General features: G+C 40.8%; 1 protein-coding gene across 1 annotated transcript; it reads left to right on the plus strand.

Moving 5' to 3' along the window:
• Positions 1–16,529: 16,529 nt before the first annotated feature.
• Positions 16,530–98,504, plus strand: LOC140226953 (LIM/homeobox protein Lhx5-like). Its single transcript, XM_072307387.1, has 5 exons — positions 16,530–16,702; positions 35,408–35,607; positions 64,071–64,528; positions 88,385–88,559; positions 98,083–98,504. Exons 1-5 carry the CDS (start codon positions 16,530–16,532, stop codon positions 98,502–98,504), a joined length of 1,428 nt encoding a protein of 475 aa, XP_072163488.1.
• The last annotated feature ends 30,308 nt before the right edge of the window (positions 98,505–128,812 follow it).

The raw sequence follows: 128,812 nt of genomic DNA on the forward strand, positions 1-128,812 counted from the left end.
GCCATTCTACCGGCAGCCGAAGAAGCCGGGGTGGTCTTACCACGAGGTCCCGTCAGTGACATCGAATAACCTCGTCTTTTAACTTCTGTTAAAGAGACCCGACTATTTGTGAAATGAGACGGAGGACGGGAGAGAAAGAGAGAGAAAGAAACAAAAAGAGAGATATGCGGGAGAGGTGAGGGAAAAAAAGAATAATAAAATGGTGAATAAAAGATCAGACCAATACTGACAAAGAGTGTAGACGCGTACCGACGGATCACAAAAAGATGGACCCTGGTTTATCAGTCGCTAATGTCTTCCTTCTCTTTACAAAGAGCCCACACAAAAAAAAAAAGAAAAAAGAAAAAGAAGGAGAGAGTGAAAGCAAGGGAGAGATATAAAAAAGAGGGAGAAAGGGGTGGAGTAGACAGAGCAAAAGACAAGACATACAGAGTCGGTCTCTGTAGCGAAAAATCGTCTCGGTCGTAAAATGGTTTCCCGCTCTGTTAAGCCCCCCTGTTGAAGGAGCTATCGATATAATGAGGCTTTTCACCGCCCCCCATTGGTAGCACAATGCATTGACAATGGTGTTTGCGACACGATTAAAGGCCCCAGTGGCGTGACAAAATGGCAAGGGGTGCAAAGAAACAAACATATTATTGGTGAAGACGCGCATGGGGGAAAGAAGGCTCGGGGAAAGGAAAGTGTTCGGTTTGATTGGTCTTTCTCCTGTCCAAGGGCACTGAATAAAAGTCAACAGGAATATTATGTACAGTGTCGCATTATCTGTTTGTGTTTCGCTTTTTGTATTTGTTTTGTCAAATAAACCACATTTTTTTCTGTCCAGTTAAATCCAACTAGCGTTTCTTATTGTTGAAAGAAGGGTAGAGTTCTCTGTATCATTGAATTGTCATTTAAAAATATCAATGATTACAATATTTCACTTTGAACGATAGATGTCAAATAGACTTATAAGGCACAATATTACGAAACACAGAATTACTGATATACAATATTGATTATTTTCCACAAAAGAAGAGAAATGAATAGCGAAAAGACAATAAGTGTCAAATCTTTCTTCAGGTTTTGCATTCACTCTTATACGCCAACGATGCCACTCTGTAAGAAGATAATACTTACGGAGAAGAAATAGGCCTACACACCATCATCATAGTAAACATAAAACTGTTTGTAAAAAGTAAAGTATGTGTCATCCACGTTTTGAATCGCAACCAATTTACATCAATAGGCAAATGAATTTGAAGACAAAGAAGCTACTTTCGACTTCTCTGTCATATCAGCACTGTTCTATATCAATTCTTTTCCTTCTTCTCCTTTTTTCCTCCTTCTCCCCTTCCTTCCTTCCCTCCTTCCTATGCCTGGTTAGCCTATAAAATAATTTTTTTGGCGAATATCAAGCGGAAGATGATGCGACAAAAAAATCTCACAAAAGTTGACAAGGGGAATATGATGCATGTAGAGACAAAGTTTTTCTTCTTATCTTCCCAGGGAATGATTAGATTTTTTGTCATCCTCAGTCTTTACTCAGAAAAGCCACACCAATAATCTGCAAGAGATGCATTTCTTCCACAGCATACGAACTCTAAATAGGTTGGAAAGGAGTACAATGATGACATTGTAAAATCGTCGATTCGTAGAAGAGTTCCAAACGTTAAGATTGTATACCTGAAAATATCGTCACTTCGTACATTCACCTCGATAAGTTGTGTGATACATGAAAGATCTTTAACCGAATTTGCTCTTTCGTCGTTCGCTCCAGCCTCGCGACAGGTTAAGAGCCCGTTTTGAATGGCGGAGTTTAGGGATTACTTGTGCTTTTGATTCGAGTTTGAACGAGGAGGAGTGACGCATCTTTGAACCGGGTCCATTGAGATACAGTCGAGCGAATCATTTCAAGAAATCGACAGCTAATTTTCAAATCTCTGGGTACAATGGTTCCCCACTTAACCTGAATGATAACCTATTCAGACGCACAAGTGCACGCTAAACCATCACATACACACTTTGGTGAAATGGGAGATTTCTGAGCAACACGTCATTAATCTCTAGTGGACATAATTTGACCAATTAACTTCAATTTCTATGACTCTTCTTAATCTTATTGGTTTATTTACCTTTGCTAACTGTCCTTTTTCATACAAGCGGAAGACAATTATGAGCGTGTCTACCTTTAAAAAAAAAAAAAACAAATATGGATATTATGTCTTTATGGCGGGGTGAAGTGCTGGCGAATTATTTTGATATTTCCGAAGTGGTAAATGGTCATAAAATTTTGAAGGTGACATAATTATGTAAAGATAATGCAGAGTTACTGTCAGTATATGAAACCACAAAAGTACGTCCCACTGCACAAAGAACACAAACACTCATATCTACGCGCGCGCGCGCACACACACACACACACACACACACACACATCACGCACACGCATGCACACGCACGCATGCAAACTATGAACCAAAGTAATGATTAATCAAAATTAATCTAGAAAAGCGGGATCGCAAGTCGCTATAGAAATTCACCCCCGATGAGAAATGGAAAATCAAAGACATGTAAACCTAAATATGGAAAAAGGGCGTGATGGAGAGAGCGTGGAAAGTGGTGATAAACATATAATGAAATAGGGAAATGGAACACAGATGTGTCATTCAATATACATATTCAAATCCCATCTCATTTCCTCGTCAAGTTGGGATAATGTACAAATAGTTACGCTGCATACTTACAAATAAGTATACCATCTTACTATGTCGGCATGCATTTGCGGATGTCGGGCACCTTATGTATTTGCCTTCCACTCAGAACAACAATCACACCCACTTATAACACGAACACACTCCAATACAGGAGCTAGTGTTGACATGAGGTCTATATAAGTACCTACGCATACTACTACAGGGTACTTAGCTCTAACAACATTGTGGTGATAAGCACGGGTGTTGAGAACTTCGGACAACACTCAAAACAGAAACAAGCCAATTCCAGACCATGCGATTTGACAGTTTAAGTATACCTTGCAACTTTGTGTCAAATGATAGTATGATGGCTGTTTGTCATAAAAACAAAATCAGATTTTCTCCTCCCTCTTTTCTTTTTATATTAATATGTTCGCTTACTTTCAATGAAAGCAGAAAATGATACTTAAATCAATATTTTAAAAAAAAAGGAAAGGGGATCACGCACTTGTTTTCGATAGTGGAAATGCTGGAGGGATATAACGTTTCCTCATATTATGAGAAAACGATATAGCCTTCCAACATTTTCACAAGATAAGTGCTTGATCCCCTTAACCCTATTGTGAAACATGCACTTCATAATTATGTAGTGCATGCAAAAATAACATGACAGCATTCGCCCAGTTTTTTTCCTATGTTATCTATTCACTCCCATTCAAAATAATACCAAAAACATCAATTTAACTTGTTTAATTTGCTATTGCTGTACAACGTAACAGAAACAGTTCCATTAGTGTGTAACATTTCCGCACTTGGAAATAGAATTTTACAAAAGTAATGATTCCAAGCACAAGTCTCATTTTTCATTGCACGTACGCACACATGCCCACGCACACACACACACACCTACACACACACACACACACACACACACACACACACACACACACACACCAACAGGCATTGTGAGCCATTATAGGGATGGAGAATGTTATAATGACATGAAAATACTGTACGTCTAACTTAAAAGACACAAAACTCTAGATTAACCCATCGACCAACGCCGCCGCATGCGTGGTTTTGTGATTCAAAAGATAACAAGAGCTGGGTATCTAGGATGTGTTGGATGCTTTCGAGACGGCGCCTTTCTCCTAAGCGAGTGGGGATCATTTCATCCGGGTCAGCTGGACGCCACGTTACCGTCACTCCGCATCACGGGCTGACATCTCCCGTTGGTAGCCAGCTACAAGATAGCAACAAGAGCGGGATCAAGTAGCCATTCCTATACACTCACGCACTCTTTAACATTACTCAAGTCAACTGATGGAGAATTATTACACGAATATAGGAACATTTTGGTCTGGTGTCTTAATTACCATGCATGTATTTTGGTTGTGCAACTGTGCAGATGCCACGTCTGTATGTTCCCCTCTGGAAACGATGCAGACATTATGACGTGACTGAAGTTTAGAGCATGCGAGAAATTCATATTTAAAATCACTTCAGCGAAAATTTATAAAAGCATTTTTTAAGTTTCTCAAATCACGGTACGAAAGATTAGAAGGTGGAATTCACAGATCAGGTATATACTGATGTGTCAATTGTTATAATCAGGTTGTTGCGCTACACAAATGGAAAAGGTGTTTCTTATAAATTACACAATGATGACTGGATGATGTGACTGGCGGATTGCTGCCAAAGCGATTGTTTCTTTTGCAGCAAGTTGGCACTGAAATCGAAATAAAACACGATTTAGCCTTGCACCGTCCTCTCCATCAGCTCAAACAGACTGTGAATTGCCGGAGTTAAGGCCAAAGCGTCTTGCTTCGGTTGAAGATGCAACATTAACCACTTTAGACGGTAAATAAGGGTCATTAATCTCATTACAATAAAACTCTCCCTCCCCCCTTTCATTCTTTCTTTCCTTTTCTTGACCAAAATCTCCAGAACCCTCCCACCAATAAGGAGGATGATTTCCCAAGCTGGTTCTGACGAAGCGGTATCATCTTCAAAGGAGATTTTGTCCAGGTCTTTTCTTCCTCTTCGTCGGCTGTTTTGTTACTCCATGGGCTTGCATTGACACATTTTTCCCCTCACTCCAGCAGCTACCTTTAAAAAAGGGGGAAGACTGCGCATTTTGGTGTTGGAAGTCCAGCCCTATTGACCGGCAGAGTCTTGGCCGGAGTGGTAAGCCCCACGCCCGGACCGTGAAAGGAGTGGACAAAGCGCCAGTTCTGTAGGAATGATCCTGCGATTGTCGCTTTGAAGTCGCCCGATCGACAATAGCCGAACCGAAACAAAGTGTGTTTTAAGAAGCCTCTTATGGTATCACACTCTAAAGGAGATTAGGAGTTCGCAAGTAAAACCCTTCTCACTCCTTTGCACCCCTCAACCTTTTCTGGACGCTTCTGCCCTCCATTTAGGGATCGGTTAACCATCCGTCTGAAAAGGTGTAACGTGGTTATTGTAAATTGGTTAACAGAAGGGGGATAATTCGTGTCGAGAGGGGCTTTTTGTTTGTGCATTCTTCGATCCTTTTTAAAAGATCGGGGTGCGTCGGGGGGGGGGGGATTTCTGCAAGCTTAGTTGACTTTAAAAGAGATAGCTTGGGAACGGCAAGGACTCTTCATAGAAACCAGGATTACAGTGAACTTGTTAAAGTTGGACATTCAGGTGGTGGCCGTATTATTACGATCTATTCACGCTTATTAACACTGTAATCTTAGATAGTCGTGACGTGCTGAGACGGATGCATGGATATAGGCAGAGACTTGCTGCCATAGGTGAACACACGAAAGCGTGCGCATGGCGAAGTGCCATTATCTCGTGATATACAAAAATTATGTCCTGTGATCTTGGTACAAGAAATGAAAGCAGACGGCTGTTGGTATATAACTCCATTCTGAACAATGTCTTTGATAAGGTGATCATGGCTTTGTCTGACGGTATGAATGTCTGTATCTTATCCTAAATTCCTTCGACAATGTTTCGGGGGTAAAACAAAGATTCTCTCTCTCTCTGTAATATGAACATTTTCCACCAACACTTTGTATATTTCCATTACAATACCCTCTCTTATGCAAGATCTAGGTCGTTCCAAACCCCAGCTTGACATCGCTGGCTCAAAGGTATATGATATGATATAATGAGAGCGAGATACAAAATATTGGAGTAGGAGGGTAAATCTTATTCATCTAAAGAACAGAGAAAAAGCAAGCACACAGAAGTTCATAAAGGAACGCTTGATTCTTGATTTCTTTCAGTAATGTCTACAATGTAAAGCCATTCAGCGCACACGCCTACCTACTTCCTAAAATCATAATAAAATAGTTCGACTAGATCAGTGTGCCCCGTGCATTTTTGTTTTTTTTAGCTTGTGGAGCCGCTGTTGCTAAATATTATTGTTTGCCCGCAGGCGGTCTCGCTGATCGCACGAATGACGGCTGGCGCCAATATATTTGTAAATTTAGGAAATATTTTGAAACACAACTCGGGATATGTAGGTTTGTGTCAAAGTGTATGTAGTAAGAAGAACACATCGGAATGCTTCTTCTCGTAGTGTTTCGTAACAGAGAGATCATGATGCTATCGAGAAAAAAAATAATTCACCACTTGTGTAAGGTAGCCCTAGTTATCTAGAAGAGAAAGAGAAAATAAATGCGTTCTCCAGGGGATTTCAAGCACAAATTTTTTGGCAGTCGTTGTAGGAACCTGATTAAAAGGGTTAACTTTTTTTTTTTTTTTTGGAGGGGGGGGGGGGGTTGTTCCGGCTCCTAATTGTGTCCCCGCCCCCCATTATTCCACATAATCGAATCGCATTCTTCATCATTGTCACTTGGGGTTTCCTGCCATTGCTGATGTTTGATATGAAGAGAAGTAATGATCCGGTTGTAAGATGAAGAACGATCGGTAGAGTACTGTTTGTGAGTATTTACAGCCATAACGACCAGAGACGGTCGAAAACAACTTAAAGATTACAAGAGGATTCTGTTCTTTAGTCAATGTAATTTTACAGACAAGCAACTCCGCCCTCAGTTCCAATGAAAGAAGTGTGCATCATCGTAATCTTAATGATGACACGTGTGCCTTGAACAATCAGAAGTAAAGAGGGGGACTTAGTTCACCAAACAGAAGAGAAAATAATCTTCAAACTGGCGTAATTACGATAATCCAAAACCGTCCAAAAATGTGTTGCTGTGTGGCAGCGATTTTATTTGGCCCAGGTATATAGCGAGGGAACTTAGCGTGCCAGCTAGCCGCCGCAGTGCTCAGCACTAGGTGGGTTTCGCGTCCGCGCAGCGCAGCAGTGCGTTAAATGCGCGTTGTCTCTTCTAGCCGGATGAACGCCCGTGTAATGATCCGTCACGCAGATTCCTCCGTAGATAGTCAATACTTCGCTTTGAACATCTTTGCTTTAATCTAATTTTCCTCTCTGCCTCCTTTGCTGGATACCCGATCAATAACTGTGGTAGGTGAGCATGTAACAAAAAGAGGAGAGGGGCGGCGTGTACGCCCAATAGTTCTTTCTCAACACGCCAAGAGAGAAAAGAAAAGCAAGGCAGCTAGAACAATAGGGGTGGGACGTGAGAAGTCCCACAGGACCAAAGGGGTTCGCGGTTACCAGACCAAGCCCTCGGCACCGTGCAAGGACCAGATCCAGGAAACAATGGGACCAGCTAGGGCGAAAGAATAAGATACCTTGCGACTATCCTTCGTACACTTCTTCCTTCTCCGAACCAGACGAATCCATGCATTTAAGTCCTGTACCACCTAATTCACGTGTAGGTTGCCGTATCGCAATAGTCTGTTCGTGACGTCATTGTCAGTTGGATTGTGCAATCGTCATCATTTGCTGTAATGAATTCCCTCCCTAACTAATACACACACACACACACACACACCATGAAATACGTTTGGTTGGATAAACGTGTCACACATCTCACTGTTCAGTGTCGACGTATACCCACGTCCGTCATACACGCTGGGAGCTAAGAAAAAGAAGAAGCAAAAACAATCTAAGAACAAAAATGGGCTCACCTTCAGTGGGAAGTCTGTACAAAGTGACGCACTCTGTGACCATTCATTGTTATGGCGTTTGAAATGAACGAAAGATTACCAAAGTGTTAGGTCGATTAACGTTAGAAGAATTATCAGACAGGTACGAAACTAGCCATGAGACACCGACAGTGATGGATTGTCATGGTGACGAGCAGGAAGATGACAGGAATCAAAGGACGGTGATAAACTCCACATAAGTAAAATATCAGTGAGGACTCCATTCACTCGTTACCCATGATAGACCAGTTCGCAATAGTTGGCGATAGTTCAAATATCCCCGAATTTTAAACCATCAAAACCAAACTGTTATCAAGCTAGACCATCCACTTTCGTCATCCAACTTGATTTCATGTTAACAAGTTCCCTTGATTGAATGTTTGGAATAATGCTCTTTCACTGCAAAGTTAATGGACACTGTCAATGACATTGTTTATTACAACTGTGTGTCTAACATTGTCATTTTTTGTTGTTGTGGTTTTCTCAATAGACTTTTATTTGCCAAAGCGCAGAATGTAACTCCGAACTGGCTGAATAGTAACTAAAATGGTGGAATGACAAGTGACGATTAAGTTTTGGGATTTTGTTTTGCTTAATCATACATAATCATTCATCTCATCGTGAGAAGGAAAAAACGAAGGTGAAGACAATGAGTAGGAGGAGGCAAATAACGATGTAAAGAAGAAAAATGGGGTGATTCAGTGGATGATGATTATGATGATGATAATGATGATGACGATTATGATGATGGTGACGATGATGATGATGTTGATGAAAATGGTGATGATAACAGCGATAATGTCGATGATAATGGTCGTGATGATGACGTTTACGATGATGATGTTGATGAAAATGGTGATGATGATAATGACATGACGATTTGAGGATATTTATGATAATGGTGATGATGATGACAACGACGACGATGATGAAAATGGTTATGATGATGATTAAGTTTTGGGATTTTGTTTTGCTTAATCATACATAATTATTCATCTAACCGAGAGAAGGAGAAAACGAAGGTGAAGACAATGAGTAGGAGGAGGCGAATAACGATGTAAAGAAGACAAAAATGAGATGATCCAGTGGATGATGATAATGATGATAATGATAACGATGATGATGATGTTGAAGAAAATGGTGATGACGATGACAACGACGATGATGATGATAAAATGGTGATGACGGTGACGATGATAATAATGATGTTTATGATAATGGTGATGATGATGACAACGACGATGACGATGATAAAATGGTGATGACGGTGACGATGATAATAATGATGCTTATGATAATGGTGATGATGATAACAATGACGATGATGATGATGTCAGAGGCCACATGAAGAAGGAAATGAGGCAGAGGAGGAAGAGACGGGATGAGGGCAACTTAAAAAAAAAAAAAGAAGAAGAGGAGGAAGGGGTTGAGAGAAGAGATGACACAAAGTAGAATGTAAATGAGACGACGTAGATAACATTTTGACGGATAGACCAGGAGTGTAGCCTAGATAATACAGGGAAACATCCTCCCTGAAAAGAAATAAAACCGATATCAGCCTAACGAATCTTGATTGGATTTAAACGCGTCTGCTAATCAGTTAATTTGCGCGTAATCACGACAGGCCTGTCGATAAAGAGTGCGCCACGCGCGGGCATGCCGAGATAAATTGAGGATACGAACCAATTCGGGGTCACTGTGTGTTGTGTGCCAAAATGCCATGCCGTGACATTCTTCAGAGTCTATTGGGTGGTGTTGAAGAAACACAAAGTCGCTTCAGCCGGAACTAATATTCTTTGAATTGTGGTAAAATCCACGAAAGTGGTAACGCTGTCAAGTGTATGTTACATGCAAACAGAAATTTTGTTACACATCGCCCACTAATGAAGAAATAACGGGGAAATTAGTAAGAATGCCTTCGCCATCAAATGTGAGTGATGATTTTGAAGAATTTATTTTTGTTTTTGCTTTGTTTTGTTGTTGTTTTTTTCAGGCACGTTTCGCTTTGACCAACGCTTTGAACACAGGGGCAGCATTTGTTTCTGAAACGATAGCTATCTTCCTAAATACATATTGATACACAGCAAAGAATACCACCAAGACCAATAAGTTCATTTTATTTCATTTCCAACACAAATGTAAAGTATAAAACATGCATGTGCATGTAGGGTACAATAAAACTTTCGCAAAATCACGCGTTTTATGCAAATTGTTCGTATCATGCATATTGTAATCACGATGTGGTGTGTTACAAACATATATATTTTTTTTCAATTTCAGTTTTGATTTATGTCTGCAAAGTTTTCAAACATTCAATGTACAATCATAAAAATGGAATAATAATGATATAGAGATTTTAGCATAATTACATTTTCCAAGAAAAAAAATTCGCAACCATTCCATTGATAATTAAACTAAAAGATACAGGAGAGTGTCTAAATTTCTCTTTCATAACGTAGCTGAAAACTGTTGCAGGGGCCATCACAACGAACATACACAATAATGTTTTTTAAGGTGATAGACTCTTAACATTTTCTTCAAAACAAAACAAAAGAAAACAAACATTTCTAGATGATATCTATTTTTAAAGGAAATTCTAACATTCAAATTCATGAATTTCTTCCGTCGAGATGTTTTCATTGCAACTGATTGACAAATTGCCCTACATCGACGTAAATAAGCACTGGATTGATCAGAGTTTTTTAGTAGTAGCCATGATAAAAAATCATGGGCGTACATATTCGAGCAGGATTCATAGGAGGTCATAGGTTCGAATCCTGCTCGAGTATGTACGCTTATGATTTTTTTATCATGGCTACTACTAAAAAACTCTGATCAATTCAGTGCTTATTTACGTCGATGTAGGGCAATTTGTCAATCAGTTGCAAATTCTAACATGTTGAAAAATGACTGAAATTACGGGCAGAAAGCATGTTTACATTTTAAGAATCAAATTTAAGTATTTCTGGCAAATTTTGTAAAAGATCTTGCATTACACATAGAGAATAACAATATATTGTAGCAAAATAACTTCAAACTATTCAGACAATTTGAATGAATATCCACACATGAAGGTCTCTTCTACTTTGTTGGCTGTGTTCAATGTTACTAGTATAGAAATCAAAGAAAGAGACGGGCTGTATATTGTGCTGAAATGTATTCTATTCTATTATATATTGTATCGAATTGTATTCTGTTTTATTTTATTCTATTTTGTTCTCTTCTCTTCTCTTCTCTTCTCTTCTCTTCCCTTCCCTTCCCTTCCACTCCATTCCATTCCATTCCATTCTATTCTATTCTATTCTATTCTATTCTATTCTATTCTATTCTATTCTATTCTATTCTATTCTATTCTATTCTATTCTATTCTATTCTATCATATCGTTTCATTCTGTTATGTCGTGGAACCTACATAACCTCCATTAACTCATCGGAGAATAGACACTATAATACCCAGTTATACAGTAAATTCATAAGGTTCCTCATCTCCCATGCAGTGTTCTAATCCTTTGGTGATGCATTGGTGCAGGAAACCCTTATAAACCAACAAACTGCTGGTAAACCATCTTGTCTTAGTACAGTATAAATATGGGTCTGAACTTTCAAACAAGAGGTTCTTGTTTCAAATTATTTCAGGTGATAAAAAAGGTTCTTGGCGATGCTTTAGTTTAGTTTAGTTTGTTTTCCTGCCTGTTCCGCCCCTGCTTTCGTTCTTTTCCTTGTTAGTCCTTTTTTCTGTTTTTTTTTTCCGCCTGACGTCATGATATCAACTTTTCATACATGGAGTCCTTGACGGATCTTGAGATGCCCTCATCTCCTAGAGTAATTCACAAATTTTACAAGCTATGCTTTTCTTGCGAATTCCTCTTTTCCATATAGAGTTACAAAATAAGATTGTGCTTACTTGTTTATTTATCTAAAAACCAAACTTGATATTATCATAATATTGTATCCATGTTTTGCTGAAACTTATGTGATTCAAAGTTCCTTGAAATATTATGTACTCGTGTAAGCGTTATGTATATTGATTTGTATTACTTGATGTGGAAATAAAATCATTTGAATTGAATTTAAAAAATGCTTGGGTAACATAAAAATATATACATACCCTTTAGGCAGAACAGCGATACAACTGAAGAGACTACCAGGGGTAGATAAAAATAAAATTTTTGTAATATATGCTTTGCTTGAAATCTTAGAAATACTACTATCACTTAAAGTTCCTCTCACTACTGCAATTTCTCATAAATTTCAATGCATACAGCAGCTTAAAGGTATATTAGTGGTGAAAATGGCAGTGATTCTGCCATGGCATGGATGTTAAAAATGGTACAATATAAAAATGATTAAAACAATGATCCCAAGCAAAGTGTTCTGTACGAGCGTGATCATGTTTACATACAGTGGAGTACGGAGGTATATAATGTCTCGAATCCCGCGCAAGGGAATTTTCTTGATGGAGTTTGCCATCGTTGACAACCATGAATCTCTCGGCCCCTCTTGCTACCATGGCAACGGAGCAGGACTTCGGTCTGTTTATTCATCTCTGTAATCCGACCTCTCAAGAGAGAGAGAGAGGGATATGTTCGTGAAGAGGGCATTTTATTCTGTCCTACACCCTTGATCGTCTCCCTTTACACTTCCCCGTTGATGTTGTGTGTGTATGACGCCGATGATATGCCATAGTTTTGATATAACACTCCATTATTTTGTCGAAGAACAGTTGAAATCTCTCCTTCCATCTCTCTCGGTCCATACGTCTGTCTGTCTATTTGTTTCTCTCTCTCTCTCTCTCTCTCTCTCTCTCTCTCTCTATATATATATATATATATATATATATATATATATATATATATATATATATATATACATATATATGAATATTTATACATGCATACGTATTACATACATATCTACATCTGTCTCCATTTTCCTCCTTCTTATACACAACGTCCGCCTATCAATCTCACCCGCTCTCTCTCTCTCTCTCTCTCTCTCTCTGCATATGTATCATATATAATTATGTTCATGTATATATCTTTGTATTTATATATATATATATATATAAGTTTGTCTGTTTGTCTGTCTTTCTTTCCGCTTGAATATCTCTCTATCCACTTAGACGCATATCCCATGAGACCGACACTCATACGGCCCGCAAGATTACTATTTGAAGTTTAATTCCGTGTCATGTACATGCAAACTTGAATAGGAATTTAGATCGGAACAGTGGAAGTCTCATCAAAAACATCAGACATTTAAAAACTCGGGAAGTTTCATAATATTTCCACCAAATGGTGACTTGTGCGAAACCACATACATAGGAACATGCGATTATTTCATCACCTCACAACCTTTGACTTGACTACACTTCTTGGTTTATGGTTGTTACATCGACCCCCCCCCCCCCCATAGAAGTCATCGGTGTTAGATTATTTTGAGATTATAGCCATTCTATCACAAGGAGGATACTTTTATGACGTCAAGAGAACATTTTTGTACAGGTCAGTCGAGAAATTGAGGGGTGAACACATTATCACCTCCTTAGATGTGGTTGACACACACAAATCATGGCCCTGTTTCTGAATACTAGTAGCCTGAATTTGACGAAACCGTTTCCATTTTCTATGCTTCACGTTTCTTTGTTGGTTCTGTTACAACCGACTTGAACGTTATGGTTCACATTTAGGATTTTTTTTTTTAAATCATAGATCGGCAAAGCCCATTTTCTTTATTCGGTATTATTAATGGATCTGGTCTTAACTTCTTATCCGATCTCTTTTTCTCATTCACAAATGCTGATTATTCGCGGCTTACAGCAATATAAGCTTGCTTCTATTTAGGCCGTGTCACACTTCTCTTTGTACAACCCGAACCGTAATTTCGATTTCGACCAATTATTTACTCTGTATGTTATGTAAGTACTATTTTTGTTTGTTTATTCTTGACAGGGCAGAAGAATTTGTGCTATTACTTTTAATATAATTTGATATGAGAAGTATGAAATAGATTGAAACTCGAAATTTGGCGCGGAATGAGTCGCGTTTTTTAGGGGACGTTCGTTTGCATTTTCTTATGCAAAAATAAATGGGAAAATGGGAGATCTACATTCGCATGTTTATAATGCATGGAAGCCATCTCTTAGTGTTATCGAAAGTGTTAAAATTTGCTCGAAGTTTATGTAAAGAACATGTGGAGAAATGTAGAAATCTCAAATTTAACTCGTCCTGTATTGACATTAGATGGTTCTAAGAGTATCATTCATCAGCTTAGTCGTCCATAATCTACATCATAATAATATTCAAGTGTGGGGAAAATAAGATACCGTATTCTCTGTAACTAATCATAAGATGGCCTCTCTCAAATAGGATCTGTCCTTGCGTTATAGCAAGCAACTGTATAGTACAATACTTCTTTCAACCCCCCCCCCCCCGTTTCTTCCTCGGCGTGTGAGTAAGTGTTCGTGTGTCGGCAAACAACCCCTACGCCATGCAGCGGCAATAGTTTTATTCGTATCGTGGACTGTTGGCGACAAAAGATATAAGAAAAATGGAAAAAAAAAATCCAAACACACCCCCTCACTTGCCAAGTCTCTTTGTCTCTTAAAAAAAACGCAAAAATAGAAACAATTGAAAACTCGTGATCTCCAACGCGATTGTGGCTTCTGTGTGTACAAGCGTGTCTTATCCTATTATTTACATCTCCCCTCCTTCTTTTGTTTACAAATTTGAGAGCGTTGACACCAGGCTAAGGGGTTCGGTGCATCCCGGATCAATAAGACGCCCTATGGATCACTGAAGACATGGCGTTTGGTTGAAAAGAAAAGGTGCTGTTCTGTAACATCACTCTGTTACTTGGGATCAGCACCATGTACGGAAAAGAGGGGGTTTACTCTCTACAAGAAGATATTTCATAGTCTTTCGAAGAAGGGAACTGCTAGGGAGAGCGAGAGGGAGAGGACAGATGAAGAGAAGGCGAGAGAGGGAGGGAGAGTGGGGGAGGTTTTGAAGACTCGCGTGCACTTGAAGAAACGAATATTATTAGGGCGAAAATAACGATATTTTTCGCTATCGCCATTTATATAAGTGCGTGTACGATTTCTTGCTTGTTTTTACAGCAAGCAAGGCGTAAGTGTGCAGTCCTCACTCTTGTGTGAAATTATCATAGGAGGCGGAGCTCCGAAGGTTCTCTGCGGGTCGTCATTGGCCAGTACTCGACACGCCTTGTCAGGCGCGCAGCATAGCACAAAGACCGCCGGCCAAAAAGTGCGGGGATCTCATTGGCTGCCATTGAAAATGATAGGCATCTATTGTGATCGCAGAGTAAGAGCGTTTAGATGAACTTTTTTTTCCCCTGTGTGTCTCTCCTCTGAATAATTTTGTTTTTTTCCCTCCTTGTTGTTGGTTTGTGTATGTGCATCAGCAAGTCACACAGGGACGCAGACGAGTAATATTGTATCTATAGCTGAATATTTTGGCTAGGACCGTGTCGAAGTGACACATAAGTGGTTGGGCTTGACGCGACGGCTTGTGCGACCACAGCGCTACCGTCTTGTGCATTCTACTCCGTCGCACCGGCGTGTTTTTTTGGCGTGTAGGGGGGATCGACGAGATATAATCTTACAAGCAATCCGGTCTCACAGACACATGGCGGTCAGCTGCTAGCTGAACTCACATGCAAGAAATGTTGTTCTGCAACTATTGAGTTCAGCCTGTCATCTCCTCTTCAAAAACAACGTTATTTGCTCCATGTAGCTGAGAACGATTTCAGTTTCGAGATCATTATTTCAGGAGGCGATCTCACGGGAACTCCATGAATTTCGACTTGTTCGCCGCGATGATTACTGTAAACAATAACATTGCCACTCTGTGATACAATAATGTCAACACATTTCCAATGGACGACTTTTAATGAGAGAGGTCCCTTCAAAGTGTCCAACTGCTGAAGGCCTACTGGGGACAATCTTTTACCTGCAGACGGAGCATATCAGTTTGGTGGTCCACAACTTGAGGGGAGAAAATTCACAGCTGTGGCGTGTATGCCAGATTTACTCATACTCAAAGATAAACTCAAAAGATTGGGTTCTACACAGCGAGCTGCCCTCTGCCGAGGTCGCCGGGCTCTTCGGCTTCACGCTCAGAGCAAACGCCCGCTAGGTACCGTCTAACCACGTCGCAGAAATCACGCTGAAACAAGCGTGCACCCGCTGTGCGATTGTCGCCTTCTCAAGTGCATGGCACATGTAAGTCATAAAAAAAAAAAAATCTGAAGGGTGAACTTCTAGGCGAGGAATCCAACAGCAAGGTTGGTGAGGCCAACCGAAAAAGGTTGAGGAGGTTGAACACGAGGCGACATACTTTTTGCCAAATTCGAGTGGACGTGAAATGAGTTTTACTGTGTAACGGCACGTTTCTTCTCTCGTCGACGCGCCGACACATCCCCGTACGCACAGCGGATTCCGTGTCGGTGAAGCGGGTGGATATAGGCATCGCACTATCCCGTGCGGACGAGCTGGTTGGAACAGTCCATACCAGTTGACTATCAGTGGCCTTCATGCCTTGTAGCGACGGGGCGTTCGGGCAGAAAGACTGCTTGCTACACACTTGCCTGAGGAAATAAACGGAGGCTGGAGAAAAACGGAAGTGAACACATCGATCAGCCTTGATAATCATCAAGATACGAGAAGAGGGAGAAAATAAAGAAATTCTTATCGTCCAAAGTGAGTGAACAAAGACCGGCACCATTCCTACTATCACTGGAATACAGCCGGCGCAGGACAAGGCCGACTGGTCGCCGAAAATGGTGCAGGTTTGCGCGGGCTGCGAGCGGCCCATTCTCGACCGTTTCCTGCTCAACGTGCTGGACCGGCCGTGGCACGTCAAGTGCGTGCAGTGCTGCGAGTGCAAGGCCAAGCTCACGGAAAAGTGCTTCTCGAGGGAGGGGAAACTCTTCTGCAAAAACGACTTCTTCAGGTAAGTCAACCTTCCTTTGCTTGTCCCTCTGATTTTTGTTATTTTCAACGAGTTCACGTCCATCGACGACGTTGCAAAGGCCATCTCTATTACAACATGTGTTCTGTTGTGATGTACTGACTTAATGAAAATAAAAGCAAACAAAATAATCTGTTAGGAGATCGAGAAAATAAACTTGCAGTGCTCCGATACGGGAATAATGATTAAAAATATTTCCCATAAGTAGAAAGTAGGCCACGTCTCCTGTTGAGATTCATCGTGGATCAGTGATAAGGGCTGACAATATAAGCTTCATATTATAATTGATGAAATCATAGTTACACGCCTTCTCACTCAAATACGTTACTGCATCAGATACAGTATAATATAATAACAAATGTCTCCACATGTTGCTTACTCTTGCAATTTTCCTGTGACTCTTATTTCGTTGAGTTGTAGTGCGATGCTGCCAACATTCTTTTACATATCCAATACATAACTGTCAAGATAATGTAGAGAAAAAAGTTAGCCCTCTCACGTCTTGAAGTGCCACTGCGTTTTAAAATCGGCGAATTTCAAACGGACGATGGTTGTTTGATTTATCAACACCTCAAAATCTCCGGTAATTGGAGAGAAAACAGCAAACCGTGTCGCGCAAAGCCCCTGTCCGCATTACAGTAAGCGCGCCGGTTTTCTGATAACAAGATATCTTATCAATATGCAATAAACAAGAAGAGAAGAAAATGGCCCCTACGCTCTCTTCCTGTTTGGAGTACCAAACAGGGCTTGGAATCCGCGTGAATGTGGTTTGATAACAACATGTGCTTCTCTAGGCCCAGGATGAAACGTCTTGACAGGCGGGAGTACCCATCCCGACACTTCACATCCAGCCCCATAACAGGCAAGTGGGGATGTTGCTAACATAATTTATTGTAAAACTATAGAGACCATCTTCACAAACTGGTTCCGGCGTTTTATAAAAACAACAATCGATAGAATTACAATATCCATCAATATGCATTATTTACAAAGATTTTTATGAGTTTACTGTCAATGACCAATGATATACGCAAACTTTGCTATTACAGAACTAGATAGTTCAGAGAACGTCCACGCTACCAAGCCAAACCGCTCCTATCTGAGCAGTCTCTTCGTATTATGATCATGGTAGAGTCCATTGTATGATGCACTGAGTCAACTTTTAACCCTCTGTCAATTGTGTTTTGGATGTACATTTTGCAAATGTTTGTGTATCTATATGCTATCATCCATGCTATCTATTGGCATTTCCTGTATGACAGATTGACTAATCTTAAGTCGCCACTGAACACTAGAACTCCGTGGTTGTATCTCCCAAACGCTACGCCTTTCGAGCCGTCTTTCAGTAATTCGTTCATCTGGGTTTAGTAGACACAGTGATGAAGAAACAATGCGAAGCACTCAACAACAGTAGCTTTGTTACGCAACATTGTTACTCGCGTATGAGGTTCAACGCAACGCTTGGATTAAATCTCTTCTAGTGATGAATAGAAACTCAACTCGCTCTCATATATAAAAATAGTGCAATTGTCGCCGATCAGAGCCGAAGACTTTGCGTGCCTTTTCAATATGCAAAGATCAGCTTTCCACACTTCTGAAAAAAAAAACTACACGTCTTCTCATACGTGCCACTTATTCAGCATGTTTCATACAATGTGAAAACTTGTACATCAAGAGTTAATTTATCAGCATCATTCATTATAGCGATGCTTCCATACCTTGTTTTAGACAAATGCAAATCTAAAATAACCTCAAGAGGCAAAGCCTTGGATTGGAACCTGTAGATAAGTCGAATACATTCTAATATTTACATGATTGACGATCATTAAGTTCTCGGTGAAATCGAGTATGCCCAACCTCGTTTGATTTCCACGCTAATGAAATTTTAATGAAACGCAAACATATCCTATCACGCAAACGAGTTCATATTATTATCGTCCAACCCTTATAGTTTTGTACCTGTTATAATCGCATTTACCCGTTCTGAAGCATCTAATAGTACATCTACTGTAGCTATGCGATACGCGAAATTACAAACGCTAGCACCGGAATGTACTAAATTAATTCTTAATAAGTTGTTTCAATTACGCTAATTCATCAGTATTCGAAATGCGCTTGTTACATTCGTGCGTTAGCCTTTTCAAAGTGTAGTGATTGACTGGCACATTATTTAATATATTCAATGTGTAATTTGTAGATTTATTTTGAGGGTTCTTTTTATTTCATAGATGGATAATATATACCTGTAGATAGTAGCAATGTTCATGAATGATAAATGTCTATGTGTCTGTTTGACAGTTGATAATGTTCTTCATATACCTCATGGTGACATGCAGGGTATAGAAAATTAATTCTAAATTGATTTGAAAGTATGTGATGAATGATTGGCTGGAAGACATGATACCATGTATGGATGTCATTTTAATGAGGATAATGAAATATGCCATTACCCATTCCTGTGACAGTCACGGCATAATGTAATTAGTTTACACAATGTTCTGCAATTGTTTTGTTGTGTACATGATATAATTAGATTTCCCAGTCAACATTTGTTAATAAACATGTCAAGTTATAATTATGAGTTAACGGGCAAAAAAAAAAAAAAAAACTGAAAAAGTACCTGGATTTTGTGTTTCTCCCAGAATGGCATGGCAATTGAACACTTTGCATCACCGAATTGGATAAAATAAATGACTTATTAAGTCAAACCAGCTGGGCTGTTTGTCAGAAATTGGGTTGTGTTGATAATATTTACTGACAGTAAACTTAAGTTGGTACATGTATGTGTATTTCGTTTTCCATGTTTCGGCTTTCTATATAACTGGGTTCAGATGATAGCACTCGTATTTGCGGAGGTATTGCTCTTGCCTGCGACAAACTTGGAAAAAATAGCAATCTGTCGATCTCCTTGATAACAATCTCTTTTCAAACATATGAATATAATCGTGAGATAATGAAGAAAGGCAATTATGAAGCAGCATAGGATATCACGTCCAAGATTTTGTGTTTCGTTGTTGTTACATTCTAACCATATTTCTAGCACATTCTCACTCATGTGACTCAAAATGAATAACTTCTATACGCACGTACCTATCGTCTATTTCAATATTTGTTGTTGCTTTTTATTTCTTGTGTATATGAGTGAAACAAATTCACATCAATGGGCGATTAAATAGTGGAATTTAAAAAAAAATGTGACCAATGACAACAAGTATGGAGAGTTGCGGGTCATTTCAATTTCTGGCGTGTTATTGACGTTGCATATTAGAGATGAAGGCGCGTGATAACTGCAACATTAGGAACCATATTCCATCGGTTTGTCGTAAGTTTCACACCGGTGTCTGTCTGCCTCAGCAGTAGAAGAGCGACGTAAGGGTGAAGAGAGGGAACCGCTTTTGGTGGTGAGGTGAGCGTTTTCTGCATTCCCAAACATGTGTGTACCGTCTATACCCACACCGTGCAACGTAATTGTTGTGGCGGGCACGCAGCGCGTTGATGGTCGCTAATCAGCCACTAATTGATAGGTTTGTCTGTAGGGCACTTGTCTTTCGGGGCCTGTACTTATCAAATAACCAACGCCACCCTCCTCACTCATTCGTACATATAGGAAGCAGCATGTCGTGATTGCACTCGCTGGTTGTAATTAATGAGCGTAAAACGTCCCGCCTTGCGAGCTCTGTGCTTACAATTTGTGCTGTCAGTACGAGAGAAGAAAAGGTGATGGACGAGCATACACCTAAAACAATCATAATGTTATGCTTGTGTAATCTCTACGTGTTATCTTGTAGTCATGGCATCTTTAGTTTACATTGTATTCAGGAACAATTTGCAATCAGTTGTGTTATATTCATGGTATCAATTTGAAGATGACAGAGTCACGAAATTCTGATGTGTACACAAAAATTCTATACATGTTTGCCACTGGCGATGTATGTTAATCTGGACTGTTCGATTCGTCCGTTTCGTTTGTATTGTCTCTCATCAAATTATTAATTTCACGCTAATACTTTTTGCAACATGTTAGAGAGAATACTTCTCATAATCAAATCTTACAACGGTCATCTCCTCCTGCGTGCATTCGACAAAATGGTCATTCCCCAAACAAAGTTTATTCATTGATGTATAATCAGCCCCTCTGCTGGTCGATTCTACTTCACACAAACGTTTTTGGGATTTGATACAAGTAAATCAACGAGAGGGATGACAAAACTTTTACGACAAATTATTGTGGTTTTGCGGTAATGGTGTCTTATCATTATAATGATAGAAATAAGTAGATATAATGATAAAAAGTAATGTATGCATTTTTTTTTTACATACTACAATTTTCATGTCCGCGTATAGACATACACAGCTAGATCGTAATCATGTGTAAATACCTCTATTGAAACACTTTACTTTTATTATTTTAATTAGAATATCGATTATGTTCATAATTTTTCGGAAAAAAAGGCAATAAATCTTAAAATTGTTTCAGTTTTAACAGGTTTACCACTCCATATGGTGTCATGGAGTTATTCTGCAAGGCTGATGTTAGCTGTTTAAACACACATTTATGAAAGCGACAGAATCGAGTGTTTTCTCTCCACTGATATCCTCTGTGTGTATATTAATGAATGGTAATAGAATCGGAGGTTTACCAACTCGAGTAACCCACGACTCCTTTACGTATTTATAGCCTTATTAATCATTCAATTTGCCGCTCGTTTGGTCACGTCTCCTGCAACTGCCTATAAGGTACAAATAAACATACATCATTAAATATTTAGCACCCGTCACCGCAGACGTGTCATTATCTAAGAGATCAATAGTGCTTGGAACGAATTTCTCACCCCTCCCCTTTCTTTCTTTTCACTCTCTCTTTCTTTGGGATCAAAAGAGCCGAAAAGTGAACGAGGTGAGTGTAGAAAGATGTTCGCTAATAATGACCTGCGTAACGAAGGAGATGGCAGTGCACGTATTGTGAGTGGACCGGGACCTCCCACCATCACGTTCATACAATGTAAGAGAATAGTCATCTCCACAGCGTGTAACCTATTGGCCGTTTGGGGGAGGGAATGTTCGTTCGTACTCTTTCTTCTTTTGCGGTCAACTCCCAGTTTGGTGTCGGTTAGCGCGAGTATTATGTTGGATGCATGACGGTTCAAGACGTGGTTGTACACACTCATGTTGTCGGTTATGAAGGGTCTTTTCTACACCCATGAATTACAGGAGTACGATTTTATTCGTCACGTCTTTTGTACATTTTCCATGCGTCCAAGACAACGCCTTATGATACACTTTTTAAAATCACAGATTACACCCTACATTGGTCGATGGTCGAGAAGATAATAGTCCTTTCTAGAGGTGTATTGAATGAGAGGAAATATTTTGTGCATATGCTTGAAAGCAGACCAAACCCCCACCTCCTCCTCTTCCACTTCCTCCTCCTCCTCCTCCTCCTCCTCCTCTTCTTCTTCTTCTTCTTCCACAGCCTCCTCCTCTTCCTCCTCTTTTTCCTCTTCCCTCATCCTCATAATTCATCACAGGATAGCATGCCTCCCATTTGGAGCTAGACGTCATCTGCCAGTCGACATGTATGACAATTGGGGATGGGTGACGAGCACGGGGTAACGCCTTTGGGGCAGATGTGATCTGTGTGCGTACAGCCGTTTCGTGGGAAATGACTGGCTATATGCATCTCTCCTTCATAGATCAATGGAGCCCCAAAAGGTCACGTGCGTTTTGTGTATCTTGTCTTTTTCTATCTACTTCTCTTTCTCCTCCTCCTCCTCTCTCCCCCCCCCCCTCCCCCATCCCTCTCTCTCTTGTACAAATTATACACACATGCACACACGCATAGACAAGGAATGGCTTTATTTGCTCAGGATGCAAAACGAATAATTCAGGAAGTATTCTGACATCTAATCTAGTTATGTCCACGAGAGCGTGAGATATGAACTATATTTCTATCAATAGCAAAAGCTGTATAAGTGGAAAAGACAGTTGAATGATATGATACTGAATGAGGTCATATAACCTGGCTGAAAGCAAATTTTACCTTTTCTACCTTTATTCTTATCTACCTTGTATAATCCATATGTGTAGTACATTTATCACGTACTGGAGAAGATAAGACATGTGTAAGTTTTGGTGTGTTTTTTTTTTTTTGGGGGGGGGGGGTTAATGAACTGACCGAAATGATTTTGCAATCATTAGAAAATAGCATTTAGCAAAATTAGTCATCTTGATATGTCATTACAGATCAGTAATAGAAATATTGATAGATAGATACACATATTGTACAAAGATAGATAGATTACTGATCATAGATGGATGTATAGGTACACAGATAAAGGGATGGGGGGGGGGGGCAAGGTATAGATGAGAATGGAGATCGGGGGTGTTTCCGTTGACAAATGTTAGAAAATGAACACGATGGACAAGTTATCACGGGGGAAGCACCAAAGGAGCACTTTCCCCGAGTCCACTGCATAGTCTTGCTTGTGCTTTACATTCGAGTGCTCTACCAGTAGCTGCCAATTCAACACCACGGCGTGCAAACCCACGACGCCATATTGCAGCATTGCCTTCCTGTATTAGTGTATTGCCCATTCAAATTTAAGTCAAATTTAGACGACGATGCATGCAGAAGAAGAAAAAAAAATAATGGAAGAAGGAGCTAATGCAACAACTTGGATACTGATAATAGTCACTTTGCTATTTACTTGAGACACACTCTATCGAGTCAGGCTCTTTTTGACGGGTGGGCAAACATTTCCACCAACTGGGGTGCACTTTTTACGAGGGTGAAGTGTGTTTCTGTGCCATATTTCCCTTTGTGTTGACTCACATAAGGAAGGCGCTGTTTGTTTGACGGGATTTACGACAATGCACATCTATTTGCACAAAAAGAGAAGTTTCATACCGCGTTTTTGTATCTAAAGGGAGGGGGAGGGTAAGTGAGTTCTTTTGTACAAGTCAGGCGCGATAGGAGTCTATGGCATACTATATAACTTGCTAACAAGTAGCAACACTGAATGCCATATGTTATATTTAACTCCTCATCCAGTAGTAATCTGTATCTCGGCTTCAACTGTTTAATACAAGAAGGCGAGTAAAGGTCAAATAAGTTCAGACATGTTGTTTGAGCAGGATGGAGCGGCATTGCTGAGACTTGGAAATATCAGAAAGGGGTTCGACACGCAAAGAGTTGAGTTACGCATTGTATAGCCACATTTTACAGACAACATATCAGGCTATAGACATTATACCAGCCCGGTCTTTTTGCCTCTGGTCGGCGTCATCCAAGTAATCGCTCTCCACCGTGGTGGTATATCAGTTGGTAAAACGCGACAGCGCCCTCCCTGACTTGCGACTTCCCCTCCACCTTCCCTTTCGTGCTCCTCTTCCCACATCCCCTTCTCCCTATCCTTCATCTTCATTCCACTCTTCCCAAGTATGATCGACGGCAATAATTACATATATCTGCCACCTCACAAACCGTCGTTCTTTCACAGGCGTTTTGTCACGAGATCATATTTTTATACATTTTTTTTTCCTTTGTACATTGACTGACATCTTCAATTCAATTTCAATTTAAATTCAATTCAATAGTTTATTTGTTTCCATCATCAAAGAAGAAAAAGACAACAAGATTCAAAGCGGCACAAGTTGTCGATTTGACTGTCATTCATCTCATAAGGACATTTTCTTCGAATGCAATATAAAGTATGTGCACGAATGATATGTAAAAAAAGAATCAATGCACACTTTGTCATGGTAACAACAAAAGAGTAACATCTTACATTACTTTTTAATAAAGGTTATTCGTGCTACCATCTGGCATAGACTTACCATTGATAAAGATTGATTTCACAACGTAATTCATCTGTACCGTCTATGACGTCAAATGCGTGGTATTCTTTCCTTATAAGGTTATAAAATTAATATTCGTTTTTAGTTTGGACGAGCAGATTGGCAATATTCTGTCTTTTGGAGGCGTATACACGAATAAAGTGTATACCACCTACAATGTCTACATATCTTGGGCGCATAGTCATGGACGCAGTATAATTGCAATTTAGAAGAAGTGAAATGAGCAACGTTTTGTGTGCAAGACACGCTGGCAGGGATAATTTACAATCACGTTACTATGAAAGGTAGTGTGAGATGTGAAAAGGACGGTGATTAGAATTGGCATACTAATATCTAGAAGAACATATCATTCTTTTCACAGTATTATCTGTATCCGTCATTCAGCTGTTGCCTTTGTTTCATCGCTTATTCCAAAGACTCATGAAAGAATCATTGGAAATGAGAAGCTTTCAGTGACAACGTATAATATCTGTATTTCGAAATGAACGAAATGAGAACACTAGCAGACGTATTTGTCAAAGCGACTGAACCATCTCTCACTGCACATCCAAATCACCCATTTGAGCATTTGCAAATATCGAACTCTCCTACTAGAAAGTAGCGTACAAGTTTTGTTTCTCTGATCCCAAAGGGTGGCATTCATACCTGGAAAGTTTGGTCAAAGGTTAAATAAGTTCAGGTGTTGTCGGCGACGCTGGTATATTTCTCAAACAGAGAGAAAGTATACGACTACACAAAAACAACAACAAATCGTCAGCACGCATACGCACAAACTCGCATGGATATTCGCACAAAGGGGTATATACAATGACTGTATGTGAAACTTCTTGAGTGCATTTTACTGTTTTACAGATGAAAAGATGGATACGTACATGCTGTATACAACTAGTGGCTAATATGCCATTGAGTTACCACCTGAATGTCTAGATGTGTGAAACCAGTGTAGTCTCTTCGTGTTGTCAAATGTTGAGAGCTGGAACTTGCGAGGCATACAAGATGTAATAAATGTGGATGCAAGAAAAGGCTGTGTTACAGTTATATACGATGTTTAAATGAAGTCGAATTTGCTATACTTAGCATGTTTTTTTTTTTTTTTATATTTCGTAAAGATTTATGCAGCAATGTCAGCACACCATCTGGTTTCTGATCAGCGAATGTTGATAGAGGAAAGTTTTATAAAAGTTTATCTTACACAAAAGCTTATACTCGCTTGCACAAAATGGTATATCAGATATCAGGGCGTAAATATTGTATTCTTCTTTTTTTTAGAAACAAAATTAACGTGGTACACAGTGTGTGCGTCGAGATAACACAGTGTGTCTTCTAATGCAAACATTCCTGATTCAAATGACTTGACTTAGCTCTATAGCATTCTGTGTTAGTCTGTCAGTCAGGTAAAACTGACGTGGAAAATTGACAAACACATTTTTACAAAGGAGCTTATAACAGGTGTTTTCTTTATGGAATTATTCAAGAAATGTAGGCATTTAAACAATCACCTTTCTCCATATTTGTTTGTTTGTTTGTTTGTTTGGTTTATTTTTGCATTTTCTTTCTCCGAATACAATTGCAAATGAAAACAGAATGATACAGATAACATACAAATCAATACAAAAAAAATATCATTTGCGTAACAACATTAGTCTGAAGTGACATATGAATCAAAATAACATATTAAGGCATACTGTATCTATTAACAAAGGAGAAATCAATACAGGGGACCGTCATCATAAGCAGAGCTTGACGTGGATGAGGCCCTATCTAAATATGTGATACCAATGTAATACAACACAAATTATATATGTACTCATAAAACTCTTAATCTTAATACACGAAACACATTTTGCTAGAGAAAAAAGAAAAAAAAAACAGAAAAGAAAAATAGTGACTTGACGCTTTAAAACAAGAAAAAAAAAAAAAAGAAACCAGCACGCTGCACCATTGACAACTGCATGGTATATTAGACAATAAAAGTGTAGGTGTGTGCGAGTGTCTCATTTTTTTTTCAATCTTTGTTGCTTTTTACTGAACAAAATCTACAATTGGTTCCTGTTTGTATATCAGTTTAATATAAACCGTATAAAATTGTTAACAATTACAATTAAATAATGACCAGCAGTTTCTGTGTTGTGAAGTAGGATCCCTACGTAATTCATAACATTATGGTATATATTGGCTCATCTTGAGGAGGGTTAAGTGGTTTGAAGTTTAAACACTGATTTTATTATTCCACTTATGACCGATGTCATATAGTAGACAATAAAAGTGTAGGTGTGTGCGAGTGTCTCATTTTTTTTTTTTCAATCTTTGTTGCTTTTTACTGAACAAAATCTACCATTGGTTCCTGTTTATATATCAGTTTAATATAAACCGTATAAAATTGTTAACAATTACAATAGTATGACCAGCAGTTTCTGTGTTGTGAAGTAGGATCCCTACGTAATTCATAACATTATGGTAAATATTGGCTCATCTTGAGGAGGGTTAAGTGGTTTGAAGTTTAAACACTGATTTTATTATTCCACTTATGACCGATGATGAGAATATCGTAGTGTGTAAAGTATAGTTGTTTTAGTAGAGTGAGTTTTTTAGACTGAGTAAACACTGCTCGTCGATGTGTCTTTTTTGACAATTTTAGGCTAAAATAACTCGAATTCGAGAGCTGTGCATTTTGAGGCAGTCGTGGCTATTTTTGTTTCCAAGAGTGAGACTTGAGCAAAAGGGAGAGTGGAGCAGGGTTTGTGCGAGCCAAAATGGGTTTGTGTCTCCGGGCTTGTTTTCTACTGGTAGTTGGAGCACATTCGTTGCTTGGCGTTCCCGCCATTCAACGCGTGCATTTTAGGCGGGATTGACGATTCCCCCTCAACGCAGACGACATATCAAATTTACCTTCCTGTTTGGCTTTCCAATTTCCCCGTTGCATCTCATGGCGATATTGCCCATCAAATCATTACACCTCTAATATCAAGAGATGCCTTGGAAAAAAAAAAGGAGGAAAAAATCCTCCTCCTCTTCCTCATGTCCTTCTCTTGTTAGGGCGTTTTAGAGAAGCAATTCTGTTAATGTGTTGCGAGAAAGAAAGAGTGAATATGAGAGGGAAAAGAAGGGAGGGAGAAAGTCGGAGAAAAATTGAGAAAGATGGAAATAGCAAACAGAGCCAGAGACAGAAAGGCGCGTTTAGCATTTAAAACTAGGAAAGATGTGGATTAAGAAAGAGACATGCGCTCCGGTGTCGGATTTCGTTCCACCTCACGATGGTGTAGTATCTATGACACTCCCTAGTCCCTCGAAAAAACCGTTATTCGCTGTTGGCCCTATTAGGCGTAGGTCGTGATTGTCAGGGAAGGCGTTCCTTCAAATTTGGTCTTTGAGGCAGCTCTTTCTCTTCCCCTGTTCTTTCCTCTAGTGCTTATATTTATTTATGCATGTATATCCCCGAGACAGTTAAGTGACAATGTCCCGTGTGTTTACCGCTTTCGTGCGATTACTGAAATGAAGGTACTCAGGTTACCGTCCGGTTTGTATATGATATACAAAATGCGTTGTGAACGATGAGCGTGATTTCGAATCACACCCACACTGGTGGCTTATAACCTGTAGATTTGTTCTATCATAGAGCTACATGGCTGTATGTATGTATGTATGTATGTATGTATGTATGTATGTGCATGTGTGCGTGTGGTTGTGTGCAGTTACCACATTGCAAATATCAGTCATCAAGCATGTCAAATATCTATGATTCTATCAATATATGTCATCTCCTTTAAATGTGTTTCCGTCTTCTGATTCGGTTGTTGGTGTTGATTAATCACGACGAAGTAAATTAAGAATATTGATATCCTTAGGTGATATGGGTACTTGGAAATTGCTGGACGAATTCTATTTGGACGTCATAGCATACAGCGACTCAACGATTTAATCATCTTTTGTACTTCAACTGGACTCCATGAAAGACCAGCTTTGCATAGCTGAATATGGGATATCCAGCCATCTTCTGAGATAGAAAACAAACAAACAAACAAACTTCAACACCTTATGACACAGTTTATGCTTGATATGGTCATTCTCTTCCTCTCTGTATGTCGATTTCAACCCCCTCATGATCATTATCCTTTCCCTCCCTAAAATCACCAACTGTATCATATCTGTCACACTTCTCAAATCGATGGAGTACTTTTACCCCTTTTATCCCTATTCGTTCACCCCTCCTCTTCTCTCCCAACCCGTCCCATTATGACCATCGAGCTATATATCGAAAGCCACCACAAAATGGCGCCAGATTTTTCTTATCCCCCTCACCCCCACCGGCAGATGATCTGTTCTGCTTTATGGTATCATTACATTCATGAACGCAAGTGAAAAACAGAACTTCTTTATACTTTCATCCATCAGCCATTCATCCTATCTAACCCTCTCCTTCCTCTTCATTTTCTTCATTCCCTCTCTCCCACCCCTCCTCCCCCTCTATCTTTTTTTTTCTTCTTCTCTTCCTTAAAGGCATAATTTACCATTTGCAGGTGAAACAAAAACCCAACATTAGTGCTTTAAAATAGATCTAAAATGTGAGTTAGGGATAGAAACAACCACTGTAAAACTTTGAATCCGTATAATCGATGTTAAGTATTGTTAATTACACAAAATGTGAACAATAGTTATAATAAGAATGCTTCCAGACTAAACCGTATACAGTTATGGTTTATTGAGAAGCATGCTGATATCTCCCCATATTTTAGGCTTTATTGCAAAAATTTTATATGGTAGGATGTTTTGTGATACAACAGACCTACACATATGCATCAAATGTGATATCTTGAACATTTTTGAAATCACTGCTCCCAAAGGTAAACTGGACCTTTAAGCAGACGATACGTCCCATTGCACTTCCTTTGCTTCGCGAGGTGACATCACTTACAGGCTTGGGTAACCACCGCTACTATAAAGCCAAACGCATTGTTCGAAGAACAGACTTTTTTTTTTTTGGGGGGGGGGGGGAATCAAAATATCTTTTACTGTATTTATCCTTCAGCGTGGTCACCGGAGTAGGTTTTAGAAACAAGGTTACAAAGAGTAGCCGAAGACATTCAAAAAGTAAAATAGAAAGAATTTATTGCAAGGAGAAAAGGGCATAGTATTTGATTCTCTAGTTATTTCCAGCTCTTTCTTGGCGATAAAACGCCCATAAGAAATGTACATAACATCCGACTTTCTGACCTGATTTAATGCATCACTGGGGCTTAGAATCCTATAGGAATCCCTTTTCGTTATCGCGTGATAACTGTCGCCAATTATAAGTCTCTCTAAAACCAAATTACTCCATCAAATAGTGATCCGGTTGAATGTGTTGGTGATTCACTAAAGATAACCTTTGTCACAATTGTGCATAACCTTCTTATTGAAATGAAACACCTTTGTTGGCTCCGCACAGGCAAGGGCCCAAATGGACAACGCTCTTGCATTATAACATATAGAAGACATTATTCCGGTATTTTCGTCTTTAAACGAGTCTAAACGATGCGTTGAAGGAACAGGTTACGTTACTAATCCCCGGTAGCTAACCGGTTTTGTTTGTCTGTTTGTTTTTTGTACTCCTGTTAAGTCCAGATATACAAAGTTGTAACAATGTTTGCTGCGGCGTTATGGAACTCGGATTTTCGATTTTTTGAGGTGAATCGGTATGACTTCATCCTTTCAAGAAAACAGTTAAAGTGTAGATGCATAAACTCAGATATTATAAATGTGTAGCACTCTCAGAAAGTGTATTCACACAGACGAATATCCATACTCAGTTGCATTTCGTCATCATGTGGCTCTTGTATAGAGGGGTTCTATACGATCACATATCATTGTGACGCATACTGGATTAAGGAATGCAGAGCGCCTTTGATCGATATTCTTCGGATATCAAGATGATGTGCTGAGATAGTTGGTGGTGAATTTTATCATCCATTCTTCTGAAGAACCATGGAGGAATGTAATGTGTTGGTGGGCGATATTGAAACAAGTGTGATGTGTAGTTTAGTGTGATTTTCAAGAGGACAATCAGCTCATAACTTACCCCCTCTGTCTGTTTATTTCTTTGCATGATTATGCCTGTCAAATACAATTTGCGTATCAATGCCGTGTAGCCTTGGGGTGTTAATACATATGCATGGTGTAATATCACATAAATATCACCCGGTTTACCGTGAAGCGACGACCCAGTAGGCCTATATGCAAATCAGATCTCTTTAGCTAGGGTCAATTGCTCGGCAAGAGAAAGCACTATACTTTTCAAGAAGTGTAATTTTGTTCCAAACTCTAGTCCTCCTTCGCCGTGTCCCTATGTCGAGAGGAGGACGACACACGACAGGGGCGAAACGTGCAGCAGCAACAACTGTCACGAAATTCATAATATGAGAGCCCGCTGTCGAAGCCTTCGTTTTCTCTCCCCTCGTGGTAAATGCAGAACAATGTTGGCGCGAATGCCGGATATGCCATTTCCTTCCCATTCCCATTCTGTAAGAAAAATCATTATGCATATCAGCACTGAGGGCAACACACCATGGGAAACGATAGTCCATTATGACAGTCTATCGGCTCGCTGCCGAAAAAAAAAAGAGGAGATAGAGAGACCATTTGGAGACAGAGATCGAGGAAGAGGAGTTAGTGTCTTTTCGCATCGTTGTGATCCCGCCACCAGCTACCCCCCATCCCGCCGTCGGCCCCGATAAGGTATTCGTTTAAATCTTGGATTAATAACGTTATTGCACACAATAAAAGTCAGGATCGTCAAAGTGGACGCATTGCGATACGCGAAGAGGTACAGGGCTTCCGATTCCCTTTTTCTGTCTTCCATTACACAAAATCGTTTTGTTTAAATCCGGATTGTAATTGTGCGCCCATGGGCACACTCTAAAATTCATGAGAATTTCGATACGTTTGCACACGATGCGTCGCTCACCATTATGTCTATGTATTTTCTTGCTGCAAGCGGTGACTCAGTGTCGTAATACATAGTGCTCATTCGACACCCCCTTCTTTTTTTAACACAAATGATATCTAAAGTGTCTTTTCAAAGATAATACTGATGATTTTAGGTGTGTGTCGCTTGCTTAATGAAGTCCTTCTGGGTATGGGTCCTTTAAGTGCCGTTTTGAAATCCTCGCTGTGGCACTATATCCATATCTAAACCCGTCCGCAAAGCAACACCACTTCGCTCACCAACCGCCGCGTGTGTGCACTTATATGGCGGATATTTTTCACGCGTGTTTACGCGCAGTGGGGTCCCTGCTATTGTGTGCTAAAACGACCCCGACTTCAGCCGTACAAACCCGAGCTCGTTTGAATGCGATTTGTCGCTTCGGAGGCAGCCACCCGTTTGAGCTGTTGTTAGTGTTTCTGCTCTCTCTGTTGACAAAGAATAAATCATATTTTCTTGTTTGAATGACGTGTCTGTTCTGCTGTGCGCGAGAAATATTTGTTAACACCGTGTATCCGAATGGGCTCTCTGCAAGCCATTGACGAGGTACCGCGTGTTGCGTGGAGCCGTGGTTCTCTATAGCTGGCAGAGTATGACCCCAAAAGGATCTAGTAGTAAAAGCGTTTACTGGTTAACACCAGTAAAGTCTCTCTTAACTTTGGCATGTATTTTTGTAGTTTTATGACACACTAGTAACAGATGGAACCTATTATTTGTACTATTTTGTGAGGCAATGTTGTGTTGAAAGTCATTACTCCTCTGTAATAAAAACACATCATGCGTGTGTTTGTTTGTTTACTTATGTGTACAAACATGTGAGCACTATTTTGACTCTAATCAAAGCAGTCAAATCAATGTTAGGCAATGATGTGTTGAAAGTCATTACTCCTCTGTAATCAAAACACATCATGCGTGTGTATGTTTGTTTATTTGTTTGTGTGCATCTGTGTGCAAGCATGTGAGCACTATTTTGACTCTAATTAAAGCAGTTAAAATATTACTTGTTATTCCATCGTCATGACCCCGGAAGAAGTTTCTGTAGTTATATAGGAGAGCTATAGGTCGGTGAGTGTCAAGATTCTGTGTCAAAAAATGGCGGATTTGATCTTTAACCCGCGAAGAAGTCGGGCAAAGAAGGCGCGAAGCTGCCCTGCCCTTGTATGGTGACGTTACGTAGCGGGATGACGACACCCTCTCGCGTCGTCTATTCCAGACAACCCCCTAAACAAACTGTACCAGAATTGTGTGGTTCTTTTGGCGACCTTTCACCTGCCCATCACTTCTCGCTGCATTCTGCACCAAGTAGCAGATAATTTTCCATGGATAAAGCACAACAGAGAGAGAGAGAGAGAGAGAAAAAAAAAACTCACGCCATAACGTCGGACAGTGTCGACGTCGGACGCGCACCCCTGCATCAGTTTTCTAAATTTCTGCTATCAACCTTTGATGCTTGATCAAGAAATCGAAAGAAGATATCGCGTCGCTTCATCGCAGCCAGGGTTGGTCGAGTGTCCAGTAACTCCTCGTTCTGTAAAGATGAACAAGAGATAAGGGATACATTTATACACTCACCATGCAATATCCAATCTAACTAATGAATAAACTGATATAATTTTGTCAGTACATTTAATCTGTTTGTGTGTATCATTTATTTTGCCAGTGCTGTAGTACATAGTTTGGCACCAAAAAGAGGTGGAAAGTCTCGGCCTAATAGCATAGACACTGTGGTAGAAAAGACCACTTCGTAGATAGAAGTAATCGCCTTCACAAAAGCACGAGTTGTATCCTTAACTTGGTTTGAAAACAGAAAGCATGTGAATGACACTGTCAAGTATATGGCTATCTTTTGCTGTATGTTTATGTTTTGTGTGTTTGTGTTTGTGGCAAAATAGCAGTGATTTCCGACACAAACGACAATCGGTCTTGGCATGAAAGTCGGTGGATTTGAGATTGTTGGGGGACGCGCACGTTCCTTTAAAATGATATTTCTCCACGTTTCCACCAGACGATAAATGATTTACATCTCGATGCAGGGCGCGCGCACTCGCATCGTGCTCTAATACCCTTGTGTCTCTCCGCTGCACACCCGGTGTAGGTTTTATTTTATTTGCTGGCTAAACACGATAAACGGATATGTTTGTAATTGATCACCTCGGGTAGCTCCGTCCAAGTTCGCTACACTTTGAACATGAATGGACAGTGCAAGGGGGGCGGATGTTGCACTCTGGCCTGTGACGAGCTTCGTCACTTTTTATCACCGTCTTCATACATTTGTCTGCATTAAGTCGAACACCGTCATTATTTTCACCAGAGCTGGGGCATTTTGTCGGCAAATCCTGCAAAATACGAGGGGGATCTCCCTGCAAAGACCCAGTTATTTTGGGGAAAGCCTCGTTGTGTATACAGTGCACGCTAAATCGCCTACATTCATTCATTCACAAAAACAAGGGGAAAAACTGACAGAAAGTGCAGAACCATTCTTCAGCAAAAACATGACATTGAACCCCCCAAAATTGTATTGTTTCTTACCTTGAGTAGATTTCCCGAAAAATCTTGATGACTCTAACCTTTACAAAAATGGAGATGACAAAGTCGCATATCAAGCTTTCTTATCATGCTGTTGTCGGTATAAGTATTGCGGGTGGAGTTACTACGGCTGATCGATTAAGTGCTTTATCTATGTGCATTTCTCCCATGTGACTGATTTTGGTGAGATCGTCTATAGAGAGAGATTTTGTGGTTTCTTATTTTAACAGAAAAACAAAACAAAGCAAAAAAAAAAAAACCCAGATACAAAACATCAACTGAGACAAAAGTGATCACAACTCGAAACGAGATGTTTTGATTAGAACAAAAAGAGGAGACCTCTCAAGTGATGTGAATGTCCGGTGGTGTACAATGGGAGGTGGGCTCGGCTGTAACGAAGTGTGTGTGAGACACTTAAACGCGTTCTTCAAGACACAAGACAGAAGTGTCAAGACATTACCTCCATTAGTCGGTCTACATCGTAACTCACAGGGTCTTCTATGCACACACACACACACACACACACACACACACACACACACGCACACACACACACACACACAAACAAATATCACCTTCATCCTTCGCTGTGTATACAACACTCGATAGCAAAGATGTCAGTCATTGAGAAAGGGGATGGCGTCTTTTGGCGTCATTCTGTACATGCAGTATTCCCCATGACATATCATGGCTAGTAAATATTAGAATGTGTATGTGTGTGTGTGTGTGTGTGTGTGTGGGGGGGGGCAAACTCTTCGAATTGTCCATGTGATTATCTCGTTAGGAGATTAAAAGATCTGATAGCTGTGACAGCGCACTGGTGCGTGAGACCGAGCATGAGGGAGTCGCAAAAATGGTGGAACCAGAGCTTGTACAATCCTCTCGTTCTCATGCCGTACTTCTCATTGGCTGATGAGCTATAGAAAGAATGACACATTTTACACAGATGGCAATGTACATTCTCTCTCTTCCACTCTTCCGCGGGACATACTTCAGCCAGTGACTGTTCTTCGGCTGGTCCGTGCCGATTGAAAACAAAAAACAAAACAAAACCCAAATCACGTAATCAAAAGCATAACAGTACTTTCCTTCTTGCAATACACCTTGTAGTAGCAGCCACTAACGAATATATCTATAGAAAGTGATGATGATTATAAATGTATTGCTGATAGTCATAGACAGTAATGATGATGATCGTAGAGTATGTTTGTGTTCCATAAGATGTAGACGCCATTTCTGTAACAGTAATCATCTTAATTACAGTTGCTGTGATCATTGTAATCATATCATCGCGACGATCAATGTATCATCATCATTGTCATTGTCATTTTCTTTTTCCATTCAAGGCGGTACGGCACGAAGTGTGCGGGCTGTCTACAGGGTATTCTCCCAAGCGACCTAGTGAGAAGAGCGCGAAGTAAAGTATTCCATCTCAACTGTTTCACCTGCATGGTGTGCCGGAAGCAGCTCTCCACGGGCGAAGAGCTCTACGTGGTCGACGAGAACCAGTTCATCTGCAAAGAAGACTACCTCACCAAGTGCCAACGTAAGTCTCTCGTTTCATATTCTCACTACCACGTCGACCATCTCCAATAAATAAGTTATTGTGGTTGAAAGAATCTTGGCCCCAGCCTCTGTTCCAGGGAGTCGTTGCACGCGCGCCCGCCCACGAACGCACATGTTTGGCGCACCCTACATCATTAATGCATTGTTCCATTTTTGGACACTTTTATCATTTTCATAATTTTCTTTTCTACTTTGCAGACTTATAGGTTTCGCAATGAAAGCTTCCTTTATTCTACTACGGAAGTTGTGTTTGCTTTTTAGAAAGATTGGCAGCTTAAAAGAGTCATGTGTTGTTTAAAATTACTCCTTACAGATACCTCCATAAAAAGGAGTGTTTTATTTAGAAATAGGAAGCCTTGCGTAAGCTCTGTAAGAAAGTGCATTAGCACAGCAACAAACGCGTGCATGACTGTCTAGAGCTGGCTATCTTCTAAAGTTTCCACCTTTCCCGTTGACCAGTCGCCGATTCCTTATCATAACGATAGTATCACCATTATGGAACAGTAGAAATAGATACCATGAGTACGTGGTTGACGATACATTGCGCTACTCCAAGATATCGACAAAGTAATACATTACGCTCTTGGAGAAAATATAATGGGTGTTATGAATAAACAAAACAAAACAAAAAACAAAAACGTAGCAGTCAATGAAACGGACAAGCTCTTCAGTGAATAAGATCTTTACCCTGAACTGCGTCTGTCTTTTTCTCTATAATTCTCTTTTTATATCTCTCTCCATCCATCCTTCTATCCCTTTATTCATTCATTCTTCTTCTGAGGCTCTCTTTCCGTCTTCCTCTGGTGGTATTATCTTTTTATTCCATTCTCTCTTTGACTGTCCTGTCTATACCGAGTTCACTCCCCCTTCCCCCTTCTTCACAAAAAAAGAGAAAAACTTTCTTTTCCATTCTAGTAAGACCATTGCACTTTAAATCGAACGCATCTCTCTCCCACACTGTCGGATAGCGGAACGAATACCCTTTGGGCCTGTCCGCCAGCTATGTACCCAGATAGCGTTTGACCACATTTTTTTTTTGTCTGTCTCTCTGTTGCTTTACAAAAAAAAAAAAAAAGAGCACCAAACAATTTCACATCGTCTGTACTTCACGCGCCTCTTATGCCCCCTCCGCGCGATGTGTATACAGTCGTGCGTAGATCGCTCTGCAGCCGCCCGCAATCCGTCTTCATATCACGAGAGTTATAGCCCTGAGTCGGAGGCGGTCGGTACGAGCGTGCCGCTTGCCATTGTGTGTCTATTGCACGCACGCTGGGCACGCACAAACGCCAGCAATCGAGGAAAGCAATGGGCGGTGTAGGGACATGATAGAAGAGAAATTTGTAACATTTATCAAAAAAATGCGATGCCTGAAAGAGGTGGCTTCCCCAATAAGTGATCGCCGGTTTGCGGGCAAATGTGGCCGAGCACGAGGCCGGGGATCCGCAATTCCTCTGTCTGTCTTTGTTTCGTCTCTTTATCTTGCTTCTTCTTCTTTTTTTTTTTCTGGAGTGCGCATGCGTGTGTGTCTGTATGTGATGTGTATATGCATGTCTTCCTGTGTCTGTTTGTCCGTTATTCTCGGTTTTCTTTGGTACCGGCAAAGCAGTTATGGTTATGTACTCTCATAGCTTTTATCTCAACTATTCACTTATATTGCTAACCCGCTGGGTACATGCTCATACACGTGTGTGAATGATAATTGTTATAATAATAGTCACTGTAAATGCGGACCTTCGAAGCAGACACATTAATTTTCATTATAGGAATCCAAAACATGTATTTTAGTCCAGAACCCCCTTGACCCCCCCCCCCCCTTCCCGTCAGTATATCGCCCTCAGATGTATGTTTGTTTGTTTGTTTGTTTGTAGGAACAAAGTACTGTAACCAGGGTGACAGTAGCATCAAACAATAATATCTTGTGAGTTTTATGGTATGTGTGTTTGTGCGTTTGTGTATTTATGTTTACCTCCAATCTGACTACATCCTCTTCCCTGAATTCCAAGTCATCAGAAATTCATATTTGTTTCAGTTATATATAGATTCGGTAGCTTTAAAAGTCAAAAATATGCACTCCACTAGCATGCAGCATTTGAATATGGAAAAAAAAAATTCCAGCCGGTTGTTTTCTCTTATTTCGTCACACATGAGCTCTCTGCTTGAAAAACAGATTCATGCCCAAACGGAAATGTCAACAAAGAGTTTTCTATGGCGGCTGATTTTCAGCCACATATTTGCATGAATATGGCTGACTTTCTGATGGAAAAAAAAATTATACCAACCTGTCATGATAGTAATAACAACAGTGTCTACGAGCCAGAAAGAAAGGTAGAGAGGGTGGGAGGGGGAGGGGAAGAGACTAGGGGGTGGGGAGAATAGATTGAAGGATGAATGGACAGATGTGTTGGTAAAAGGATGGATTGAAAGAGAGATAGAAAAAAAAATAGCTAGGAGAAGGGAGAAAGGGGATCGAGATCCACATGAAAAGAAAGAAACTTCTTCCTCCTTTTGCGCAGGTTCAGATATGTTCGGGCTGCCAGCACACTGTGACACCATCTGACCCAGGGAGCGCTCGGGGGTTGGGGTGTACTTTTGATCCGCTAGTTTCCAGTGTTCTTCGGGCAAATAGTAACATACACGATTAGTAAACACGGGGGAAAAACCTATTGTGAAACAAGGACATCTCGGCTTCACACACACACACACACACACACACACACGCATCTCAGAATAGAAGACTCAAAGAGAAATCATAAGACTAGGAGCAAGAAAAAATATAGAGAACGAACACAGAGGGACTGAAAATAACATTATATCATTAGAATCATTCACAAGCTTTATTTCCTTGTATTCGTCGCTGAGCAAACTTGCACTTGGCCAGAGGTTTTGTATGTTTGTGTAGCCGCGCTGTTTAAATTTGTGCCACAACAATCCGGACATAATGGTATCCGTGTGGAAAGTCGCGGTGCTGCCTCAAACAAACGGTGTGCCAGTGCTATATGTGTAACCCACTTACAACGAATGTCCCACATTCTCTTCTTCTTCTTCTTTTTTCACCTTTGCAGTGTTCCATCAAAAAATACACATTTTGGGAATTAAAAAAAATGTTCGCACCGACAAATTGATTTAAAAAAAAAAATCAAATCTTTTGAGATAAGAAGAATTGATGTAAAATCATCAATAACCTATTTTCACCATACCGTCTCCGACTGCTTGCTTATCTGTTGCGCCTTTGAAAGAGGTTTCGGAAAAGATTTTCGTTGAGATTTTCTGTATCTTTTGTATTTATATTCATAATCGTTGGGTAATACTAATTGCTTGCCACCTGCTGCAGATTTCATGACTGAATTGAAAACCACTGATTTGTGGGTGTTTTGTTTTGTTTCGTTTTTGTTTTTTTGTGTTTTTTTTTTTGGGGGGGGGGGTGGTCGCTAGGTAGTGAATGCATTTTTGGCAGATCTGCTGTGACGGATATATAATACACTCTTAATCTTTTATTTCAACGCTTTTCAAATATATTCAATATCAAATCTACCGTTCCCAATTCAGCAGTATCTGCAATACATGGTACATTGCAGATACTGCTTTTTTCCCTGGGGAATTTTCTACTTGGAATATCCATGGTTATCTTTACATTGCATGTTTGCATGAATTAGGCCATTTGGTGTAAGTAATTCCTATCGCAATTTCGCTCAAGAGAAAGCTTGATAATCACGGGAATTGGGTAGTTGGTACACTCAAAGGTGTGAAGAAAAGAGAGAAAGAAACAAAGAAACTCGTAATATATCATTATTTGGGGTAAAATCTTACTCGCTTCCTTGGCGCGTCTCAGCGTTGAATGGTACGCAGAGACATGGTTGGAAAAGACAATTAAGGAGCTTCGAAGCTTCTAGGAAAAGAGAATGCTGTCCAGGATACCGTTTCATGAAGGTTGTCAGGCCGACAAGTTGTCAGTCTTTGACAGTCACCGTAGTAACAGTCAGTATCTCAGCCAATCAAAGCCAAGGATTTTAATGAACTAAGATTGTCAGAGACTGACAAGTTGTCAGGGATGACAACTTTACTGGAAACGGCGCCCAGTCCACGCAACAGGTGCGAACAGGCTCGTCTTGGATTCTGACAGCAAATCGATTTGTGCATGGGAGAGACAATGGACCTCTTCTTGAAGTGTTGGATCCAAATCGGAGGTGCGTTCTCAGAATCGAAAACCAATGAAGGTAAACATCAACTTTACCGGTAGCAGCAAATGTGTCGCAGACTTTGTTTTGGGCTTCCTCGCAGTGTCGAAACTTCACGAACAACTTTCTAGCTGAAAAACATAATATCCTATACAGTTGTTATATTTGAACGAGTACTCCCTAGTAAGGCAATGGCAGGGGTTTCTCATTGTGTATCAATGACAAGAAAACACGAGGAGAAACGGAGAAATCGATCGGAGGAGGGTGTCATGTGTGATGGTAAGAAGGAGGAGATGAAGGGTGGGGGAGGGCGGGGTATGAAAAGAGGTTACGAGTTCGCCAAGTTCAGGACGGTTGGTGTCCCGTAGACGCCACTCGAGTGTTTGGTTGTGCACGTTGTCCAAACATCGGAACGCTACATCAAACGGCCGCCGGTGCGCCTCGCTGCGACGCACGGCGAGCGCCCGCTCGCGTGAGATAGGAGCGGCGTGGAGAAGCGGGGTCGAGCGAAAACAGAACCGGAGAAAGAAGACGGAGAATAAACGGGAGAAAAGCAGGACTGGGAAAAGAATACAAGCAGAAAAAGGAGAAAATCTGAGAGGTTGCTTGCACTTTTAGCGCAAATACGTTTGTGTTGGTCTTATTATTATTCATGTGGCCTCCATACCTTGCCAGTCCAAAGTGTACTCATACTACGCAGTGTGTAGTTGAGCTGAAGGGCTGGTGCACTCACTTTATTGGTACTGCAAATGGCTGTGCCAAACTTTTCTCATGTCTACACTCCTGTCTTAACTATAAATGTGCATAATACTCACGGAGGGGCTAATAGCGTGCTCTATGGACTCATCATCATCATCATCATCATCATGCTAATCCCAATCAAATCAAACCCAAGCTTCGTTATATACTTCAGTTCAAACTAAAGGTGATCCCAACACAGCAGGACCTGTATTAAAAAAGAAAAACAAAAGAAAAACAAGCTGAGTATGTGATCGAGATTAAGTTCGCCAATCCACCCCCTTCCCCTTGTGAAAAGTAGCACTTTAAAGCAAACATTTTATTTTAAAGAGTATACAGGATATGCCTTACCGTTTCATAGACACACAAGAAAATCCAACATACTGAATAGAGTAAATATGCAGTTATGGCTTCCTGGAATACTAGTAAGGGGACAAAACAGGAAAAAAAAAATAAATTGACACCTTCTCTGTGATCTCTTCTAATTCGGCCGTTTTCTGTATTGTTTACACGGATTTCTCTTACTCCGCCATTACTAACAAATTCACGGATTCGTCTGAAGACATGGAAGAGGGTTCTTCGTCTCGAGCCGAAAGGCGGCGGATGGGGAGGAGGAGAAGAAGAAAGCGAACAGGCGGAGATCGGTGGATGGACGTAACACAAGGACATCCAACACCACTTGGTGGCCCGCGTCGAAGTCGTCATCGGCCGGTGTCGAGAATTGATGACGACAGGTTGGGCGCAGAGTGGTGACGCGAGGGTTGTCGCGAGCCGGCTTCGCAGCGGGGGTTCGCCCGCGGGGTGTCCCGGTTAGTCTTGTTGAGGTGGAGGAAGAGGAGAAGGAAGAGGAGGAGAAGGGAGGGGAGGAGGAGAAGGAGGTGGGGATGATACGGGACGGCGGAGGAAATACACAGACGGGCAGCCATCAACACAAAAACTTGTGAGAAACATTTTAAAAAAATCTCCGCAAAACCTCAACCTCAAAGGCAACCAGGTAGAGCTCTGTAGACTCACCGCATCTCTGTCTTATCAAGGAGGTGCTACTTTCGCCTAGTACCTCCTTGATCTTGCGAGAAGATAACTTGAAGAGAATCCTTCTCGTCTAGTCTGAGTATAAGACAAAGATGACGATGAAAAGGAAGTAGAATATTGATGCAAGTATATGCTCGACGACATGTTGACGAGGTTATATTTTGTGTGAGATATCCTGTAATTTAATTATTAGTCAATGTCACGCACGTTCAAAGAAAGCACTCAGTGAGTAAGTGAGCGTACCCTCATATAAGGTAATGAGCATATTCGTCACCGGATAAGAAGACCGACAGATGACAAGAGAGGGGGGTTGGGGAGGGGGGGGGGTCATAGTATGGCACAGGTATCACAACTCTCAGCAATCAATGTCGTACACGTCGTTTGATTTTCGCCATTCAATCCAATGTGGAAAGACACTCTGATAAATCTTTACACACTTTTCGCTGGTCCCATATTCATTTCTAGAGAGTGGCAGTTGTGTGTGACGTGAAGGAGTCATCTTGAAAATATGTCACTCCATCGCTGTTGTTAGCATCCTGACGAGGTTCCTCAGCTTCTTTCAAGAAGTTTGGCGATGAGCTGACCGTAAAGAGGCAAGCATCCGTAAGGGATGCGGCTCCTCACTATGTTTGTTTGTTTGTATGTTTGTTTCTTTGTTTGTTTGTTTATTTGATGGGGTATCTATCACTTGCGATCCTTGAACCTTCTCCAAGATAGATAGTATTGGAAGTATAGGAAAGTATTTATACTTCAGACCAACGTGGAATCGAAGTGAGTACAATGTATTGACTTTTGATTCAGCAGCTCTGCCGATTAACGCGCGTGTCCGAGTCTGAATAGAGAGACTATAGATACCTGTCGCGCTGCGTGTGGTTCGCCGTGTTGCCGAGGATGGTCCGCAGACAAGAAACTCGACAGATCAGAGTGGGTAGATGAGTTAAAATCAAAACACTTTCTGGTATTGCCGATGGTTTCGATACCATCCAGCTATAGTATCACTATCAGAGATCAAATGATGGTCCTACATTCTTTTAACGATCTATTTGTAGCAAATTCTCTTTTACTTTTTTTTTTACTCCAATTATGACTTCAGATATAAAACAAGTGAGAAATAAATAAAGGCTGATGAAAAATTATGTATTACATATTGCACTAGGGCACGTTCAAACGGGTACATGGAGAGAAATTGCTTACGTGTAGGGGAAAAGCAAAGCCAGACAGAATCGTCTAAAAATGATATTCAGAAAAGCTTAGGAAACAGAGTTTTCTGAGAGTAGAAGAGTAGATGGTAGGAGAAAGAGAAGAATGACAAAAAAGACGCCGATAAAGACATCTAAAAAAAAAAACGGAAACGAAAGCAAAGAGAAGCCGATGAGATGGACCGAGAATTCCAGTGGCCTCATTATAGAGAGAAAGGAAGGGCGAGAAAACCGAGGAAAATGGAGTTGGTAGCAACTTAGGATAAATAAAGACCATCCTTTGACTACGCACTGCCTCGTACGATCGCGATTTCTGGCGAACAATGCACCGTTATGCCTAATGTAATAAGAGACTCATTATGACACTATCACTAGTACCCAGGCGACGGTTCGGACTATTTCACTCGCTTTCTCCGTCCTCCTTTTTTGATATCATTATTATTCTCTCGCGCAAAATAAATCTTCGCCAGGGTACATCATACATTTGAATTTGCCTGCCAGTCGTAGGGTGGAAAAAAAAAGAATTGGAGGAAAACAGCGGGAAAATGAGAAATGTGTGGTAAAAATTGTTTTCGAGAAATTAGTGACTTTGTAATGGCGGAATCTAGGTCCGTGTCACCCCGTTGCCATTGAAGCTGCCTGTTGAGCTAGAGAGTGACTGTGATTGCTCGTCGGAGTTCGCTTTGGTAGTTTGTGGAGAGGCGCAGCTATAATGCGCTAATGCAATGGACCTGGGCAAGGGTACGACAAATAATCATGTCTACTCTTTAATTTGCACCCTCTTCCTTTTTTTCCCTCCTTCACTTTCTTCTCTTAAGGGATGAAATAACCGAAAACCTTGCCGTAAGAAGGAAGAATAATAATTGTACATTAGTCAATGGGGAAAAAAAGAATCATCATATATTGAACCTATTTTTCACGTATAAAGAAACACATAAGTGACGTAATGAATGACGTTTGCCTTCATTCCTGGGACGCGGGAGAGACCCAGATTTCGGTAATTCACAATTCATTGTAATTTGAATGCTATGGTGGCGCTGTACAAAAGCGCTAGATTTTTTGGAGGTGAAAGTTTCGACACCGCGAAAAAAAAAAACACGTCCTCAATACAGTGTCATCGGAAAAGTGGCACACCGAACTAACATCGCCCTTTGAAGAAATGTGGAAAGAGAGTCTGAAAAGAGAAATTTTCTTTTTCGTTTGCATACATGATAATGATCGAATTCAAAGTTATACGATCATCGTAGGAGCCACAACTAACTTTTGAATTAGCAGACTGAAAAGAAAGTTGCAGTGTTTGAATGAGTTGGGGTCAATAATCCGACCCATTTACGTGTATATATATATATATATATATATATATATATATATATATATATATATATATTACTCGTTTTTACAATAATTGCGGCAACGAGACAAGTTGAGGCTTATGAGGGCTTTTTGAGTACTCCGTTGTAATCTGCCAGTAAAATCATGCCATAAAACGTATGCAAAAATCAGCGTTGGAGACAAACGCGTGGAATTTTTGCGTTATAATCTCAAGACGGGGATTTGTTTTTCACTGAGCCGACCTTTAGCGAAACCCCACAATATTATGCTTCAGAAGTAAATGCGAGTATCAAACTGCAGCTGAGCGAGATTTAGAATTAAGCCAATTGCGCCGGCAAAAAAAAAAAAAGGTGACTTTCTCCACTCTGTAAAGTTTCCTCCTCATCGCAAAGATGTGTGGACCGCGTCATGCTTCTTTTCATCGATCGAAATTAAACGGTTTCTCCTCCAGTTTTAGAACTGAGGAGCACTGAACAGCTAAAATGAATATCGATGTTCTCTGTCTTTCTTTTTAATACCTTGAATGGAGTATTAGCCCTAATTCCACTGTAAGTCAGGTGCTTCATTCCAGACCACCACTGCACTCAATATTCATCATCACATCCATACCGAGAAATCTCCTCATATTTCTGGTGCACTAATACTGAAGGGAAAGAAAAAGAGACAGGCGCGTCTCCGAATCAAAGCGAACAAAATGAATGCTCCTCATGCAAATCACCAACTGACGCAAGTTTATCTGTTGTACCGCGGGCTTTGTTATGGTGGGTATTTGCCGCTCATACTCTTGCTTTCTACCCGTTTGTAAAAAGCCGCGGTAAAGAGGATATAGGGCGCGGGAATTTATCTTATACACCTCTCTACCTCACTTTGAGGCATTGGTATACTGTAAGGAGTTTTAGAGAAATTGGGCTAAAAGGGCTGAGAACTGGAATGTTGAATCACAGTCTGTTCTTCATTGTTTCAACCAGTGCGTGGCATGGAGAGTCAATGAGGGGGCATGAAATGTGTAGTAATTACCTCTCTGTTTCTCCCGCTTTATCTCTTCGCCTCCCCCTTCTCTCTTTCTATATGTGTTTTTTTTTTTTCTTCCCGAGATGTTTGCATCTAGATGCACTAATCTGGACGTAAGATAGTTCCCTTATTATGGGCACTCTCATCGACAAAGTGTGTCAACGTATTCAAGTAGATCTCTCACACTAGAAAGAAAAACAACGGGAAAACGTTGGCATGCATTTGATGCTTTTCTCAATTCCACGCAATGTCTCTCACCTTTCTGTATATATTTATTTAGGCCTATGTATGTATGTATATAATTATGTATGTATGTATATGCATTTTGATGCGAAGACAAAGTGGCAGAAAGAGTAGTTTAAGTTTCCACATCCTTTAAAATGATTATGTCATGAATGACTTTTTTGGGGGGGGGGATTTCGTTCCACATGAAATTTTGTGATTTTGAAGCGCACTTAAGAAGGAGAAAAAAGACATTGACGTTTACGCTTTCTGTCTTGACTACACTGTGATAATACATTGTAAGTTTACAGGAGATCAGCCATATAACTATAGACTCAATTCTTAAATACTTCGAAGTTTGGTAATCAACGATTGATTCGCAGTAAAGAGAACAATGGTGTCGAGATTAGGCGTTGATTCTAAGCAACAAGCATGGTGCCTATATACTTGGTGTGCTAGTGTCCCCAGATACACTACAGGGACCACTTCCCATCCGGAATAAAGAGCGCGCGGACTATCGCTCACAGATCGTCTGCTTATAATAGGCGTTGGTCGTGACTCTGCTATGGGTACGGAGATTGGCGCGGACGCGACTCGGGGACAATGCGACGCATTGCAAAGCCCTACGACAAACACTGCGACGCGACTACACGGTGTGGTCTCCGTTTGCCGACAAAAACCTCAACAGAAATCAGAGCATTCGAGACACAAGGATAAAAAAGACGTAGTCTTCATGCACTTTTTTCTTTCTTAATGATATAATATGTATGTTTGTATGTGTTTGTGTGCATATGAATGATGTATGAATGTGTATGTGGCAGAGAAAAGGAGAGAATGGGAGAATGAGGGGGGGGGGGAGAGGGAGGAAAAAGAAGGTTTGATATTCAGGTGTTAGATACCTTTGTGCAACGTGCAGCGCCACAAACGACAGAGTTTTACTTGTTGCCCAACACCGCACAAGACAAAGTGTCGTAGGTCAAGAGCGTGAATAACCAGGCTCCCCGCTATAGCCACTCCGACCCCAACCTCACTTCAAATATACACATTCGCCTCGATTAAAGTGCAGCTCAACTTTGGCGACATATTTTTGTGGTTGTGTGCAAACGGCGTGTCGTCAAAATGCGCCCTATTTTTTTCTCAAGTAGGCGTCATGCATGGTTCGAGTCATAGAGGGGCGGAGGAAGGGAGGGAACACGAGCCACGGCTGCCAGCTGGAGTGAAGACCTTTGGTAAAACTTTCCCGCTATACCACGATCAAGGATTTTTCGTGCATGGCAAGAGAAGGAAGGATATAACTCGGCCAAATCACTGTGCAATGAGATAACGCAATCATCAATCTTATAAGATCACATTAAATATATCATCACGTGATTTTCTTGTTGATACTGTCGTCGTGATTTGTGGAGGTCATTATAAAACAAATAATGACCGTTTTCACCTGAGTCAATAAGCACAGCGCAATTTCAGTGATGCTTGTTTTTCAAATCCGCCGCAACTCCAAGTGCCAATTTTCGGCTCTCGCATAAAAGCTAATAATCATCAGGCGTGGGACTCTTGTCTTTCCGAGAAGTCGAAATAAAAACACCACGCTAAGTTATCCTCAAAAGCTTATAATATTATCTTCTTTAATGGAGACGTTTTACGTTTTTGTTTTTGTTCAGGGTCAAAGCTGTTATTTTTCCTCCTCCGCATCAGGTTGAAGTTCTAATGTTATGGGTTGCAGAGATGTCAGACACTTACATACACCCTCAGTAGACCCTCTTAAACCTCACGGGACCCCAAGGGACAGACCGCCACTTGTCAATGCTACTCATAACTATTCATGGTCAAACACGAAAGCCGCCGGAGCCGCCCAAATTTTGAAGGCTCAAACCCGTAAAACCATTTGACGTCTTTTAGTCTCAAGGTATATAAGGGGAAAAACAAACGTGCAATGGCGCCCGAACGAGAGAACACACACAGACGCACACAAACACACACACACATACACACACACACACACACACACACACAAAATCATAAAAATCTGAAACTATGTCTGATACAGATTGTATGACAAGTTTTTTGACAGGTCGTGTGAACACAGTTTGGGAAAAAATGGAAAGCGTCAAATCGCACATTTGTTTCATATGACCGCTGACAAATTCAGCGTTCTTTATCGTCTTCGATTTTTAATGACCCCTTTACAGCAGGACGCTTTAGAGATTGTTGTAGTTAGTCTCGACATTAGCAAACCTTTGCTGATGTTTCGGACACGCCCTTCTTCTTCTGCTGAATTCCAAAACAAAGCTACGTATAGTTTTAGCAGCGAAATTACATCCTAAGAGGGCTAATGTTTTACTCTTGAAGGCCTTTTTCGTAAATTTTGGCGTGCTCTTGAATATCTTGACTGGCAAAATGAATTTCCAAGAACTTATTTCAGGCTGCGTAAGCTAAAAGCAGCACAGAACAATAACATAACAAATTTTAGGAAGTTGCCAGTTTCAGTGTTTGGTCTTCTAGCGATCTCTTCATAACATTCATTCCATCCCAGTTTATCTTCATGGACAAGCTGCTATCGGAATTATATCTTCACGGTTCAAAGTTCAAAGGTTTCGAAAAAATGAAATTTCGCAATAATTATTTTTGTCGGATTGTTCCTCCAACGGATAACTCAGATCATGTCACCATTATGTTTCAATATGTAGAGGGCCACATGTGCACTTGAACTTGAAACACAGAAAACAAACACCGGAGATAGTGGGGCTGGCAGAACGCACGAGAATGAGTATAGACAAGATGGAAAGTCAAATATGTGAAGAGAAATAGATGGTTAGGTTAGGAAAGAGAGGGAGAGAGAGAGAGAGAAAGGGAAGAAAATATTGTGGTTTTGCTCGATCCCAAGGGGACTATTCTACAGTCATCACCCTCGCCGACTTACAAGTTCTTGGCTGTTAACCCGGTGATTCGGGGCGGCTATTGCTTCTAGTGACCCCACGGCTGCCCTCTCGCCTTTGAACTTCACCGCCGCCCCGCCCAATGAAATGACCCTTACGAGACCCGGTAGGGCAGGGAACATTCTAAAATGCAAATTGCCGTGGGCAGCCATAAATGGGTAAGGGAGGGGGGGGGGGTTATAGGGAAGGAGGGAGGGGTATGGCGAAAGAAAGGTGAAGAGATGATACGTAGTGAAAGATACACAACAAAATACATGGAGAGGTAGGAAAATGTATAGGTCTACTATTACCATTTTTACCAAGGGTGTGTGATGGAACGAAGTATTTAGATAACGTGTACACCTAATCATTTCATTTTTTTAATCTGGTTTATTTCATCATATGTGAAACGTGTTTTTTTTTTTTGGGGGGGGGTGGGGGTGTCAGAAGAAAAAGATCTTTGCCGATTTCCCTGTTTATTGTAATTTGTAGAACTGATTTATTGAGTGAGGAAGTGTATTCCATCTACCCAGTCTGTTGCGTCAGAGCAGACGATGTTATTTCAAAACGGACGATGTAACTTCAGTACGGAATTTTATGATAATATAAAAGTCGTTTACAGGATATTGCGTCATTGTTAGCAAACAGAAGTAGGAGCTCATGATGTCAGCATCACACGGAGGATGTGGTCTCCAAGGCTGTGAGCATGGTCCAGATTCTCTCGCCTTGGCATTCCTCCACCCTTGACTCATACCGCCACACGAGCAAACAGTCAACATCGTAAAGCATCGCGCCCCGTCGTATAAAGTGACGACTGCACATAATGTTTCCATTCTCCCCTTTTACCTCACCCGCACCACCCACTGCTACCACCACTACTACTACTACCACCACCACCACCACCATACACACCACAGGACCGGAGAGCTGGCGAAATTTACGCAGAAGTCACAAAACTTTCACCCATTATAAATGTTTCAAATTTGACCGATTATATGATATCTCTTTCTCTCACCGAACGCACACTGATGCAGGCTGAGTCGACTTCTCACAGTCCCAGTCGGGTGGCGCACGCACCCCAGCCCGCTCCTGTATGGAAGAATGAATCGTCCCATCTCTACCTTTCTGATATTTCTCTCCTCCTTGTCCTCTCGAACCCGCAGTTGGCCACCGTTTAACAGCCCATAACGTCTTGGAATGGAGACTCGGTCTCTCCCGTCGTCGCCGAATTTATAGGCACCGTCTTTGTTGGTATAAAGAAAGGCGACCAGTGTGATCTGGTTGGAGAGAGGAGAGTACGAGCAGCTATCAAAATCATATCAAAGTCGCAGTCGGCACCAAATGAAAGAAATGGACATAATAATTGAGAAGTCATCCGACGAGACACCTTAAAAGTGACACCGTAATAAAGGAGAGAAATTATGTCCTCTAGAACTCGCATCATTTTTTTTTTTTTTTTGGGGGGGGGGGAGGGGGAGGGGGTTCCATGCATGACTTCCACTTGCGTTCCTCATACAAATTTCGCCTTGTGTGTTGGCATTTTTTTTTTCCAATTGTCATCATTTGTTTCCGGACGAAATCTTATCTCGTCCGGATTATAAGTTTTAGCATTTCAGCACTCGTTCCTGTTTCTTCCATATTCTTTGAATTGGAAGTGTCATCTGTATCATGGTGTTTATACAAAAGACATACCTTCACGATACATGTGGCATCTCCGTATAATGTTTATTAAAACATTTACATTATGGTGATTTTTTTTTTTTTTTTTTTTGGGGGGGGGGGGGCTTCTCTTCTGTGAACATTTTCCTCGGTTTCCGTGTTTACAAGAGTCATTCATGTATTGCAAAATCTTGCTGTCATCTAATAACGATTATCGAGCATTCGTTAGCGTGTTGGTTCGCTACAAAGAAAAACAAACAGCTCATGAAATACGATTTGCATTCATAGTTATTATATCATTAAACGAGCATCCTTGGTGATTGTTAGTCAACGACACTGCTGTTGCTTTTTGTTCTGTTGACTGTCATTTTCGTTGCTTTTCTAGGATTGTACAAAGGTGCCGTATACCATGGAGATATCTCCAGGTTTATACGAGTTATGTTGAAAGGTCCTGTTTACCTTTGGGAACAGTGATTAAAATGTTCAAGATATCACATTTGATGCATATGTGTAGGTCTGTTGTATCACAAAACATCCTATCATGTAGCATTTTCGCAATGAAGCCTAAAAGATAAGGAGATATTAGTATTTTTCTCAATAAACCATAACTGTGGACGGTTTAGTCTAGAAACATTTTTATTATAACTATTGTTCACACTTTGTGTATTTAACAATACTTAACATCGATTATACAGATTCAAATTTTTACAGTGGTCGTTTCTATCCATAACTCACATTTCAGAACTGTTTTAAAGCACTAATGCTGGGTTTTTGTTTCATCTGCAAATGGTAAATTATGCCTTTTAACCTACAAAATATAACATCTGAAGCCATAGATCTTTGTGTCATCGCATTTACTCCCTCCGTCCCTTAAGCCCCCCCCCCCCGTCTATATATATATGTCCCTCCTTGTTACCTCATTCTCACTCTAGTTTTAAATAGCTTCCTATCCCCTTGTTGGGGAAGACCGTTAATCGAATATGACAGTGTTAGAAAGCGCGCAGTGTCTATATGTAACAAGCTAACATTCCCTGTAGCAGCGGAGATGGACGCCTTCGTACACACGAAAGGAGAGAGAGAGTGAGAGACGAAGAGGGAGTAAGTGAACGTGGTACCATTATTCCGTGATGGCGGCAAAATGTGACATATACAAAGCATTAGAAATGGGCGTGCATTGTATGAAATGTATGTCCCGTTTCTAACGCCTCTTTTTCGCTAATTCATTTAGGGGCGATTGTAGCTCGCCGGCACTCAATTAAGCCGCGCGCGTACGACATACGAACATTGATTTGATTTAGGGTTAATATACCGGAGGTCATTGAATAGACACGGAACACGATTTCTCACAAACCGTTTCTCGATTCAGTTTGTCCCGGCTTCATCCAGAACGGTTCCTTTTTTTTTCCATTTTCTCCTACTATTTCTCTCTCTATTTCCTGTCCTTTTTTTTTGCGTGATTTCCTCTATTTTTGGTTTTCGAAACAACAACAACGAATTCGCGGGCGCAATGTAAGTTTATCAAATTAGAGCCACAAGCAGTCGCATAAAATAAATCTCATAGCACTGCTTTGATCAATTATGATTATAAGCATTGCTTTAATGACTGACGATCAGATGCGCACCTGTATTGAACAGACGAAAAGGGGGTTTCTACAATCACTTTGACTCAAAGATACGGCAGTATTTTGACAGACAATCGCTAATATGCCATTTAGGACCTGCCCTGTTGGACGGCCAGACACATGATTATGAGAACACGAGAATTAAACATCATGATTTCTCGGGGTGAATATAATGAGAACAATTAGATTCATTTCTGGCTTCTTATCAAATGTTCAGCGTGTGGAAGATTTGCCTACGGACACGTGTTGGGCACATGTATACATCGTGTCTTATATCGGAGTCTTAGATACATAATAAGGAAATCGAAATTGCAGTATGAATTTATCACTCCTATACCAAAGACCGAAGACTTAAAAGTGGAATAAACGGTACTGATTGATCATCAATACTTTCTTTTTTCTTCGCTGAAACTATCTTTTATCACACAACTATTCAAGTATGATAAGAAATGTTATTCGTTTAAAGTGGGAGATATTTAATCAGTAATAATTTCATTTTATTATCACTTCCTATCAATTTTTCTGCACCATATTCGGTGGTATAAGTTACACGAAACTTGAGGTCCGCTTCTACATTGGACTGCAGCATGATATTTTGCCATAGATATCTCTTTTTTTTCAGTCTGCCTCAGTACCCCCTCCCCCCCCCCCCCTCTCTCTCTCTGCTGCTGCTGCTGCTGCGCTGTGACCCGGTAGGTTGACCGATTAACCGTGTCTACTATCGATTTCTTACGTAATGCCCATCGCGAAATATCGGGCGACGGAAATGGAGACGATCGATCGGCACACGATACTTTCCACTCCCAGCCGTTATGCATGCAACCTCATGATGAACTGTCAACTGCGAAATCATATCAGTAAATGGCCAAAAGCAAAGAGAATTTCGGAGTAAAAGGCTTAAGACGATGTATCTCTAAAAATCTGGGATTTACACCCATTTCAAAACTGCACGGATAGATTTTGAAGATTATTCTCAAAATGAGGGTTTTTATGCATGTTTTCTCCGTTGTATTGTTTATTGTTTCTTCATTATTCCATAGCACTACAAGAAATTCCTTTGATACTGTAAGGAAATGCCTCAGGGTATGCTATGCGGAAAGTTAGCGCAAAACCGGCGACATATCTGGAGATTTGTGTCAAACTTCCTACGCATAACCATGGAGCTCCTCCATGGTTTAACGTCTCCCATTTATGTGGCAACATGTTGTACTTGTCTTTTTTTACGGATATTATTTGATAACACGTAGATTAGAATGAACACTTAATGGCGCGAAAAAAAAAAATCCCAGGCAGCTTGGCTTACATTTTAGTCGACTGCGGATTACCGGTTGCTGAAAGGATGAACTACGTATAAGTCTATTGTCAGAAGACAATATCTTCTTTTTTTTCCCCCTTCACCGAGAGAAATCCCCGTAAAAGGAATACTTTGATGACAAGGTTTTTGATACAACAAGAAGTTTGCCTACGTCGGCAAGCGTCTAAATGTGGTACACGGTACACAATCAACTTGTCTTTTGTTGGCCAGATAGATATATAAGTATTTCCAGCTTAACTTAAAAAAGCGCACTCCATTCTTTAGGGGCTTTAACCGGCCACTTAGCTTCATTTCCAGTGTGACATTTTCTAATCGTCAGAGTGCCTCTATTCTGGTCTCTAACTGAAACTAATGGAAGCATGAATATCAAAGTTATTTATGTAGAACACTAAATCTGTCCAAGCCTAGGGACTCATTGAGATAAATCGGGGTATTATTGACACACACACACACACACACACACACACACACACACACATACATATGCATATATATATATATATTATATGCAACTTAGCAGGCGTTTGTTGTTTATTTTTATTGCTTTGGTTACACTGAGATTGCGCACGCTAATAGGATATTCATACCATACTGTTACTATTACTGTGAAGATTTTCAAGCACTTTCATCCCTGACCAAGGGGGAGGTCCCCAAAAATTTGGATTTTGAATAAAAACCAATTGGCATTTAAAAGGGGATGGCGAGTAACTGATCAGTGGGAATCAGTGGAAATGCTGGAGGATGATTGTTCCAATCCTTGTGGGATTCATTTAAGAGTACATTATATATTTATTGTTGTGTGAAAATTATTTACTTCAGAATGGTCTCATATTCAAGTAATGTGCAGTTTAATGTTTCCAGGTTAGCGTGCCTGGTCAGTGACGAGGCATTAATCTGCACATTACTTGAATATGAGACCGTTCTGAAGCAAATAATTTTCACACAGCAGTAGATATATAATGTACTCTTAAATGAATCCCACAAGGACTGGAACAATCATCCCTCAGCATTCCCACTGATCAGTTACTAGCCATCCCCTTTAATGTATTCCTCTATCGTGCCATTGCTATTACTATTAATATGTCTGTATAGATGCATTGAAAATGGAAAAGAGCAGTTAAATGTATTCACGAAAATGCGTACCAAAGAAAGTTCTGGGTAGCTTTCCAGGGCAGAGTTCTTAACATTGTTACCCGTATAGTCCATGTTCAGGATAGTTTGGTGGAGAATGGATGGGGGGGGGGGGTGAGGTGATACGGTTTGGGTAGAGACTCTCCTGCCACGACGCCGCTGCGCGCTGCCGAGTTCACGGTCCGGACGAAGCGTACGACACGGGCAGTATGTGCCATTTATGTGCCGCGAGGCATGTCGGTTCTTTTTGGCAGGCACGATACGCCAAGGTCACCAGGTGCCAACGGTGATCACACCGGGTGTGCTCTGGGGACGGACTGGCAGCGACGAAACGGGTCAGCGGGCTGTCCCATCTGTAGCGCATTCTCCGCTGGTTTTATATCAGTCACAAGCCCTTAGCTGTCGGTCCGTTGGTTCCACAGCAATCTTACAATCTTCATGTCCTCAGTCTGTCTCATGTTATAGGTGTTCTATTTACGATGCGATAAAACCAGTTCACTTTTATAAGGCTTTGATGTGTTACTCATCCGTTTGGGATTAGTGTAAGGTATTGCGTAGCCATTGTCTGTAGCAGTAAGCTGCGAACGTCTGTCATCTCGTCAATCAAAAGATTATCTTCAACAGTTTCATTTCGGAGAGATTTTTTTTCTTGAACCAGTACTATCATCAAGATTATGCCAAATCAGTATCGCAATCAGCGTTAAGACAGAATTCAGGTTTCATAATCATTCAGCTGTAGTCCATCTTTGGGAGTAGCTGTAGCAGAGACGCCTTAGTGAGCTCCATTGATTTCACCCCTAGTATCTTCATCGGCATCATCATTCTCATCTGCACAATGTCATCTCCATCATCATCACTGTAATCATCGTCATCATCACGACTGTTACCACTCATCGTCACGCTTACCATCACCTTCAGCATCAGTATCGTGATTTAACTTGTCTATCATCACCACTGTCATCACCATAGTGATTATCACTCATCCCTCTTCCACCTCTGTCAACACCATCATCAACATCATCACCTGGGCCGTGACTGTCATCATTGCGATTTGACGTGGGAATGTTGCCGTTGATCGCCAAGCTTGCAAGCCGAGCGAGCCGGAAGACGCAGCTGCTGCTTCCTCCCCAAGGCCTCCGGGGGATGACGCCGCGCCAGGATGACAAAAGGAAACACGCACTTCACGTTCATTCCGCGCGAGAGGTCCGATACCCAGGAGACACGTGCTTCTACCTCAACGCGGTCGATCCCAGTAGGGGGCGCCCTGCGGACGTCCGTCCTTGAATACCTGGCGACATACCTTGGTACAAGTCGTGGCGTCTCCGCCGATATCCCGCCAACATATACCATGGACATTATGTACCCTGTGATACTCAGGGCGATTTCTACATTACTGAAAACAACAATAACAACAACAGCAACAAAAACAAAACAACAACAACAAAGTAACAAGATTAGATTTTGATCTTTAAACAAAGGCTGTTATTGAAATATAGGTGCCTACTTATTTTCGTCACTCCCCCCCCCAAAAAAAAAATATATATATATATATATATATATATATATCTTCGTCAAATTATGTGTATTGTCGTATACCTTCTTGTTTTTTCCTAGAATCTTCGTCAAACTTTTCTATTCTCGTTTGCCTCTTTTGATTTTTTCCCTTTACCTTTAGGGGATGCTACATACTTCGTATCATATTTACATGAAACGTCTCCGCTGAACCGAAAAGGAAGTTTTATCCTTAGGGCAAGATAGTGTCCAAAACGCATTTATGCTTTCTCAAAATTCCCACAGCGTTGGGAGTTGAATATTTTACACGAATTTCCTTTTTGTTTTTACCTCTTTCATCATTCATTTATCAGTATCTCTCCTCCGCCCCCCCCCCCCCCCTTCCACATTTCCCTGTGCGATATAAACGTCTCTTTGGAAAGCCAAACTTTGCGGGTTTTTCTTCCCGTTGTCCGTCGGGCTGGCTTTCACAACTCATCGCCACCGCACAGTGATGTCTGTATTTATGTCATTCATAATTCATACGCCTTGTCGTCTGCTTGAAAATTCGAGGGTTTTCAACTTTCTCCCTCTCTCTCTCTCTTCCTTTTTCATCTTTTAATGTCGCACGGAATTTTCTTTCTATTCGGCTACGTACGAGGCATGTTGTGTTAAGGGTAAAATTCTTCGTAATCGTCTGTACCCTTTTTAACGTTAAAATTCTGTGTGTGAAGATTGAATTTTGTATCAGGTCGAGCAAAATTAGCAATTTCATTAGAAGTTCGATCAACGTTTGACCAATGAGGGGACAAAAAGCAAACAAGGAATTCTAATTTCTTTTCCTACATACTCTTGTGGATCGAGGACCACTTAGAGTTGCTTCAGTTGGGGAAAGACAGATTAGAAATTGGTGTTTAAACACTTCTCCTTGAATGCAAATTTTATGTTGCGATCAGTATGTTTAATGAGAATGTCTGCCGATTTAACCATGAGTCGGATTTTCCTCTGAATGATTGGGCAATGATTAGCACATATACACGGTTGTTACCTTTAAACTCGACATCGGGTACTTGATGTCGTTTGAGCGAAATGAATTCTGACGTCTCTTTTCGCCTCACTGCGTCTGAAGCTGTTCGTCTGTTTCCCTTTGCTGCATAATGTACGATCTCTCTTCTCGTACAATCATCCTCCAACCCCCCCCCCAAGATTTGATGATTTCACTTGTTCTCTTTCACTTCTTTCCTAATAATTTTTCGCCAAATTTTATGTGATCAACATCTATAGTCCCGATTGGCTGATTGTCCGTTTGCTGTATTTCCATCAGAAAGCACACACCAGCGGGTATCAGCGAAATACGCAATATGGTATAATATGATATTTTGTTTGTTTGTTTGCTTTTATTTCTGCATTCAATCAAATGCAATTTGAATGCAAACTTCAAAAAGTACAAAGACAAAGAATAACAAGTGCAGTGAAATAAATCGATAACAGTACATAAATAGATTCACATAGGTGATTGCATTGAGCAATGTTGATACACAGAAACGTGAAATAAAATATACAGTATTTTTCAGTAAACAACAGAGATAATTGAATGCAGGAGACCACCATCATAAGCGATTAAACTTGAAATGGATGGAGGCCTCAATGATATGATATGATATGATATGATATAGGCCCACGAGTATTTTTTTTTTTTTTGTTGGGCACAGCGTACTATATAAGAATACATCGGTGAGCGTGATTCCACCTCCTTAGAAATAAACAGACATAGATTTCATCTCATAAGTCTTGGCTGCAAGAGTAATGCCAATACTTGTAACCCCACGTCATTGTGCTATCGTCATTGCCTGATCGGTGACTAATTCTTTACATCATCAGCTCTCGCACTCTGGAATATACCCATACTTATTAGGAGATTCTTTTCCCTCGATTCTTTTAAGAATGCTCTGAAAGCCTGTATGTTAAGCCTTGAACGAGTGTAAATGATAATTGTTCGTCGTATAAATGTGAAATATTATCAACATTATCTTATTTTTTTTTCGGATTCCAAGTAGACCCAAAGCGTGTCTATTCACATTTGCTTTATTTTTGTATGTTTGTTTGTTTGGTTTTTGTTTTGTTTTGTTTTTTTTTTTTGTTCAGACCGTATACATATCGGTGTCCCTGTGTCATTTACTTACGAATCTATAGTTAGTGAATTTTAATGAATTAATTCAATTACCTTATTTTCATAGAACAAAAGGCGATAAATAGTACAAAGCATACAATCAACAAGGAAAGAGGTAAAACCTGTAAAGTTAAGTACAAAATGTATGTGCGAATGAATGTATAATATTATAAAACAAATAATGCATACTTTTGCAGATTAAGAACCATATGAAGCGATAGAGAAGAGTGATCCACTAAAAAGCAGAGCTTGTAGACGTTGATGACGTGGGTCACTGGATAAACATTATGCAAGTAACATATCTATCCAATGTGATGTATTCATAGCCCTTAAAAAAAAAGATTCTGATATATTGATTGTCTCTGTTCCTATGTACAGTCTTCCTTCGTTATTCCGCAATGATGTGGGATAATATCCATGATCCATGTTGTCATGCATCTGCCTTTGTTGCCATACACTTTATGTATACTGTCTTAGTTCCTTTATCTCCTATCTTCCTATCTGCCATCCCCCTTTGACCACCCCATACCCCCCCCCCCGCGTTTCTCTCCGCCTTTCAAAACATACCATCCTATTTTAACCGTGTAACACCATTCTCATATTTGCTCGTCCGTCGTATACATAATTGCGAACATTGCGTTCCTACTTCCCTCGCTCCCCGCCGTTGGGGTATATATATCAGGCCGTCAAGCCCGCGCGACTTCCCCAGCCGAGCAGCATTCCTAGCCAGAGGGTTGCGTGGCGTATCACCCAGTCGCTTCAAACACCTGAGTCCCCTGTCTGGTGCGTGTACATGAATAATTGAGTCTTTCTTTCCCCCTCTCTCGGTCTCTCCCTCTGTCTTTTTTTTTTTCTTCTTTCTGTAAATTATGCAAAGAGCGACAAGGATGCTCCCCCGAGACTCTCGCCTAGATATACGACAACCGTAGAGACTTTGGCTTAAAGAATCGAGAAAGTAATGGGGACATTAGCAAAGCGCTTCGAGTGCATATAACTGTATGGCTGCAATATTTTTTGTTTGTTCTTCATTGTGTTTTATTGTGCATCTGTTTTGGAGTTTTTGGCCGACAGTGGTGCGAAGGCGAGGTGACCTTGTCATTTAAGGCCTGTGTAGCCATTTTGTGTGTGTATGTTTGTTTATGCGAAAATAAATACACATGACAAAAAAGAATTATAATGACGAGTAGGCTAACACAGCAATGTCTTGACGTACCTTGCATACTTCGTATAGATCAATTGCCTGAATTATCACGTAACTGCTGTATACGTTTGAAACCAATGTCATTGTCCTTCCTATTGTTTTTATTGAGAGTAGAAAGATAGAACTCGTTCTGTAACAGGAAGGAATTACAGGAATTGTATGATATGGTTTAGGTTTCCCATTTGCGGCCGGCATTAATTTTTAATATCCCATCTACTTGACGTTTCCGCTCAAAGAGCACTGCTTTGAAACCACTATATCACTGAACAATTTAACTGATTGAATCTGTTGCACACATCACGAAACTAGCATAGACCTGCAATGGCCAAGGCTTTGCAGAATGCCTTCAAAAGTGAAGATGAATTTCATGAATATATTTTCCTTTTTTTATAATTTATTTCAAAGTCCGTATACAGCTTTAGACCTGTTTATGACTGCCGGCAAGACTTCCAGAATCAATTCAAAGAGACCTTTCGGCAAACTAGGACATCGCGATGGCGGCAGCGAGCTTCAAAGATTCAACATCAACAGTAAAATTTCGAAGGCAAACAAAATGGGAAAAAAAGCGTCTCAGACCGTTGATCACTATGGTAGTAATCCAGAATTATTTCTTTTTCTCTCCCCATCTTTCTCTTCTTCTCCATTTCTCTTTCTCTCTCTCTCCAGCGGCGCACACACACACACACACACACACACACACACACACACAAACATTCTATAGTTGTTTCTCATCTGTATATTTTCTGCCTTCGCTTTTCTTACATAATCACATTTTTTCCGCATATTGTACTATGTCCTCTGCCCTTTCTCTTCTCTCGTATTGCAGATGAGAAATATTTTGCGCTGTAAGCAGTTTTCATTTAAACCTTTGTATGCTTTGAGTGCATATTCGCACAGCAAAACCCGTAGGTCCTATAAGCATTTGTATCCACACTGTCAAGAGTCCTTTGCACATTAAGGCTTACGGCAATGCTAAAACGTATCGTTTTTGTATCTGCCGAATTACTGTTTTCTAGCTTTGATAGAAGATGAAATTCAGTTTCTGCTCTTGTTTCTTTGTGGTCGCTTCTTCTTGCGGATGGGTATTGAAGCTTGTGATACGTATTGTAACTACTTACACTTCGCCTCACATCTTGGTTTTTATTCCATCATACATCGGAGACTTCGGATGTTCGGCAGTTTGCTCGGGTTTAGGTTCAAGGATTGCCCGAAAGTTTTGTTCTCTGTTCTTGAAGCACTATGATTCCTCTACAACTACAGTAGAGTTATCCCACTTCTGTGTCGTTATTTCATGTCGCAATATGCTTCCTGTGATCGGCATAGATAAAATTTTCCCGTTTTCTCTTTTCTTTTTTCCCGTCGCTTTAGTCTTCTTGACTATTTTTCCGAGGTACGCGAGCTTTGCCGACTGCAGGGCAGAGAGTAGCGGGCAAATATCCCGGTGATATGGTTTGGTTTAGCGCGAAAGCACATGTTAGATTTGGCGGGTTTAGACGCTCGCTTTGTTTCCCTCTTACAAGCATTAGAAAAATGCGTTTCCTCTTTGCGCTTCTGGCGGTTTATCCACCTTAAATCCGTTCCCCATGATTCTGTTGTCACACATTTCGTAGATGTCATCTCTTGACAGTCCTTGGTCGGGTGTTGGCGTTGTCTAACTTTTTAGCTGATGCGTATTCCCCTGAGGTCATGTAGATCGCAAACTCCTGCAGATGACAATTTTCAAACATTTGCCTGAACGAACTACAGGAAAGCGGAGAATTAGAGGTACAGTAAGCGAAGAAAACCGGTATCACTATATTATTCAAGACGTTACAATCAAAAGCTCTCGGTTACATCAAATGCTGATGCGAGATAAGACGTCAGCAAATCCACGGAAAACCTTAGACGTTAAAGTATTAGCAGCGCATTTCGTCTTAAAACAGTACGACGTGTCGGCTGGAGAATAAAAAACGTTGGCAATCACTGCTGCATGGCTTGTATCTTTTTTTCCTTTTTCTTTTTTGTTGTTGTTGTTATAATTTTGTTGTCTTGTACTTATTTGTAACATCATTGTAAACTTACATTTGATGCAGACAGTTTTACCTTGCGTGTGAGTGAGTAATATTTTCTCTTTTGTCATATAAAAAGCCGCCTAGAACGAATACTTGTAAATGGGTATTTTTTTTAAGAGCATGTTCATAGATTATCCCAAAATCAATGCAGTGTCGTCACTTGAGAATACGCAAGTTCATTTTTCACTTTTTCACTTCCTCTTCTTAGTAAAACGTAGATTAAAAAGACGTTTCTGTTGGGTGCTAATACCGTCAAATATCTACCATTAGGTTTGTATATCTTATCTTGTATCAATGTTTGCATTTGTTCTGTGGCCAAACTCGAGGGAGAAAATGTTGTCATATAACCAACGTTGGAAAGAATGACATCTTGTCAAAAAACAAACGAGTGAATCGAGAGAGAGAGAAGAAAGCTGACACTAATTTCACAAGTTAACTGTCAGTACAGGTTTCTGTCAAAACCAAATGATAATCTTGTGACAGCAGAGGAATGATAAACAATGTAGTATCTACTATTATAGGTTTGTCAATGTGAAATAATAATAATAATAATAATAATAATAATAATAATAATAATAATAATAATAATGATAATCTTGTGACAGCAGAGGAATAATAAACAGTGTAAAGTATCTACTACTATAGGTTTGTCAATGTGAAATAATAATAATAATAATAATAATAATAATAATAATGATAATAATAATAATGATAATAATAATAATGATAATAATAATAATGATAATAATAATAATAATAATAATAATAATGATAATAATAATAATGATAATAATAATAATGATAATAATAATAATAATGATAATAATAATAATAATAATAATAATAATAATGATAATAATAATAATAATAATAGTAATAATAGTTATCATTATTATTACCATTATATGATTATCATACTATGAATGTAACATTTTTGTTGTTGTTGTTGTTGTTGCTGTTGTTGTTCTATTCTGTTGTCAGATATACGTGTTGTCATTTCCATGTATGATTTCCTTGAAAAAAAAAAGCAGAAATAAAATCAAACTGAACTGAACTGAACTGAACTGAACCAATCTGCCAAGTTCTTGATCAATGTAAATAAGAGCCAGCAGCCATCTACAGGAAACTGCAATTGTGCGAATAAGAATCAAGTGTTATTTTCCGTTTTCGGCACATTTTCTTTTTTTCAAAACAACCACAACAACAACAGTCCCTGCAAGCCGATGATGTATCTATTTCGGAAATTGGTACGAGTTTGGACACACCGAGGTTTAAGGCGGTTAATAGAGGGGAGCCTCGGGGGAGGGTAAATTCAACACCAACAGTTTTCATCGCGTTTACTCACCTGGTAGTACATTTCTTCTGCCTTATAGAGTGTGTTTCATACCAACTTGTGTGTAATCCTTGCTGATTTTCTCATATTATTAAGTTTGGTGAGTCCGTATAACTCTCCTGTAACATTTTGTCATGACCTTTAAAGCCATTTCACATGTTCGGATCTCCGAATTGCAATATATGTTCTTGCAAGTGTACAGTAGTTACTTCGTATTGACATAAATATATTAAATTCTTATATTTTTATATCAACCTTTCAACGTCAACTTCAAATGTCAATATTCTAATAGAATTCAAGGCTTCCCTTTTTTCCCACTGGCTGACTTCGGGGACATTTTATGGTGATTAAGCTCCTGAAAATTTCATATGATATTCATGTGTTCCCTTTTCTGCCCGCGTTTTCCCACTTGTTCGATCCCCAGACCTCCCCACCACCAGAAGGCATGGACATAGTGCACCGACCTCAGTAGCAAAATAGTCTCGTATGTCCAGGCTCCTGGCGCGTAAAAAGCTGTTGACCTTAATAAATACGGACTAGAGCTTGTATACAATTGATCGCATACGTTCACATCGCAACGTGTATACAAGAAAAAGGTTTCAACGGCGTAACATCTTTAAGCTGGGAAAGTTGCTGTCGTTTGATGCCATTGCCGTTTGTCATAGAATCTGTCTGCATTAACGCTACTTACTTGCAGCGCGTTCGGTGATAACAGGTGATTGTCTTATGATGATATATTGACAGGTGTCACTTTTTTTATCGCTTTGTTTCCATCTTCTCCTTTAGAGGTCCCCCCTCACTCCACTCTGCTTTCCTTTCTTTCCATGCGGCTATTGTTCTTTCCTTTCCTCATATTTCTCCCTTCCCTCTTTCCTTCATCCTACTCCATTCTTGTCCGTCACCTGTAATTGATTGATTGGTCAGCGCAGACGCTGACGGGAAAAAACACGTGACGTGGATTTTTATTAAACTTTTATTTCTGCGGTTTAACAACAATAATGATTGTTGATGTTAGTAATGGCTTACCAAGGACGGGTTTTCACGCAGTCGGGAGGAGCATTGTCTAATAACGCCCCACATTCTAATCAATTTATGCTCACCGATATCGTCTGCTGCAGCGAACGCCAGAATTTCATCGCGGCAAACCAGGCAACGACTGCGCGGCAATTTATCATCACCAAGAGCCAAATCTATTCATTAAATTAAAAGTTCATGGCGTCACATTTTGACCACTAGTATTGCTGCCCGAACTTTCATGCCGGTGCAAGGGAAAGATGATTAGCATTTTTCATTATGAATTTTATTTTTTTTTTTTTGGTTCTCAAAATGAGGACACGGGGGTGTTTCAGTATCAGAGGGAGAGAGAGATAGATGGGGGGGGGGGGGGAGGACGGGAGGAGACTGTGACACTCAGTTGTGAACGACGCACATAACAAGCCTTTAATTCATATTCTTCTCTCTGAGTTCAGAGAAGGTCGACCCACAAAATATTGAAAATGCATGCTTACTTTACACAAAAAAAAGAAACTGTAAAATCAAAACACACTTTCCTTATATATATATATATATATATATATATATATATATATATATATATGTGTGTGTGTGTGTGTGTGTGTGTGTGTGTACACGTGTGTGTGCGTGGGTGTACACGTGTGTGTGCGTGTGTATGTTCGTGCGTGTGTGTGTGTGTGTGTTTATGTGTATGTGTTTGAATGACATAAACGCATATGATACCTGTCTGTCAAGTTAGTGTTTAAAAGCAAACGAAGATATTCATCGAAATATTGTTACAAATAAATGTTCAAAAGTATATATATTTTTTGTCTCTCTGTATCTCCTGCAGTCAAACGACCCGAGCTACCGGACAATGATCATTTCAACCGACCGCCCGGCTCCTGCAACACCGCCCTCTCTAGCCACGACTCCAGCTCGCCGCCAGAGAGCCCCGGTACCGAGGACCTCAACCTCCTGGAGGCGGAGAGCGACGTGACGTCACCGTCTCTCGGCGCCATCCCGGCCACGACGCCCGACGACCTGGACCGTGCCAAGGAGGCCTCCAACCTCATCAACAATAATAACAACAACAACAATAGCACGCACGAGACGAACCTGGAGAACAGGGAGAACGAGAGTGGGACGGGGATTCCGGTCAGCGGGGCCAAGCGGCGGGGCCCGAGGACAACCATCAAGGCCAAGCAGTTGGAGACGCTCAAGGCTGCCTTCGCTGCCACGCCCAAACCCACGAGGCACATCCGGGAGCAGCTGGCCCAGGAGACCGGACTCAACATGAGGGTGATTCAGGTAAGGACCGACTAAGAGCACTGATCCTGAGATGAGTTCTAGGGCGAACGACCCATGCTTCCAATCATGCACCAGTGCGTTCAACCTGTTACAATGCTGCTTGTCCAAAAGCCTACTGCCGTAGACGCCACGGATTAGAGCCAATTGCTTTGACCGCCGTGACAAACGCTTCATAGGGCGCTCAAAAACTACGACAACAGTTATATGCTTTCTTATATGTTTCTTCAGTCTCTCAGAGCATTACCCAAGTCATTTTCTTTCTCAGCCATATGTCATGCAAAAAGGCAGGTGGTAGGGTCTATAGTCTTTTTTGATAACGAGTTCTACTCCCTATTGAGAAAGATGGATAAGCTTACGAAGGAAAAACCGGATTTTCCGTCATCACACGAAGGCGTTGCACGTGTATGTGCTTCTATAAAGAGTAGAATCTTCTCAAGCGAGCAGTAACGTGAAGCAGTAAGCATAATACGTTGATTACGTAAGCACGCGATCTTGGGTAGATGTTGAAGTAGCGCGAGTATGCGTTGGCCAGATTTAATGGACATAATGCAGTTTATTAAACGGCTACATCACAGCTACATCACACAGACAATCACACACACACACACACACACACACACATATATACACCCACACCCACCCACGCACACACACACCCACACAAACATACACACTTCATAAGTCTTACATAATTTGTTACAAGAACAACACAGCACACACATACACACATACACAATGCACTTGTGCAACCACATACTCATACACGAAAGAAAACTCTTGTCAATAAAATGCGCTTGTGCTTTTTTGTTAATACAAGGTGTACAACCACCGCCTACGCAAATTATTATGATAGCGGTCGCAGCATAGACACAGGAGCTTTCCGCACTGATAACAATAATCTGAATAATTATGTTATAAATTGATCACTGTGCTTAGTTAACACTAGTGTGTCAGTAACACTGGACTAATAGCTATTTTTCACATGGAGCACAACATTAGCATTTATATTAATCATATTATAGATTGAAGCCACAAAAGGCTTCGTTTTCGTAATGAATGCGGTCTTTCTGCCCAAGCTAGTCTCTCTTTGCCATGCTCACGCTGGGACAGTCATATTCTGTCAGTGGCGAGAATAACCAAAGTAACCAGAGTTATCGTGATAAATGTATCCGTTGGAGGTAGTTGAAATATAGCCACCACAAGTTTAGCTACGACCTACAGTAATACATCAACCGAAGTCTTTTCTTTTGAATATTTTTTTTTTCGCGATTTCCTTCAAACCTGTTTTCCGCAGAACAGCTCTACGAGTCGAGCACCGACAAAAAAAGACAGAAAATATATTTTGTTTTTGTCGTTGTTGTTATGAGAGCGGTATTTTGAAGAATGGTCGCTATCGAATCCCGGTGTTCTGTTCGTATCACTTGCAATGAGGAGGCGTGCAGAACGGATCGGTCTAATGGACGAAATTTGACAGCCCCACGTTTAGAAGCTGTCAGAACAAACAGCCAGCGAATAACGTTGAACGCGCCTCACAGAGCAAGAGGTAAAATTTCAAGCGCCTTCTGACCGAGTGAACGATTCCTTCTCCGTAAAGTGGACATTTCTTCTCATCTGCTGCGAGCGACATTCATACCTTGGAAGAGCTGAATCACCTCTCAAAGCTGTTATTCTGTTTCTTCTGTCGGGAACGACATTTTTCTCCCTCTCCTTTTCTTCTTTTCTTATATTTATTCTTCTCCAGAAGAAGACGACAAAAACCGAACTGCTTCTTTTACTTTTACTTTTACTATACGTTTGCCCCTTCTTATTTTTTTTTTAAAATTCAAATGAGATGCGACATTTTTGTGTTACAAAATATATACAATGATGTCAAGAGTTTACGAAAATGCCATGCGCCATCTTCACAATAGACTACCAGTCGTAGTTCTCTGGATGGGTGCACCCCCCCCCCCTCCCCCTCCTCTCCTCTCTCTCCCTCACAGACGAGTACTGACGGCTACTTGTATATACGTCTTCTCTTTTTTTTCGGCTCGTCTTCGTGCTCAATTTGATGACGTAATCCCCTGATCATTATCTGTTCAACACCTTCTGACTGAAAGTGCGATCAACTTCTTTCTTTATTCACTGAGACTGGTCGTTCCTGTAACTCTCATTTTTCTTCTACCCCCCCCCCCCCTCCTCTCTCCCTATCTTCATGCGTTGCTGCGATAAAAAACGAGGGGAAGGAGTGGGTAAGAAGGGGGTTAGAGAGAATAGAATTCTCCAGACTCTAATAAACGATGCGTGGCAGAGCTGAATCACTATACCTTTAGCTGGTCAAGCGAAGGAAACCGTTAAAGGTCTGCCCTAGGGATAGACAGAAAGGACGAAACGGCGAATGGGGTGGACAGATGGGCTCGCGAGAAAGACGGCAAAAAAAAAAAAAAAAAAAAAAAAAAATCAGCATCGATGTTGAAGACACAATACGCCGCAGTGACTCTCCCTGTCTTTAGATTGACTCCGAGTCCCCTGCAAAATTAGACTCACATCAGGCGCGAAGTGCTTTTTATTTTTAAGTGGATAAAATCGGGTTACAACAGAATCTGTCTGTGTAGGATTTATATCTATCTATGGCAGCATTTATTAGTGTTGGGTAAAGAAATAAAGAGGAGAGAGTCTTGCTGGTATGAGATGAGATTTTTTTTTTCGCAATACGCCATATAGAAGGCATAATTTTTAGCACTCTCGTGATCAACGTCTGACTGACTTGAATTGAGGCTAACTACTGAGAAGTGTGGAGGCCGAAGTAGCGCGCTGCTGCCAGTAAGCCGGGCTAATATGGCGTGACGTTGTAACGACTCGACGTCCTCACACCTCGCCGAGACCAGTGGCGATGACTTGGCGAGAGGATAGGGGTAGACTATTGCCTCATCACAGTATCTGACTGCATCGGCTTAGCCTACCGTCCATACTGTGCAGACCCCCCCCCCCCCCACCCCCGTTCCAGTAACATTATAATTATGCTGTCGAAAAGGATGCTGTCCCACTAGTTACATTCGTCTGTACGCATATATTTTCAAGATTCGTGATGTATTATAACATATCTTATTTTCCAACTGAAATTTGGACAGGACCGAAACGAAAGAGCAAAGAATTGCGAACATTAAACGTCATCAGTTTATAAGTGAGAATCCCATGTAGGATGGTTATGGATATGCGCTTGCTTTTAACTGAACGAAGTTGTTAGAAATTTGAACCAGAGCAATATACCTTTCAGTATCAAAGCAACGGACAATACATTCAGAAGTCAAAATAACTCCCACTGTTTTAGAATGGAGTGATGTGAATTGGACGGAGTAATAATAATACATTGTCACTTTACCTCGTGCATACATGCACACACACGCCCAAAACAGAACTTGGAGTAATCAGGGAGGTGGATGAGAGTCTTCCACCTACCTGGAGTAATCTAAGATTTTTGTACAGTTCACATAGACGAAAAAAAAAGTCTTACCCTTATTTTTCCTCACCCTCGACCCGCATCAATATTTCACGAGCAGCTCTTGCTGAATACTTATCGCGACCAGGTCATCGCATTCTATCTATCTATCTATCTATCTATCTATCTATCTATCTATCTATCTATCCGTTTATCCATCTGTCTATCTATATCTCTCTATCTATCTGTCTATCCGTCTATCTATCTGTCTATCTATATCTATCTATCTATCTATCTATCTATCCATCTTTTCATCTATCTTTCTGTCTATCTGTATATAATATATATATATCTGTCCGTCTGTCTGTGTATACACACGCCTTTTCTTGCCGCCTTATTTCCTCCCGTCTTCACACTGAATACTTCATGGCGGCCACTTGCAGACTTCGAGTGATGGTCGATGGCCCAAGGAAAACTCGTTTTTCAATCGAGTCTCGCCGATGCGTAACTGGCGTTCTGCTGACGGCAAATATGCGATCTCGCTGTTCTTGCATTCAAGAGGAGATAGATAAGAGAGGATATCTATAAAGGAAGGGGAATTTGAGGGAAAAAAAGAAAGAGCAAAGCCACATTTGGATTTTCGTCACACCTCATCCTCGTCCCTTTGCCGAAATGCCGACGCGCTAAACAGTGCGGTATAGATGAACACAAACACACTTCCAGCCACTTAGGCGGTACGCCGTAAATGATGTGTCATTAACTCCGCATCTACTTCAAAGCAGGAGCTAGAGATGTGCGGTGAATGTGGGACGTAGATCGACAGAGAGGGTGAATGAGAGAGAGGTATATATGGTTTTAGAGATGAACAGACACACTGAAAGACAGACAGGCTCACAGACAGACAGACAGAAATGTGGAAGGTAGAGATGTAGACAAAATGACATGTGTAAAAAGAACGAAAACGTAACATGACTCTATGCAGCATGATTCAGTAAGCAAGCAAGCAGTGTTTTTGTGGCACCCCTGACACTCGTGATAGCCTGGCTGTTGCCATATGGAAATCATTATGTGTCAATTTAGACACTGCTTACTCGCCCCCTCCTCCATTTCTCTTCAACTCCTGCTTCTTCTTTTTCTTCCATTTTTCATTCGTGTCTTTGTAGAATACCTCTTCACATGATTTTTCCTCCAATATTGACTATTCCTCTCGTTATTTGTTATGTTTGAATCTGTTCCCTCTCTAGCTGTATCAAATTTACATCTAAGTCTGCCATTCTGCGCTATCTGTGTGTGACATCTTAACAATCTCCCGCCCTCAACGCCCGCTCCGAGGACAAGTTTATATCGATTTTACCACTCGGCTAACTTTGTTATCATTTTAATGTTCTTGGAGCAGATATGATCTCGCCTTAACCAGAGCTAGTCGAAACACTCATCCCACCCCCTCTTCCCCGAAATGGTTTCTGGCAACATATTACGTCATTAAAGTCTATCATTGCATTATCTCTCCTCGTTCAGTTATCATAGCCTCTTCGAGATTTCGATGTATATTTCCATAAATTAATATTTTGTCTGACCCTGTAAGATCCCGAGAGGATAGCGCCTTATCGTATAACAGGGAAAACTCCTTATTGTAGGCCTATAACAGGGAAAATAGTTTGTCTGTAGAGTGTCGGTATTATTGATGTCAGGACTTTGTTTTCAGGGTATGATTGCAATTCGCATCTCAATAACTCCCTTTTCTACATCTCAGTAATAGAGGGATTTTTTTTTTCATGTTTTGGGTGGTTTGGTTTTTGAGAGTCAGACGTTAATTAAACATCGCGTGCTTGCCATAACCTTTGAATTTTCAGCATTTCGTTCAGTTTGATACTTTATATTCTTTATTGCTATCCAACAAAAGGTAATACTTTACCCCCAAATGGTCATGCGTTATAGCAGTGTAGGAAGTGATTTCTCTGTTGAGGATGCTGCCACCATACGACAGGTGTTGGAATTGTGACTTTATACCCTAAGAGGGTGGTAATTATTTACCATTTAGGCTGTGGTGTGTGCGTGGGGGTGGGGTATACGTGGAAGGCGTGCGCAGGTTGTGGCTACGTGGGTATATACAAGGTTCATTCGATGTGAAGTGGCCTTCAAAGTGCATTAAAAGCAATATTTTCATGATATGCCACATCTGTTAATTAAACTTTCCTCTCCCACCCCCTCTCTTTCTCTCATTTACTGTCTGCGTCATTCTTGTGAAACTGGAATATTTCAGTCCAATGTAAACTACCCGGCTAACCCCACATATGGTTACACAGTATCCCTACCCCCACCCTACCCCCCCCCCCAAAAAAAAAGTAGAAGAATACTATGCTGCCGTAAAATGTAATGCCATCTTTTTGCAATCGTGCAGGGATACTTATTCTCCTCTGTTCATGAGGACGTATACAAGGCGCAAAGAGACAGAGAAAAATTACATTTCTCCTTTGCATCCCTAAAGCCCATCACAATTTTCGACACAAGTGCGTTGACACCTCGGAAGAACCCATCTCCTAGCTTTTGGTCTAAGATTTCACCCTCTTCCCGCCGAAAGTCAGGAGAGGGAGAGAGGGGAGAGGGGGAGCATTAAGAATGGGGGGGGGAGTTTTAGAAGAGAGAATGGTTTGCTGTAATTGTGATCATTCTGTCCCTCAAAGGCAAAGGGGAGGAGGGATAGTGACCGACTCATACCAAGTCACTGACATGCCTGGGGTAAATCTGCGAATCTTCTTCCTTTTCTTTTATTTTGCTTTTACCTTTTTTTCTATATCCGTCATTGTTCCACGCCGCGCCGCTTTGAATGAATGACTTAAAACGGTATTCAGCTCGTACGGATATGCTCATAAAACGCGCGAACGTAAAACACACATACCCACATCACACTTACACCACTCACAGGTAGGCTAAATACATCCAAACATCCACGCCCTAAAGAAACAAGACGTTTCTGGTTTGCTTCTGGCGAGCAGTTGCAAGAGAGAGAGAGAGAGAGAGGGGGGGGGGGACAGGTAGATGGAGAAAGAGAGGGAGTGAGAGGGAGAGAATGGGAGAAACGCGGCTATCGCTGCTCCTGAAGGGTGTCATCTCTTGTAACATCCGGGGGATATAAAAAGCGTCCGTCTTATTCTCATTCCGAAGCTTTGTCCACTTTCGTCCTCATATCGTTTTCGGGGAATCATAATATCTGTGTCAGCTGTCCTCTTTTCAACTGGAAAATTTGCTTTAAAAATGCCTTCGTTTAGATGGAAACAGGAAAAATCAATGTATTGTCTGAAATCGTGAGGTAGATCAATAATCAGTAATACTATCTATGTTTACTTCATCTGGACCAATGCTCATAAACCTTAAAGAGCTTAAATTGCATTACACAAATCTGAACGGATAAAAAGGAAGAATATTGTATAGGAAAATTAGGAGGACACAGAAACAGCTCAAAATTTACCTCAGGACAACATCAGAAGACAAATTTGAAAGTTAGGTCAAAGGCTTTGATATTTCGAAATTGTTATTTGCATGGAGAGTATAAATCCCAGACCTAGAATTGCCATGATGGCCATGATAATTGTGACCATATTGTTTTTGATATTGTCAATACCCTTTTTTATCATCATCATCATGATTGATCACAGCGTCATTATAACTCTCAAATAGTCAAATCCTACACTGACCACGTACTGTCTAACGTTTGTCGAAGATTTGCTTCACCCATCATGTAGGCTTACTATACCGTGCGCTTTACGAATTCATGTTTTTTTTTTGGGGGGGGGGGGTGGGGGGGGGGGCAAATACCCCAGTGGTGTTCATCCCTTGAATAAACTCCGCTAACAGTGGCTGTCAGGGTCCAAGAAAACAATCCAGTACTTTACTAAAATGTCTTTCTTATCACCTTCATTTGTAGGGGAAGCACTTTCACAGACTACATAATCAATTGGTAATGTCATTGCCCGTAGTATTTAATATGTCATGGAATATACTAATATAATGACTCTTTGCTTTAGCATACAGGAAATATAATATGCCATTTTAGTAACCCTTTCGGTCCGCTGCTGTAAATACCACTGATGTGCCATGCAATATAGTTCTCAGTGGTAGTAATAGGGTTAATTGCCGCAAACACACATGCACACACACACACGCAACGCCATAGCATGTCATCTGTCGGTCTGCAGCAGTTGTTTTTCGTGGCGGACAGTATTTCCCGTGACACACGCCCGCCCCTCCGAGGGTCCTTGCTTGTATCTTGTCCCGTCCCCCTTAGCGGGCCGCGTTACACACCTATTTGCATGTAAACGAAGTATCGGCCCGCGCGCCGAGTCAAAACAAGGCAAAACAGCGCGTAACACAACACGAGTCCGTGCGGCGTTGGGTTTCCAGACGACCTGTCGACCACTTTACTGTCCTGATTTCTCGGGATTCAACTCACCTTGAGACACTGAGAGTTAAGCAAAAAGAGGGAGGAATTTATGCGTATGCATCTCTTCTTCTCAAATTACCTTAAGCTGTTGCTTATTTTCTCATCTCTTCGCGTGTCCACTTGACAATATTTTTATTTTCGCGGTCTCCATCTAAAATGCGTAAATGGCTGTTGAAAGATCTGAAATGCCAAATCTCCCTTTTGCATTGATTTTCCCCTATTTGTAGATTATTTGGCATCTTCCACGTATTTCTGTTGAAAGGGAAGAAAACTAACATGCACTGTCAGAAAGAGGTAAGATTGTGGTCAATGTCATCACAGGACCTGCTCTAACAGGAAAGATCACACAACATTACTGATATTGTCCGTTACACCTTTGAAACATGATCCCCAAGATATGTTTGAGAGCGCATGCCGTTGGTGGCAGTGTAACCTAGGCAGCCGATCAGGAATACATAGGCATTTAAACAGTTGACACCTTTTGCTCAATCTTGCCTTTCCATCTTCGCAAGTAATATGGAATACAATGAAAAGTGTTTCAAAATTAAACAAAATAACATTGTCCACATCGAATAAAACGACATTAAATAGCACATACATGGTAAATTCCACCACTTTAAAACGTTTTATCTGTATTTTATCTGCATCCTTCAAAAGCTAAGTCATTTAGCACACACCAATTCTTAAGACATATGATTTCGAAATCGATACTCGTCTTCCATGATAATAATGGTACAGTATCACCGTGAGAATAAATGCATACAGAAACAAACAAACAAAACAAACAAATTAATACAGACAAACAAACTAATACACACACACACAAACAAACAAACAAACTGAAGCATTATACAAGACACTCCACTGACCCTTACGTGAAAATGAGAAGCGGAACATTCCAGGCTGTAATACGGAATGGTGTGCCTTTGTACGATTTCCGACTCCCCGAATGTTGAATGCAAACCCCGACCGACTCGTGTTGTAATGTTTCATTTAATTACTCGTGAAATTGCCGCCGGTTTTTTGTCGATAGCCACAGCGGAATTAAAAAACATGCATTGTGTATACACGGGGCACTCACACGAATCCAAACAACCATACCCAGCGTCATTCTGAGGCTGACTTCGCCCTTATGTTTTTTATTTGTATTCCTCACGAATAGGTTTCTTTTTTTTGTAAGCAGACGATAGCCGAATTCTTTCGAGTGTAAAAGGAATAAACATGCGCGTTCCACTACGTGCACAACAGCCTTGGTGCCCCGCGTCCTTTTAAAGTCACATGACCATTTTATTTCGCCACAAAAAAAAAGAGAAATCCTCAACTTGTTTTTCGGCCTCATTTTAAAGGTAGCGAAAGCAGTCTCTATTATGACCCATTCTTGTGATGAAAATTTCAGCTGGATTTTTTTTTTTTCAGGGAAGAAGAAGGGGATAAAGGATAGAGGAAAAAAGGCCTGCTCGTTTTTCTCCTTTTTTTTTTGGGGGGGGGGGGCGTGCAGCGAACTATCTTGTCTTCTCCGTTCCTTTAAGGAGAACTCTGAAAAGAGGAATATGCCTACTATTTGGACAGCTATCCTCATGAGAGTCGTTCTTCTCTGGCTTATCACCCCCTCCGTGAAGGGTGGCATAATCGCCTTCAAGATATTTTGTCCATTTGGGGGAAAGGAAGACCTGTTTGTGTGTGCGTATGTGTGTGTGTATGTGTGTGCGTGCGTTTTAATACATATGAAAAAGAAATCCCACAGGGAGGTGCGTGGCGTATTTCTCAAACATAAAACGACAAACAAACAACATGTTTTCGGCTTTGAGGATGGAATCGCTGTCTTTTATGGATGGCAGAAAAAAAGAAAGTGCACCCTCGCCGGGGGATCGGCGGAACGAGTTGAAATCGTCGGGCATTCTTTGTAGCTTGGTAATAAATAGTAGGCCCTACTGGTTGACCCGATAATTATGACAAATTAGCGTCATACTGCGGAGAACTGTAAATAACTGAAAACTGATATTTGTGTATGATACAAAGACCTTAGTTTGGTAACAATCGATCTTCTCTTCTTTTTTTTTTTTGGGGGGGGGGGGGAAACCTCGCCAAAGTTGTCCATTCTGTATTCCTAGACAGGAAATCGTCGCAAGAATAGGTATCGTTCGCGTCGACGAATGTTCCCTGAAAATTTGTAAAGAGGAGGAAAAAAAAGAGAAGAGAAAAACGTTTAATTCGATTGAAACCCCCATCGCTCTTGTGCTAAGAGAAGGCTTACAGAATCAGAGTTGGTAACTTATCCCCATTTCCGTGTTATTCTAATGTAATATATAGAAGCATTTAGAGGTTAAATGCCGGAAGTTTCAAACACTCATCGCTTAATATACAAGTCACATTTTTGAACTTCGTGATAAGTTTCATAAAAATCATCCCCTTTTGTTACTCGTCATCAACCTTTTTTACGCTATCATTCATACTATCATTCTCACAAAATGATCGCTTTCGTCATTTTCCCGTCTCTGCATGACCTGAGGGTCCGTTGTCATATAATCTCCAATCAATGTCTCTTCTAGGAATGCGGGCCAAAACAAACAAACAAACAAACAAACAAACAAACAAACAAACAAACAAACTAACTAACAAACAAACATACATACGTACATACATACATACATATAAACAAACATACAAACAATGATATTAAAGTTGTGTGCACGTGTATAGTAGATCACTGCTTTCTTTAATTTGTCTGTCATTGGTGTCGCTTTCAGTTTACCCCTTCTCCTGCACGTGCAAACTTTGTTTCTTTTCCTAGATCCCTTCTTTGGGCTCAGGTTGAATGTCGTAGGGTTTTTGTCACTCTAGCTGGGTTGATTTGTCACATTTTGTTTTGTTTTTATCGTCCCCCCCCCCCCAAGTTTTCTCTTTCCTCTCACTCCATGCCACTCTCTCGGACCTCGCTTTTATTTCTTTGTCTGGTCTCGCAGTATAACATAGCATGCTGTGTATCCTCAGTCTCACATACGTTGCCACACACACACACAAACACACATACACACACACACACACACACACACACACACAAACACACAAACACACAAACACACACACACACATACACACAAACTCACATTCACACACAAATACACACAACATCATCGACAACAACATACCCACTGTCCTGCGTCCCGCCCTCCCACTCTCCCCTCTCTCCCTCTCTTACCATTTGTCTCCATCTCTCTTACTTCTCTCATACACACACACACACACACACGCACACATACACACACACACACACACACACCCTCTCTTCTCGTGTCTTCCTTTCTCTCTCCCTGGCCCTGCTTCTATTTCAAGAACGCCGTGGCGATGGTGCGATCATGTTACCGGTTCGGGCGCCGAACCCCGGTGGCGAATGCCAGGTGCGACGGGGGGTAACGCAGCGACACGCGACGTGGTCTCCGCGCGGCCCCTTCGGCGAGCTGGGCCGACGGGGTAGGCGCTTGAGCCCGTTCGATTCCTTGGCAAACCATCCTTGGCATGTGTTTAGCGAAGGCGATATGTCACCATGAACAATTTGGATAATATTTACAGCCTTTTGAATGAACAATGGTATCTTTCAAAAGAAAACAGAATGCCTCTCTCGTAATATTTCATCGTTTGATTTAACCGAGATTCCAGCATTATTTTGCTCAAATCAACATCTTTATTACTGTGTGTAATCAGGGGATAATTCATGAATATGTGAAATTCAGTACATGAAAAGAAAAAAATATATAGCTCAGGAGCCAGTAGGTTGTCAAGTGAACGTCCTGAAGGCAAAGAAAACAGAATGAATAGTGTCGTGTTAGGAGCACGTAAGGCTAGGTTAGAATATCTTTTGCTGTAGTGAAATCTGTGTAGAAGTCACAAGGCATGACGTTGGATATACCTACACAGTTAACTCTTTAATATGGTGAGTGGACATGACTTCAGGTCATTGTAAACGAGTGGTCGTTATACGGAGATAGTTGTCTTCTTGGTCTACTGGCAAAGGGATACATTGTGGAGGTTTAATACCATTACTCATCCGCTGCATCCTGAACTGAATAAGAGTGCGCAGGACAATGGGGTGGGGGGGGGGGGGGAAGGAGGGGGAGGAGGTGGAAATATTTACCAGTTAACTTGTTAGCTGCAACATTCTGAAACCGCATGCAAGATAGATCAGGGGGGGGGGGGGTTTATCAGTCAATGGGATGCAAGTTCATACAGTTCATGTTAAAGAGAAAACTTAAAAATATAAAAAGATTTCAAAACATTTTCATGTTTCTACCATAATGAAACAGCACTTGTCTTGCCTCTTTCAAAAGGTATGGGAGATAATAGCAGTAACAAGTGGAAGGAATGTGCACATTTTTTTTTTTTTTTTGCTTTTAAACGGATTGTCAAATTTTCTTTAGACTTAACTGACGCTTCTACCAAAATTTTTGCATTCACTCATCCACTCAATATTATATTCTCCCTTGATTACAGAGAATTAAAATACCACATTTTCCTAAGAATTTGTAGCTCTTCATTGGTATTGTGACTTCACACAAAATTATACGTCTCATTTCTGGAATTGTAACTTTAAATCAAGTGTTTTAAATGACCGCTAAGAGCAACCGCGGGATCGATGCGTTTAGCCTTAAGGACAGGGCACTCGGGATAAAGTGTCTTTCCTATAAGCAGGGGTGCAGCCATTACAGCCAAGGGTCTCGAACCAGTGACCTCGTGATCGCTTGCCCGAAGTCTTATCCACTTAGCCACAGGAGCTCCTACGATGTCAGTCTATAGCTGCATACGCTATAGAAAGTCAACAAACGGAACGCTATTAGATGCAGCATCGAACTTTGAGTATATGCCTGTTGAAGTTAATCGTAGGTACCTATATTAATCCGACTGAAACATGCAGGGAGACTGCAGTATTAGTGTCTTTTTATACGACTTTCTGTGCTAATAGATCCAACGACAATGATACAATCGTTACTTGATACCCTGCTTATGCTCAACATGCCATAACCTATCGTACATTGCTATATACGTCAACGAGAGAGGCCGGAATCGTCTCAAACACGAATTTATATCTCTTTCTACAAACATTGGCAAGAACAACGGTGAATCGAAATACGACTTGTCTCTCTTCCACTCGCTTCCAGTATTTTTTTTTTTCTTGTCTGTCTCTCGAAAGCTTGATGTTCCTTCTTTCATTCCCATATTTTTGCTTGTAACTTCAGATTTGCCTCCTCGCTTTCACTTGCAGTTCTTGTGGCGTGAGAGATTTATAACGGCTGGATGCGTCGCAGTGATATTCAGGAGGGTATGAAGGTCGGAGCGAAAAGCGGGCGGGTTACGGCCGGAACCCACCGGGGCCACAGCGGCGCGGCAGTGAACAGAGAATCGAGGCCATAGGGTCAGAGTGGGGGCGTCCTAGTGGGGACCACTGAGCACACTAGACGGGCTAAGTCGGGTATACCTCCCCCCCCCCCCTCCCCTTTTGCAATCTCCCCAGGGGACGTGACCCCGATACGAGCTAGAGACTCGATGATCAATAACCCGTGTTGTGAGATGTTGAGATTTCCCTCAACGTTTACAGACTTTTAAGAGCAGCTCACATGTTTGTCCTTACTGACATCCGCTCGCAAAATTGAACGCGCAAATCGATGGGGATACTGTATATACATTATTACTTCTTTTTTGACAGGATCTACTCTGTAATACCTTCTGACACAGGAATAATGCTCATGTTTGAATCTAATGTTCTCCAGATTCTCGTGAGTGGGATAATCTCGTTATATTCATGTGAAGGCAGCTTATGTCTTCCAAACTTTACCATACATAGTTTGTTGAATCTGTTTTGAGTGTGAGCTTTCTTCGCAAAATTCTCTGATCAACTAAATCGAAAAGTATAGCTTCACGACATCGATCACGACTATCGCAGTGTGGCCTCGTCGAATTTGCAAAGTATCATAGTTCACTAATCAAATGGCAGCAGGTTTGTGAAATTGCGAGGAAATGTTCTGTTATATGTAGTTGATATCACATTTTTCCTCGAGGTGACTTTCCGGGGTGACCCGAAATTCTTAAACTCGCTACCATTGTGCGCGCGCGCGCGCGCACACACACACACACACACACACTTTCTTCACCTCTTCTCTCCTTTTTTTTTCTTTTCATTTTCTTCCATAGTTTCCTAACAATCTTCTCTTCATGGCAGTGTTTTCCCATTCCCCTCCCTCTCCGCCCTACCGCCCACCCTCCCTCTGTCCTCACTTCTTTGAAGCTTGTAGTCTCAGCCTATCTGGCTTTCATCTTCCCCGTGTTCCTCTGCCTCATCTCCTCTCTTCTCTCAGTACATGTATATATCACTATATTCCTCTTTCTCTCTCTCTCTCTTCTCTGTCTCAATCTTTTCTTCTCTGATTTTCAAGTTTCGATGCTAATCAGGATTCCAGGAACTGCGCAGGATGTCTTCATCGGGGCTTTAACCATAGAGTCATCCGGTATTGACGGACTGTGTTATGCCAAGATTTAGACGGCAAAACTCCCCGGCATCTTGACATTTTCGTATAGCGAGCGCGCCCCTCGATTCTATAGCCATCGCCTGATCTCTCCTTCTTCATAGTAATTTTCCAGGCTAGGAACTTCGAAACCACCAGATCGGTAGATGGGAGAGAGAGAAACTGGTTGCTAGGCAACGTCTTCCGCAGTCTCCTCAATCAACTCTGTCTTGTCTATATTCTTTCCCCGCCCCATATTCCCAACTGAACAAATGGACTGGCATCTATACGTCGGGAAGATCTGACCAGGCAGAGTAGTGCAACTTGGGGGCGGGGTAGATACATATTTTTATGTCACATTTCATTGAAGTTTGTTTCTTCCCAACCTTTCTTTCTGGCACGTGTGCAATGTTATCTTTCACAACACTTAATTACCATACAATTTCCATTTCTCATTCCTATCAACTGCCTACACATAGCCAAGTATTACCTTTAAAAACCCTGACAACCCCAACATATCTTCACATGCTCTGGTTTTCATCTCCTGGTTGGATTTCACAGCAGGAAATATATGCAATTGCTTATCTTCGTAAATATCTCCTGTCTATTTCTTTCTATGTCTGTCCAACTGCCTTCATTGACTTAATTTTCTTCATCTCCCAGCTTATCAGGGAATTATTTCCAAATTACTTTATTTTGTGTGTGTCCGACTTCAAGCTTCAAGTCTTAAAGGAGAAATTGCTTCCAAGATCTATCTCCCGTGCCTTCACGTTTCCTAGCCACTCTTAAACAGCTCTTCAATCCCATCCTTTTTTCCTTCTCTCCCAGACTACAGTCTGTTCGACATCTTTCTTGACGAAATTCATCTTCTCCCCCTTACCCCACCCTTGCCATCTCACGCTGCCCCCACTTGGGAGCCATTTTCGGCAAAATCGTTTGGATAAGTCCCGAAATTCCCTGGATTTATTCACCAAATCCTCCCCTGTGATCGTCCCAAACTGGGCTACATGAGCCAGTCCGGCCCAAAGCAGTGACGGGTTACAGCGATGGGACGCGAATAAGAAGCCGGGTGTTAGCGGCCGTAGAGTGTATAGACACAGTATAGGGTAAACTGTCACTCATTCCCTCGTCATAGCCCGCCATTCTCGTATTCCTATTCCCGAATGTTTGTAGTCACCTTCGGCAGACGAGAGTGGGTTATCGCCATGTCTTTTTGCAGCAAAGAGGGCGTAACTTGAGATTTGAAATCGAAGATGATCAGCGACGAAAGCACGCATACACTTAACTTATACTAAAGAGTGTGTTTGTTACCAAAAGTATGTTGTAACCGAAAACCTAATTTTTATGTGTCATGATTGTGAATACAAAGACTTTGGTGGGGTTAACATGGAAAAATTTACCCTCAAGGAAAATTATGTTCAAACGACATACTTCTTAACTATCAAACATTATTCATGTCCACCTAATACACCTTGAAGACTACCTGCGAGGACCCGATAATACCAGGGGTTCGCATTTGATATACAAGGGATAGAACCAAAATCGTATGATAATGTATGTGTGCACATAATTATTAAGAATATATTTATTCGTAGATATAGAGATAGTGATACAAAGATAGATGTGTTGTGAAAAACTTGAATGCGTGTGTGATCGATGTAATAAAAGGTAATGAGGAATAATAAAGAAAGAACTTAAGGAATAACGTGGAGATGCTGTACCATCAAATTGCTTCTCCATTTTACTACAGAAAAAAAATGTCTACCGAGAAAAATATGTCACACACACACACACACACACACACACAACGCTGTACACAAGGCTAGCAACATACGACTATAATGAACACTCGTGAAGAAACTAACTTTGAGCATAAGGAGAAAGGGAACATTTTGCATAGAGGGGAGGAATGAGAGCGAGGGGGATTGGGAGCGAAGGGAAATAGAGGAGGGAGGGGGAGGTAGAAAAGTGGATGAGAAGGAAAGATAGACTCGTTCAGCCGGCGTCGGTTCGCGCATCGTCCCCGCGAAAGTTTGCCCTAATCTCTGCGATATTGGTATCAATCCCTAGGATCGAGCCGGGGCTCGAAGTTGATACCTTCTCGGTAATTGGTACATCAATGGAGGACTAGAAAAATGCCTCCAACTCTCTGTGATGATGAGCTCGGATTGGGATGATAGGCGGAGAGGGTGAGGACGAGGCGGTGGAGGAGGAGGAGGAGAGAATTCGTGGGCAGACAGAGAGAGGGAGGGGGTAAATTGAGGATTGGAGGATTCGTAGATGACGAAAGGAAAGTGAAGGCATTTTAGAAGAAAAAAATCCGTCTTATCTATAAAAAAAAGAAAAGGTAACGTTTCAGATAAAGACGGAGAAAACGCCTAGTTTAAGACCAAGGTTCACAAAAAGACGGAGAAAACGCCTAGTTTAAGACTAAAGTTTTACAAAATAGATTATGGTATGATAAGATGAGAAATCATTATTTGACAATGAAATAAAAAAAAGGGTAATGTGTCAGATAAAGACGGAGAAAACGCCTACGTAGTTCAAGACTAAGGTTCACAAAGATAGAGTATGATATCATAAGATGAGGAATCATTATTTGAAAATAAGGTTTTGAAGAAATTATGTAAAGTGCCCTTGGACTGATACTTCTTTGTCAAGTCAAGTTTCAACAGGGAAAGTCGCTCTAGATCCGCAAAATGTCACAACTCGTTTTAATGCAGTCGTTATGTTGTTTGAGTCGAAAATGATATAATTTCGTATGTCAGGAGGGTCTATGCCAGATGATAACATGTTATGATGGGATTCAAGATCTTCCATGGGGGTGTCGCTGTACCGGGGTAAGGAAGGGGTGGGGTAAGAGAGTGGCCAGCGGTGTATAAAGAGTGGAAGAGCAAGGCGGTAAGACGTGAAGAATGTGTATGCCAGGCGACCAACCTAAGCCGACTTTTATCCACAATTCGCATTTTGATTCGCAATTATTCGCTGCATATTTCTGGATCGGCGTCTTTGCCTATATACGATCGTGACTACCCCGTTGATATAGATCAGAGATGAAGAATTTCCCATACACTTTAAGAAGTCCATGTTACAGCTCGTATGGTTTGTTCTGAGCGGTTCATTCTTCCGTATAAGGCGATCCTCGATGCATTCTTTCATATTCATGTTGAAGAATCATGCAGCAAGGATATCGACAACGTAGGAGACAATAATTGTGACGGTGTGAATGTCAATAGAAGAGTTGAAACTGTGACGTCATTTGAGTGACGCATATTTGAGTAACGCCTACTTTTAAACTGATCTACAACAGTATATGTGGGGGAAATGGCTCTCACACAGTAATCATGCACTTAGCCAAAATATCGTGTAAATTATTGGAGCGTCTTTAGGCATTCTCATTATTCACTCTTTGTCATACTAAACGTTATACGTTGAGTGCACGCCATACTTTTCATTGTCTTCAGCGATGACGTGTTGGTATGTACATGACACCATTTTCTCAAACGTTAACATCTACGGTAGATTACGTCCATTGTTACGTAACAGTCGTATGGGGTTGTTGCCCCCATGGAATCATGCAGTGTGATCAATTGTCATCCGCTGGATTCATTGGATGTAGGCTGACTCATGACACCGTTCATGGGCGTTTCTTGTCGTCTTGGATCATCAGTGCATGTCAGAATTTGCAGTTATCATGCAGATTCCCCGATCCTAAAGGCTACCAAGTATGTAACTAACGTGTCAACAGATGCAAAATGACACAATAAGTATATTCTTTCGAAACATACCAAAATTTGGGGGCTCTTCAAAAGTTGGGATAAACTGCAAGCCTGACGTTGCTCGACAGCATCCCTCAGCTGCCCGTTATGACGTCGACGTCAAGTGATACGCCTCCTCCTCCTAGTCATCTTATCTGGTCGACTAGGAGCTCGACGTTAAGATGACGCTTTGATGTTGGCTGTACAAGGTTAAGAGAAGGAAATAAGAGTCGGTCTTTAGATAATGGTGATACGGTTGACTGTAGGATGCCAGTGACGTGTCTCCGTGAGGATACCGTATAATGGGTGTACATTTTTGATTGGGGTCATTTTCTGCACAACAGGTGTAATTTCTCACCCATCAGGAACTCCCGGGTTTCATCGTCGGGTGGTACTTCAGTAATGTGTAACGAAAAGTTGGTCAGAAGATGAGGGTGACGAAAGAACGATCGACATGCCCCTGATGTCGTTGGGTTGTGTGTGTGTGTGTGTGTGTGCGTGCGTGCGTGCTCTTTGGGGTTTGCGTGTATATACAGTATGTGTGTTACTCTGTGTGTGTGTGTGTGTGTGTGTGTGTGTGTGTGTGTGTGTTGAGTTTGTGCATTAGTTGAGTCCATGTCTGTGCGTTGAGGGGTTGTTCGGAGTTGGTCAGTGGGGTAGGAATAAAGTGCTTCAGTAACTTTTTAAGAGGACAGTTCTCTATTCGACATCTTTCAAATCTCGTGAAGGGTGTAAGGGACCTACCCCACCCCCATTTCTCTTCCTCCTCTCCCATTCTCTCTCTTTGGGTCTCTCCACCTTCTCTCTCCCTCTCTCTCCTCTTTCTCCATCACTGTCTGTCGACTTTGAAGCTTGCCGCGGTCTCACTCAGCGCTCCCACCACCCCGTAAGATACCTGGTCTAATCACACCCCTGGGACCGTTGGGTGGAATGCCTCGCCCGTGCCCCCTCACAACCCCACTCACCTCCCTAGGGTTGTGAGACAGGGAGTCAAAGGGCGACAAAGAAAAGGAAAAACTGAAAATGATCAAGAACTTAGCCAGACGATCAGTAGCAAGACTTTGTAGATGTTTTTCAGAGTCGGTTTCTATCGCCTTTAAGGGTTGCTAGGCTCGTCCATAATCCGTTAGTTTAGTTTGTTTCTTTTTTTGTCTTCCTGCGCGTGTTAATTTTGCTATCCGTGTAGCTGTGGTATCATCTGGAAGAGATTAGTGTTGAGTACCGCAATTCGTCGAATTATTACAAACATGAAAAGAATTAGCAAAAACAAAAATATTCTTTATGTAAAGGTAAATGCCCAAGTTTTTTCCCTCCCTCCTCTAAAAATTAGCAATAAAGAGGTGAAAATATAAAAGGAAAATACTTTATTCCAAAACGTCTGTTAGCTATAATATAATATAGAGATATAAGATATAATATCGTCTGGTTTTGCAAGACTAGCCGACTGCCGGGGTTGTGCAAGAGCACTGACTGTGGCCCGAATCCATGATGGCTGTGTGACGGGAGAGTACTGGAAAGACAAGGAGAGAGCGGGTGAGAGAAAAAGCGATGGTTACAAGCCATGGTAGCGGCAAAGTAGCAAAAAGAAAAGACAGGTTGAGAGAAAAGAGAGACTCGGTTGTTTGTGTACAGTTGGCATACCGACGCGTCTCTCTACACCGCGCAAACAAAGCGCAAGTGTGCCGAGAACTTCCCCCGAAACTCTGGGGACGCCAGTGATCTACAACTGTATCGGGAACTTGTCGACAAGATTTCGCTGCCCCGGCGCTAAACGACCAGATGGGAACCTCGTTCTGAATTTCTAGGGTTTCTTTCGTCATCTAATTCCTCTTCTCCACTCTACTGTTGTGTGTGTGTGTGTGTACGTGTGTTTGTGTGTTTCCTCTTCCTTTCCTCTTGTATGTGTCGTGAATGAACGAAATATTCATCGAGTTTAATATTTAACATTAGCACGTGTCCTTCATACGTGTTTAATTCAGTTCGTTTATATTTCTAATCGGAGCAGTAACACCCAATCCTTTGTCATCCCCTTATCCGTCCCGGTTATGTCGCAGAGTTGAACAACATCCACGTATCATCTCCAAAGTAGACCTTCCTTAAGCTCACGGTATTATAACCTTACCATTTAAGAAACCCTCCGACTGATGACAAAATCTACGTTCATGATCTAAAGCTTTCGACACGGCCACATTTGCAACTTGTTACTGAAATCAATGGCACCTGTAATAAATGTTTGGCTATCTTATCATATCTAAAACTAACCTACAATGAAGCATTTTCTTTTCATAGTAGCTGCGATATTAAAATGTTCTTTGTTTTTATTATCATTGCTATTCAAAATTGATGACAACTTCGTTGAAATAAAAGAAGTGCGTGAAACCCCTCAACGAATGAAAGTTACACACATACGCAGACAGACAGACAGACACACACACACACACACACACACACATAAATGTCATCACATACATGCGTAAAATCATGTTCATTCGTACACACCGTGTAGGATGTGTTAGCATACATGTCTGTGTATATGCAATCATGTATACACATTAATATACAGAGATGCATTTGTTTTCTGACTTTATACCGAAGGCGGAGAGAGTCTCGTTTCCGACCCCCTTTTTCGTATTTTCTCCCTCCTTGCTCTTCAAACCCCCAAAATTTCTTCAATTCCCGAAATCTCGGTATGAATTATGACATCGGCATCCGAACACAAGTCAGTCGCTAGTCACTACAAAACAACAATCACCTCCACACTATTCCCCACGGTGGGCGCGAGGCACATGCCGAACAAATTGGCAGCGATATAAATACTGGGTCGATGAGTCTACGCTCCGGCCGCCAGGGGGCGGTGTCTAAGGACGTTCACCCGGCGTCAGCGCAAATGTTGTGACTCCGATTAGAAATGATGTCCTATGCTTCAGTGTTACAATGACACGAAGTGCTAATGAATAGATTAACATACGTGATAGTTATGATGTCATTCAAATTTATAATAACTCTTACAGCAATGATGATGTGAATTATGAAGGCAGTGGGAGTAGGAGTAATAGTATAGTGCCAGCAGAAGTATAAGCGGAGTAGTAGTAACACAAATGATGATGATGATGATGATGATGATGATGATCCACAGCATAATACACGTATTAAGATTGCGTGATTGCAATGAAAAGTGCTAAAAGATGACTGTGTTTTAGTTTAAGAATAGTTACTATTATTGTCAGCATATTCTTATTATTGTTAAATTATTGTAATCATCATCATCATCATTATTAACAGTGTGTATGTTTGCAGGAATGTAGGCATTGATTGTCTCGCTCGTTATGTCTACTTTTGCCGTGCTCTTTGTAGTGCTGTCTTCCCTTATATTATTATCTTCATCCTAGCCTTATGTAGGCCTATATGTTATCTTAGGCAGCAAAGTTTGACCGGCAGATAGACAGATTGACAGACAAAATGAAGGATGGTTAAGACAGGAAGGCAGATCATCACATAGTTAAATGTGAAAGAGAACGGTATAAAAGGTTGGGAAGAAAAAAACAAAAAAGAGAACGAGCGGCGAGAGCAAAGGGATGAAGAATTAAGACAGGGAGAAAGGAAGAGACAACTTTACGTTTCCATGGGGCATTACTTCCTTCGACGCCATCAATAGCCCTAAATCGGTGGTTAGTGAGGCAGGGCATCGCCATAGGAGCGCGCGCGCATGCATACCCGTCAGCACCCGCCGCGCATATTTTGTCGGCATGTTGGGTACGAGGTTGTTTTCGTTCCCCCGTCACAAAACGCGTACCATACGATACGCGGGCCTGAAAGACGGCGGTGACGAGCAAAGGATACAGTTTCAAAATCGCGCGGAAGAGAGAGGAAAGAAGCGAGAGAGAAAAAAAAAATAGAAAAAAGAATCACCCCGAAATGGCCGAGATTTTGGCGACAGCAATTCGTGTTGAAACTCAAACTCAGGTGACTTTCGATTTACGAGGTATAGCTTTCCTTGTTGGGGTAGCTCTTTTTTTGTGTGTGTGTGTCGGTACTCAAACCTGACGTGACGAACTTGAGAGACAGCGAAAGAGGGGAAAAAGGGAAGTGAGAAGAAAACACGGACGGCATGTTATGTTATTTTGTTGTGGTAGAAATGGTATCCCCCGTCTTGAGAGAGAATTTGAATAATCACTCAGCGCATAAAATATTTCGAGTTGCCGGTTCGATTCGATCCTATCTGACATTGCCATCCGCACCGGAGGCGTCGGGTTTCCACTGCATTACGGATCCTTCTTCGGTGTCTTTACTGTCACAATTTCCCTTCTGTGTCTTCCGTCAAAATTAAACGTTTGAGATGAAAGCTCCCACGAAGAAAGGTGCAGCAAATTTGTCCAATCCAGTTTCGTCTATGCGCAATCAAATTCTGCGTTTGTTTACGCATGCGCAAGCTTTTTGTTTGTTGGTTGGTTGGTTTTAATTCTTTATTTATTTATTCATTCATTTGTTTCTTTTAATACTGCGATAAAAAAAAAAACATTATTGATATAGTAATCAGCTATATCAGGCAGATTACACTGATGGTGAGTGATAATACAAATACTAGTATTCGCAGGGATAATAGAATGATGAAAATAAAGATGACACCGATCATTCTATTAGCACAAATCAGTGAACGTGATACACACAGATACTGCCTTTGCATTCATGTTATGTAAGGCCTTTGAAAGCACACCGTTTTTGATAGTGGTACTAGTCATGTGATTATGACGAGGTCACAGCCACACACCATGGGAGTAATACTACTCTTGGCATAAAGGGCAAACCACTATACTAAAACCAAAACAGCAAGAAACGAAAACAAACGAAAAAAAAATCCATGTACGCATGGTCACTCTCTACGACATGCATTCAGTCACGGTGGCTAGCATCTTTGTTTCGATGACGGAATCACGAGATAGATGTATGTTCTTTTATCGCTCACATGCTTTCAATTCCCGCCACGAAGAAGAAGAAGTAAGATCCTGTCGTCTGCGCGGGAGATGGCAATAAGTTCGCCGCTCCCAACTGCTCGGCCGGGCAATCGATCGATACCACACGGAGCGAGGCGGAGTGAACAAGCTGAACTCATAGCTCAACCCACCTGCTCCTTCCGTCTGTAAACTCATCATCATCCGCGACTAAAAAGCAGCATCCCCCATCATCAGTCTTCTTTCTCTCTCCTTCCTCCTCCCTCTCTCACCCTCCTCTCTGTCTTTCTTTACTCCTCTTCCTTCCTTCCTTTCTTTCTTTCTTTCTTTCTATCCTCTCTCTGTCCCCCTTTCTCTATCTGTCACTTGCCTCCTCTCCACCGCAGCAAACTTCCATCAGATTTTATTGTTGATACGTTCTGTCGCTGATTTGTCTCTAAAGTTGAACACAAAGCATTTCGCTGAGGGGCAAGGGGGAAACGGAAGGATGACTTGAGCTTAATGAAAGAAATCAAGAAATATATTTCATTACCTGACGTTCTTTGACGACCAACGAGACAGTAGACACTCATTTTTTTCAATATTGTTTATTGATAATTGAGTTGCACAAAAAGTGTAATCTGAATATTCCTCAATGCTGTGAGGCCAAGCAACATGATCTTTCTTTTCTTCCCTGTCAAACATGCATCTTCTTAAAAGTTTTCATTAAGTGAGGAAATTCGTTACATGTTACATAACATGAGTAGTATCTAACAGTCAAATTATCATCATTTTTCCACATTTCGCTGCTCCCCAGGTCTGGTTTCAGAATCGCCGCTCAAAGGAACGCCGAATGAAGCAGCTCAGCGCACTAGGAGCGAGAAGACATCACTTCTTCAGGAACCCACGGCGCATGCGCCCTCTCCGAGGCCCCTTCGACGTGGAGAACAACCCAGACATGATGGGAAGCCCGCCGTTTGGCTATGACGCAGGTGAGGCTATACCTTTGTCGTCTGCCTATAGCACTCAACTCAACAACCATTCTATCTCTTGCATTGCTGGCGCTGTTGGCTTGTATACAAATTGTAAATCACTTTGCATTGTTGATGTGATTGTTTTGGGTAATTCTAAAGTTATCCGTAAAAAAAGTTATCAAAATGTTCTTATAAATTACATAGATTACGCTATAATCTTCACTTATATTATTGACGCAAATGCTCACATGCAGCAAAGATTTTGCCACATGCGAATTTTATGCACGTACACATGAAGTATGTTGTCTACCATCAAAATATTACCAAACCCGTATTAATCGTAGGCAACCTGTGCTTACCGACATTTTTCCTCCAAAATAGGTGAAGCCTCCAAGCGATACGTTCACGCTCACAATTTTCTGTCATTAAAATGTGACAAGGTGTAATAATTCGATCCAATTTAGATAAGAAGATCTCCTAAAGTTTATGGGCGTTGAAAATCCCCTCACCAATTTCGCACAATTACAATTTTCGCGTTTATTTTCTTTTTCCTCTGCAAAGAGCACAATGTCCGTCATTGGGTCATTACGACCCGAAGCCATGCAGTGTATATCGACCTATTATCGGCTCAACGCACGCGTAGCATTCACATAGGACCCACGCTAGAGGTCGCAGCTTGCCTGCGACGGTTAAAAAACAGATCTCAGGTAAAGGTGCCGTGATTTTCCTTTCACCCTTCTGTATACAGCACGATTCAAAAACTGTCGAGAGAATGTAATAAGTTCTAAGTACATTTACAGGATAAGAAGCAAAAGACGCGCTAATATCCATTAATGGCTGCCTCATAACTCTTCAACTGTGAAGCTTATACGATACAAACACAAACTTAAAAGTGATCGAACAAGTTAGTGGCTGTTAAAGTATCCATGTATGTTCCGCGGCCTTTTAGACATTTTGCCTATTGTAGGTGTTCAAAATTACTAAACTTTTCAAAGGTGCACGTCCATGAGCTTCTGATCTTACATGTTTTGTAACAGATGATTATTTAGGCTTTAAATTTTACACCACCCTCATCCCGCGTCAGTTCCAACGTAGTGTTTTCATTTTTTCCAGTTTTAGTCTTCGCGCACCAATATTTGAGGAAGATGATACTGGGTAACACTGTAAGGCTGAAAAGAGTGAAATTTCAGTAAAATTGAAATGAGAATTCCGTCAGATCGCAGCGTAATATTGTGTGTAACTTTCATTGGGCCATCTGATAAACATCTTTATAACATTACTATACCGATCTCGGTCCATCCCGACCGGGTACTGGAATTAAATGGCCTGAGCATTGCCCGTATTCAACGTATCGAGTCGGGCTGGCTAGAACATACATCACAAACCGGACGAGAACTGAATCGACCACTTGCAGGTTAACATCCGACAAAAGGGGAAAGTAATTTTTAGATAAGAATATAACGAAGTTGTTTATTCACTTAACAAATAAAAAAAAAAGCTTCTGTGAAAAAAGTCTTAGACTTCGACAACAATGAAACAGCTCTGTATTCATCTATCAAGTCGAGACACTGGCTTGAACGTGGACCAACGGGCTAGGACCACTGATCTGGTGTTAGGACATGAGTCGTGTGATACTCATTCACTGGGTCATCAGAGACCATTAGTTCCATGCAGAGACCAACCAACTTTTGACGCATTCGAATTGGTCACCCCGGCGTGTCTCATGATGTTGCGTTATCCTGTACAACACGCTTTGGTCCATGTGTGTCCTATGTCTGTAGCTATCCCTTTCTGGCGTCACCACTGGTCAAGTGGTAAAAGGCAGTGCGTGCGATCCCACGAAGCTTAGAGGTAACGGCACATGCGCGAGATAATAGTCTGTTGTGCGGGAGCTTTGTGTGCTGTATTGGCGTAATGTGAGGCTTGATGTAACGCAGTTCATCTTCATTAGATCAAGCTGCGATAATCGAACCGCCCCATTTAATCTCAAGCAAAAGTGACTTCCAGTTTGCTGTGTTCGCAAGTCAAGCCTTCAAATCCAATGAGGTTCTTAAAGTGTAACATAGATGAATGGGAGTGTTTGGGGAGGCATTTTCTTCATGTAGCCACGCAGATTAAGACAGCGTGCAAAAAAAAAAAAAAAAAAGTTGCTTCTGACTCCGCGTCCTTGCGAACAAGTGGTTAAGACCAGATTACAGCGTGCGCCATTTTCTAGACGGAATCCGATTAGCCAATTTTACACCTACGCGATTATGTAATTTGCCTTTAGTTGAGTTTTTAACATTTGCTCTCTTGCTGCTTTGTGTTATGCATACTATGTTTAAATGGATTTATTTCTTCCATGGTGGTTCTCTGATATGAGTATAGGTGGAGACGAACTCTCTCAAATTCTTTGTTGTCGAGGCCAAACATTAATTGATATCGCCAGATTTAAACCAGAATCCCTTGAGGGAATCAAAGAATTATGTGCATTTTCTAAAGAACTCTGAACATGTGAAAAGAAATGTTTTCGTCACTCAGTCTATAGAAGCATTGTATAGTTGAATCGATCAGTTTAGTTTCTCTCTGTGTGTATGTGTGTGTATGTGTGTTTTGCTAACAAACTATTTGATCAACCTTTGACACTGATTTAAATGTCGACATACAACATACAGTGCACCACTGGATAGCCAATAATCACCAGGAGTAATGTGCAGCTACGTTCAGAAGAGATACACGTTAAAACGTCTGTTGCAGACGACCATCCGAAATTATATTGCAATGGACACTTAGGGCGCCATCCTAGGACGGAGTGATGAACAACAACAACTCGATACCCTCTAAATGAGCTCTTAAATGTATACATCGTGTTTGTGTGAAAGACAAAGTTCGATTTTGACCACTTTGATGTGTTCTGTCATCGGGTCATTGGTCTTCCGATGCAAAAGAGCAAGCTGTATAAAACTATTTTCAAGCATTTGAAATGAGGTAAAACAGAGACTGTACCAATCATATTTTTAATGTTGTGCCGTATACCGCCTGCTGCACTGGTTTGGTCCCACAGTAGTGAAATTCCTGGCTATGGCTTCTCGTCTGTGTAAGCAATGATATCACATGTAAGGCATATAAATGGAAATCAAGAATTTCCATTTATCCTTAAACTCATGAATTATTATAGTCTAATATGGCGAAATATCTGCCGTAAAAGCTGCATAAAATTATCTCGTAGACGAAGTTTTATATCTGACTTTGGGCTGCATGATGACATTTACAGTAGGTTTAGTGCTTCCCGTGGCTCTGAAAGATTTATGATATAAGTCTACTAATTATAACGAATGTAATGTGGAATTTATCATCAGCTTATGTAGAATGTTGTCTAAAGTTACCAGGAATACCGAGACAAAATTTGAGAGTAGTTTCTGTGTAACTAACGGAGGAAAGGGAATACCTTGTAAGCAAATTACACACACACACACACACACACACACACATATATATATATATATATATATATATATATATATGTATATATATATATATACACTCAGCATCTTTCCTCTCTCTCCCTCTCTCTCTTGATATCATCATGTGTGTGTGCATTTTTTACATTCTTTTGCATAAGTCGACATAAGTCGACAACACAGATATAAAAGTTGGTTGGCGCCACGCCGTAGGCTCGTACCAATTTGTTCCCGTGAGTCCGCCATGAAACAACACACAATTTAGTCAGACGAAGGCTGGGCATTTCGCATCACAAGCACGCTGCTATCTTCTGCGCTGGTTGACCTTTCTCTCTATACACTTGACAACAAATTGAGCGCCTCGCGTGCGCTGAATATGAGGCGGACTGGTCGCCTGACCACCGAACACTCTCTCCCGCGAGCTCTGGTAGCTTCGGTAGTCAGGGATTGACACCTTCCCATCTTGAGTCCCATCCTCAATTACTGACTGTAATGAGTTGAGGGCGTCCCCTCTTCGACAGAAGGGCAATTTAAAGGAGAGAGAAGGGGATGGAGAAACGGGGGGGGGGGGGGTCGCAGCATTTTCGCACCTTCTGCTATCCGAAATTGACCGGAAATTTATCGAGATCTCGTGTTGCAGTCTACTTTACAAGGACCTGTGAGTCGCTGTTTGCTGCGCCAGCTCGCGTTACGCGTTGTGATACAGTAAACCGCGCTCGAGTCCCAGATAAGAGCGACGCTCACCAGCGAAAAGAAGGAGGGACAGGAGGGTCCTCAAAACTCAAGAGGGCGGACTGTTAATTACACCAAGTACATGGTGTCAAAGTAAAGATCTGTGCCATGCGCTAGCGTTTTTGTATTGTGTGTGTGGTTGTGTGTATCGCGGTATCGCTGCTTCAACATGTTGCTAGTGTACAATATTGAATCGTACAAACTCAAATGTTTGATCACCGAAAGCACTCCCTAGGGGGTGTGACGTCACATGCTTAGAGCAATAATAGGCAAACATTGGACTGCTCATACAATATCTGTATGATCAAGGTTTGCACTCTATCGTATCTTCTCACTGCATGTACAGTTTAAAGATTTATTAATCGTATGCAAGCCAGCTTCCTCAACATTATGAGGCCGTGACATAAGGAGGCGTAGACACAATGTAGTTCCGTAGAATTTGTCAATGAATAATGTTTAACCGATATTGATGCTTTTTCCTCACTCTAAGCTTCCGATAATGCAGTATTTGGCATTGATACAACAACAACAAAACGTTTTAGCATCATAGCTATGTCATCATCTTAGCTATGTCACTATCTTACGGTAAATAGATAAAAGAAGATGTGCTTATAAGAACTGAGCTGCACTTAATTGAATTGCATTTTTTTTTTATTATAGATACAGCAGCGATTTCGTTAAATTTGGTCCATCGTGTTTAAAGTGCAAGTTTAATATTTTAAAGATAGATGTAAATATGGACAATATTATATCGATATCTTGACAAACAGTCATCGATCGCATCTCTAGGTATGACAGAGGGTAAGACACGATGCGAGGGGAGGATGGGGGGGGGGGGTGAATGGAAAATGTCGCTGTACGGCTATAGCCCAATTTGTCAGTGGGAATTACACCGTTCGTTTTCAAGCTCGGCCCCGTACACTGTGTGTCTTCGCCAAGCGATCGCGGTTCCGTCGGGGGACAATTGGCGCGCTGTGTGGCGGTCAGTTTCAACCTGCTCTGTGTACTCATACGATTCGACGTCGCTCCGGGCTTCGCGCGTTCTCTAAATACCTCTGATCTCTTTTTCTGTTTCCTCCTCCCTTCTCCTTCACTAAGGGTATAGAATAAGTTTGGATTGTTTGGTTGCTGTATATGAGTATTGTCCCTAGTGACATTTAGCTTGGAGGGAGTATGGACGAGCTTCAGCGCGTTTGGCACACTTTTGCAGCGTACATAATTATAGTCATGGTACTGAGGGATGCACACAATATACCAAAATAAAGGAGTGTACACTTTCTTTTCTTTTTTTAAGGCGAAATTGAGTGTACATTTTTTACGCAGTTTTATCGTTACGGTTGATGACTTGTAGAATTCAAAGCATTTATAGTCGACATCATCGTAATCACGGTTCCACAATCATAATCATTAGTAGGTCCCATGCGTTCACTCTTTTAAATGTCCATAATGCGATACTAATGACATGTTTTAAAGCTAATGAACAGCAGTGTTAAACTACTGCCACCACAAGGCCATTATCGGTGCAGCCACATCGAAAATGGTCGGAATGCTCGTGCCAAACTCTTTTTCCCCTCTTGTAATTCGCCCGCTTACATCAGATGACATGGCATGATAAGCCGCTGAAGGTATGCACGGCGCACGGAGGGTAAACTCGACCCGAGACCTCTGGCCGCGTGTTTGTTCAGCGCCTCGTATACATATGCTCCGCGGCAGGGTCGGTTTCAAGTCTCCGCTTTTGTCCAGACGAGTTAGTTCCACTGCGTTGAGTTACTGTCTGCAAAACACTTTGTTGCCTGTCGCCTGTATTTCCTAGATGACCCCCTCCTGCCGCCTTCTCCCCTCTCCATCCCCGCCTTTCTCTCTTTCTTTCCATTATCTTACTCTTTCCCTATATTTTTTTTTCTTATTTTTGAATGCGTTAGAGTCGATATGAGCAGTTTCTCATTTTGATATAAGACTATTTTAAAACTTTTCAAAGACATATAAATAGTATACAGAATATGATATATAAGATTGCCACTCATTAGTCGTGACTGAAAGATATTTTATAGTTTTAATTTAATAGATCCTTTCTTGTTTTCCTCAACATACATATAAATTTCGTGGACCCAGGGCTGTTTGGTTCTCAACTGTTTTCTCCTCCCCACCCCACCCCTTGCACCCCTTTCTCTCTCTGTCTTATCAACTTTGACCTCTCAAAGGCTGCATGATATTCCTCCTCTATTTACATTTTGTTTATCTTCATATTCCTCAAATAACATGTATTCAATCTACGTCGGTAAAATGTCTTCCATGATTATTTCCTCTTTACACTTCATCATTTATCATATTAAGTGCAAAACGACGTTAATGTTTATATTAACCTCGCTAGATTAACCGTTCTTTATGCCAAATGATCGATGTACTAGTTTTTGTAAGTATGCGTGCTTTTGTGCGTTGCTGTCAGATATTGCAGTTCTACGAATCCGAGTTGATTATAACTGCGCAAAAAAAAACCAACAAAAACAAACAAACAAACAAACGAAAATAGTTATAGAATAATAAGTTTGCACCATGCATGTAAAATTTGAAGTGCCATCGTAAGTGACAAGGCGATGGAAAAGTAATATTTCATCTCGCCAACCATGCACCTAATTGGTAAAAGGAGCAAATTACTTGAAAATATCATTACTACTCCATTACCACGCCATTACACGTTGTCGTGAAAATATAGCGTTGGCAATGCCCCCCCCCCCTCCTTACGGTGTAACCGAAGCACGATATATCCTGCCCGCTGTGTGCTAAACTTGTGCGTGCTTTCGCTAGCAAAATGATACATCATGGGTAATTTCAATGTGATTTCAGTGCTTGCGATGATGATCGAGTTGTTTTATTTGCTATAATACACTCTACTGGCAAAGAAAAAAAATATCGAAATGTATGTATAATGACAGAAGGAATTGTTACAAAATGGATGAAGCGATCTAGTCGAAACATCAGACATTCGAGTGATAAACGAATTTGTCACATGCTGTGACATTTCTCCGAAGACTTTCGCTGTTCCCAGGTACTCCCGTCCATCTCACGCAGAGCGGTGGCATGCAGCGAAAATTATCTCTAACTGCACGGACCCTTCAGTGCCATCACTGACGGCGATTCTTGCATTTTACTTCGTTTCGTTACACCGCTTCTTCAATGACCAGGTAGCCGCATTTAGCTCAACGGGGATGCCACCGCTTCGAAACAGTATGGCATTATGACATCACGAGATCTCCACAATATTTTTTTTTTCTCCTTTCCTTCTTCTATGGTTAGATAGTCTCGGTTCCAGGACATGCAGGAATGTACGGCATTCGTACATCTCTGCTTGAGCTCACCTCTGAAGTGGAAAAGCACATGACAAACATGCATTATTGAATAAATATAAAAAGAAAAGAAGTGGAAAGTAGTGAGCTGTGTAAGATAGGTGAATATTACGATCCTCACAAACCGGAAAAGTTATTGTTCAAGTTTTCTGTTCGTGAGTCATCGATGACGATACGAATTCTTTACAGAGAAGTGTGACATATGATCATACAAACTTTCAAGCTGCATATTGGACAGAGTGATGATACCAATTTAAAGGTCCCGCAAGTTTTGAAAGCATATCTGGCCGGCCAATGATTTCCATTACGTCACGATGACGTGAAAAAGTATATTTATTAGAAGAAACAAAAACCGCCTTTTCAAAAACTGAGCCATGGCGTTTGATATGAGATCGGGACAAACCAACGCTCTTACTGGACGTCGACGTCTTTGCAAAAAACACGAAGGGCCCATGTCTTTCCTTGTCATAATACCAAACTATAACTTGAATTTTAAACTTTTGATACTTGAATTTTAAACAAGACCCATTTCACTTTGTCGCTCCTCAGCAGCGAAAAATAAAGCAAATCTGCAGAACTTGCATCAAACACCTGTCACATAACCCTCTCAGCTCCGTGGGAAGCACGATGTACGTAATATTCCTATATATTCCATTTTATGGCGATGCTGAGAGGGTTAAGAATGGGTTTCAAACAAGATTGTGCCGATATCGTGATCACGAGCGCGTTCCCGTCTATCGCTGCTCTGCACACACGCATTCATTATTGGAGAAGAAAGGGTCGTAGGTCAGCAAAGTGTTACGTAGGGAGGGATAATGTTACAATTACAATGCTTGCTTCTGTCTCGCAGAACTACACTCTGGCTCGACTAGGAACCAAACAAATCCTCATGTAAAATTCACAAAGGGGAAAACGATAGACGGAAGTACTCGTGTAAGCACGACAGAAACAGTGAAAATGATATGCGGCGTGTTGATGATTCGGTCGGTCGATGTTTTCAGTGGCACGAACGTTACACACATACGAGCCACATCCTAAACCTTCCCTTCTGTCTGTATTTTCCCTTTTTTTCTGTTCGATTTTATAGTCAGGGTGATTTTGCTCAGATGGCGGTAGGAAACTGGAGAGAAAGCGTGAGATTTGAAAGAAGGGAATACGGAATGAAGGATGGTAGCAAGTGAGCAGGAGGGGAAAAAGCGATGTGTAATGAAACACCAGATGGGGATTTAGCTACAGGAAGGTGTAAAGCCGTCTTGGTCCGAGATACGTGAGGGGCTACACTACAAGGAGGTGCTAAGTCTTGCCCAGATCTCCGCCTCGCTACACTCTCTCCGCTTCGTAGCTCTCTCTCTTTCGCCTTTTTTTTTCTCCCCACCTTCAGTTTAACCCACCTTCTACTGGCTACATTAAAGCTCTGTAAATATCGAGTTCATGCGCTTCGTCACATTAAGCGAAACGGGGATTGGGCGGTAGGACGCCACCATTGTGCAATCCTCTGCGGAGAGCACTACGGCTGGAGACTCAGTATAGCTGCAATGTGGAACTACTTCTTTTCAACATTCAAGAATGCCGCAGACCAGCATAGATAATATGAGGCGCCATTCTTCTTGCGCAGCATATATCGCACCATGATAAAGCTTCATTCAGTCGTGAAGGAGGTCACACAGCCATTGATGTGTATAGTTAGTTTGGAAGTGTCGAGAGAATGTTTGAGCAGGGAGGTGGAAAGCCAAATCCATCTCCTTGACTTAAGGAAGACATTTTGTGTAAAAGCTCTCAGCGCAGTAATCAGGCCTGTGTTGGGTTATACAACGGACCGTGCTGTTGAAATTAATTGCGCAAAATAAAGCGACTGTCGTGAAATCAGGATTCGCTAATATTTTGTTCGATTTTCTTCCAAGAAATAATAATAATAAAATAAAAAAACCAGTGGAGGCTTCGGATATTTCTTGTTATCATAGAATGAATACGTGAAGCTAAGAAGGTTAACATAGTGCATTTCTTTGCTTTCTTGTATTTCCACAGACGGAAACCCGGATTACTATGGGCCAGCGGGATACTTTGACTACTTTCACCCGGGCCATCCGAACGGCCCCCCGTCCTCCGAGGCGCCCGTACAGCCCACGGAGATGGCACCCTACCTGCATCCTCCTGCGTCCCAGGGCAACCACCCCATGGACCACCACATCCCAGTATCACAAACGGGGATGGGAGGTGGGCTACCGCCCGACGGCAGCGACTTCCTGCCCGGCAAGGAGATGAACACCAGCCCCGAACCCTTGCAGCATCTACCGCCCGTCACCGCCAACGGGGACATGTTCCACCACCACCATCATCACCCGCACATGGGCGACAGGTTCGGCCCGCCGAGAGGGGGCGCTCCGCCACACGGAAACGGGTTCCGCGGCGTACCGCCGCACCAAGAACTGAGCGAGGGGGTGTGGTGACATCATGATTCGAGCCCCTGGTGCGCGGAAACACGCACAATGAGGAGAAACTCTCACGAGCTGTATCTCTAGATATGCTTTCATTCTTTGATAAGTGAGAACAGTACATGATTCACACACAAAAGAATATAATTATATCGTACATAATCCGTTCGTGGATATTTATGTCGGCTCAAGTCAATGATGTACAAAGTTCCTATGAATTTTCATATTGATGTGACTTTCACTCTAATTTTGTTCGCGATCATTTTTTTATATCTTCACTTCGCAAAGTTGATGTAAGTTATTGAGTGGACATAGAGGCTGAATGAGCTTTCGCACTCTTGCTCAAGTGGACACTACGGCTGACAGACTTGAAATCAGCAGTATTATACTCAATTGTTGCCAGCATGAATCCCGCCAAACCTGTGACATCCGAAGACAACGTTACCAGAGCGATCAGCTTCAAGACAATACTCACCAGAGTGGACAACGTGGATTCGTATTTGCCAAACAAGGAGCACTCTTTTCACGACAGAGACACACTGTGAACTTAGCCTAATTTCGAGCCGACCTTGAGTAATCTGCATGACGTAGCTGTGTTAGACACGTGACCTCATTGTGACGTCATAAGCGAATCGCACAAAGATGTTGTGTGTTACCCACTGCCCGACAATTCTTAGAGTGTAAATTCCTACCCTGCCAAATTTCCAACGTATGATTCGTTTATATACGTCCTTATTTCTTAATACAAATCAAAGTCAGTCCAACGGACGAATCTAAGACAATTATTACAGCAACTCTGGTTTTGTCGTGTTTATTCTACTTCCTATAGGGTATGTTAGGAACTGTGTTTTCATAGGAGAACAAGAAACAAAATCACTACCTACAGTATTGTGAGCACTAGTTATCTGTACTTTGGTTTTAATAAAGATTAACTTAAATCTTGTCAGAGACACGCACACAACATGAAGGTAGCCTTCTATTCTGATTATTCACTTTCTTTGGAGTGACACAACCTGCAGGCCTTTTTCAAAAGATATCGGTTATACAGATTCAAAATTCATTGCTGACAATGTGACCGTCGAAAATAATATGAACTCTATGGGCAGAAAGACTATGTGCAATTTGTAGAATTAAGATTACTCTATTTGCGAAAGACTGATTTTAAAAAGTAAATACTGTTTTGTAAAGTGTTTTTAACTTGTATAAAATTCCTGCGTGAATGATTTGCTCCCGTCCGATGTAGCTTTGGGTGAAATCATTCTTTTTCTATTGTTGTTGGTTTGTTTTATGTTGTTCCCTCGATAGGATAGAACGTCTGAAGAGGTTCGCTATTTTCTTTTTTTTTTAATTCCTGAGGCTGTTTCTTTTCGCTGTGAATATGATTAGAGATACCCCGAGCTCTCGTTCATTTTAAATTCATGTCAGTCGTTTTCTTTAACGTCAAAATATTGTAATTTTTCGTCTCGTCGTTTTATATTTAGCTTGAGCGGAAATCTTCGGGCGATCATTCCTTTCACCGAGTCAGTGTCATACACTGATTGTATAAAATGACTAAACAGATTGGCTGATTATCATAAAGTCAAAATCGGTATCTTCAGAATTCGCAACAGTACTCGAACAAATGTCTCGCACAGTAACCTCTCTCCGCTCAGTACGAATTTCATGAATGGTCAAACGACCACATGATGCAATTGTTGTTGTTGTTGGTGTGATCCTTTCAAGGCAGTACTCTCGAGACCCCCCCCCCCCCCTGCCAACGATTCTCTCGAGGACAAAAATTGTGTGGGGACAAATATCCCTCATGACTCGGACAGTCTCGTGATTGTCCCGTGACAGACGTCCGGGGCAGATGACTTGGCGTTTTAATTGTCCTAACGATCATTCAGACGAATCATTCAGACAACGAACCGAGACTTCTTGGTATAACGGTTAATAGAAACAGTAAAACTCGCATCTTACTGCCCTCCCTCTTCTCGTCCCTCATCCCCCCCCCCCCCTCCGCCCCGTAAGAATCCTTGCAAACAGTTTGCAAAGAAAAAACAAAATATTAGGAGTACTGATTATAATGACATCCCATTATGTAAGTATTATATGCCCCGATAATGTGCCAAAACGTGTTCAAAGCTCTACACATTCATTATGATTTTATAACCGAAGAGAATTATCTTACTCCTTCGTAGCCATTGATGTTGCTGATGTTGTTGTTGTTGCTGTTGTCTGTGCTGAATTAGAGCAATGAGTCATTCATTTGATCGAACAAAGTCATTACGTGTAATGGGCGAAACGTTATGTTCTGTGAAGTTTACAATGACAGTAAAACCGAGGGGTTGTAGTTAATTTGTAATCTAATCTAGCTGCATGGTATTGAATGAAGTTCAAAACAAGATCAACCTCATGGGCTTTCGAACAAAATTTGTACATTCTACCCGGCGAAAAAGTATTCTCGAGATTTGCGTAACGTGACGATGTATTCTAGGGTGTTTTTTTAAAGATTGGCTGTATTGAGTTCAACTGGACTACATTGGATCCGACTTCTTGAAATAGTTTCCAATACTAGACAGTGGGGACTGACGCGACCATATACGAACAAATTGATCAAGTATGTATGTTACTGTGTGTTACACGTTTCGATATTCATTCGACAGCCGCAGAGTGTATGATGTTTAGGCAACAAGGCCCCTTTAGTTTTGAAAAGCTGCACTCTTTTTTTAAATTTGATCATCGAACGCTTTGCAGTTTGATGTAGATATCAGATCAATCTTACAATCAACTTTAGCCGTCTATGTGACAAGGCTGAGATGTTAACAGAAAAAACAGTAAGGGATGCTAGTGTGAATCGTTAGATGAATTCCAGTCAGTACAATTTTTGTTAAAATCAAATAGAACAAATGTTGCTCACGCACACAGACACCCACCCACACAGACACACACTCACTCACACACACACACACACACACACACACAGACACACATACTCACAAAAATATCACCTCAGGAGATCTCTTTGTATCAGTGTGTGCCAAGCATCTTGTTTACGAACCATAACACTACGCAAACTTGCACTCGAAACATTTTTGCTTTACTGTGTATTTGAAACCATGTTGTTTTGCATCACCTAGGTATTATTACCAAGACTTGCTATACATTTATTTGTCATGACTCCAGTGTAATAAATTCGTGACCCTACATGGGGGCGTTATCATAAGTCATTCTTATATCCACGGGGTAAGTTGTGCACAGCTTTGGGCCAAAAAAAGGCAAACGTTTTCGTTTAATGAAAGCGTTTCCCGGGGCCGTCTCCCGCGTTTCATTACAACTGTTATTCTTTCCGTATAAGAACAAACAAGCTCTTTCAGGTTACATAACTTTATTCTTAATTTCTTTCCTCGAGAATATAGACAATACAAGTCATATAGTGACACGTGATTCAGCTACAGATGGGGGGAATCCTCAATGTTGTTTGTTGTTGTTTTATTTGAACAAACTTTGTTATGCGTTCTGGATTCACTTGGACGAAATCTATTGTCTTATGTAAAAGATAGCTTCTCGATGACTCACCGGAATGTTTCTATAGTTCAATTTTCTTTTTGTTATATGTCACGTGAAATGTGAGAGAACTTTGTAAGTACTATCGGACCTATGTCTAACTATTTAATTTAAATCATTAAAGTTTTATTGACTTGTTTCATCGAAATTTTATTACAAACTGCATTATTTTGTGTTTCAACCAAATTATAGCATTTCATTGTTTTATACTCGAGCGTGTGTGTCTGTTTGGTTTTTGTGTGTGTGTGTGTGTGTGTTTGTGTATGTGTGTGTGTGCGTGTCGGTGAGTTTCTTTGTTTGTGTTTGTTTGTTTGTTTGTTTGTGGGTGTGTGTGTGTGTGTATTAGACTGTAACTTCCATAAGTGGAGGTGAGTTTGTCTTGGTGTCAATGTTGAGGGATACGAGCGTGAAAGCTCTGTATGACATGAAAATTGTTAAAGATAATGGGCATTATTTCTTCATGAGAAAAAGATTGCTAAAGAAACACAATGCGAATGGCCTTACCAAGGAGAGGCTGAAAAAAAGAAGAAGTGACGACACTAAAAGAAGAAGCAGGAAAGGAGGAAAGGAGAACGAGGGGGAGAGAGACTGTAGTTTTAATGATATTATTATTATTATTATTATTATTATTATTATTATCATTATTATTATCATTATTATTATCATTATTATTATTATTATTATTATTATTATTATTATCATTATTGTTATTATTATTATTATTATTGTTGTTGTTATTATTATTATTATCATTATTATTATTTTCATCATTATTATTATTAGTAGTAGTAGTAGTAATGATAATAATGATAATAATAATAGTAAGAAATACATTGTAGTATTAGTAGCAGCAGCAGCAGTCCATAGTAGTAGTATCATGAGATTATATTTTAGTAAGAAAATGGAGAGTGTATGGGTATTAGCAATGAAACCAATCATTCTACGTTTCATCGTGTATTAGGGCCTATTGAATTTCACTCTGGAGTAGTGTTACCTATGCCCTGCAAAAGAGAAACTAATAACTAATCGACGATATTCAATTTGTAGGAAAGCTTTGTGAATATTGTAATTATAATTCCCAAGAAGCTACCTCGCACATACGAATATAATATTATGATGTGGAATCGGCAAACTGTACTGAATATGCCCAGAGCCCCACAGTGGGTGAAAAACGTGACACAAGGAATAGTTCAAATTGACTGTCAATGCATAAAAATCAATTCACCACAAACCCATTATTTTCTAGACATTTACGACGCTATGACGACATCAATAACCAAATATCATCAGAGATTCCCCAGAACAGACGCTTCCGCTTGATTGATTTTGATCACTCTGTTTAATATGAAGTCAGTGTTTTAAGACCCACCAATATAATCATCCCTTGAAATCGACAAAAACGAAATAAGATTCGGAAACAGCCATATAATGTCCGTAATGAAAGTGTATTTTTGGTATTTCAAGGTCATGATATTCATTTCGAATCGTCATGGGTTATTTACGATGTATTATCATTGGGGAGATTTAAAACAAAGAAGAGAAAAATATATATATTATGTCCCACTTTTGTGGTCGCACTTCGAAATATCCCATCAGCTGACCACCATGAAATTGCAATTCGATTCCACTCTCCCCGTCACGCATCGAAGCCTCCGTCTCATCCTCCCCATCACGGGTAAAAAAAAAAGAGAATAAGATAAAGTCAAAAACAAATCATCGGCTTGGGCAGACAGACTCCTACGAGATGAGCAATTGGCCTGGCATTCGAAAAAAAAAAGATAGAACGAGCGCGAAGTGCATCTGTCTCATTACTCAAACGGCGTCTCTCTTCATTCCTCCTCAGTCTATCCATATTGTCTGTCCTTCTGTCTGTCTCTTTAGTCATATAGTATATATAGGATACATATGATATATACATTTACGACGCTATGACGACATCAATATAATGGTCCATTTTCTGAATGATATTATACCTTTTATAAAAATGCCCCCAAACTATCATTCATTCCGTATTTCCTCTTCTGTCTGGAAATAGCGTTATACATATATATATATATACATAAAGAGAGAGAGAGAGAGAGAGAGAGAGAAATATAAATGTACAAAACATATCATGCTAATAGAAAAATATTTACATTTTTCTAAATGTCGGAATATATAGTCACAATATATATAGGTTGTAGTGCAAAGACGTATCATATTTTCTTAATAATAAAAAAGGCTGCATGTTTTATGTATGAAGATAAAATCAATCTAGTATGTGAAGCCAATATCTCGCAAAATCAGAAGACATTGATTTGCTTTCTATATCATTATGGCGATAAATAAGTAACTAGATAAAGAAGAAATTAACACAAAATCACCATAGTTTAGGAAGTTTATCGCGTAGTCGTTCAATTCTCTTCTATATATTGTGTCTACTTACCATCCAGAGATTAACTTCCATCCATCCATCGCCGTTTCATCATCTTCTCGATAATACTCCATCCCGTGCTTCCTTCATCCATCAATCCAACAATCGCCATCTCATCACCATAGCAACCATACTCCTCCCTCGTTTTTTAAAAATTCTTCCACCATCTGCCAACGTTTCCTCTCGCATCACATGTCGGTTGAGGCGAGGCATACGTATCTACAAAATACGCAGCTTGGGTCAACACAACCCATTCTCTCTAACAATCCTTTTATACATTTGCCTTGAAATTTTCACCTACAGATGGCGTTCCTGTTAAAATGGTGAATGCCAATTTTACATCAGTTCAGCTCTTCGTTTGGCAATGAGAAACAGCAATGAGAATTCAGTTTCCGTCAATTTTCCATTTACAGTGTCTCCCACCTTGGTTTAAGAAGAAAAGAATTGTGGTTCGCTGTGAAATGCGACTCGACAGTGTTACAGAAGTTGAATCAGGGAGTGGCACCTCCCTGGTTGAATACAGAGTCAGATTTATCTAATGAGGCATGTATATAGATGTGTCTCACTGACCTGGATATTAAGTCACGAGAGATATTTATTGGTAGAGCTGTGTCGCCACTGGCAATGTTAAAAATAGATCACTATAAAATTAAGCGAAATCAGAATACTGATCTGGATGTTATGACATTTATTATGTCAAATGGTAACCAGTGAACCTTTACATTAGTCAAATCGCGTTTGTGTGAGTCTTTGTGGTATTCTTAATGACAACAGCAGTAACTCCTCTGTCCTTTAGAAAGTGTATTGAAAAAAAAAAATGTCCCTGCTATATCTTGAATGAAGCCACGGAGAAATGTTTGTCAACGAAATTACGAGCTCAAAACATCGGAGAAGTATTATGTAATCGCAATCATTTGCTCATTACAATTTCCAAACTGTACCTTTAGGATGCAATATCTAATTTAACGAAGGACCCATGCTCAACCGATAAACATTGTAGTAAAATGTGTCCAATTTTGTAATTTGCTTTGCTGTTTAATAAGAAATAGAGCTGGTTCTCTACAACTCATGATAACTCTACAGTTGGGTTATTTCAGTGCTCGATCGAATGTCTAATTTCATTTTTTTTTTTTGCGATTCAAAAGTGGCCTTACACCAACAATGCACAACAGGTCTTCTAATCTACAAGTGTTATAAGCACAATGGAACAAACACAAACATGGATATGGTGTATAATATTATTATAACTGCATTGTGTCGTTCAACAACATAATCCAAAATGATTGTCTCTGTTGTTGTTGGACTTTACTGTTGTTCTCCGTAGTTAAAAAAAAAAGAACAATCAAAATCAAACGTGGAATAAGTCAGCGAATGAGGATTCATCTCCACTCTGAAATTATTTTTCATAACATGTATAGTAATATGAAAAACAATACAAAGAAGTAGCCCATATAACAGTGTCCTGCAGAGATCAGCCAAATACCAGATGGTCGCATGCATCATTCTCCGTTGTACAAAAGCTTTCATTGAGGGAAAGAACGCAAACAAAAATGTCATGGATTTACCGTTGTTGCAAAGCTGTACGGCAAAGGTCACGTCTTAGACGCTTTCTCTATTGTTCATGAAGAGAAAGAAGCTGTGTTTGATCAGCTAACACCAAACATAAAGTCCACACGTCGTGGACAAGAGAGTGTCATATGTATAATAACGGCACGAATCAAGGTAGAAGCCTAGAATTTCATCGAGACGAGAGAGGAGAAGGCAAGAGAGCAAACATTAAAAGTCACATCAGCCCTGAGAGATAAAACGAGAACAAAAAATATAAAAAACGAAAAGGAGATAACGATTCAAATACGTTGAGAGGAGAGAATGTCATCCACAAATCTTACTGACCATGTAGATTAAAAAAAAAAAAAAAAGACGCACGCACGCGCACACACACACGCCTAATATGACACACGCCACTGGCGTACTCTTGACGAACTTATTGATTCTCAGCGTAATCAATCATTGGAATTTGTCCCGAATTGGCACTTATTTGAGGCAGGGGGTGCGGTACTGTGATGGGCGGAGAACCAGGGTGAAACTACGGGAGGAAGATGGCAAGAGGAAGATGCTGCGGCGCGCAGGACGTTTGCGATTGAAGGAGATAGGGCGGCAGGTGGTTTGGTGTTGGTTCGCTTCGGGTATCTCGGGCGAGTATCGACCCGCGCCTCGCCCGTGCCTCTAGCCGCCAATTTGTGCTGCGAAGCGCGGAACTAGCATGCAGCGAACCCCTTCTATTGGCAAGGAATTGACCGTGTTTCCATCAGGGTACTGCGTGGGTAAGGAGAGAAAGCGGGAGAGGGAAGAGGAATGAGGGAGGAACTAGGAATCTTTCAGGAGATTTCAGGGAGAGAGAGAGAGAAGAGAGGACAAGAGGAGAAGACAGATGATTGGAGATGAAGTATGTGTGCTCGTGTGTGTTCGCGCAAATGTGTTTGTACACGTTGAACAACAATCACGAGAGCCCCTCATCACGTTAAACCTTTTTAAAGACTTAAACTTCGTATAACATCAGGGGGAGAATATGTACATTATGGTTGTGGTACTGCGTATTTGCAGCACTATATATCTTGCCCCCCCCCCCTTCCCCTCTTCCCTTCCCTCCATCCCTCCCTCTCTCCCTCCCCCTCCCTCTTTAACTATCTCTCCCCTCTTCCTTCCACCTGCAATCTTAATGCTGACAGAAAATATTTGGAGGGGCCGGACGATCGAAACTTTCCCCCTCCAGGAAGACTTTCATCTCCGTGAAATACTTGTAAGATCTACACCTCCATGACTTCCCGGAGTCCCCCCCCCCCCCCTTCCCCAATCTTGCAGCCAAGCGGACCGTGGGTTAAGACTACAGAGAGGCGCCGCTATGAGGGAACGGCGGCGCCAGGTGGGAGCAGTATGATGAGGCAGGAGAGAGTCTTCAACGAACCGATGCAGTCTAATAACACTTCTCATCATTTTCTCATCGTGTTCTGAGTTCTTCATTCTGTTCACTTCGTCTTAATCTCTCTCTCTCTCTCTCTCTCTCTCTCTGTGCAATGCAGTAAGAGTTTGTTTTTTAATTCATAAAATGTTTCATTCATATTATTTTCTTTAGTGTACTCCTTGAAATATATATTATGTTTTGTATATCAATGTTGTATATTTGAATATCGGTACATTTTGTATATCTGAACATTCAAGTATAGAATGATTTAGGTATTTTCCTTGACAGGGGTATCATGTTTCAAATATTCATTTTGTGTATTTGAACAGTCAAGTGGAATGTATAAATAGAAAAGAATGAAATCGAAATAGAATTAAAAAAGAAACGGACAAAAAATATACTCTAAAGACTACCATATCTAATAGAGATTTGTTTGATACCTATTATACACCTGCACTTGGGTCAAAAGGGACAATGTGGGTAACACATCTGGGCAATTAAGGATGGACGTGCCAGGCAAGATTTGAACTGAGAACGTTCTGTTTAAAGATCCAAAGTCAATCCTCTACACTTGAACTACTATATGCTCTCATACGTAATGCTTTTGGTATGTTTGTCTTTATGATTTTTCGAGAAATAAAAGGTGTGAGAAATTTAGAGAATGTTGAAAAGAAAATGTGAACAACCGCACAATATAAACACGAATGTAGCTATTAGAATGATAAGACATTTTCGTTGTACTGATACAAATGCTCTTAGAGTCATGAAGGCGAAGATATGTAAACTGGTATATCATGCAAGAAGAGAATACTTGAGGAGGTGAGAATCGAATGAATTGAATCTGTCTCAAAATGCTGTACAGATTGCTGTGTCTGGCATTGATGGCCGGTAAGATTGATGGGTTCTCTGTTTCAGTAACATTAGATAGTATGATACAACGATGTTCTTCGTGTGGAAAACTTAATAACTGAAATGAAAAAATATATGATTATCAATAATGTATACACAAATATGCATAATATATATTCATTAATGAAGAGAGAGATAGAATATATGTGTATTTATACATGAAGATGAAAAAGAGGAGAATATATATATATATATATATCAATTATATATATACATGCATATTATTTTCCTCTCTTTTATGTTTATGTATATTTATATATATTATATCTAGATGACTCCCACCGCACCATTCCTCAGCTTCATTTCACCATACTTAAAGCCTGATATTGTTGTGTGTGATACGAGAAGATGATACCAAGGAGATATATTCCTCCTTGATGATACCCATTTGACAGGCAAATCACTGCTTGTTACGTAATCTGGACATAATGACAGCCAAGAGGGGAGGAGTAATGACCGCCCTCGGGCACCAGTGGCTCTCGAGTGGACAATTAGCTCTCGATGGAACGCTCATCATCGGAGTCGAGTGTCGGAAGATGCGTTGGTCATCAACTGGAAAATCCAGATATCCATAATCTTTTGCTTCTGCACGCTGGTATATCAAGATTATCAGCAGCCGAGAAGGCTGCATGCACTTAACACACAATGAGTGCAACTCAACACGATATGATTTTAATCACCTTGGTTGACAATCGCCATCAGATATAGTCTTTGCCACACAGACCGTGGTTGGGTGGTGTGTGTGTGTTGGTTTTTTTTTTTTTTCAGTGTCTGCATAGATAAGACAATTATAATAATCACTGAATCACAGATTCTGTTGTCCGATTCCATCGTGTATTTGCCAATTTATTCGGGATTAATGCACTTTAAGATTTTACTTAATTATGCTCATTTCCAAATGTACTTTTTGCGTTTTCTTAGCTTAGCGTTTCATCATATATCAAACTATTTTAAGGATTATAGGAATGGAAAACTTGGCTGACTTGACGAATACGGAGTTTCCAGGAATTGCTTGTAGCAAGGATGCTGTTGGTATGACCAATCGTTTTTAGCTGAAAGCAGGAGGGAAATTGTGAGAAAAATGGATGAATGATACCAAAGATCGCAGCCTTCGTGAAGTTTCTATCTGGAAGGCAATGCATCACACAAATGTTTCTTCTCCTTCGGTAGTGATGTCTACAACGAATGCGCCCCACCACATTATCTGTTATTCTGGTAGGATTGAAGATACATATGCATAGGCCTATGTATGATTATAAGAACTTTCGGATATCAAGTAGAACAATGACAAAATGTATCCCCAAAAAGTCCGAAATATCAAACGCATGACAAGCAAAGCAGAGACAGGAAATCCTGATAACGTGCAGGAGATAGGAATACAAATTACCAGTCATTGCCATTGATCATCGCAGTCAAAGAGGATTTCAATTCAATTCAATTCAATTCAATTCAATTCACTTTCTTTTTTATTGCAAATAAAAAGAGAGCATAACAGAAAGTCCGCAGACCAATAGTTCCGTGCATACAGAAGAAAAGAAGACTACAGAAAACTCACAGTTGGACAAAAATTGAAAATGTAATATAGTCCATTCCTTATACCAATAATGGAGAATTTTTCCTGTCAAATGTAATCAGCATCAACAGCGCTAATGTCAGTGATCTATTCACTAAAATAAAATCTGATATACAATAAATGTTATGATTTTATTTCGCAAAACCTGGGAGGGATATATCTCGTTGTATTATCTGCGTTTTAGCCCAATGTCCCGCGCGGCACTTATATATGCCTCATTATCGATATCTATACTACAGCTCTCATACAAACACCTAGAGCCACTCACCTATACAGTGTACACACGTTTTCATCTTTCCTCTTACCACAGGTCATGACAGAAACTGTACATTTACTCACATTATACACACACACACACCAATACACAGTGTACACACTCATTTTTTCTACATGATCAATTGAAAAATGCACCTATTTCTCTATCTAGGGGAGATACTATTATATCTCATAGCATACCTCATTATCAACATTCATGGGCATGCTACATAACACAACATGTCCATAAATTTGACCGATTCACTTATTTCTCCATGTAAAACGTGTAAGTCGGGGCTGTTTAGGGTGAGCTAAAGGTGAGATCTTATCAAAACGCACGCACACACACACACACACACACACACACACACGCATACAAATGTATGATTTTCGTATTCACCGTTATAATGTCCTTGATACACAACAACACATGATTGTTGAATCACACTTGCAATCGAGATGTAAGACATTGCAAGACAAGACAAAAAGGTGCGGGCAGTTGGAGTGTAACTACGTGATATCTTTGGATTTCCTGATGCGTAAGAGTGATTGCTATAGGTGTGTATCATTACACTTTAACATAGTCTTATAGTTAATGCTTGATCAGGTTGTGTTCTCTGCTTGTCTCCTTTGGTGCCCTACACGACAATTCTCACAAACTCTCTAGGGTTTTATGTGTTTTCTTTTTTATTCACATACATTAGTGTTTGTATGAAATTTGGTTGCTTGCACGCATTTCATTAAACCACGAATACATGAATATCTATACTTTATGTATACATAATCACATATGTACGTGCGTGTGTGTATGTGTGGTAAGATTTTATGGCACATTCGAAAACATAAAGTCACTCGTAGTTGGGCGGGATAAGAACACTATTGTTTCAATTGATTGACATAATATTTGGTCAAGCACAGGTGCGGTGACATGATCGACAACAGAGCGTGCTCTTTCCGTTCTACAAGCAATGTTCGAGTTGCACACACATTATTGTCACTGAACCTCCCACGCCACCACGCGTAGGCGATCACGTGACTGATCAAATCGACTTTCGGCAGTATGAGTAGAGTGCAGAAGACCTCTTCATGTGTGGAATTGTAATGTTGTACACACTTGCGGGATAGCGATGAGGATTAGAACAGCATCGGACAAAATGTTGTTAACCATAGATAGAACGTTTTGTTTTTAAGTGACTCCTCGTTGATTTTTTTATAGGTCTATTTTGTCAGTGTTTGTTGTTTTTTTTTTCGAAACCTACACTTTTTAGTTACTCTACCCAAGACCTACGTATCAAGGGCAGTATTTAATCAAAAATTCAACCAAGACTGAAAATACAAAATCCTGGAAGAAAATGTTTTAACACTTATGCCAAATGTCTTGATGTGCTCAACTTAGCAGGGATGTCATGGTCACGTTTAAAAGAAGTCTAGTTTAAAGGAGGCGAGGTGCCAAGTGTGATAAATTACTGACATCAAACTGATCATGCTTTTGAGGCATTGAAGTTATACCTCTGATATATTTATGTCCTTTGTTTCAAATGTCCTTATATGAAACGACTTTCACGATTTGGTAAACCCTCCTCTGATACCGATTTTAGCAGTGATGGTAAGCGTCGGAGCAATTCTCAAGGATGTTCTCCAAGAATGATTCCCTGATTTCTACCACCATTCGCTAGCCTTTGTATACAAGTTTCAATTGACTTTTTTTCTTTTGTAATGAAAATGAAGACGCACCTTAGGCCGAGTCCAATAGTTGACGGCATACACGGGTTAAAACACTGACTGACATTCATCACACTGACCCCCGGGGGCAACTCTCCGATGGTACACTCTATCAGTGACAGAAACATTCGTCAATTTCATTACAGCTCCATTCAAACATTGTCGGAAGGGTGCACTTCAAAACCATTATGCAAATACAGACAGGACGCGTACACTGGGAGGACGTTTGTCAACCATTCTCACAGAAAACATCTCTTCATACAGGGGACGATCCATCTCATTTATCAGGCCTCGAGTCTGACTTCAGGCACCATCTCGAGAAACGGTACGTCCGGCTCACCCCCGTGAGAGAAGACCTTACAAATCAACCAGCCCTATGCATGGCACTCGACACTCGCGCACGTGCTCTGCTGGACGCGCACGTGGCCGATCGTTCCGGTGCAGCGCCCACCCGTGACGCAACCACTCTGCTAGAGTTCTACGTCGTCATGTGATAGCTTCAAACAACGGCGTCGGCGGAGCTGAGAGGTAGCCTAGCCTATTATGTAGCCCGAAACGCCGACAAATTGTAAGTGGCAGTAACCTTATCTAGTTCCACTCCACGTATGCTCTTCAAAATAAATATTAGACAGGACGACTCTTCAGTGCATGTACCCCATTCATAACAGTGGGAATTTATCCCTCCGAAAAGTATTCGGCAGTCGAGCGTGATGGGACGATGCCATTTGTAGAACACTTAAAAAGCCATTTCAAAGACATTTCTGGCGTTCAAGTTTTTAATCTGTCATGGTGGGTTTGCGCCCTCGTGCGACAGTTTTGTGGCACAGCATCTTTCACAGAGAAAGACCACTCGTTTGATGCCTGTATGCAGAACCCCACCTCCCTGCTGTATGTGCCTAATGCTGCGTTGCCACTTTCACAATTGGTGTCACGATAGAAATCATGGACTTAATTGTGGAGTAACCATGGTAATCTTATCAGATCTTATCACGTCTTGTGGTCAGTCGGAGCAATAGACAAATTTGGGAGGCTTTAACAATTTTCGACGCACAACACGATTAATTATTAATCGTGATAATCTGTTCAGATCGCGTTGGATCGTAACAAAGCGCAAAAGATCGCATCTGATCGTGCTTCTGGCGATCAGGATCAATCTTGGAAATGATTAACACCATACTCTGTTGAGATGAGTTGCCATCTCCTGTGATTTGTCACCATCTGTATACCCTCTGTCAGGTATCATTACATACGACCAGGCACAAAGGAAGATACGACTTGATTGACTCGTGTATATAGATGATATAGTATGTATATAGTATGTATATAGTAGATACGAGTAGTCTCCCTCCTTTCCATAGACACGCAAGATCTGTTACGAGTTCTCGAGGCCAGAAGATACACCGACAAATAAATTGAATGCTCCTCATTAGGCACTCTGCACTTAAAGAGAGCACACGTATCTTTCCAACTTGCTTCGCCTGTATTGTATTTTGTGGAGTCTTTGATATGCTATCCAAAGACACGAGAGGGAACACTGCAAAAAGTCCGGTGTTAAATAGTGAACACCGAGCTGGTGTTAAATTTTCGGTGCTCATTTATGGTGTTAAATCAACACCCCCGGGTGTCATTTCCAAATTTTAAACTGTTTTTTGAAGAGTTTCTTAGTAACTGCACTTCTTGTTGATTTTTAATTTAAACAAGACGATCAAGAATTTTACATTAAAATACTAGATTTTTGAAAATATGTGAAAATAATTTTACACCAAAGTAACACCAGCTGGTGTGGTCCCTTATTGAAGCTGGACGGGTGTTAAACCATTGATATTAACACCAACAAGTATCAATTCAACACCCTGTGGTGTCATTTTTTAATTAACACCAGTACAGTGTCAAAATAACACCAGGTACAGTGTCAAATTAACACCACGAAGTGTCAGGTGAACACTTTTCAACACCATCACAGTGCATTTTTAACACCTGTGGGTGTGGTCCTTTATTGAAGTTTGATCGGTGTTAGATTTAACACCCGTGGTGTTAAATCTAACACCCATGTTTTTACAGTGAAGAAGGGCAAGGGTATTACAATAAGTGAAATGAAACATAAGAAGGGTACCCCATCTCCTATGAGGGTGAGCCCATCCAGCCACAGCCGGCACTGGTGGAGGCAGAGGAAGCAGAGGAGACAACATCCACAAAGAAAGCAAAGAGGAAGAAAATGTTAACTGCTTATACTGAAGAACAAAAAGAGGAAATCGTTGAATTCATCGTGCGAAATGAGATGCTCTCGCACATACCATGCGGAGTTCAAGAATGACATTAGCAGGATGATCTCTGAGCCGCACAGGCTGCCAAGATGAACACTATTTTGGGGTACCTTAACAGTACAGTACGCAGACATGAGCACCACAGTATATAGCCAGGCTGAAGAAATGAACCAAAAAGAGTGGGTCAGGAGGAGATGTCATTACTGACTTGGACAGCACGTATGAGAGAAGTGGATTTTTGTACGCTTCAAAATATTACCTCTGGCACACTTCTGGAGCCGTTTCTGAGATGCTAGACACGCCGACCATGTAGTCCACCCCTAGAGGTATAGGTATAGGAGACCGATAGTTGTCCCCTGTTGCAAGGTGCCTTAGTGTAACTGCCAGTTTCACTCCAGGTGAAAGGGGTTACCTGAAACAGGTGACTTTATTCCCTCTCAATCCCTGGGGCCACCCTGTGCAGCTGTGGTGTCAGCCTTGTGTAGTACTGTATTGGAAAGCTATTGGATCATCCAGTCCCAATAAAGTGTCTAAAAAGCTGGAGAACTGACCAAGCTGTTGTCTCCTCCCCCTCCGTGAGCCCCGGTCCACCCAGAGCTGCCTGAATGCAGCTCTCCTATGAAAGCCTTTCGTGGTTGGGTTTAGGACTGATCTGGCTGCTTCTCGTCTTCTTTCTTTCTGGTAATAATATAAGCACATAGTAATACTGCAAAATGTCACGTTGTCACCATACTCAACTTCTGCCATCATCAGTGGTTTTGTAGAAGTTCGAGAAACAATGAAGTCCGTGGTCAGTTGGGCTGTATAAATACTCGTCATGCAGGGTCCATTCGTAGCTTAAATGTGACCACGCTTGATCCTGATCGTGAAAGAAATCGTATCCTATCGCAACATATAGCGCATCGGTTCGTGATGGTCGTATCCAAACGTATCCAAACGTATCTGCATGTACCAGATCGTGACAGATCGTATCGCTTAAAATTGACCAGTCGTGTCCGTATCATATATATCCAAGCGCATCAACTAGAACCAACCCGTATCGACTCGCATCACCTCATATCCAAACGTGAAGTTTCAGATTAGTTGAATAAAAATTCCCCAATTACTGTAATTAGGCCCTACGAATGGCCAGTCGTGGCGTTCGTAGCTAATCGCACGCATTATCGCATTATGGATATCAGTGTGAGGAAGACCAGAAGTTCAATCTCCATCACGAAGTCAGCTGAATCGATGTATTATAAGGCCGAAGTATTGTTGAAGGACTTGCCATCTTTCTATTATTATGAATATACTTTGGCTGCTTTAACAAATTTAGATCACGAGTGTTTAACAATCGAATCATTTAGGCCTTCTATTCTCTTTCATCAATGGCATATTGCCAAATATTGATTTTTTTTTTCCTCTCACCAACTGATAAGGACAACGTGGGAAGATAAAAACCAAAGCATCTTCTGAAAAGTCTTTCCCTATCTTTGTGTTTCTGAATTTACGCTTTAGTGGCGTACTAAGGCTGACAAATTTACAGAATGGAAGCTTTGATAATTACAGAATCCAAAGAATGGAATCTCTGCCAGCTGTGAAATTTGGAATCGATGTCGTACATTATAAGAAGCGGCTGCGTGTTTTCATACAATTCCATTATGGTCCCGACGGCATAGTGGGTGGAAGGTCATCGTTAAACAATGCGCGGGACTGCGCGATACGCGGAGGCTGTGCGCGAATTTAGCGGCAGGCAGGTTGAATCCATGGCCACGTCCCTTCTCCTGTGGCCGGCAGCGCCCGACCAAAAGTTTTTGGCAGTTCCGCTGGAAACACCTGCAAGACGGGAGAGCGTCGCGAAGATGCTACGGGCAAAAAATTCTCTTTCTTCCTCTTCCCCACTCTCTCCCTGTCTGTATCTTAAGGAATAAGACATTCAGCACTGTTCAGGGCTTTTTCTCTCGCCCTTCCCACTTTTAAAATGAAGCATGGTAATTCTATTCGTCAGTGTGATTAAAAAGTCTGAATCTCATATCTTCCAGCTATTATTCTTTTCCGTCTTTCCGCTCAGCCGAAGAACGTTGAAAAAAAAGTGGAAGAAAGAAAAAAGGAGCTTTTATGAAGAAGGCTCGTGTCTTTTATAAACATGGCGCAAATAGTTTAACAAAAAGAGCTTTTAACGCTAGTCATGATGTGTAGCAGATTCGTTTATGGGCTGAAAGTGAACTCTCTTAACCGGTTCAGGATCGGCACCTCGAAATACCACTGTCTTTACAAACAAACGCGTTGCCCTTGGTAACTCATCATTGAGTAATGGAAGTAGTTGTCGACCGAGTTATGGTAAACTTTGCTTGATTATCTCTCAGTTTTAGCGCTATTACTGTAACAAATCGTAGAAGGCTTACTTATGTCAATTACCCATTTTGTTATTGTGTATCGAGATATTTTTTGTAACCATGTCTTTGGGTCATAACATTGTATGCGCTTGTGTATGCATGATTAAAATGTGTAGTGCATGTAAATATACAAGCAAAATTAATTTCCCTGGAATTGAATTAGAGAAGAGAGGATGTTTTCCTATCACCATTATCGTATTTGAAAACAAATACAAAATAGATATTTAAAAAAAATGAAAAGAAGCGAATAAAAATTTTGGTGTAATCGAAATCTTTTGCGCGATGCAAGATTTGAACCAGGTACAGCTTGCTACAGAGTCCATACCACAGTGCTTTCATGTTCTTGTAGATTCACAGACACAAGTTTCCTGCATTGTCAGGCATTATCAAGTACCAGAGAATATAGGCTTGGTTGACGAGTGATAATTATAGCAAGGCATCTTGCCCAATGGATGTGTGCGAGAGACAGTATTTCGAACCAAGGATGGCATGCTTTAAAGGGATGACATAGTTTTGGTGGAGATGAGGATTGTGCTTTTAAACTTTTTGCGAGATACCAAGAAACCACGTATGAAACGTTAAAGAGCATAATTATTCTATAAGGAATTCAAAGTTTATTCGATGAAAATTGTAAATGGCTGAGACGTCCAAATACAGAGTAAAACAAAGTGTTCCTAATAAAAGGTGGGTCCCACCTTTTATTCGGCTCTCTTTGTTTTGGATATCTCGGCCATTTCAAAACCAATTTTCATTAGATAAACGTTGAATTCCTCTTGGAATTATGTGCTCTTTGCATATCTGTCAAGCATAAAGGAATAGATCACATAGTGGATAAAAAGGATGTTACTATAAGTGGAAAAGATTATTACAGTGTGTCGGTCTCTCCTATAAGTTTCAAGTTCTATGCATATCATGCACATGACTAGGTCACAGTTTTCTGAGGTCGACTCGCAGCGTAGATAATCAGTTCCTGACTGCTCTCTCTTTTTATATAAGAGTACATTCTAAATATTTCAGTTGAAAAGCACATGGTCCATTAATAAATTTGAACATATTGTTTCGCAGTGCAATTTCTTCATTGTGGTAATTTTCCTACCGTAAAGTACTGTCGGGGTTACAGTGAGGTGACTAACCACGGATGGCACGATGATGAGAATAAATAACGATCCGTACTGTTCAGTTGTCATGGTAACGTTGATGCGATCAGGAAATGTGGAAACGGTTAAAATAGACATTACAATGACGCCTCCTCACAAATTTCCAGCTGGGGGTAACTAGAATACAAAGGAGATGCCAAACCGATGTATTGATGGTGTCAATTTCTTTCTAACCATGACATTACCGGTTTGGGAGGGTCATCTCTCAGTACCTTCACACCTCTTGTTGGGTTTTAATTGTTACCACCGTTCCATTGTCTCCTTTCTGCTCAAGAGTAGAACACTGACAAGCGTAGAACGTCTCTAACACTCATCCGCCCAGAACCCAACAAACTTGATTGTATTGCTATATTGCAATGATCTTTTTTATATAGCAAATATTGCCACTTTTTCCCTTTTCCCTCTCCTCAAGATCCCTCATTTTCTCTCTGTATCTCATGATTTTGCTCGGCGGAAAGTAGGGGCCGGCGCGCCGGAGATTTGGGCAGGTGAATTTGGCCGTGCTCGGGCGCTCCGCAGGATGTACGCCACGGGCCTGCTATAGGTTTTTAGCAGGTCGATTTGTACTACACGTCGTCATACATGCGCGCGAACAAAAGAGGAGTATTATTGCTGGGTCGGGCCTGCGACGGATCAATACGGACACGGAGGGGGACGGCGCGTGGGCCGGTTGCCGATGGAGAAGAGTCGCGGAGGTCTCGAAGACATGGCTACGAGTGAGGGAGAATTAAGGAAGAGAGAGGAGGACAATGTCCGATACGAGAAGGATTTGACTAGGCAAACTCCTCCTCGCTGATTTCATGGGCGTTCCTGGTGATAAAATAGCCACCATGTCATCGTCTGAGCCTCGATCATAAAAAATGAAGTTAATCGAACATAATGGACCCTGTAGACAAGTGGTCCGGAAAGTCAGTGTCTTTCGTTTGAATTGTGGTGGATGATCAACTCATAATAGGTTATATCACCTTAGTTGGCTGAATCTCCAAGATGTTACCATAGTGACTATACATCAATAGCACCTAGTCTCTCATAACTTAAAGTCGTTGAAGAGGGAGTGTCATATACCTCCACTCTCCCCCTTTCTCTTTGCTGCCTCAATAAGGATTAAAGGAGCATAGTTTTGATGATGATGTATTTATGTAATATTTATGTAATATAAATTGAAACAAGAAATTATATTCCATAGCCATTTTCCATAAGAAGTATAGGTGAACAGTTGTAACACTTAAGAATATTCTCATGCGGAGTATATATGTTTCCCTGTAGCACTGTATTCATACTACTTGACGTTCTGATACATCTACACAGTTTTAGGGCTAAAATCACAGAAAAAATGCTCAAAATAGACACACACAATCACACAATATACACAGACCCACACACACACTATGAGGTAAGATAGTATAATGATAATGACGATATAAATAATTGTAGCAATATTGATGATAATCACCATGATAATCAATATCAGAAGTCTTTTTACAATGTTTACCTTCTCAGGTGCTCAAAGCTTATAAATGACAACAAAACAAAAACAAAACAATAACAAAAATAATTTCGTTATCATACGCAAGATTGAATGCATGTGATTTTAGATTGGATATGAAAGTTTCTTAAGTCGAACCCCTCAAGATCTTGGCAGGTATCTTCTTCTGGGAAAGCTTGACAGGCTAGTACTGAACGGATGAAAGCTTCTGCGGTGGTCAAAGTTTTTCATATACAAACTGTACTTTTGTTGTCGGGTGTATTCAGAGGAAGAACTATGGACACAGTGCAATGAGTAACAACAACAACAACAACAACAACAACAACAACAACAACAAAAATGAATTTCATCCGTAGTGCGAGGGTAGCCAATGGAAAGAGTAACGGACAGATGAGAAGTGGTCCGTTTGTTTAGTCGGGTGCCAATCGCAAAAAAAAAAAGAAACAAAGAAACTCCTTTGCATCCTGTTTGCGTCATCCCATTACGTCATCTGAACGTCCAAGCCTGAGGTTTAATATCTTTCACATTTGCCCTTGACAATGAATAAAACTGTGATCAAATAAGCAATTCCAATATAGTCAATAATTAAGACAGGGGAGATCCAAAATAAAGAGTGACTCTGAGTATCTAAGGCTGGAACATTCTCCGTCGAAGCTCGTTCCATCCCGTTGACGACAGGACGAAGAATACCGAAGACCTGAAACGCATCCACGAGATGACTATTTAGAAACCAGAGGAAACAGAAAAAGAGAGAAGTGGAGATGGAGTAAAGAAAATAAAAAAGGAGAGAAAAAAAGAAAGAGACAACGCATGAAAGAGCTTAAGAAAGAAAGAAACAGAGAGAGGGGAAGGAGAGGGAGAAAGAATTAATTTCGAAATTTGTCAGGGTCAAAGCCTGGCCATTTCGACCCATGTTTCTCGCCCCTGAGCGTCCGTCGCGCCACTTTCTGATTCGGGATGAAATTATTTTAGAGTATCTGGCAAGGATCAGAGCGTTTTGCGGTTTGGAGCCGCTCGAGTCGAGCCGAGCTATCCGGCAAGGCAGAAATGAGACGCTCAGCCTGTTTGCATAACAGCTAGAGCTCGAGAAACAATAAGGCAACGGCCGCTTGTGGTGCGTGAACTACTTTTCCCTCGAGGTAAAACAAGAAACAAAAGTTCAGCAGGAACGAGGAAAAAACACCAGGAAAAATTTGTTTCACTTCTTGTGAAACCATGATCTACTAGAAAATTTATCGAAGCAAAACGCAGATCATTAGGAATATTTCAGTTCGTTCAGTTTAGAAAAAAATATATAATAAAAACCTGCCTTAACAGGTCATCGATGAGTATCTTCTTTTTAATTTTTAACAAATTGTTAATGCTAATATCAATCAAAACCTATCGAACTCTTCTTTGGTAGATGACAAAATTGTCTTCTCTTCTTGGGGAGACACACATTCTTGGTAGAAACCATTTCCATACGTCATTTCTCCTGACTCCGCTTCACTCAAGATGATTTTTCCTTTAATCCCCAACACGCACTGAAAACAAAACAATATTAAGTTAAAAAAAACAAAAACAAAACAAAACAAGAAGGACTATAACAAGTTTCATTTAGGCCCGTCTGGTTCCTATCTGACATCAAGATTAAAATGAAAGAAGGAAAGAAAAAAACCCACTGCCAGCCTTCTTTGGTGCACGAAAGTAGGAATATAATCTTCGCCACGAGGAGTAGACTAAAGGGTGCACGCCACGAGCTAGACACTCACGAGTCATACAGCCCACGTGCGAAACACTAGTTGAACAAGGTCAGTGATCTCAACACGAGCTACACTGTCCACGAGCTAGACACTAGGCAAATAGGGTCCACGAGCTCAACACTAAAGGCAACAAAAAAAAAAGAAAAGAAAGAAAAAGAAGGCCACAAACTTGACATTACCTAAAAAGTATAATTTAAGTGGCGTCGAGCTCGTGGATTTTTTTTTTTTTTGCATATAGTATCGTGAGGATTTTATTTGCCTAGTATCGAGTTCGTGGGCTTTACATTGCCTGGTGTCGAGCTCGTGTGCCTTACTTGCCTACTGTCTGACTCATGGGCATCTTTTACTTGAGGTCTAGCTCGTGTGCTGTATATGTCTCGTGGGCTGTATGACTCGTGGTTGTCCAGGTGGTTGGATGACCCTTCTGGCTGACGCCATGGATATGTTAAAAGGAAATAACTCAACTGCAGTTTTTCTTTGGTGAACTACATATAGAGTAGGAATCAATCTTGGCCACAAGGAGTGGAAATTTGCATCAAGGACAACCATAATCCATCTACTATACAGTATTCTGGAAGTTATAGAAAAATTATCAAATCTAGAATTCAACTAGAAGGTCGTGGATTCGATTGCCTGCATGTAAGAATATGGTCGTGATGTTGTGTATCATAATATTATACATAGCTGCGAGTTGGGTGTGGAGCTGAATGATTCGGCACGCCCATCGTCACGCATGTTGAAGAAGTGTGAGGTGTATAGTGCGCCACCACAGGGAAAAGCGGGCGATTTCTGATTTCAAAGGTTCGTAAAACTGGTAAGCAAGACTTTAGCTTTAACTTCGCTTAACACTTACTATGCCAGAGACTTTGGGTAGTGTGCACATACAGCGTTATGGAGCTTCCTATGCCCACTGACACTCAAAGAACACAAAGGGTTACACACACAACATCATCTTTGAAATTTTGCTCTCTTTTTAGCTCTTTTTTTGTAATGACAGTTGATCAACAGCTGCTGTGATTGAAAAAAAAAACAAACAACCCACCAATTATCTTGTGCATTTCATTGGCATGATCAGTAGCAATATGAGGAACGTAGAGGTGCTTTTACGTACTCAGATGTCATAAACACTACAGGGAGTTTCCTCTTCTCTTGAATGGTTGCATCATCATCTTACGTCTTTCTTATTATTTCTTCATACATTTCTGTTGTGATTTTCCCACTAAAAAACATCGCAGACACCCCTTCCAGCGATCCTATCTTTAGATCCTTTTTGTTTGATCATAAGCACTCTTTCATGGTGTTTTTAGTCTTAAATCCGGCGTAGAATAAGTCAGTAAATACATTATTAGTCACTGGGGTTTATTATCTTTAATCAGGGCGGCAAACGGGAAGAATCATCTTTGATATTTTCACTGAATTATATAGTCCGCCTTGATATACATTCATGTCAGCGACCGCACCATCAAAGTACGTTGGCCTAGAAGAGATTAGCGTATTAGACCCAAGAGGAAAACACTTCTAAATGCGTACTAAACGCCATATTTATTCATGACGATCTCGTTTAAATGTTGATGTATAAAGTATCAAGATAGGAGGGGGCGCAGGGGGAGGAGGGGGTTGGGGAACGGGAGGTGCGGCGTGGTCGGTTCCTGCACTTCTCCGCTGATTGATTTCCGACATGAGCGTTATTCTTAATTGATGCAATATTAACAAGCGGGATGCCCCCTCCAAGTCGACCCGACTCTCCATAGAATAGCGGTCGCCGGTGTTGTGTCTGTCAAAGAGATTTCACTTGAGACATCCACTTAGCATCCCTGTGAGTTTTCGCATTTTACTAGGAGATGAGATAGTCGGGGAATAGAACGCAGTCTTTTTTAATGGTTGCTCCTGTACCTTTCCCCCTTAATCATTTTAGTTTCATCCGATTTTTCTTTTCCTGCTCAAGTATTTGGATTGACCTTGGAGTTTCCCCCTCACCCTTAATAGATAGACAGACACTGGAAAAGATACAGATAGAAACCTGGGAATTGCCGACATTTAACCACGTATGGATAAAAGGGCGAAATGCTGGATGCTGGATTCTCGAAATGTTTGAAACGGCGATGTTCTGCGAAGTATTCTTGCAACGGGACCGCCTATAGACACTTATCGTTCAATGCGCGATGCATGGAATGTGATCGAACATTGTTATTTAGCGTCAACTTCAATAATATTTCGGAAAAGTAAAGTTTGTCACATTTCGAAGGCTGTGTGCTCAGGATTGTGAAGGTGCTGAAGGTTGCTTCCGTGTTACTTGTATTCATCTTATGCAGTCTTATGCAGCACGTTTAAGAGGAAACCTGATAAATCATCTCTCTCTCTGTCATTCGTGATAGTCAACCTGACGAACTATCCCTTTCAGGAAGTCATTAATGTAAAATAGTCACAAATTACAACGCAGTTTTCATATTTTCTACCACTAAATACTTACTGTGATATCCCTGAATAGGAAACAGACATCACTCCATGTATCATCATGTACCTTGTTCTTACTTATAACTTCTCTTCCTCCTCTACCACCAGACAAGAGAGCTCACCTGATTTATGGGGTCATCCCACGAGACTGACACCCGCGAGTAATACGGCCCACGAGTTCGACATTGAAAAAATGATCTATGAGTCATACAGCCCACGAGTCATACAGCCAATGAGTTCGACACTAGGCAAAAAAGGCCCATGAGTCCGACACTAGGCAAACAAGGTCCAGAGTTCGACACTAGGGAAAAACGGCCCATGAGTTCGACATTACATCACGGGGCTTAATGTGTTTGTCTCGTGGGCCTCGTTTGCTTAGTGTCGAACTCGTGGACCTTGTTTGCTAAATGTCGAGATCATGGACTGTACGACTCATGGGCTGTATTACTCGTGGGCAGTGCGACTCATGGGTTGTACGACTCGTGGGCTGTATTATTCGTGGGTGTAGAACTCGTGAAGTGCACCCACATTTAAAGTAGAGTTTCGAACACAAAATGAATATGCTGAGAGATTGCTACTGTATTCTTAATGGAAACTGCCAGGATTCCTTATTTATTTTCTTGAATGCAGGGGAAAATTCTTCTTCTTATGTAAGACAAACTGTACAATGTCATCAAAAAGAAATAATCCTGCAATCAACGCCACTCTGTTGGACGATTTCCATCCTCAAAAAGTAGTGCTGTCTACTGAAACATTCTAACAAGGGTAACAGCGCACACTACCAAAGCTCAAATTAATTACTGTATTCTTGTGTCGATTTTTTTATTGCAACTGACTGACAAATAACTTGCTCTTCATCGATGTTATTTAGGTCGATACAAGGACAATTTGTTAAGCAGTCGCAACACCATCAAAACTTGTGTTTCTTCTCGTGGTTAAGGTATATTGTTCAGCTCATTTAATCACATTTTCTCAAGTTCTCGATGGAAATCATTATGTCTACCCATATGGTATCTAGATTGTTTTAAAAGAAACCTTCCATGCTGCCTTGCACAGAAAGGACAGCTTAGGGGAAGCTTCAAGAGCCACCGACAAGACGATATAATTCCTCTCCTTCTTAACCTTTTTAGGTCCGAGATGATGAGAAGTCGAGAAGGAGAGTTATGAGATGGCGTCCTCTCTTGGCGAGATCCGAGATATTGACGTCTCGACTGAATTCTCTGGTCTGAGAAGGCGACAAGACAAGATATCGCTACATCTCGTCTTCTTGCTTTCTGTGACTCGAGAAAGCGGAAAGACGAGATCTCCTATCTTGCCTTCTCATGCATCTTCTCGGACCCGAAAAGGTTGAGGAGACTAAAAAATTGTCTCATCTTCTCGATAGCTCTAACAAGTAAGCTTCCGTAACTGCTACCTTAAACTGCGAGCATCTTTTTTTTCCCCGAATTGTACACTCTCAACAGAGTTAAATGATGCGTTATCACGTGATACGCACTTGTAAGGTTAACTTCCGAGAGGTTGCGCCGAGGGGAAACCGCCTAGATTGCATGGAAATGGAAAAGTTAATGGAAGAGGTTAGCAACGCTGAATCCCAGTTTTCGCTGACGTTCGAAGCCGCGAAGAGTACAAGGCACTTCTCTCTCCATCCCGATAGGTTTTGCGTATAGAAGTGATATTCGTGTCTTCTGTTTAGCGGTTGTTTTTGACCATGGCCTTAGAATGGTCTCTTTAATCTTGAGAGAAGGAGAAATGATTTCTTTAATCTTGAGAGGGAACAAGAGTGGAATGATATGAGATGTTTCTCTTCTCTGACTGGAGGTCAATGTTGAGCACCCTACAAAGATTTGTACAGCTGGAAAATACTGTCAAAAAAAAAAGGAAGTTCACCGCAAGAATGTTCATCACCCATCCATCTACTCCAATTAACCGGAAGGGAAGGTACAAAAGTCGAGAGGTAGTCAATTCTTTATATCTAGTGACCCCGCCCCAAGAAAAATAAAGATAATTCTTGTGATTTGAATAGGATTGTTGAGGAGCAGGTGTTTGATATGAAAGGTTTGCCGCATCACGTCATGTGTCATATAACGGCATCGATTGATAAGTGATGTCTGTGTCTACAAGAGAATGAATAAAGCTCAACTTCCGCTTTTATTTTCTTCTACATTTTAGAGGAGGAAACCATACAAAACTTGTCATCAACAGGATAGGACACAGAAAGATCATTTCAGAGACAAAAAGATGAAAGGTCAAAGGTCATTGGCGCCTTCTTCCTCACCTCCCCCTGCGTCGATGACACGTAGCGATATAGTCTTGCAAGTCAGTCATCTTAACAGTTTTATGGTGTTCCAGCTCCTAGCGCAGTCGAAATGTGTCAAGCTTATTTCTCAAACTGAAGTATATCGTTATGATTTTGCATATGATTATATGAAAAAGAGACTTGCAGAAAGTTATCAACTTACCCGAATTAATAGTCATGATGCGGAATTGAGCGAACTTCGCATAATTTCAAACCGGTAATTCCTCCATGCACAGTTGGATTTTTGACAATAATATTTGACGATTCTTTAAAATATTTGGACTTGATTGACTGAAATAAAAGGCTTCTTATCATGAATTCTCATCGAAATTCATGTCTTCACTGGAGAATGGTTGTCATCAAGTGTTAGCTTTGTTTAGTACTCGGGACAATAAGCTGAAGCTAAACCAAGGCACGAAACAATGAAAATAAATGAATTAACAAACTATAAGAGCGGTAAGATTTATTCATGAAGCTTGCAAACTGAGGTACAGTAAGCAGAAACTAATAAAAAAACAAAAACAAAAACGAGGAGGAACGGAGAAGTATCAAATACTGGAGGAATACCTTAAATATAACATATATATATATATATATATATATATACATATATATATATATATATATATACATACATATATATACATATGTATAAATATGTATATATATATATATATATATATATATATATATATATATATATATATATATATATATATATATATATATATTTATATGTATATATATGTATATATATAATTATATGTTTATTTATTTATTTATTTATCTATATATTTATATTTATATATATACTTATATATGTGCTGTTCTTAATACAGAAGGAAATGATAACAATGACGATGACGACGGCTTTTGTTGGTGTGGTTGTCGATGCCGCCGCTGCTGCTGATAGTGATAGAGATCACCATCAACTTCATTATGACGTCATAATGCTTGTGACCATTTTGATGACCATTTTGATAATAGCATTGCCAGAGATAGAGGTAATTTCTAGAGATAGTAACCAAGTAATATTTGGGCGAATTAAATATCTAGTTGAAAATTTTTCACCAAAAAAAAAAAAGAATAAAATCTGTTGCCTCTGCAGGAAACGCGTCTGGTGATGCTGGCGATATACTGGTGATGGTCTTCTGACTGCCCATTTTGAGGGGGTTACGTGACGAGACTATTTTCGGGATCCCATAACATGGCATCGCACTTTTGCCAACGCTTTCTGCACAAACACGGCGTAATTTTGTTCTCCGCGATGTCGCGCCAATCTGGCGGCCAGTTAGATAGTCTGCTTCTATAAGAGAAAGAAAAAAAAAATAAGGAACAAGAGAGGGGTAAAAAAAAAGTACCAGGAAAGATAGAATGATGAAGAATAAAGACGAGAAAAAGAGAAGACGGAATGGAGAGGGAAAGAAAGAGAGAGAGAGAGAGAGAGAGAGAGAGTGAGGAGGAAAAAAAAAGTCAGAGACAAGAAGCACCTGCTAATATTTTCATTTCCATTTCTACTCATCTTTCTTCCGCTGCCGGTGATGCGGGGAGGTTCGGCAGCGCGATGTGATGCTTCTATTTTCAAGCTGCATATTTTGACAGGTTCCCTTTGTGTGTCTGAGGGGTGCAAACAATCAGAGGCTCGTTGGATCAGCCCTCGATACATATCCGGCCGGTAGTCTGATTTGGAGATGTTTAACCCTATTTGTGTCGGGGACTTTGGACAGTGAGCACAATGGTATGGGGTTTTCTGTGGCAATCGTCACCCAAAGTACACAAAGTGTTAACCAACACAATCTCACTTTTTTGGTGACAAAGTTATTGGAAACAATTTTATTTTACCTAATCTTTTCTTGTCTCGAAGTATGTAAGAGAACTTAGTGTCATATAAGTTTAATCAGTGTCAGTTTTTTCAAACTTTCAGCCAGTTAGAGCTAGTTTGTGTTGGAAATGAATGTGAAACAGATTTATATGGTGTCTAATACCTTAAGAGCATTATAAAAAATCTTACTGTTACGGCATAAGTTTACAAAGTTACAGCTTTCTTCACTAAAGTTTGTTTATTACCTGTTATCAGCATATGTTCCATACTCTATATTGTACACTTTCATCAGCATTTGTCCTATAGGAATGTAACAAGTCATATCCCTTGGGAAACTGAAGCAGAACCTCAGATTAGCTTCCATGACCGATGTCTAATTTGTCGCTTCTTTCTCCTTTATCTTCCAGCTGTCTTGAACCGATTTATCATTCATCTTTGATGATTAAAAGTACATTTGTGCTTTATATGACGATGGGTATAAGTTGCGTGGTGTGGACAGGATACAGCTTTAAGTTTGGTACTATCAGAGTTCTCGTAAAGCCTCATTCGTTCGGAATCAGATTTAACTGATCAATCCCAGGCGTTGTTTATTGACACGGTAATGGATATATAATGTCAACAAATCACATCGGAATGAAATCGATTTATGTTTTTCAGGAAAAAAGATATTGAGTTTTGAAAACCAGCCGAAATTTCAAATCTAGCGGTGAAGTTCAAAGGAATCCCGAGAAATAGGGCGATAGATGGGGCGAAATTTCCTCCCTTTCCGACAAGACTCTGCATCATATAACTCATCACGATGAATCGTATCAAGAAATGACATTTTCACCGATCGTGGCATATTTGCCATATTTCGTTTGTATTACGGCTGACTTTTGCCGCGTCCTTTTCTCCTTTTTCCCGCTTTTTGTCTGCTCAGAGCGAGACATTCGCTGTGCAAGGGAGCGCGTTTTAGCCCCTGGCATTCGTTGTATTTAGGGCAAGCTGACATAACAGTTCCACCTACTTGAGGGAGAAGTGAAACAGTTATAGCCGAGCTGGGACCACAAAATCGACAACTGCCTCGTCTGGGGATTAGAACATTAATATTTTTGAAGTTTGGGAATCGAGCATGACGAGGACAATTGAAACAACCAAACAAATATTAACGAGGTGATAACGAAATTGACATCAGCCCGTGTCTCTGACTGATTGTCTTGCATTTCATTTTAAACGCTTCGTTTCGATTATAGATCATTGTTATCAGTCAATAACGGATGTGTGCTTCTAAAGATGGTTTCACAGTGTTCTCTATGTGAAGTGCATACAAACTGAAAAAAAAATGTTTTATGACATGTGCTGGTAATG

The sequence above is a fragment of the Diadema setosum genome, chromosome 4 (genome assembly GCF_964275005.1).
Source record: "Diadema setosum chromosome 4, eeDiaSeto1, whole genome shotgun sequence".
NCBI classification, from domain to species: Eukaryota; Metazoa; Echinodermata; class Echinoidea; order Diadematoida; family Diadematidae; genus Diadema; species Diadema setosum.

What these genes read in the sequence shown, in the direction of transcription:
- LOC140226953 (XM_072307387.1), top strand. Translation starts at nt 16,530, where the DNA reads ATGGTGCAGGTTTGCGCGGGCTGCGAGCGGCCCATTCTCGACCGTTTC. An exon ending in TGCAAAAACGACTTCTTCAG is followed by an intron (nt 16,703 to 35,407) that starts GTAAGTCAACCT and finishes TTTCCATTCAAG; the next exon opens with GCGGTACGGCACGAAGTGTG. An exon ending in TCAACATGAGGGTGATTCAG is followed by an intron (nt 64,529 to 88,384) that starts GTAAGGACCGAC and finishes GCTGCTCCCCAG; the next exon opens with GTCTGGTTTCAGAATCGCCG.